The 144179-nt window shown below is 49.3% G+C and overlaps 2 protein-coding genes across 3 annotated transcripts; one reads left to right on the plus strand and one right to left on the minus strand.

Moving 5' to 3' along the window:
- Positions 1-2952: 2952 nt before the first annotated feature.
- ADAMTS14 (ADAM metallopeptidase with thrombospondin type 1 motif 14) lies at positions 2953-99078 on the minus strand. 2 transcript variants are annotated; one of them, XM_068982060.1, is made up of 22 exons: positions 98997-99078; positions 96805-97247; positions 72655-72811; positions 67138-67328; positions 34079-34162; positions 33272-33419; positions 31199-31304; positions 29131-29274; positions 28376-28508; positions 26475-26588; positions 24844-24992; positions 22746-22921; positions 20186-20319; positions 19679-19802; positions 18656-18736; positions 14351-14514; positions 12740-12908; positions 12155-12287; positions 9689-9896; positions 5691-5820; positions 5460-5570; positions 2953-3735 (listed from the first exon to the last, which is right to left on the minus strand). In XM_068982060.1, exons 1-22 carry the CDS (start codon positions 99076-99078, stop codon positions 3266-3268), a joined length of 3651 nt encoding a protein of 1216 aa, XP_068838161.1. In that variant the 3' UTR covers positions 2953-3265. The 2 variants fall into 2 exon arrangements, with proteins under 2 accessions (XP_068838161.1, XP_068838160.1); XM_068982059.1 differs by having other exon boundaries at positions 33263-33419.
- A 42233-nt stretch (positions 99079-141311) lies between these two features.
- PRF1 (perforin 1) lies at positions 141312-143763 on the plus strand. Its single transcript, XM_068983181.1, has 2 exons — positions 141312-141847; positions 142635-143763. Exons 1-2 carry the CDS (start codon positions 141312-141314, stop codon positions 143761-143763), a joined length of 1665 nt encoding a protein of 554 aa, XP_068839282.1.
- The last annotated feature ends 416 nt before the right edge of the window (positions 143764-144179 follow it).

Below are 144179 nucleotides of genomic sequence, written 5' to 3' on the forward strand. Positions count from 1 at the left end.
GAGACTGGGAAAGGGGCAGGATTCCACAGGGGGAGGCTGGGGACTGCGAGGAGCCCAAGCCCTGACTCTGGTCTACTCCTGTGGCACAGCGACAGCTCATCCACCCTCCACGCTGACTGAATCCCTCAAGCCCCATTCCAGGAATAACCCAGAGACCAACGCCACGCCCAGGAGACCCCTCATCCACCATCTCTTGCATTTTCTGGTCACACTGTTTTCACCGGTGAGCAAGGCAAATGCTTTCACTGACATTTCTTCAGATGAGCAGAAGGGCTGAGGGTCCCACAGAACCTTAGAGCCCACAGGCTCCCTAGAGCTGTCTCGTCCACACACAGGACTCTGCGGGGTTCTCGAGGCCAGAGGGTCCTCGGGGCTGGTTTCTTGGTCCCTCTTCCTCCACTTGGGCCATTGCAGTCCTGCTTTGCGATGCGGAGCCTGAACAAAGGTTCCCAGTGGTGTAAAAGTTTAAATTCACTGACCCAGTCTAACATCGCTGTTTCTTGTCCTGGCCATGGCAACTGACCAGAGGTCGGTACCTGGAGCACTATGTGAAGGCCTCCGGGGGGAGTCTGGGCTCAGTGGGGAAGAGTGCGATGATGGATTGGCAATATCCGCCATGGGCACAAGGCAGGGCAGCACTGGCATGTTTCCATGGGCTATCCCTGCCCCACGAAATGTGCCAGTTACTGCTGTTAGAGCTGGGGTGTTGGAGATCTTAGAGCACCCCACTCCACCCATACTACCCACCACGGGAAGGCGGCTTGCACCAAGGTCAGGTACCCTCCCCCGAGGCCCATGAGTCCCCTCCTGCAGGCTACACTCGGAGCACACTGGCCTGCAGTATTCCTTACCCCAACAGTCCTGAGTGCAGTTCTGGGGCCTGTGGCGGCATCTCCCTAGGTACCCCGCTACGTGTGACTGGGTCACCACGTATGCACCCCTAGGTCCAAGCGACAGAGTGTTTAGAAGGGCTAGTTTCCACGGGGAAGCTGCTTGCACAGGGATATAAGTGGAGCTTGGACTTGAAAGCTAGACACACGTGGGCATGTGAGGTCCCTGGAGGGGGCCTCTGTGCCCTTGCCCTGGGCTCCACAACTGTCAGGGAGGGGCCTGTGGTACACTCATTGAAAGGGTGTGGTAATGGATTAGTGATGTCTGTCATGGGCAAGGAGTAAGGTGTGGATCCAGTTTTAAATTATACAGCAACTTCCACATCAGCCCTCCCTGCCCAATAGACCCATCATGTTCCTTCCACCTCCTGTCCGACATCCATGTCCCGCGTGGACTTTTCCAGGGAAAGAGTGCTCACCACCTTGCAAAGAAGCCACCCTCTGTGTGTTTGAACAGCTCTGCTCATGAGCATATCCTCCATATGCAGACCCCCAAAGTCCTGCCAGGTGCTTCCACCCTTTGGACCAAATTCTGAACAGTGACTTGCCTAAGACCACACAGCTACTTGGTGGAACAGCCTAAGTGGGACCCCCAGGCCCCCAGCCCTGCTCTCGCCTCTCCACCAAGGTGATGTCCAGAGGAACCCCAGAATAAGTGCGACCAAGGTGAGGAGGCTGGGGGCCAAGTCTTCCTGTGGCTCTGACCCCTCCCTGTCCACCCGCAACCCCAATCATCTTACCAGCCCAGGACAGTAGAGCTCTGGCTTTGCTGTCCCTTTTTCGCTAAAACGGAGAGAAAAAGAAAAACACACCACAACTTTCTCGGGTCCAAAACAAACACCAAGGACAATGTTAATAAATACATAAAAATTTAAAGATCTCGATCTCAAAGGCACTTGATACAGGTGGGCTGGGTCGCACAGGAATGGTTCAGGGTGTGTCCCAGCTGCCCTGGGAGGGGGTAGGCAGCAGGTGGAGAGGGCACCTGGGGAGCCCCTCTAGGGCCTCCATTCTCCAGGGGATTTCAGGCCGGGGCCCACTGTCCCTATTCCTCTAGTCTGGCTCAGAAGGCCCCTTTGCCCTGGGAACAGAAGAACTGGCCAGCACCTTACGGCCTGCTGAGGGGTCTGGGGGTCCTCAGAGTGCATGCCTCAGAGTGAGGATCCTTGGGAAAGGTCCTGGGAACTGGGTGGCTTCCAGAGAGCCAGAGGGTCCAGGGAAGTTACCTGCCATTGGAGGTAACATGGGGGGCGGGTGCAGCTGAGGCCCTACAGCACAGTGGGCCAGTGTCTCCATGAGGCAGAGGCTCACGTCCTGCCCTGGGGCACCTGGCCCTTGTCAACCCCAGAGTCTGGCTATGGATGGACTCTGGTCCTCAGCCTTGGAGTCTGATCACCCTCCTACCCCTACCCAGCACCACAAATACACCTCTGGCCCAGCTTAAGCCAGGTGAGAGAAGACCCTGATTCTAGCAGGAGTGGTCTTTGATAGAGGGCAACAGCGGATGGGGCTCAGCCTGAGAACTCATGTCTCTGCGTGCCCCACCAAGTCACCTTCCAGGCCGCGCTCCCTTCATGCACCAAAGCAATGACCACAGTTGCCATTCCTGGTCCAGCCAGGGGTCTAGCACCAGTTGGGAATCCCCTGGATGGTGAGGACACATACTCCAGGCTGTCCAGAGCTCACTTCTCGGGGGTGGGGGCTGGGGTGAGGTTAGGAGCCCACCTGTAACCTGGAGGCACCGGAAGTCACAGGACATGCCTCCTGCAAGTCCAGAGGTGGCCCCCAACACTGCCCTCCCGCCAGCACACTCAAGCTGGACTCTGCTCCTTGGCCTTGGCCGGAGGAGCTGTGTGGAGTTCTTGCTACAAAGAGCTGAGTCCGAGATGAACTTGCACGCTAGGCCTGTAGCTGAATTCCCCCAGCCCGCTTCCTCTCAGACCACCTGCGAGTGTTCCCTGCACCTTTGCCTCTCTGGGCAGAGGGGCCCAGTAGACAGGGCCTCCACCAGGGTCCTCGTAAGTCCTGACAAACAGATCCAGTGTGGGGCCCGGTGGCCGGGGGTGAGCAAGGGGTGGTAGCAGACCCTCAGTCCCTGCAGGAGAGACAGACAGGAGCCCCTGAGAGGTTCGGTGCGGTCACCTGGGCTGCTTGCTGAGGTATCTCCGGTTAGGACTTTCCCTGATCTTTTTCTTCCTCATACACCCATTTCACAGGGTGAAAAGTGTCACAGCCCCAAACTAGAATGACAAGAAGGCAAATAATTTAAAAGGCAGTCCGTGCAGGCCCCCGCCCCGCTGTGTGTCCTCTGAGCCGGGGGTCTCGGGGCAGCACAGAGACTGTAAACTTGACTGGCGGGAAGGGTGAGGCGGGGCTCATGTCACTGGGGCCGTGGAGGGAAGGCTGGTGCCTGGGTGCTTCGGGTCTTCCCTGAGCAGCCCTTTGTTTCCAGAGGCTGGGGTAGGGGCCCCGGTCCAGCCCCAGGGGGCACTCGGGGAAGTGCCCTGGAATGCTGTAGGGGTTGGTTTCTGGGGAGCAAAGTAGCTTCGGGTCACGGGGGCGCTTGTGCCCAGAGGTCCTGGGAGCAGTGTGGGTTGGTCTCGCTGACGGTGGTCTGATCCCGTTGGCCCCACAGAGGGCTCCACAGCATCTGGAGGGGCCACGGGTGCTGAGAAGGGGCTCCCAGGAGTGGAGAAGGGTGGTGGTGAGGCCAGGCCAGGGTCTAGGCTCAAGGCCTTCTTGGTGCAGGACTCGCAGCACAGCCGGTGGAAGCCGGGGATGGAGCAGTAGCGATCGAGCTCTTCCGTCCGGCAGAAGATGGACCTGTCCCGCACGCAGAGCTCCGCTGCACACACAGCACAGGACAGATGCTGGAGGTGCCCATCCGCCAGGCCCCACCACCTACGCAGTCCCTCATCTCCCACCCTCACCATCTCCCAGTCAACCCGGAGGAATCTGATCCGCTCCGGCCAGGACCAGGCAGCTGGTAACGCAATGTGACAAGCAGCCTAAACGTCCTGCCAGCAGTCAGCACGCATGTAAAACACGAAGCCCCCTTACCACTAACTGTGGAATCTAGCAAATCTAGGTTCCATTCAAGGCTCTACCACTTAAAAGCTGCGAGGCCTTAAACTCTTCAACCCTCAGTTTCTTCTGTAAAAACGGGGATAATGCTGACATTTACCAAATGATAATAATATTATTATTGAAAATAGCATTTAAAAAGTTTCCAGCATAAAGGGGTGCTCACTATATTAGTTTTGTTTGCTTTGGCTTAAATGTCATCTAAAAACGTTTTTGCATTTCTGTGATAACTTCAGGTAGGTCTTTCCAGACAATGTGAAGTCGGGAGCTTAGCTTTCTACTAATTTTTGCCAGGGAAAGAGGAAAGGAGGAGAAGGAAGGAGAGAGGGAGGGGACAAGGAAGAAGAGGGGAGGGGGAAGGAGAAAAAGCAAGGAGAGAAAAGGTAGGGTGCAGGCTAAGGGGAACGAGAAAGATTCGAGAAAATGGAAAACAAGTGGCCTCTAGATGGCGCCAGAATTCTAGGACCAGAGTAAGAGGTCCCCTTCGTTCCCGAGTGAAAGGAAAGGAAACCAGACTCTTGCACCACTTGAGCCTCAGCACAGGAGCAGAGCAGCAGCAAGACTAGAGCCAGGAGGTAACCTGAAGACATTTAATCAGACCCCTTTGTTTTACAGATCAGGTTGCTGCACTCAGAGAGGTTCACAGATGTGCACGAGGTCACACAGCCAACCAACTGGTCCTCTCATTAGGAGTCAGGGTCTGGGATCTCCCTGCTACTCATCTTGACAGACCCTGGTCCTTGGGACAGTGAGAAAGGGAAATAGAGAAGAAACCTAGGAAGGAGCACAGAACCTAAAGCCTGGTAGGTTCTTGGTCAATGTTTATTAACAGATGGATAGGCAGATAGATGGATGGGCGGGCAGGTAGATGGAAAGATGAGAGGGTGATCTGATGGGCTCAGGATCATGAAGCAGAGAGAAATGACTGCTACTGTTTTTGTTGCTGTTAGCTGACAGCTAGGCAGGAGTGCATACATTATCTCATTTAATTCTCTCAAAAGCCCTATAAAGACAGCTCAGAACTACCACTGCCATCCCCAAACCTTGGAACCAGATATGATTCACAGTTCAGAACTTTGGAAGTTAGAAAAATAATCTTCACCGTATTCATATTATATAACATCCCCGGTGGGCCTGAGAGGTTACCTTGTAACCCAATATGGCAATGTTTCTGTAACAAAAGAATAACTAATCTCTTATTAGTTCAGTTCCGATTTTGCTGCCCAATGAGTCTGCACCAGATTCAGGGAGACATTTGCAGCTTTCAGTTACTTTGGAACAGCAGATAAGGAACCATGGACCATTACAAGCATCACCCCCGCTCACAGCTGAGGAATCCAAGGCTGTGAGGTGGTGACAGTCACCTCAGGAGGCTAAGGTCACACGAACAGACTGGAAGCTGGGTCTGCTCCACTGCACGGCCCATGCTCGGGATGCCAGACACTGGGAGGCTGGGAAAGGGATAGGGTCCAGAGATATACTTACTGGATGATATCTTGTTGATAGGATCCAGAGGCCCAGACTGTGGCACCCACTGCCCCTCTGGGGTCACAAGCTCCCGGACGTCGGCCTTCACTGTGGAGTTCTGGAGATTTCCTGGGAGGGGCGGGGAAGAAGCTCTAGTACTGGGGGGTACCAGTGGGCTGGGAAGCCAGTCAGGCTGGGCCTCAGGTCTAGGCCAGAGAAGCTGGCCAACCCCCATCCTACCTGGCTCACCTCCGCAGGCGGGCAGGCTGCAGGCCTGGATCGTATCCGGCTTGGCCCCCTCACACTGCCCCAGACTGTTGGCGTTGGTCCGGCACACCACCTGCCGCTGCTGGATGCCCTCTCCGCAGGTGACAGAGCACTGTCGTGGGGGGGCGGGCAGGCCAGGGTGGGGTGGAGGTGGGGCAAGGTGGGGTGGGCAGGCCGGGGTGGGCAGAGAGACAGAGGAAAGAGGCGGTGAGCTCCAGCCAACGTGCAGGACAGAAAGGGTACAGAGGAGGGTGCCAAGCCTCTGCTTGACTTGATCCTTGACCAGGATGCACGAGGACGGCACTCAACAGCCTCTCCAGGTCAGTGCAGCAACTTCAAATACCCCGCTGCTGCTGCTTAGCCACTCAGTCGTGTCCGACTCTTTGTGACCCTGTGGACTGTAGTCCGCCAGGCTCCTCTGTCCATGGAATTCTCCAGGCAAGAATACTGGAGTGGGTTGCCATGCCCTCCTCCAGGGGATCTTCCTGACCCAGGGATTGAACCCGGGTCTCCCACATTGCAGGTAGACTCTTTACCATCTGAGCCACCAGGGAAGCCCAAATATTCCTCAACTAGGTGGGAAAGAGCCACAGTCCTGATCTCAGAATCCCCAAACGTCCCCACCTCCTGGAGGGGGCCTATGGGACCCCCTTCCGGCACTACCGCTTATGTCCACTATGTCTAGTTCGTGCCTGGGTCCTCAAATAATTTGTGTATCACCCTGGCACACTCCCTGTTGCCATCCGTCAGTCCAAGGGACCTGGGGCAGGTCTATGCACTTGATGATACCTTGTCAAGGGGATGCAGGAACCCAGACTGTAACACCAGCTAAGCCAAGAGAGTTAGATGTCGGGGTCCCCACGGACCCCTCTATCTCTGACATTCATTGACTTTGCTTTCCAAAACTCAGCATGCAGAGACATGCTCAAAAGTATCCTAGCATGGGTGCTAGGAGCAAAAGGCCATTGGTGAGGACCACCACACACACCATCTCCAGGACCCACCCCCATGCTCTAATAGATGGGTAGGGTCACTTCAGGAAAAGCAAGAGAGGGGGCCCCATGTGACCAGGCCACTGGGCTTGTTTGTTTTGGGCTTTCTTTTGGCCACTGCACACGGCATGCAGAACTCCCCCAACCAGGGATCAAACCCATGGCCCCTGAGGTCACTGGGTTTTGCGAGCACTGACCACAGCCTCTCCTAGTGGGATGGGAAGGACTTGCAAAGGTCCACTTCGCATACGGGGGCAGGTGACAACCCAGGGAGACACAGGGGTCACACACCACACAGAACCACGGGACAAAGACAGCTCATCTTCCCAGGATGAAGAGTTACAACACAATAGCTCTGGAATGTTTCCGCCAGTCTTACAGGGGCAATGATCTTCCACCAGCTGTCACCTCTGTTTTCTGTAAGGGGTCCCTTATGGACCAGCAATCTGTCTGTTTTACATTCAAACAAAGCTATATGTTACGGAGAAGAATATAAAATCTGCATGGGTTGTGCGGGGATTTTTAGTTATTTAAGACACTCTGTTTTGGACTTCTCTGGTGGTGCAGTGGATAAGAATCCACCTGCCAATGCAAGGGACATGGGTTTGATCCCTGGTCCGGGAAGATCCCACATGCCTCGGAGCAGCTGAGCCCGTGGGCCACAGCTACTGACACTGACCTCTAGAGCCTGACAGCTGCAGCTATTGAACCCTCGTGCCCTGGAGCCTGCGCTCTGCAACGAGAGAAGCCATCGCAATGAGAAGCCCGGGCACCACAACCAGAGTAGCCCCCGCTCACAGCTAGAAAAAGCCTGCAAGCAGCGAAAACCCAGAGCAACCCCCCAAAATTAATAACAATAAAACCCAGATACTCTGTATTGTGCCCTACTTCAAGTCTACAGAAAGGTATGAGAAAGCTGGTCATGAACGCCTGTTCAAACAGCCCACTAGCAAAGTTAATAAACCAGCATTCTGGCATATTTTCAAATATTGTGTGTGTCTTTTTAAACTGTACATAAATAGTAGCCCCGTTGGAAGTCTTTTTGTCCTTCATACGTCAGTGCTTTTTCTCACCTATTTTTCTGAGGTTTATCTATGTTGATAAGCACAGTTCAAGCTTATTTATTTTTCTTGCTGTATAGTATTTTATTACGTGAACAGACCATGGGGGGGTTTTTGGTATAATTTCCTATGGATGGATATATATATATATATAATATTTCCTGGTATTTTTCTATTATAATAAGCATTATTGTGCTTATCTCTGTGATCAGTTGAGGTTTCAAAAATTATAGTCAAATATACAGACCTTACAATTTACATTGTGACCATTTTTAAGTGCATGGTTCAGTGGCATTGAGTATATTTACACTATTGTGAAACTCTCACCACCCGGCTCCAGAACTGATTCTTCTTCCCAAGCTGACACTCTGCGCCCATCAAACATTAACTTCCCAGCCCCTCTCCCCCAGCTCCCTGGCAATCACCCTCCTACTCTCTGTCTCTATGGATTTCACTGTTACAGGTACCTCACGTTAAGTAATCCTACAGTATTCATCATTTTGTGTCTGGCTTATTTCACTTTACGTCATGTCTTCAAAGCTCAAACCCGATGAATTTTCAAGAAAACACAAGACCCTGTGGTCCCTGGACCCTTCCCCAGCCTTCCTATTGTCTCCCTTTTCTTTCGCTGACCTGCCAACAATGAACTTGCTACAGAACTGCCAGAGTGACCTTTAAACCTGAAATCAGAGCTCGTGATACATGTCAAAACCTTTCAAGGTTCCCACTGCTCTTAGAATTACTGCTAAGTCGCTTCAGTTGTGTCCGACTCTGTGCAACCCCATAGACGGCAGCCCACCAGGCTCCACCATCCCTGGGATTCTCCAGGCAAGAACACTGGAGTGGGTTGCCATTCCCTTCTCCAATGCATGAAAGTGAAAAGTGAAAGGGAAGTCGCTCAGTCATGTCCGACCCTTAGCATGGACTGCAGCCTACCAGGCTGCTCCATCCATGGGATTTTCCAGGCAAGAGTACTGGAGTGGGGTGCCATTGCCTTCTCCGAAAATAGCCTCTGGGTATATTAAAAAAAATTTTTTAGAATAACTAACTCCTCATAAAGCCCTGCAGCGTCTGACCCCTGCCCACCTCTCCAAAGCCACCCTACAACCCCTGCCCCTCCCATTCAGCCCTAGTCCCTTTCTGTTTCTGGAATGTAACAAGGTTGTTCCTGCCTCGGGGTCTTCCTATGGCTCATGCCTCAGGTCACAGCTCTGATGTCACCACCTCAAAGAGGCCCTCCCTGATATGCTATTCTGTTTATTTCTGTTCAGACCCAACTGCAACTTGTACATGCTTTTGTTTCTGGTACTTGTCTCATGTCTCCCTCACTGGACTAGAAGCACCTCAAGGACAAGAATCAGGTGTGTTGGAAATGGGTTCTAGGCATTCTTAGCACAGTGTGCCTGGAATGTAGCTGGCACTCAGGAAATATTCCCTGAATGCAAGAACGTGCTTCAGGGACTTCCCTAGAGGTCCAGTGGCTAAGATTCTGTTCTCCCAATGCAGGGGGCCCAGCTTCCATCCCTGGTCAGGGAACTAGATCCCACATGCCACAGTGAAGATGGAGGATCCTGGTGAGACCCAGCACAGCCAAATACACATAAATACTAAAAAGAATTTGCTTTAATCCACGTATCTAAAACACAGGGATATTAGCCCAGGCCTCCTAGCTCTCAGTGAAGGTCAAAGCAGATACTGAATAATATAAAGGCCAAGACAAACCCATGTTCCAGCATACATGGGGGCTGTTGGACTTAGTTTCGAGAAAAATCAAATCAGATGTGGGGAGAGAAATTCAACCAGAAACTCTGCCTGCATGGACAACCAGAACTCTCGGCAGCTCCCCCTCCCAGACCCACCTCTTTCTGGACTTTCCAGGGTAAGCGCCTATTAGCCCAGCCCCTTGCACCCTCTGAGAACAGCTCACCTGGGACCAGGCTCCTGTCCGCCACTGGAGTGGACAGGGCACGCGGAGGCAGGGCCGACGGGCCTCAGGCCGCTCCCCGGGGCAGGCCTTGGCCGGCATGGCCTTGTGAGTACCGTTGGTGATGGGCAGCAGGCACTGCACCCCCCGAGTCTGCACCCCGAGCTTCCCACAGCTCCGGCTGCAGGTGCCCCACTCCTCCGTCACCCACCTGGAGACAGACAGGGAGAAACGTAGACGGAAGGCAGGACTGTGGCATACTTTCTCCCAGAGATGCTCCCACCCTCTGAACCACAGGCGGCAGGAGCCAGAGAGAAGGTCTGGGCTTCAGAATGCTTGGGGGCCAAGCCATCCATCTGACTCCGCAGCCACCAGGTGTGCGGCCTTAGGGAGGTCACTTATTCCCTCCTCAGTTTCCTTGTCTAAAAAATGGGTATGCTGCTGCTGCTGCTAAGTCGCTTCAGTCATGTCCAACTCTGTGTGACCCCATAGACGGTAGCCCACGAGGCTCCCCCATCCCTGGGATCCTCTAAACAAGAACACTGGATTGGGTTGCTATTTCCTTCTCCAATGCATGAAAGTGAAAAGTGAAAGTGAAGTTGCCCAGTCGTGTCCAATTCTTTGCAACCCCATGGACTGCAGCCTACCAGGCTCCTCCGTCCATGGGATTTTCTAGGCAAGAGTATTGGAGTGGGTTGCCATTGCCTTCTCCGAAAAAATGGGTATAATGCCTATTTAAATCCTGCCACCCTGCATGTGCTTGCACCCTGCAAGCTCTTGACCGCTCTAAGCCACAGTCAGCCCACCTTTACATCAGGATTCTTTCAACACTCTGGATTTTCCTGGGGCTGAGTGGTTAAGACTTTGCCTTCCAATGCAGGGGACACGGGCTCAATCTTTAGCTGGGGGACTAAGATCCCACATGCTGCAGGGCAACTAAGCCCGTGTGCTGCAGACCACAGAGCTCATGAGCTCTGGAGCCCACACTGCAGCTAGAGAGTCCGTGTGCCACAACAGAAGCCGAAGTACCCCAGCCCCCAGGGGGCTCTCAGGACAGTCAGAGGACACGTGTACATAAAGCATGTGGCAGAGTGCATGGCACACGGCAGGTGTGTCATAGATGCAGGCACTGCCACCGTCACTGCCAGTGCCTGCAGAGCTTTGGCTGATCAGCCAAGCTGGTGGTCTCCAAGCGTCTTTTAGCTTTAGCCACAGAGCAACTTCCCAGTGGCATCTTAAGCAGATGCCCACTGGAAGAGGTAGACCAAAGCAAACCTGCTCTTGTCTAGAAAGAGAAAATGCAAGACCCCTGTGGCAGGATGGAGGGAGGGCAGCCCCCAAATGCCACCTCTGTTTCCTGAGGCATCGTTTCAGCCAACCCTTTCCTTTAGAAAACTACACAAAAAGCCCTCAAACTTCACTTGGCATTTAACACATGAAGAGACAAGCCATGTTTCTGCCGGGCGACCTGCTGAGGGTCACGAAGGCATTAGCCCCACATACTCTGTGACCACCAGGGTCTATGGGGAAAGTGGCCGGAATAAAAAGTGATGCGTCAAAGAAAAGCATGGAGGGCTGGGGGCTGGGGACCATGGCCTGGGGCTGGACACAGGGAGGCCATGGCAGGCTCGAGCACCGGCCACCAGCTCCCACCCTGGCTCCAGGCCCCTCCACCCTACAGGGGCAGAGCTGCCATGGGTCAGCAAGGATGAATTGGAATCCCCTTCCTAACCCTGAGAGGACTCCAGGGAGGCAGCAGGGCGGACTTGGTTCTCTGTGATTTCCTGCTGTCCCACTACCCTCGGCCCTGCCTGAGGGCCCCTAGAGAAGCCTGCTAGGGGCTGAGGGGGTGCTGGGCAACAGGCTCAGAGGCCAGATCTCGATCCTACACCAATCACGGCTCTTTTCTCCCCTAAGTCCCAAGAGAAGAGAAAAAAAGCCTCTCTTTTCTCCAAATACCCCCAAGAACATGACCCTGTGCTCAAAAGAGCCAGGGAATCCCAACCAGGGGCTAGACCAGGGCTAGGAGCTGGCAGGCCAGGCCATGTCCCTGGACCCCAGACGACTGGCCAGAGGAACTGGTGGACATGCCCCAGCCTAGGCCCTGGAAGCACTGAGCTCCTCTTCACCTCCATGGACCCCCTGGATCATGGAGAGAAAGCTGGGTCCACAGATGGGGCCTCAGCCTCCCCACCTATAAAAGGATGCTGGGAGGGGCAGAACAAAGGAGACATCTTCCTCTTTCTGGGAGTGAGAGCTAATCTAGAAACCTCAGAGGGGATGGATAGGCAAGGAGGGCAGTGCTGGCCATGGGCAGAGTCTGGTGTGTGGGTGCTCTCTGCTCAGAGTCCCGGCTGCAGGGTCTGTGCGCCCCTATGCTCCAGCGCTGGAGGAGCACCCCTCATCCTGAGGTCAGAGCTGCGGGACGTTTGTGTTCAGCCTCCTCGTCCCTCCCCCGGAAGCACTCACCCTGGCTGGGCGCACGGGTGCTGGTTGCAGCGTCGGCGGATCGGCTTGGGCCTCTTCCTGTGGTCGCACAGGTGCCGCTGGACCATGTGGTGATCTCGTCGGCGCCGGCAGCCGTATTTGGTGAACTGGATCCCTGGAAGGAGGGCAGCCAGCTGTGGGGGCTCGGTTCTGCCAGGCCCCCCACTCTCCTGGCCCAGAGCCTCAGGGACTGTGAGCTCTGAGTCCCACCTCCCTCTGGGCCTTTGCAACATCCCCTCCCCAAGTCACTTTCTAAGGAAGCCCCCTGACCAGCCCATCTCAGGTGTCCCTGCCACAGTGCAGGTGGGGACGTGGCTCTGCACCACAGCCTCTCCGCACAGAGGCGGAGCCCTTGCCGGGCAGAGACCCTGCCCCAGGTTTGTCTCTAGCACTCCCAGCCCAGCCCCAAGGCCCTGCCCAGGCAGGCTGTCACACCCCAGAGACCTCTATGGAGAAACTGAGGCATGAGCTGGGGACACGGTAAGTGGAGACAATTTCAGGCCCCTGACCCCTCCCGCTCCTCTCCCGAGAGGCCCTGGGCTGCCCCACAGTCAGGCAGGCTGGTACCTCCTCCGCAGGCCTTGGTGCAGGGCGCCCAGCTCTTGAGTGCCCACTCGTAGGTGTCTGTCTCCTCCAGGAGCACGTTGTTGCTCCCGATGAGGGGCAGCAGGTCCTCGTGGATGATGTACTTGTAGGCCAGGCTGCTGCGGGGGCCGCTTTCAGCTGGGGGGAGCACCTGAGGGGAGACGGAGGAGGTGGCCCAGGACTGGAGGCGGGGAAGCAAGGCCAGCATAGAGAGACCAGAGAGGAGGCGTCACCAGGGAGGATGTGGGGTCAGAAGCAGAACCAGTGGAAGCCAGGAGGGGGCAGCACCGAGTATGGCCTGGGGAGGACTTTCAGACCCGTAGCCGCAGGGAAACTCAGGCCAAGCACCTACTGTGTGCCTGGCCTGAACAGGCTGTGTGCCCATCGGTGATTCTCCCTCCCACACACCTAAGTTCCAGCAAGGGCAGAAACCATGTCTGCTGGTCTGTCCTGCTCACGAGAGCTCTCACACTGCCTGTCTCCAGAAGATGGTCTATGACAGAGACGCTTATCAGATATATGACTGCAAACACTTTCCCCCATTCTGTTCAGGTTATCTTCTCATGTTCCTGAAAATGTCTTTCCATGTACGAAAGCTTTCAGTTTCCATGAAGACCAGTTTATCTCTCTCTCTCTTTTTTTTTCTTTCATTGCTCATGCTTTTGGTATCATATCTAGGAATCCAATCATGAATCTAATCATGATCTATCCCTCTATCTTCTCCAAGGGTTCTATGGCCTTAGCTCTTGTTCTTGGGGCTTTGATCTATCTTGAGCTGATTTTGGTATATGGTGTGAGGCCGGGGGTTCAACTTCATGCTTCTGCCTGCGGATATCCCGTTGTGCCAGCATCATTAGTTGCAGAGATTCTTCTTTCCCCATTGAATGTTCTTGGTATTCTTGCTGGAAATCAACTGGCCATAGGTGTATGCGTGGGCAGTAAATATAGGGTGAACAGGAAGCCCGTGTTGGATTGAACTGATATACTGACACTGATTGGCTTCAGACCCTGTCCTCTAGGACCTCCCCGACTAGCGAGTGTCTCACCAGAAACAAAGCATGTCCAGGGTCTTCAGTCAGTGACGACAGAGGCTCTCCTGACCTGCTCTCCTAAGTTAACGATCCCTGATCCACAAGCTCTGGCTTATGGTCTAGGAAGAGGAGGTATGGGCAGAGGTGGGTCCCAGCTGGGACAGTAGCTGGCAGTGTCAGACAGCACCCGTGAGCCACAGGCCACTGGACGCACTTCCTGGCAAAGTCACAACGCAAGTGGACACCAGAAGACGGCAGAATAACAGGGGGAGCCAACCCAGGTCCTCCAGCTCCTCCTGGGCCCTATCTCTGGGCCTGCATTATGGAGGACAGGCACCCGCTTCAGGGAGTGCCGACAGTGAGACAACAGTTTCTTTTTCCCTTCTCACTTCCCATTCTACCAGCCTGGAAATACAGAGGGCACCTTGGCCTTGCCCAGGCTCCCAAAGACACCTGAACAGGGACAGGAGTGTTGGCTCAGCAGCAGAGACGGTGGGTTAGGGCACTGGACTGGGGCAGCAAGGGGAGTGGGCAGGGGCCACTGAACAGGGCGAGGGCTCACCAGGACAGTGACGGCTTCGGGCAGGGGCCCGCTGGTCTTGAGGCTCTCCTTGGCATCCTCCACCGCGTACTCCCACTCCAGGCCCATTGCGGTGAAGGTCCGGCTCGTGGCTTCCTTGCCCTTGGGGTTGAGGATGAAGCTGCCTGTGACCTGGTTCTTCACCGCTGGCCATGGGGAGAGGGTCACACAGATTTCTATTCCCCTCCACAGGAGCACAAGCCACACCTCGGGGCTTCAAGGCCGTCCCCGTGGGCCCCTTGGGGCTCTCTGCCTACCTGTCACTCTGTCCCCACCTGAGCCTTTCCCCAGTCTGATGGGTCGTCCACTGCCCCCCGGCACACCCCTGCCTCTGGACCCTGGTGCACACCATTCCTCTCACCTGGCCTCCCCTTCCTCCTGCTGACAGATCTCCACCCACATTTAAGGTTCAGCACAGTAACAACCTCTATGCTACTGCTGCTGCTGCTGCTGCGACGCTTCAGTCGTGCCCGACTCTGTGCAACCCCATAGACGGCAGCCCACCAGGCTCCTCTGTCCCTGGGATTCTCCAGGCAAGAACACTGGAGTGGGCTGCCATTTCCTTCTCCAAACAATCTCTACAGCAGAGCATAAAGGCTAAGAGTATAGGCTCTGGAGTCAGACTGATCTGGGAAAGTTACTTAGAGTCCTTACGCTGCCTCAGTTTCACCATCTATAAATTGCGAATGCCCTTTGAGGATAATCACAGTATCCCATGCTCACCTACCCTGCCAAGGGGCTCTTGGGACAATTAAAGTTCATATATGTAAAGAACGAGGCAGAGTGCATGGCATGCAGTTGGCACATAATAAATGGTAGCACTGCTACTGTCATCATAGCGGCGTCTGAGTTATAGTTGCCATTACAGGCATCCTGTCTCGCCCACAGCCTGTCAGGATATCTCCTCTACCTGGTGTCCCTGGCCCAGAACAGGGCTGAGCATAGAGTGGGTGGATAAAAAAATATATATCTGTAAATGTCTACCCCTTACAGTCCCAGCCAGTGAGTAACTCACAACCTATAACCGGAACTGGCTGGCAGGCAGGTGTGTAGGCTGCAGACACCCCAGCAAAGGCCCCGGTTCACAGCCTTATTCACCCTGGAAGCACCAGGGGTCAGAGAAAGGCTGCACCCTGGGACCCGACCCCCGAGCCAGGTAGGGAGGACAAAGGCTCTAGAGCCCTGGGGTGTCCCCACCTGGTGTAATTATAACATAAGAGCCAGGGATGCAGGGCACCAATCACAGGCTGGTCACTCTGCTCACTGCCAAAGTGCAATCCTCACATGCATTCTGAGGTTGGTGCTGTTATTAATCCAGATGGGGAATCAGAGGCTCCAAGATGGGCAGGGGTGTGTCCTGGACACGCAGAGGCTGCTGGTCCAGCTCTCAGGAGGGCCAGCCTCTTTGGTGAGCAGGAGAAGAGATGCCCCTACCCCCCACAACCTCATCTCGCCCAGCTCCAGAATGGCCAGACCCTCTGGGCTAGCGCCAAGCATCGCCTTAGGCAGGGCCCTTGTCTGTCCCCATAGCCCATGGCTACTGCTGTCCCCCCCACCTGCCAGGGGGTGGGGGGCTGGACTCTCCACCATCCAGGTCCTACCAGCTCTGAGCCCAGGCCCTACGACTGACCTGCTCCATATTTCCAGCAATTCTCTTAACCTCTCAGGGCCTCAGTTTCCTCAACTGCAAAACGGGGTAACAAGAAGGTTGTCACGAGGCTCCAACAAATGAAGAGTGCCAGCTTCAGGCCCCGCACACAGTGGGTGTGACCAGCCCGGCTTCTCTCCCTTCACTTCCTTTCAGAGACCATGCCCCTAAATTCCAGGAGTGCCAAACGTGTTTGGACAGGGCCTTGGCCTTCACTGCCAAGGCGGCCACCTGTCCCAGGCTTCTCCAGAGAGCACACACCCTGTCAGCACACATGTGCACACACGGGCACATGTGCACACACTCACACATATATATTCTGCACATTTTTGCCAGGGTTGCTGTGGATCTCACACACACAATAGTCACACAATCTGTGCCAATGACAGGTCTCAGTTCTGCTTCCTTCCCACCCAAGCTCCTGGAGAGCTCTAACCCTCAGGGACTCACCCCACAAATACATAGTGAGCCTGCCCTGGATGCCAGGAGCCTCTACCCCAACCTCCACAGAAGCGCATCTGCTACCTACAAGCCCATCGAGCTAGCTCCCTGGGAAGGCTAGACATCCGCACACGGTAGGGATGGATGGGAGGAGCTGGGCAGGCAGCCCAAGGGGCTGCCGACAGTATGGGATCATCCGTAGGGCTGCAGTAAGAGAAGCATTTGTAACCACCTTCTTTCAAGGGTAAACGACCTTCTCTCCCTGCCCCTGTCCCTCCCCAGCCCCTGTGCTGGCACAATTCCCCAGAGCCAGGCAGGCAGGTGTGCAGGGAGATGGCCCAGCCGAAGCCGTCCCATCTCACAGCCAGAGGTGTGGCTGGCAGGGGCACGCAGCTGGGAGATCAGACACCAGGGTCCAGACTGGCTCATCCTGCAGGTGAATGAGGATGCACAAATCGCCCCTAACCCACTTAGGGCCTCAGTTTCCCCTTCTGCCTACTTCAACTCCATTCAGGTGCCCTCCAGAGCAGGTGAGGAATTTCTACAGCTGGGCTAATGTAGACGCACAGGGAGCGCAAGTTCTCCAGGAGACTTTTTAAATGTTTTCTATTACTTTAATCATAACCTAAAAATACGAACGTTGGCATTCTTGTAATATATGAACCTTCCCAGAGATGTTACATTTTGTGTTTGTGTTCATGATGAGCTGGTAACAAGCAGTGCAACTTGGTGGCTGTAGTAAGTAAGAGGGGGCTCTGGGACATGCCGTGGCCCAGGGATCACAACCATGCACCCTCCGTAAGGAGTCTGAACATAGACAAATGTGGGGAATCCAGCACTGCCCAGCGTGTGGGCAGCAGCCTTCTGCCCACCTGCTCACCAGGAGCCTGCTCCAAACCATACTAATGTGCTTTCAATTGAGAAAAAATTTACCTTGGTGTGATTCTGTGACTGTGTAATCATCACCACTATCTAATTCCAGAACATTTCATCACCCCTGAAAGAAATCTGAGACCCATTTATAGTCACTCACCATTCCTCCCTCTCTCCAGCCCCTGACAACCATTAACATACTTCCTGTCTCTATGGATTTGCCTATTCTGTGCATGCTCATTTTTTGATGCCAATTTTAGTTTCAGCAAAAACAGAACGAAGCACAGAAACACACAAAAACCTCCCCTTCTTACATTCATGGGCTTAATTTTAATTCTACTGATTGATTTGGGGGGGCTGTCATTTTTAATGTCTTGGTTTTATAGCTGTATAACTGTTGTATGCATAAAGGGTAGGCATCTAGCTTAGAGATTATGTGTTTAAGCATCATTATAATAAGGATAATTGAAGGGTCCCTCTGGTAGACTGCAAAAACAGCCACAGATGCCTCCTATTCCTGTGGGTTCACCTCTCTGCACTGTGAGGTACCACATCTCCCGTTAGGAGATACTCTGCTTCTGCCTCTTGAGCCTGGGTTTGGCCATGGGGCTTGTTTAGACCACTCGGCCATGAGAAAGCAGGACACAAGCAGAGACCTGAAATGGGCTTGCACACCGGGGTTTGCCTGCTCTTGCCACTTCTGAGGACCATGCAACAGATCCCACGTGCATAATCCCAGGCTAGCCAGCTGGGGACATGACCCTGTCACCCCTGTAACCCCAGCTGACAGCCAGTACCAACCAGGTCCCTACACACCCACCAGCTGACTGCACTTGGGTGAATGAGTTTCCAGGAGGATGAGTTAGAAGAAGCACCCAGCTGAGCCCAGCCCAAACTGGGGATCCACGGAACTGATGCTAATAAACACTTGCTGCATGAAGCTGCTAAGTTTGGGGATGATATATTATACAGCAGACATTAACTAATACATTCTATGAAAATGGGTTACCTTTAAAAGGTACCTATGTCCATAAGAAATGAACAGTGGTTGCCCCTGGGGAAGGAAAGTGCTCCTGAGGTAGAGGGTGGAAGGAATCTCCCCTGGATCCCCTCTCATACCTTCTGAAATCTGAAGCATGGAGCCTTTTTCCAATGCAACACAAACGAAAAATCAATCAATCAACAAAAAAGCATCCTCTCACATTATTCAAATTCAGGAAATGTCTCCCCTACATTAGAATCTTCTCTTCCATTCTCCCAGCTCCCCCACACCCGAGGGCAGGTCCCAGGGGCTGGCTGCCCATCACTTGGCACCCTGTACTCACCAATGTGGTGGGGGACCTTCTCCAGCTCCTCAATCTGGATGTGCCTGGCACCTGCTGGGATCTGCACCAGCTTGAGAGCCCCTGCCATAGAAGTTCCAGAAAAACCATGAGCATCCTGAACTGGCAGTACCACGCCCAGCATCTCCCATCACCCCCGCTCCTCATCAGTACCCAGGAAGCTGTTTCCTTATCTGTAAATAGGAATGGGCCCTTCTTTACAAAGTGCTGAGAGGATCATAGTTTACGTAGCTTAAAATGCTCTATAAAAACCATGGATTCAGTGTGTGTGTCACTTGCTACTATTTCCCACTGTCTTGACCCTCCTCTTCTCTCCTTAGGTTCCCCTCTCCCCTTTCTTCTCATACTTAAAGCCACTGTAGGGATTTAGATGAAACAAGCTGTGAAGACCCAGCATTAGGGGGTCCCCATGATCCTCCCAATCCAATACCTGAAAACTAACCTTTCTCAGAACCATCAACTTTCCCCCAACAAGGAGAGACAAGACAAAGCTGAAACACTCCCAAAGGGGAAATGAATCTAATTCAAACTAAAGTGTAAAGGACTAATATCTGGCCCTTTTCAATAGAGGCATGGAGAGAAGTCAAGGAACTTAAAGGACCAGGAGTTCAAAGCAGGAAGCACTTCAGTTAAAAAACAACAACCACAAATGAAAAAACAAGGAAAAAATGAGGATAAAAAGGAAAATTTCTAGTCCAGCCTGGGCCTCATCTTTAGACCTATCTCACTCTCACTCCCACCAACAGGTCCAGGCCAAGCTGAGTTCCTATGACCCATAGTGCCGAGCAGGAAATGCTTCTGAGCTCCTGAGCCCAGAAGAGGCACAGCCCACCTGGATGGTGAGGGACCACAGTCAGGGCAGAGGCTCCAGGGCCCCCTCTCCTTGCCTTAACTGTGGCCTGGCTCAAGCAAGGAAGGGCTCAACTAGGGATGGCTCATTCTCTAGGGCCCTGGCTGGACCAGAGCCCCACTGCTCCTGGTCATCCGCCACCCCCACCTGCTCACCTGCCTGCTTGGAGGCCTTGCCCAGTGTCCCCTTCACAGTCCTGCAGTGGGAGTTGTCGCCACCACACACCCCACACTTGTCATCTGCCTTCATGGACCCCACTTCCTTGTCACAGCCGATGGGCTGAAATCAGAGATGGGGTCAGCAAAAGGAGGCTTCCACATCCACACTGCTGCATGAGGGTTGGCAGCCCCTGGCCCCCTCTCCAGTCCCCAGACATGTAAGGACCGTAGACTGAGAGGCATTCCTGGATGGGACTCTGCCACAAACATGCTATGTGACACAGTCAAGCTCTGAAACCTAGCCGTGCCTCTCTCCTTGAATGCAGCTGGGCAGTGACCCCTTTCCAGCAGCATCCCAGAGTTACGCTGAGGACGAGACATGTCATGGGTGGAGAAGGTGAGGTGATGCCTGTCTTCCCAGGGAACAGAAGGAGGAGGAGGCACTGCAGCCCTCCAGTCTCCTGGGGCAGGCAGACGGTGGGTGGTCCAGAGGGGGCCACCTACCACACACTCGCCGCGGGCACAGACACTGTACAGGTCCCGGTAGCTGCAGCGAGTCCCATCATGGACCACCTGGTTCATGAAGACCACGTCCCCTGTGTCCTCTGACTGGCAGATCAGTTCACACTTCTGGGCGTCTGTGGGGAAACGGAACACACTGAGCCAGCGGGGATCCCAGAAAGTGGGCTGGCCTAGGCCGACACTAACGCGTGGCCGGAACAGGAAGTCCCAGGGGCCAGCTCTGGGCAACGCAAGGGGAACTAGGTGTGCAGCTGGGCATAAAATCCCTGCTCTGGCACTTAGGAGCCATGTGACTTTGGGTAACTTATCTGACCTCTCTGAATCTCAGTTCCTTATTACCCCCATCAGTAAAATGCCACATCACGCTGTTAAGAAACAGCAAGTGATAAAACAATAACAACAATTAGCCAACACTTAATGAAAGCTTACTATGTGCCAGACTTCAAAAACCTTTATACATTCTTGATGTACAACGTTAAATGCTTTTTGTGAATTAGCTAATTTAAACCTCTCAATACTCCCCAGGAAGTATGTTCTAGCATTACAGAGGAGGAAACCAAGGACCAAAGAGGTTAAGGAATTTGCTCTTGGCCATTCAGCCAGCCAGGAAGTGGCAGAGCCAGGATTCTAACCCAGGCTGTCTGGTTTGGGCCAGACTCTGCTCTGATCTCTACATACACATCACCAGTCACACATATGATAGTGAATGTCAACATGTCTGTGAACAGTGGTCTGGGCTTGGGCTTACAAAATGGAGCAGCAGCGACGGAAGGAAGGAGGTCCTTTCCGGAGGTCCTTTCTAGTTTTAACAATCAAATGTTCTCTGTCTAGGCTATTAATGTCCTATAAAAGTAGGTTCCGGAGAACATATAAACATTTGCTGTGTTTCTTAGAAAAAGGGAGATTGGGGTTTAGCTAACTTCCTGGAATTTGTGTAAAAGTCCTGGGAAAACCCAAAGTCCAACTGTCCCATTGACCTTGCAGCCCTTCTCCACCCCATGTTACAGCAGCCTGTGTGGGTTCTGGATGGATCTGCAAAGCTTCCAAAGCAAAATTTGTCAGGAACCATCTGGCTCCTGGCTCCTCAACCTTAAGGTCCCTGTTGCGCAGTGACATCACATCCCAACACTCAGGACTTGAGTCTAGAGTCCCAACATCCAGTATCATTTTGGATCTCACACACAGGAACAGCCATACTTCCAGTGGGACCTGGGCCAGGGGCTGAGGGGTAGGGAGCTTTCACCCTCCCAAAGGCAAGACCCTGACCAGTACACCTCAAGCAAGGGGGTTTCCAGGCAGCCCCGAAAGCCAGCCAGCAGTGGCATGGAGGTGGGAAGCTCCCCAGACTAGGGGGAGTCTAAGCAGGGAGGAGACACTCCCTGCAAGCATGTCCTGGAGGAGTCTGCGCACTGGCAGGCAACACACAGGCCCTCTGAGGTCCCTTCCAACTTGAAGACTCTCATTCTAAATGAGAGCTGAAGAAGGGAGGGTCTTGCAATGGATACTTGGAAACCAGGGCTACGAGGAGGAGGCCCTGGGCTTAGGAGAGCAAAGGCCATTCTGATCAGTACTGCCTGAGGCCGAGGGCTGGCTGGTAGGGAGTGAGCATCAGGTCGTGGAAGGATCATGGAGAGGCTGGCCAAGCAAGGGAGATTCAGAGGACAGCTGAAGGTCCTTCCAGCCTGAAGGCACTAAGCTGGCGTGAGTCCCAACCCTTCACTCGCTTCTTTCTGCCACCACGAGTTACTTGTTCAAACACTAAGTCATGTCCGATTCTTTGAGATTCCGTGGACTGCAGCATACTAGGCTTCCCTGTCCTTCACTCTCTCAGTTTGCTCAAATTCACGCCCATTGAGTCAGTGATGCTATCTAACCATCTCATCCTCTGCCACTACAAGAGACATCACTAAAAAAGCTCCAAAATAGATAGGCACTGGCTTAGCCCCAAAGTTCTGACCCTCTGCATGAGTTCCACAGCCTGTGTCCAGGGCAGTTTGGAGGGGCTCAGTGGGAGGATCCCACAGGTCCCATTGACCTGACTTTCCAATCATTTTCATTAACACCTGAAACAGTAGTACAATCAGTAAAAACCTAAAAACATGGTCAGTAATAGCACTGAGCTTCTCCGGACACTGGTGATGCAAGGCGAGGAATGCCTGCACCTGTATAGGGCCTTCCGCACACGGCAGGACATGTTTGAAAGCACCCATCCCGCCACCAGCACTGCCTCCAGCCTCAATGGTACTTCTGGGCCAAGTGACCCCTGCTCAAGATATTGCCCTCGCATCAGCCAAGAAACAGCATAAGAATTCAAATCCAGGATGATTTTCATGACAATGGCAGGCCCACAATGTATACAGTGCAAAGGTCTGCACAAAGGCATGGGGCAAACCTGGCAACTGCAATGCCCCTTTGGGTGCCACCACTGTCCCTCCATCTCTATTGGTGGGCCAGGCATAGAAGGCCCTGCCTGGGAAGATAAGGACCCAGCAGATGCCCAAGGCCACGGGGCGGGAGGTGGAGGGAACAGGGCCCCACTCACCATCGTCTGGCTCATAGGGGATCCAGCTGTGCTTGGCATTCTCATGGACGTAGTAGGAGTTGCGCTTGGCACACTGCTGGGCCCGGAAGTCCTCAAAGGGCCCCGGACACTCCTCGCTGTTGCAGATCTGGTACTGGAACATGGGCCCTGAGCACATGCGGCCTCCGTAAGCTGGGCTGGGACAGGCATAAAGAGACTGTGCTGGCTGGAAAGGCTGGACGGGTGGCAGGTTTTCCCATAGCCACCTGGGTGGCTCAGCCCTTTAGAGGAGCATAAAAAGGGGCCCCACTAACTTGGAAATTAGGGGGGAACCACACTGTGAGGGCTGCTGAGCTCAGAGTCTTTTGGTCCCTTCAGGCATATGCCACCTATTTGTGTTTGTGTGATCAGAAGAGAGAATGAAAGAAAGAAATGGGGCAAGAGATGGGGTGGAGAGGAGGAAGGCAAGAGGGAAAGACTGACCGCTCCAGCTGGCCTGGGAGAGAAATCAGTCTTCCTCATCTGCACATATTCTTGCACCCATTACACAGGCCTGACACACAGTAGGCCCCCAACACACGACTCAGCTGCTCTCATTTGCACCCACTTCCAGTTACTATCACCATAAACTAAGGAGTGGTAAAGGAGACTTGGGTTTGGAGTCAAAAGATCTAGCTGAATCCACACCCAAGTCCTGCTATGCCTTAATTTCCCCTTTCAAGGAGGGACCATAACACCTCTTACTTTATCTACCTCCTGGTGTGTCTGTGAAGAATACATTTTAGAAAGGTATCCTTAAGCAATCTGTACTCTCGTCCCCATTTAATTAAAAGGATTCGGTAAGATTACGGGCACAAAGTATTCAAGTGAACGGGCTTACTGGAACTCTGTACAGAGGTGCTGGGAGGGTTATGTGGGTTTATGCACAGGAGTGCTGAGCACCCCACCTGGCGCAGAGAAAGCGGTCCATACCCTGGAATAATTAGAACAGAGGCCATCCTTCATTAGCGCTTAAACTGTGCTGGGGAGAGTACACATAATATTTCATTTAAGCCTCATAAAATAAAAATAGTTATTTCAGAGCAGTTTAATAAACAGGAGCTTCGATCAAGGGAGTAACTATGTGCCATGACCGGGAGGTGGTTTATCCAGAGTGGGCACCGCTGGCCCTTTCTCTAACCTAATTTTCATACCCCCAACAGCCTGAAGTTACAAGGCTGTTCTCTTTGGCTCCTACTTGTAAAGGGTCAGTACAGCCATCTGACATGGGAACAGGCTGCTCCAGGAGGCACTGAGAGTCCCATCCCTGGAGGTATACACACAGCAGAGTAGGAGGGACTACTCCTGAAGATGCTGGAGAGAAAATGACCACCACTGAGCCTCTGTGATCCTAGGGCCCTGCCGTTCTGAGGTCGCCATCACATCACTCATTGCTGTGAGGGCTAGGCTGGCCCTGCCACACACAGGTTCTGTATCCCTGGTTCCTGGGACCAGCAGACCCACAGGGCCAGACTGGGCAGCCCTCAGCTCCCACGAAGCTGTTCTAAGCAGGCTGCATCAGCTTGGGAGATGGAGGCCATAAAGAGCTGGTGCTCAGAGGTACCGAAACCACTGGAGGGGAACCCCATGAAGAGGATAAAAGGGAGAAATAGATTGCTCCCCCAGGATGCTAAAAAATGGAGGGGGAGAGGTAAGGAGAGGATTTGACATTAGAAAGAGATAAGAAAAATTGAAGAAGTTTTGCTTCATGTAGTAGGAAACAGACTCGGGGAATTTATTCTCCTAAAGCATGGTTAGTGAACAGTGTTTTTTCAAAGTTTAGCTAGAGGATCAGGGTCACAGAAGGGCTTGTTAAACTGACCAAGCTTTGGGCCCACCCAGACTCTCTGCACATGAGATATTGAGAATCACCGGCTCAGACCCACTCTCAGATGTCAGACCCAATGAGAGGTGTCTGACCGAGGTGGAAGTGATTTGGTGCCTGCAACAATTTTGGGTCTTCATCTACTGGAATATGTAGCCATCTGCAGGGGACCTCTTCTTGGGCCCTGCCCCCCAGTGCCTCCCCCTCCAAGCCCCTCAGGCCCCTGCCCTGCCCACCTCAGCCAAGTGCACTCACGGGGGATTGTCACAGGTCCGGCTACGGGATCGAACCCCGCCCCCACAGGACCGTGAACACGACCCGAACTTGGTCCAGGAGCTCCAGCCTCCATCCTGGCCATAAGTCTGCTCCGGCGACTTCCAGATGCAGTGACCTTTGAAGCACCACTGGGATGGAGCAGAGGGTGTGAGGTCACCCTGGAGCCACTGCCATAGAAAGTTGCCAACTGGGTATTGTGGGTGAGCCCAGAGAAAGGGATGCTAAGAGCACCAGCCTCGGGGTTACACGGAATCCAGTGCCTACTGTGCGCTGAATGACCCTCAGCAAAGAATATCCCTCTCAGAGCCCACTCCTCAGCTGGACAATGGGGATAACAGCACTGCCGTGAGCACTCACACACGGCCCTCCAGTAACAGCAGGTGATATAACAATGATGACAGGAGCTGCAATTATTTGGTTTACCACCCCCAGAGGCACAAAGAGCTGATAAGAAACAGAAGACATAATCTTCCCACACAATCTAGAGTTGGTCTTGGCTCTGGACCTCGAAATCACCATCTGGGACCCCAAGCAGGTATGTTCATAGGAGGGAAGCCAGCTACCCGGGAGGTCTAGCCACACAGTGGAGGGTGTATGCCTCAAGTTCAAGAAGCCCGGGTTTGAATCCCGGCTTGGCCATTACTAGCTGTGTGTGGCTTTGGCAGAGCTTCACCTTGCTGAACCTCAGCGTACTTGCCTGGTAAATGGGACTGTTCTCAGAAGTGAAGGCAACCACACTCACAAAGGCCTCAGCACAAGGCCAGGTCCAAAGGAGAGCTCAGCACAGGTTAACTCCCATCCCTCTTCTTGTTGGGCCATAAGTAAGAAATACAGTAGAGCCGTCCAGGCCATTTGCAAGAGAGAACTCAGTGTTTCTCAGCCTCAGAGTCACTAGGGGAACTTTTAAAACTCCGGCTGTCTCAGCTTCACCCCCAGACTGAGTCAGACTCTGTAGGGATAGAGATTTTTAAAAGACGCTCCACCCATCTGTGAAGGGACAGACCATTTACAGATGCGAGTCTGCTGAGGGCCGAGGGTGAAGGGCAGAGGACAGGCCGGTGGGGGCAGCACCCTGCTTCTTCCCAGTGCCCTCATTTGCTTTGACAGGACTCCAAACTTCACAAGAAGCCTAGGAGAGGGATGTGCTTGGTTAGAGGATGGCCCAAGGTCACCACACAGAGCTGCAGGGAGAAGCAGGGCCAGCGAAAGAGCAGAGGTGGGGTTTCAGACCTCAGCTCAAGACTCTCAGATCTGGGACCCCCTGAACAACTGCCCCCCCCTGCTAATCACCCTCTGTTTGAGCTCCACAAGTTCCCTAATCAGCCTCAGCCTCACCCTCCTCATCTGTAAAGTGGGAGTAAGCATGCCTGCTGATGCACTATGAGACAAGGCCAAACTTGGTCTCTGTAGAAGCTGAAGACTGTGGTCCCAGGCAGGAGAGGGGGTGTGTGTGAGTTCATGTGAGGGCTCCACACCCATCTGCCTGCATGCAAGGCTCCCACGCCACCCTGGCCACCATGCATTCACATCCACACTGGGTGGAGGGGCAGGTCCCCCTGGGGGCCGGCGCCCGGGAAGGCACTCTGCCTGCAGCCCCAGCCCACAGCTACCTTGCCTGGCGCGCACTCAGTCCCGTCCAGCGGGGGCCCCTTCTTGGTCTTGCAGAAGTACGGGTTGTCGGGGTGGCTGCACCACAGCTGCTTGCAGGCCTCGAAGGTCCTGAACTGCGCGGCAAGGGGGACAGGGTCACCGGGCTGGACTGGCCCTCCAGCTCTGGCAAGTTGTCCAGGGGAACCAACGGTGACAGAGAGGGGGCAGGGTGTGGATGGGCGCTGAGGCCAAACACTGCCAGGGAGGCAGGAGGGGCCCATCCAACCAGAGCCCCACACGTCCGCCAGCTCAACCCCACCCCAAGTGTTAGTGGCCTCCAGCAACCCCACCGAGAAGAAGGCACCAGCCACAGCCCACACGCCTCTGCTCTCCCCTCCAAGGCCTCCCTCCTTGCCTTGCAGAGGCCAGTCTGTCACCGAGCAGGGACCAGGGTTTGAGCCTGTGGGGAGGCTGAGTCTGCTGATGCCCCCTGAGCTCTGTGCCTGTGGGGGGCTTGGAGGGAGCTGCCAGTCTAGCCCAGATCCTGCAGCACCCAGTCAAGGTCAGGACTCCCATCTCCCTCTCATATAAGGTTGGGTGGTGGTTTAGTCGCTCAGTCATGTCCAATTCTTGCGATCCCATGGACTATAGCCTGCCGGACTCCTTTGTCCACGGGATTTCCCAGGCAGGAATACTGGAGGAGGTTGCCACTTCCTCATATAAGGCTGGTAACCTTATATTTCGCATTGTCTAGGGAAGCCTCAATCTCCTTTTCTCTATCATCCCCTGCCAGCCAGACTCATGTCCTACAAACACAGCCTCTGGGCATTGAAACCCCATTTCCCAGATGCTTCTCCACCCTCAAAGTGGAGACCAGGTGTCCCAGTGTGGCCTGGGCCATGCACAAGATTGCCACACACAGGGCCTTCAGGTCCTGCAGAGCTGAGGAGGGGGCTGCGTTCCTGCATGCGGGAGGTATGACGTACTCAACGCACCAGGGCCTGACCCCTTGGGACATCCCCCTTGCCCTGGGATGCCCCCTTCTCTGAGCCTCTGCCTGGGCCCTGCTCAGTGGCTGTTTGATTCTCCCCTGGGGGGCTCAGCTGATTGCCAGGCTCCAGGCTCTCCCTGCCTTGTTCTGCAGGGGAGGACAGGGCTCTGCTCCCTTTAATCTATCATCTCAGGCACAGGGCAGAGGATGGAGGGAGCATGCAACTAACCCCCTGGAGAGAGATTACGTAGGACAGAGGAGAACTTCACCAGGGTGGGAAGTCTGCCCCAAACATCCTGCCAAACATCCAGACAGCTGCTGCTGCTACTGCTAAGTCACTTCAGTCATGTCCGACTCTGTGTGACCCCATAGACGGCAGCCCACCAGGCTCCCCTGTCCCTGGGATTCTGCAGGCAAGAACACTGGAGTGGGTTGCCATTTCCTTCTCCAATGCAGGAAAGTGAAAAGTGAAAGTGAAGTCACTCAGTAGTGTCCGACTCTTCGCGACCCCATGGACTGCAGCCTACCAGGATCCTCTGTCCATGGGATTTTCCAGGCAAGAGTACTGGAGTGCCATCACCTTCTCCGCCAGACAGCAGAGGGTGGCAACTATTTCTCTACCAGCCCAGAGCTAGTACCTGATCTGACACACGGGCCACCTGGCAGATAAACGCCCCCAGTGACCAGCCTGGCCTGCCAGGACCCCATTGGTCCCCCACCCTGTCCCCATCCTTCCAGGCATTTTCTAGCCCCCGCACACACTGTCTCCCCACCCTTCCATGGGACTGGGGGCGGTGGGGACATAGCAGAAGGTGGCAGGGCCTAGACCCTGGTCATCCTGTATCCCCCTACAGTAGCTCCGTGAATGACCAGCCTGGGACCCAGGAGGCTGGTCTGGCATCCTGGCTGGCAGAGGCCATGGGAACTCACTGCTGAGCAGGTGTGGTACCCGGTGCCAAAGTCAAAGCGACACTGCTCATCCATTGAGTAGTCAATGCCAGGCAGCTCCGGGGGCTGGGGCCAGGCAGGCGCAAAGGGATCATCAAGGAGACAGTCGTAGGAGCTGCGGGCAGAGGCAGGGAGTGAGCCGGGTAGGGCAGGAAGGCCCCATCTCTCCCTTCACAGAGGAGGGTGCGGGAACCAAGCTAGGAAGGCCTGCAGGGATGCGCCTGCTGCTCTGTGCTGGTTGCTGCGCTCTCCAGGGAAAATGGACCACCCCACAGGTGCCCCTGCTTCCACTCACAACCATGTCTGGGCTCCGAGGCAAGGCCACCAGGACCAGCCTTAGGCATGCAGCTCGTGGCTTTCTTAGAGGGCCCATTCACCCACATTACAGAGTTCACGCCATGGCCCAGAATAAGGGCTGGCTCCCAGACAGCTTGAGGGCTCACTGCACTGAGAGATGAAGACAAATCAGCCTACTGTGTGGGACATACGCTGGGCCCCAGCCAATCGCTGCAGAGGTTAGTGACAGTATCTCTGCCAGCACCTACCCAACCCAAATCCACTCTGCGCCCATCCATGGCCTTGAGCTCCCAAATCCAACACTCATCCTGGGCCTCCACGTCCCCGGAGGCCCAGGAACTGACCAGCAAAGCCGGACTGGAGCGTGTGTCAGGGGCGGGATGGTGCTCTGAGGGGCGATGATGGGGGAGGCGCAGAGGCAGAGGGCGGAGGTGACCTACGGGAGGTAGCGGCTGAGCTCCAGCTTGCTGCAGCGAGACCAGTGGAAGCGGTGGAAGGCGGCCTGCACCAGGGGCGCCATGACGCTGCCCAGGCTGGTCTCATCCGCACAGCCGTTGGCCTGGCCGTCGTGCTCCATGCCGAGCCTGGAGGTGGGGGAGCAGAGAGGGCAGTCCTGAGTCACACCCGGGAGCCCACCCCTGGGAAGACAAGCAGGTGGGCTGGAGACTGCCTTCACCAGGCTTCAGACTGTGCCTTTTGGCCTCAGTTTCCCCACTGTGCAGTGGGGAGAGCCACTCCACTGGATGGAAGCCAAGGACCCACAATGCCCCTCAATCGGGCTGAGCTCATTCTGCCTTCCAGCCCCCTCCTCAAACCCTCCCTAACATCCTCACGGTGTCTGAAACCAGCTCAAGCCCCACTCTGGCCCCGGGACACCCTTCCTGGCCACCCTGCCTAGGGGCTGTCTGCCCACAGCAGGGCCTCCTGCAACGTGGTTAACAATTTTCACACCATGCACTGTCTTCCCTCCAAACCTGGGGCCTCGTGCACAAGGACCAGTTTCATTCTGTTCAGTATGACTTGGCTTACAGCGCCCTTCCTGTGTACCAGCCTCTTTAGCTTCTTCTAGACCTGGCCTTACAGAGCTATGTGTGTGGTACCCACCTGCCATAAGGATAGTTTAAATGTAAACGTTTGCTCTTTATAGTTAGTGTGCATGCTAAGTCACATCAGTCATGTCTGATTCTTTATGACCCCATGGACTGAAGCCCGCCAGGCTCCTCTGCCCAAAGGATGCTCCAGGCAAGAATACTGGAGTGGGTTGCTGTGCTTTCCTCCAGGGGATCTTCCCAACCCAGGGATCGAACCTGCCTTGCTTACATCTCCTGCACGGGCAGGTGCGTTCTTTACCACTAGCACCATCTGGGAAGCCCTTTAGAGTTAGTACGTAACACCGAAGCCCAAAGGTTCTAGATTCTTACACGTTCCCAGACGTCTGCATCTGGCCTTGACCACTAGACAGACACGTGGGCCTCTAAGCTTGACCTTGTCTCTCTGTAGGCAGCGGCTCTGTGAGTGAGGAGTGCCCCCTGCATACAGGAAGACAAACTCCTGGCTCTAGAATAGGTGGAAGTATTGGCTGCCAGGGCAGGAAGGGCCCTCGGAGATTTCCCCAGTGCCAGCCTCTGTGCTGCAGCTGAGGAAATGAAGGCCCCAGAGAGGAGGTGCCACCCGCTCGGCGAAGGGCAGGGCTGGGGTGAAACCGCAGGGGTAGGCAGATGCGGAGAGGGGCACAGCTGACTGTGGGCAGCAGGCTTGCCCTCGCAGCTGGCCCACTCTTTCCCATGTCCTTCCAGCTGCAAAAAATGGCCCTTCCTCTATGCCTTGGCTGGGAACAGGCAAGCTGGGGGCGCCTCCCTTAGCTCTGCCCTGTGGCCAGACAAGGCCAGGAGGCGTGACTGTGACAGCTGTGCGTCATCGCTGGACACTGGATGGTGGATTATTTGTTTTCTCCCAGCACATAGCGTCTTGCATGCTTTTGCGTCCCGTTCTCCACAGAAGCCCTATTTCTAGAACAGGGCCTGGCACACAACAGGTGTTGAAGAAATACTGGTTGACTGAATGAATGAATACACTCTAAACCAAATCCAGGTCCGAGGATCACGTAAGCCAGCCACCAGCCTGGCCCAAGTCCTGGATCTACACGCACCTGTTTAAGATGGACTCTGGCCAGCCCCCCACACGTGAACATCAGGGAGGGCCTCGAGGGGTGCCTGGACGGAGGGACAGAGGCCACCCAGAGAGCACAGTGCTGTCTCTGAGGGGACACTGCCACTGAGCTGCCAAAGGCAGGGCCCCGTCTGGTCTCCCACAGCCCTGGGATTTGGGGGCTGGGCCCAAGGCAGACCCAGAATTGCTCTCTGGGCCCTGGGGCTCCCTCCCCCTCAGGGCAGCTCCTCTGGCATCTCCCAGGAGCCTGGGATGGGGCTCAGAACTAGGACAAAACCTCCCATACCCACAGACCTCCTTGGAGCTCAAGGCACAGTCCACCCTCTCGGGGCCACTTACACGTGGCCGGTCTCATGGGCCACCACAAAGGCCGAGGAGAAACCGTCTTCGTGGTTGAGGGCACAGCTTCTCAGGGGGTGGCACATGCCGGTGACAGGCGCGTACCCTGCCAGGGATGGGGAGAGAGGGCAGAGAGAGGTCACACGCAGGTGAGGCAGGACGCAATGAGGTCTGTGCTGAGCCAGCCACTGCAGGCACGTCTGGATCGGATCACTGCCAGAGGGTCCCAGGAGGAAGAAGGATTCTTGCAACGTCTTGCCCTGTATGTATGCAGCTGCAGTATGGCACCTGGGCCAAGCTGCCCCCGCATCCTTCCCTCCTTGCCTGTGGCTCCCTGCACCTGTCAGCCCCTCCTCTAAACAAGGCAGCGTGCCCAAGCCTGCACACACCCAACTTCCAAGCTGCAGCCAGCCAGTCGGTCAGCTGACAAGCTCCACACATCTGTGCAGTGTGACAGCTGGCAGTGTGTTAGACACTATGGGGAGAACAGAGGAATCAGGTGCCAGCCCACACCCCCTTCCTACAGCACATCCACACCTATGAGGGGCAGACACTTTCACAGGTAGACCAGGGTCAGGAGGTTACTTAGGGGTGGGCCTGGAGGGCTGGAGTTCCAGGAGCTCAGAGGGATGTGTGGGGATGACTGGGAGTCCTCCAGGGAATGGGTGTAATGGAAGGGGTTGAGGGGACCAGGGAATGGCTTATGAGGGGCCTAGAGCTGGGGCTGGGGGAGAGGTGAGAGACTCTGGGGAGGTGGAGGTGGACACGTGGAGCGGAAGACATGGGCAGAGTGAAGACACGACTGTGCAGGCCTCAGGAGACACGGGCACTGCAGGGGGCCAGCGCACCGTAGCCACGGTGAGGCCAGCACTGGCTGAGCGGCTCTGTGTGAGAGGCTTATGATCCAGGGGGCTTTGCGCCCGCCTCCCCAGCCCATAATCGGCTGGGAGGGCAGCCTGGGCTGGGGAAGACCTCTGAAGAGGGGGCAATGGTAGAGAATGCTCCATACCCTGGGCTTTCAGCCAGCCAGGACCAGACAGCTATCCTCTGTCTTCAGAACTGCCAAAACCCTTTCCTGAGATGGTCCTGGGGGTATAGAGGCTTCTGGGGTCCTGTCTGTCCTGGAGGTCTGGATGTGCTCAACAGCACACATGAGTACACACGTGTGGGTGTCGGTGTGCACATGTGTCTGGGCAGAAGTGCACATTTGTCTGTACATGTGTGTGTCAATCTGTGTGTGTACAAGCTCACCTTGGGGATTCCAGGGATTCAGACAAGCAGCCTTTTGGGTACAGGCTGACCCTCTTCTAGCGCCAGACCAGAAAACACTAAGAAGCCTTCAACTCGGTGCCTGGAGAGCCAGTCTGAGTTTCAGCTCTGTCTCCTCTCTGCAGTGGGGCCTGGGCAAACCTTGTTGCCACTCTGGGCCTCAGTTTCCCCTTACAAAAAGCTAGGGGCTGGGGTGGTGATCCAAGCTTCCTGAGTTTGCAGAGGGCACTCAGCCACCTCCATCACAGATACTGCATGCATCCCTCAGGCCTTTTAGCAGCCTGGGAACAGAGGACAGCAAGTATACTCCTATTTCCTCCACTCCACAGTGGGGAGAGTTCTGGGGATGAGTAAGCTCAGCTCACTGGGCTGCGGACTCATGGATCAGCAAAGAGAGCAGGGCCTTCCTTCCAGAAGTCCAAACTGGCCCTGTTGCAGGTTCCCCATGGCCAGCTTCTGAAGATGGAAGGATACAGTGTGGGCAGGAGCACCTTGAAGGTCACTGAGACCCTCGAGCAGCCAGGTCCCAGGATGGTGAGCACAGGGCCAGAGCCTGATGCCCAGCCAACTGCAGTTTCAACCAAAGCAGCAGGGACCAGAGCAGGACCCCTTCACTCTTCCTGGTCCCTAAGAAACCACTACAAAGCTTGCCCACCTGTCCCACCAGGTCCTGCTCCCAAGTCCCAAGGATCTTTTTGTTGAAACAAATCCCTCCAGTCCTCCTAGGGTGGCCCCAAAGACAGCCTCGGCTCCTGCCCTGCAGCTGCACACACCTGGCCATGGCAAATACAGTACCTTGCATACCTGAGGGTCCGAAGTCCTGCCGAGTGAGGAAGACGACATGATCGTGGTGCTCTGCGTGGCCAGGGTCCTGGCGCTGCTGAGAGTGGGCCCAGCGACACACCTGCTCCAGGCTGCGAGATGGGTTCCCACGCTCGATCAGGCTCAGCGACTGTGGGGCCAGAGAGCAGGGTGGTTGGTCAGATCCCACAGACCACAACGAGGCTCCCATCAGCAGGGGACACCGAGGCCCGACTGATAGCAGTGCCTTCCCCAGGGTCACTGATTCTGGCTGCCGCAGGCACATAGTCCCACCCTGCTTCAGGGAATGTTCCTGTGCCAAGCCCGTGTCAGGACCCCTATCTGCTGAGAACTGATGGTCTCTAATCCCTCGACAGTCAGGTGCTGTTCTGAGCCTTTCCTCCCTACATTCATTGTCACTTAATTTTCACAGCAGCCTCTAGAGGAAAACTCTGTTTTCACTCCCACATGGGGGAGAACAAGCAACAGAGCCTGGGGCCCAACCCTCGCAGGGCTTATCTTGGTCACTGTCGCCTCTCCAAGCCCCACTTTCCCCATCGATTCAAGGAGTGGGACCTCCAGGTATAGGGACCAAGGACTGTCCATTTATCTCACTGGAGGGAAATTGTAAGTCCCACTTATCAACCCCAGATGCCTCTGCCACTGAGACCTCATGGTCTCTGGGCTCTGATTCTGGAAATAAAATGTTTCCTAGACCCTGCTCCCCTTGCCCAACACCCTAGCCTGTCTGATGCTCTTGCCTCACACCCCATCTCCCTCCCAATTCTGCCTGCTGACAAAGAAGTTTACCTGTCGGTAGCCAACCATGATCAAGCGGACAAGGGCGATGTTTATGTGGACCCCCAGGGACTCATCGTGGTAAATCTCATCCACCTGCAAGAAGAGACGAGTGCATGGTGTTGGGAAAAGCCAGTGTTCGTTAAAGGCCCACTGAATGCCAGGTACCTGACATGTTACCCTACTTCATCCGGATCATGGCCTTATCCAGCAGGCATTTCTACCCTCAGAGGAAGAAACTGCAGCAGAGGGAGGCAAGAGAAGCTGCCCAAGGACACACAGCTAATGAGCTGCAGAGCTGGGATTCAAATCCTGGCTGGCTGTATTCTAACACTGAGCTCTCTCCATAAAGCCAAAGTGGGAAGCGACCTGTTCTCAAACCCAGCAACTCAGACTCTCATCTTTTTATGTCTCTGAAGAGGCCTTTCAGAAATGCCACGTAGCTCAGGTCACTCATCCTCACAGCCTCTTTTACATTTCCCGTGACCCCTGGCATCATCTGTTCGCTCTGTAATACCTGGGCACTCCTCTAGAGCAAATCCAGAGGGAAAGTGCTCCAGGGCCTTGGACCAGAAGCTTCAGCATCACTTGGAGCTCATTAAAAATGCAGTCTTGGGCCCACCTTCTGAATCAGAGTCAGAGCTGGAACGAGCTCCCCAGTGATTCTCAGGGGAATCACTGATTTTCAGGCATTGTCAAGTGTGAGAAGAGAAGTAGTGCATTGGATTACTCCCTTATCCCACAGGGTCAGGGGCCTGTGGGGCAGTCCTGGCACAGTTCATCAAAGAACACAGCCCCCATCCACTTGCCTGTTCAGGAAGTCCTGGAACCATGTCCATGACAGATGGACACCACCTCTGCTTGTCCATCTTCAAGGACAGGCAGCTCACCCGCTCCTAAAGTTGTCCATCTCCTGAGCGGTCCCACTAGACTACTCCAGCTTTTTTGTTTTAAATAACTTTTATTCCTGGATATAAAATATTTCACTCTAAAAACTTTGAAAAGCAACTACCCTCCCCCTAAAAAAAAAGGGAAAGCAAAAAGTCAGAGGTGATCAGAGATGGAATAGTAACGTGAAGGTCACCTCCTCCCATGTACATCAAAAATACATCTACATGTGGAACGATTCTCACAGAATATCTACCAAACGTTGGCAGAAGACTCCCAGCCTCTGAAGAGCAAGACAGTCTCATGGAACTGGGCAGGACAAAAAAGAAAGAAAAAAAAAAACTGAGGAAGGAAGCAGAACTGGACCTGTGCCCCCTGGAGGAAGCTATTAAGGAGGGAAGTTTCCTGCACCTGGGAAGTCCCCTCACCAGCAGGGAAGTCAGCTGGGACAGAGGGGAAGCTTTGGAGCCTTCGAAGAGAATGTAGCAACTGGTTTGAAGCAGCTAGAATGGAAAGAAACCTGTACATACGGTCAGTACCATCACTCTGCACTCCCCAGCCTGAGACACGTGGCCACCAGTGTGGACAGGGGCTGGGTGCAGAAGCTTAGGCTTCGGAGATCAGACCTGGGGAGGGGCCCGGGGTGGACTATGAGCAAAGGGGCTAGAGTTTGGTGTGACCCCATCTGAGGGTTTTTGCAAAGAAGGCCTGGGCTGCCTTAGAGACCAGGTGCCACTGTATGGGCAGTGCACAAGAAGAGGGGCAACACTCACCATTAGAGCCTTTTTCCCTACATGCGCTCTCAGATGGCAGGACATTACCTACAGGAGCTCCAGGGGTGTGTGTGAGCTGCCATTATTGCTCCCCTCCACTCCTAGACTTCAGGCACAGTCACATGCCTCTACCATCCTCCCCGACACCTTGCCCCAGGCTTCAGGAGCTGTCTCGAGCTACTGCTTTCATCTCCCAGGCTCCAGAAGTGGTCACAGACTCCCTCTGCTCCCATGGCATGCTCCAGGGGTGCATGTGAGCCGCCACTGCCACAGAGAACCCCATGACCAGGCACCAACTGCTACATCTGCACATCCCCATCAAGGAGATAATGGCCAGCGCACACTGAGGAAAGAGGTGACAGGCATCCCTACTAAAAACAACTCTTGCACCAAAAACAGTAAACCCACACAAGCTACACAGGGATGTTCCCACATATAAATGCCCCTCTAAGACCACAGTAGATAATTGTTTCTCCTAAACTTGCAGAATAAGAGAAATATAAGCAAGATGAAGACACAGAAGAACCATTCCCAGCTAGACCAAGATAATTCCCCTGAAAGAACAAACAATAAAACAGATCTCTTGAGTCTAATAAACATTGATTTCAAAAAGGAGATACTGAATGAATTAAGAAAGGCTACTGACAGAAATTCAGAGTACTGTAAATAGGAACTAGAAACTACAGAGAGGAACCAAGAAAAATAAAGCTCATTTGCTGAGATGAAAGTGAACTAAAGGCAATGAATAGCAGAATAAATAATGCAGAATAACAAATAAATGAGCTAGAAGACAGAATGATGGAAATCACCCAACAAGGACAGTAGACAGAAAGCAAAATGAAAAAAAAATGAAAGCAATATAAAACAACTATGAGATAAAATAAAACATGCCAACTGATACATAATTGGGATTCTAGAAGGGGAAGAAAGAGAAAAGGGGATTAAAAATGTGCTTGAAGAAATTATGGCTGAAAACCTGCAAACCAAAAGACAGAAACAGATATCCAGGTATAGGAAGCACAGAGGGTCCCAAACAAGGTAAACCCAAACATACCTATACAAAGATATAATAAAAATGAAAAAAGTTAAAGAGGATTCTAAATGCAGCAAGAGAAAAGTATAGAATTAATTACAAGGGAATCCCCACAAAGCTATCACTTGATTTTTCTACAGAAATATTGCAGACCAGAAGGGAGAGACAAGATATATGCAAAGTCCTGAAAGGGAAAAAAATCTACAATCTATAATACTCTACCCAACAATATTATTACTTAGAATAGAAGAAGAGAGAAAAATTTTCTCAGATAAGCAAAAACTAAAAGAATATCGCAACACTAAACTTATTCCAAAGGAAATATTAATAAGTCTTCTCTAAATAGAAAAGAAGTAAGAATATACAGGAAAGATGGGACTTCCCTGGTGGTCCAGTGGCTAAGACTCCATGCTCCCAAAGCAGAGAACCTGGGTTCAATCCCTGGTCAGGGAACTAGATCCCATATGCTGCAACTAAGTCCCAGTGCAGCCAAATAAATAAGTAAATAAATATTTCTTTTTTAAAAAAAATATACAGGAAAGAGAAAATCACAATTGGAAAGCAAATCACCTAAATAAGACAGTACACAGATTTAAAAAAGAAAAAAATTCTGTGGAAGCAATGATAACCACAATTAACAGCAAAAGGATAAACATGAAGATGTAAAAAAGGTCATCAAAATCATAAAATGTCAGGGAGGAGAGTTAGAAATGTTGATTTTTTTCATTTCTTAGAATGTGTTTAAGCCTATAAGACTAGCAGTCTAAGGCAAGTAGACATAGGATGGAGTTAATATACTTGAAGAAAAGGGTATCCACAAATCAAAAACATGCAATAGACTCACAAAAACTAAAAGGAAGAGAACATAAGTATAATACAAAAGAAAACCAACAACCCACAAAAGGAAAAACAAACAAACAAAGGGATAGACAGGAAATATAAAATCAACAGGAAAACGAGACTTCAACGGCAATAAATACATCTCTATTAATTCAAATGTCAATGGACTAAATGCTCCAGTCAAAAAATACAGACTGACAGACTGGATGAAAAAACAAGCGCTACAATATGCTGCCCACAAGAGACCTCACTCAGGGCAAAGGACACACATAGATCGAAAGTGAGGGGATAGAAAAACGTATTTTTTGCAAACAGAAATTAAAAGAAAGCGGGGGTCACAACAGTCATATCAGACAAAATAGACTCTGAAGCACAGACTATAAAGAAGGGCAGTATATGATGATAAAAGGATCAATGCAAGGAGAGGGTCTTACACTTGTCAACATATATGCACTTAACACCCAAGCTCCTAAATGTGTAAAGCAAATAGTAACAGACCTAAATGGCCAGATGTGTGAAACAAATACTAATAGGCATAAATGGGAAAAAAAAAGACAAGAATACAAAAACGGTAGGAGACTCTAACACCCCATTCACATCAATGGACAGATCTTCCAGACAAAAAATCAGTAAGACAGCACATATCCTAAATGATACAATAAAACACACTTAATGGATATTTTCAGGATGTTACAGTCCAAAAAAAGCACAGAATACAGATTCTTTTCAAGTGCATATGGAACATTCTCTAGGATTGACCACATAAAAGGACACAAAGCAAGCCTCAACAAATTTAAGGATATAGAAGTTATCTCAGGCATCTCTTCTGACCACAATGGCATGAAACTAGAAATCAATCACAGAAAAAAAAAAAGTGAGGAAAAAGCAATTACATGGAGACTAAACAATATGCTACTAAAAAAAACAATGGGTCAACGATGAAGTCAAGGAGGAAATTTTAAAATAGCTTGAGACAAAGAACAAGGAAAACACAACCACACAAAATCTGTGGTATGCAGCGAAAGCAGTTCTAGATGGAAGCTCATAGTGATATAAGCTTTCCTCAAAAGAACGAGAAAAACCTCAAATAAACAAGCAAATCTACCACTTATAAGAATTAGAAAAAGAAGAACAAAGGAAACCTAAAGTCAGAAGAAAGGCGTAGTAATAAAGATCAGAGAGGAAACAGAGAGAAAGGAAAACAATCAAACCAAGAGGCAGTTCTTTGAAAGGATAAACAAGATTGACAAACCTCTGACCAGGCTCATCAAGAAGAAAAGAGAGAACTCAAATAAACAAAAAAGAAATGAAAAAGGAAACTAACGACCAATATTGCAGAAACACCCAAAAAGCCATATGAGAATACTATAAACAATTATATGTCAACAAATTCAATAACCCAGAAGAAATGGACAAGTATCTAGAAACATACAGCCCACCAAAATTGAATCAAGAAGAAATACATAATTTTAAAAGACCAATCACTAGAGGTGAAATAGAATTTTAAAACTCTCTACAAACAAAAGTCCAGGACCAGATGGCTTCAAGGCAAATTATACCAAACATTCAAAGAAGAATCTATACTGATCCTTCTCAAACTCTTCCCAAAAAGTTGAGGAGGAGAGAAAACTCCCAAAGACATTCTATGAGGCAACCACCACTATGATATCAAAACCACAAAAGACACCACCACAAAATTAAATTATGGGCTGGTATCATTGATGAATATAGATGCAAAAATTCTCAACAAAATATTAATATGCTGAATCCAGCAACATATAAAAAATCATATACTACAAGCAAGCGGGATTCATCATCCCAAGTTCACAAGGATGGTTCCATATATACATATTAATCAATGTGTTACACCACTTAAACAATAGACAAAAACCACATGATCATCTCAATAAATACAGAAAAAGCACTAGACAAACCACTCATGATAAACATCCTTACCAAAGTGGGTACAGAGGGAATCTCTCTCTACATAGAAAAAACTATTTATGATGAACCCCCAGTGAAAAGCTGATACTCTTGCTACTAAAATTTGGAACAAGATAAGGATGCCCACTCTCACCTCTTCCACTCAACATAGTATTAGAAGTCCTATCCACACTTATAAGAAAAGAAAAATAAATAAAAGATATCCAAATTGGAAGGCAAGAGGTAAAACTGTCATTACATGCAGATGACATGATTCTATATACTCTAAAGACTCCACACAAAAGCCACTAAAACGGATAACTGAATTCAGTAAGGTAGCAAGATACAAGATTAACATACAGAAACTGGCTGCATTTCTTTACATTAATAATTAAATATCAGAAAGGGAATGTAAAAAAAACCAATAACTTTCAAAATCACACCCCCCAAAATAAAATACTTAGGAATAAATCTGACCAAGGAGGTGAAATAATTACATGCTGAGAACTCAAAATCATTAACAAAGGAAACTGAAGATGATTCAAGGAAATGGGAAAATACAAAATGCTCTTGGACTGAAATAATTAATATTGTTAAAATGGCCACACTACCCAATGCAAACTACAGATTCCATGCAATCCTTATTAAACTACCTATGACGTTTTTCATAGAACTAGAACAAATAATCCAAATTAAACTTACATGGAACCATAAAAGACCCGGAATTGCCAAAGTAATCCTAAAGATAAAGAGCAAAACAGGAGACAAAACCCTCCCAGACATCAGATAATACTATAGATCTATAGCAATCAAAACAGCATGGTATTGGCACAAAAAAGACACAGATCAGTGAAACAGAATCGAGATCCCAGAAACAAACCCACACACCTACTGTCAATTAATGTTGAACAAAGGAGGGTCCTAATCAAGCTTACAAGCTTCTGCACAGCAAAGTATACTATTAAAAAAAGAAAAGAAAAGACAACCTACAGAATAGGAGAAAATATTTGTAAACAATGAGATTGACAAAGGCTTAATTTGCAAAATATACAAACAACTTATACAACTCAACAACAAAAAAAAACTATTTTAAAAAAATGGGCAGAAGACCTAAACAGACATTTCTCCAAAGAAAAAATACAAATAACACACACAGGAAAAGATGCTCAACACTGCTAATTATTAGAGAAATGCAAATCAAAACTACAACGAGGTACCACCTCACAATAGTCAGTATGCCCATCAATAAAAAGTCTACAAATAACAAATGGTGGAGAGGATGTGGTGAAAAGGGGACCCTCCTACACTGTTGGTTGGAATGTAAGTTGGTACAGCCACTATGAAAACAGTATGGAGGTCTTTCAGAAAACTAAAAATAGAATGACCACATGATATACCAATCATTTAACTCCTGGGCATATATCTGGACAAAACTATAATCCAAAAGATACATGCACCACACTATGTCCACAGCAACACTAATCGCAATAGCCAAGACATGGAAACAATCTAAATGTCCATCAACAGATGAATGGATAAAGAAGATGTGGTACACACACACGCACACGCACACACACAAGTGCACACACACACACACAGTGGAATACTACTCAGCCATTAAAAATGAAATAATGTCATGTGCAGCAACATGGATGGATCTGGAGATTATCATTTTAAATGAAGTCAGACAAAGACAAATACCATATGATATCATTTACATGTGGAGTCTAGAATATAACACAAATGAATTTATCTATGAAACAGAAACAGACTCAGAGACTTAGAGAACTGGTAGGTTGGTGTTGGTGGATATAGTTCAGTTCAGTTCAGTCGCTCAGTCATGTCTGACTCTTTGCAACCCCATGAATCACAGTACGCCAGGCCTCCCTGTCCATCACCAACTCCTGGAGTTCACTCAGACTCACGTCCATCGAGTCCGTGATGCCATCCAGCCATCTCATCCTCTGTCGTCCCCTTCTCCTCCTGCCCCCAATCCCTCCCAGCATCAGAGTCTTTTCCAATGAGTCAACTCTTCTCATGAGGTGGCCAAAGTACTGGAGTTTCAGCTTTAGTATCATTCCTTCCAAGAACACCCAGGACTGATCTCCTTCAGAATGGACTGGTTGGATCTCCTTGCAGTCCAAGGGACTCTCAAGACTCTTCTCCAACACCACAGTTCAAAAGCATCAATTCTTCGGTGCTCAGCCTTCTTCACAGTCCAACTCTCACATCCATACATGACCACAGGAGAACCCATAGCCTTAATTAGACGGACCTTAGTCAGCAAAGTAATGTCTCTGCTTTTGAATATGCTATCTAAGGTTGGTCATAACTTTTCTTCCAAGGAGTAAGCATCTTTTAATTTCATGGCTGCAGTCACCATCTGCAGTGATTTTGGAGCCCCAAAAAATAAAGTCTGACACTGTTTCCACTGTTTCCCCATCTATTTCGCATGAAGTGATGAGACCGGATGCCATGATCTTCGTTTTCTGAATGTTGAGCTTTAAGCCAACTTTGTCACTCTCCTCTTCACTTTCTGCCATAAGGGTGGTGTCATCTGCATATCTGAGGTTATTGATATTTCTCCTGGCAATCTTGATTCCAGCTTGTGTTTCTTCCAGTCCAGCGTTTCTCATGATGTACTCTGCATAGAAGTTAAATATGCAGACTTGACGTACTCCTTTTCCTATTTGGAACCAGTCTGTTGTTTCATGTCCAGTTCTAACTTGCTTCCTGACCTGCATACAGATTTCTCAAGAGGCAGGTCAGGTGGTCTGGTATTCCCATCTCTTGAAGAATTTTCCAGTTTATTGTGATCCACACAGTCAAAGGCTTTGGCATAGTCAATAAAGCAGAAATAGATGTTTTTCTGGAATTCTCTTGTTTTTTCCATGATCCAGCAGATATTGGCAATTTGATCTCTGGTTCCTCTGCCTTTTCGAAAACCAGCTTGAACATCAGGAAGTTCACGGTTCACGTATTGCTGAAGCCTGGCTTGGAGAATTTTGAGCATTACTTTACTAGCATGTGAGATGAGGGCAATTGTGCAGTAGTTTGAGCATTCTTTGGCATTGCCTTTCTTTGGGATTGGAATGAAAGCTGACCTCTTCCAGTCCTGTGGCCACTGCTGAGTTTTCCAAATTTGCTGGCATATTGAATGCAGCACTTTCACAGCATCATCTTTCAGGATTTGAAATAGCTCAACTCGAATTCCATCACCTCCACTAGCTTTGTTCATAGTGATGCTTTCTAAGGCCCACTTGACTTCACATTCCAGGATGTCTGGCTCTAGATGAGTGTTCACACCATCGTGATTATCTGGATCGTGAAGATCTTTTTTGTATAGTTCTTCTGTGTATTCTTGCCACCTCTTCTTAATATCTTGTGCTTCTGTTAGGTCCATACCATTTCTGTCCTTTATGGAGCCCATCTTTGCATGAAATGTTCCCTTGGTATCTCTAATTTTCTTGAAGAGATCTCTAGTCTTTCCCATTCTGTTGTTTTCCTCTATTTCTTTGCATTGATTGCTGAAGAAGGCTTTCTTATCTCTTCTTGGTATTCTTTGGAACTCTGCATTCAGATGCTTATATCTTTCCTTTTCTCCTTTGCTTTTCGCCTCTCTTTTCACAGCTATTTGTAAGGCCTCCCCAGATAGCCATTTTGCTTTTTTGCATTTCCTTTCCATGGGGATGGTCTTGATGCCTGTCTCCTGTACAATGTCACGAACCTCATTCCATAATTCATCAGGCACTCTATCAGATCTAGGCCCTTAAATCTATTTCTCACTTCCACTGTATAATCATAAGGGATTTGATTTAGGTCATACCTGAATGGTCTAGCAGTTTTCCCTACTTTCTTCAATTTAAGTCTGAATTTGGCAATAAGGAGTTCATGATCTGAGCCAGTCAGCTCCTAGTCTTGTTTTTGTTGACTGTATAGAGCTTCTCCATCTTTGGCTGCAAAGAATATAATCAATCTGATTTCGGTGTTGACCATCTGGTGATGTCCATGTGTAGAGTCTTCTCTCGTGTTGTTGGAAGAGAGTGTTTGCTATGAGCAGTGCATTTTCTTGGCAAAACTCTATTAGTCTTTGCCCTGCTTCATTCCGCATTCCAAGGCCAAATTTGCCTGTTACTCCAGGTGTTTCTTGACTTCGTACTTTGGCATTCCAGTCCCCTATAATGAAAAGGACATCTTTTTTGGGTGTTAGTTCTAAAAGGTCTTGTAGGTCTTCATAGAACCGTTCAACTTCAGCTTCTTCAGCATTACTCGTTGGGGCCTAGATTTGGATTACTGTGATATTGAATGATTTACCTTGGAAACGAACAGAGATCATTCTATCGTTTTTGAGATTGCATCCAAGTACTGCATTTTGGACTCTTTTGTTGACCATGATGGCTTGTAGATATAAGCTATTATATATGGAATGATAGACAAGATCCTACTGTATAGCACAGAGAAATATATTTAATATACTATGATAAATCATAATAGAAGAGAATATTTTTAAAAAGAATAGATATATATTTGTGTGTGTGTGTATGTATAACTGAACCACTTTGCCATACAGCAGAAATACAACACTGTAAATCAACTATACTTCAATTAAAAAAAGAAGCTCCCAAGTTATAAAAAATAAGAAAAAATAGTTAAGTCTATTAATATCAACCAGATATATAATAAGTACCATTAACACAGCTTCCTGCCACACATGTGATGCATGGGTGTCATTTTACAAAATTAGAATAATACTGAATACACTTCTTGCAATTTTCTTATTTCACAAAACATCATTCTGTGGATGTAAAAGCATCACCTCTAATGCCTACATATGATGAGCCATCACTTATGTAACTACTCCCTAGAAGAAGTGGCTTATCCAGGGGGAGAAATGATGTGTTCACTGAGTCAGTGTCAGTACCCAGCAGTGCAGCTACCAGGAGTCAGAGTCCTGGGTTTAATCCCCAGCACTGCCCCTTAGCAGCTGGGTGGCCTGGGGCATGTCAGGTGACTCCTTCAGTTCAGCTCAGTTGCTCAGTCGTGTTTGACTCTTTGCAACCCCATGAATTGCAGCACGCCAGGCCTCCCTGTCCATCACAAACTCCCGGAGTTCACTCAAACTCATGTCCATCAAGTTGGTGATGCCATCCAGCCACCTCATCCTCTGTTGTCCCCTTCTCCTCCTGCCTCCAATCCCTCCCAGCATCAGGGTCTTTTCCAATGAGTCAACTCTTCACATGAGGTGGCCAAAGTATTGGAATTTCAGCTTTAACATCAGTCCTTCCAATGAACACCCAGGACCGATCTCCTTTAGGATGTACTGGTTGGATCTCCTTGCAGTCGAAGGGACTCTCAAGAGTCTTCTCCAACACCACAGTTCAAAAGCATCAATTCTTTGGTGCTCAGCTTTCTTCATCAGTCCAACTCTCACATCCATACATGACCACTGGAAAAACCATAGCCTTGACTAGATGGACCTTTGCTAGCAAAGTAAGAATCTCTGTTTCTGTAGAACGGGGACCATAATGGCTGTCATGGGGCTGGCATGTGGATGCTCATGCCAACTCAATATCTGGGGATGATGAGTGAGCACCACAGGCAGAGAGGCCTATGGGTATGGTCAGTGATGGAGCAGAAGTGGAACCCAGCCTCTGACTCTTGCCGGCACAGCTTCCTGGGGGTGAGGACAAAGATTTGTGCCTGACCCTATTCTCACCACTTTACCCCACCATGCCCTTCAGTTCATGAGCAAAGGAACCAGCCTAAAATCCACAAAGGGATTGCTGTCCAGCAGATGGAGGAGTAACGGCATGGCCAACCCTACACATGAGAGTCCCACGGGGATGGGAAGGTCGGGGCGGGGACCAGAGATCTGTTCCTGCACTGACGCACCCCTCCTGGGCCAGCAAGGACAGAGTCTGTGAGCACAGAGCTGCAGCGCAGAAGCCCGGGCACCACGGAGCCCCAGCCCACTCTCCCAACCATAAATGCATGGACTCCAGAGGGGCCAGCATCAGGCTTTCCCCCTTCCTGGCACCCATGTCGGGACCCAATTAGGACCAGAGACAGTGCCTGCTGCAGGACAGCAAGCCCCCCAACCCCCAGCACACATAACAGTGGACAGTGTGATGGGCAGGGGGACCTCCCTCCACCCTCCTCCCCTCTCTGGCAGGAGCAGAGACATCATGGGAGCCAAGTGCTCAAATGCATAAACAAACAGATGACATCCTTTTCCACTGCCTGCCCATGACTCATCCTAGGAGACCATGAACATGTATTCTACCTCACAGGATTCCAACCTGAGGACTCTGATGACTCACTGAAACGATATTCAAGCAGCAGTAGGATGATACAAAGAACCCCAACATCTCAGCCCCTCCAACACTGCTACAGGGCCTCCCCACCACACAAGGGCATGGCTGGTGTCTCAGACCCCACTGATGTGCGCTGTAAGAGTGCAGCCAAGGACGGGGTGATAAGCAATGCACGCTCCACACAGCCACATCTGCGCACCTCATATACACATGTAAATCCACCAGTGACCCCAGGACAGGGAAAGAGCAACTAAGATCCCGCATGCTTCATGCATCATGGCCAAAGGAAAAGAAAACTAGAGTACCCAGGCCACTACCTTCCTGCCCTCCTGTCTCTCCAAAGTGGACCAGGCAGAGTGCTGCCAGAATCCTGCCACGTGACTCATTTGTGTCCCTCACTCAGCAGGCCAAGCTCGCCGATCAAAGGCTGCAGTGAGCCCTGCTCTAACACTGCATCTCCAGGCTGGCACGCTGAGAGAGAGGGGGCTGCTGTTCTCTGTGCAGGAGGGAGAATGAGAGCCAAGTGTTTGATACAGGTGGGAGGTTGAATGGCACTTCCTGACAAACTCCCAGTCCCAGGTTACTGTCCTAAATGCAAATACAGAGCAAGCAGGAAGGGACATGCCATCTGGAGAGACCCCCTCAGTGCTCTGGAATAATCTGGACACTAAGGAACAGACAGGTGTACCAAGCCCTTGGCGCAGACCCCTCATGCTCCTACCCAGGGGTCAGGAGAGAGGAAGACAGTGAGTGTGGGAAGGAGAGGTCAGACAGGTCTTACCGTAGGAGCCAGAATGATCCTTGACTGAGAAGGTCATCAACTCTTCACAGGAGATGGGCAGAGGCTTGATGTAGGGGTGGGGAAGTCAGGAACCACATGAAGCCACCATGAGAGTCCCGAAGTTATTGGCAATCAAGGTAACTGAGGCCACCTCCACATGACGGGGTTTCTTCCTAGCCCATCAAGGCACTCTTGGCCCTTAGAAAGTTCCCCGTGCCATGAGACCCACTCAGTCTTCCTGTGCACCTCCCCCACTGGCCTCAAGTCTCCCTCTTGAGTGCATCGGCTCCACTCCTGGGGACAGACAGTGACCACAGTCTCTCAGGAATTTCCCTCCAAGCTCACATCAGTCAAAGAGAATGTCTTACAGGCAGCAAGAAAGCAGACAAGTCACTCACCAAGGAAGGACCACTGTGTTGGGAGTAGGTTTTCAACAGTAACAAGGGAGACCCTGAAGTAACACCATCAAAGCACCAAGAAACCATCAACCTAGGATCCTGGACCCAGCAAACCATCTTCTAAGAACCATGATGAAATGAAGACATTAGCAAGTAAAAGAAAACTGAGACAGGCTCATGGACCCCACTAAAGGATCCATAGGAAAGGAAGATGGAAAATGAACCCCGTCTCCGAAGACAGAGTAAGTACAAGACTGGATGAAGAGTTCTGAGGCTGTGATAGGTGCATGGTTCAGCAATGAGAGACAGTCTGATCTTTTCTTAGATTAAGTAAGGATAATGAAAAGAAAGCAGCTAAATTTTCTCTCTTATCCCCCCTTCCAAAAGTAGGGTTGGCCTTGCCATTTCAGGTCCCCCAGTCCGACTGTCTCTGGGGCTCTGGCTCATCTATACACAACCCTCTTGACCCTTGAGTGGGACCTCAATGGCTTTGATTCAGCTGGAGCTACGCTGACACTCTGCACAGGACAAGGAGGTGGCTGGACATGACTGCCACGCTCAGCAGAACTGCAGAGGCTGCCAGGCACATGGGTTCCACCCATAGCCCTGAGCTGGTGCTGGAGCCCCAGAGAGAGGGTGAGGCTGCCTGAGTGGCCCAGGACCCCAGCCTTCTGGCACACACACAGGGTTGCTCCCCAGCAGGCTCTGGCCTGGCTGTGCTTTCAAGGCCTGGCTCTGTCAGCCTCTGCCCCTCACGACTACTTCTCAAATGCCAGAGGTGAGGCCAATGAGCCAGCTCAGGGGAGATCAGGAATTGCTTCCCGTAGTTGTATACACAAGCATGATTGCTCCAAGACACACCCATGGAGCAGAAAACAACACTGTATCTGGTCTCCCTGCTCCCCACACCTGGGCCAAATTCAAGGTCTTCTGCCAAGACTCCCTCAGGTTAGAGTTCCACATAAGATATTGGTCTGGGATGGCTATTGGTTGTGTACCAGAAAAACAAGGAAAGGTCAAGACTCTTTCTGATCAAGGGGAGACAAAACCACAGGAGGGAGACAATGGCTAGAGAGCACTAGGGTTGGAGGGCAACTCTGGTCACTCAGCACATACAATGTATCAGGCATCATGCTGAGGGCACTCTTCCAGGGGCAGGAATTATTCTTGTTTCACATGTGAGAAATCCAAGGCTCCAAGAGGTTAAGTAAGTAACTTGCCCAAGGTCACCCAGCTAGAAAGTGGGAGGGCTGGGATCAAATCTTTGTGGCTCTTAGCCACTATACACAGTGGCTATCCAGAACCAGTTTCAGTGGCAGGCTGGCTGGGGTGGTGGTGAAGATGAAGGGAGGGGGTTTCTATGTCCAGTGAACAGTCAGGGATTGTTATAAAAACCCTTTCTCTGCTCTCCTGTTAACCCTGCATGGCCAGGCCTCCCAAGGGCCTTGTAGTCAAGCCCAGGGAGCAGGAAGAAGGGAAGGAGGGTCTACTGGATGGGAGCTCTGCCTGAAGGCAGGGTCAGACTCAGGGTGCCTGCGGCAGAAATGCCCATGTTTCAGCCCACGGTTGGATGGGGAGAGCTAAGCCCTGGGGAGCCCATGTGAGTAGGCCTTCCCTTCTGGATCAAGCTGGCAGCTGGCAGCCTTCCCTTCTGGACCAAGCTAAGATGGGCTTCTTCTTCTTGCTTCCAGCAGAGACGGTTTCTGGCCAACCTCACTCCTAGGGACCATTGCCTCTGAGGGGCTACAGAGCACAGTGCCCACCTACTGCTGGGCAGCCAGGTCCAGCAGGGCTCCACAGGGAGGGGCAATGTGGAAAAAGCCAGTCCCTAGAGTCTCAGGGCCACCCTGTGCTCAAACAGAAGAGGGCACACACTGCCACCCAAGGGCTGACACAGCCCATACTTCCCAGCATCATCTCCACAAACCCTCCCAGCAACCTGCCTGGAAAGAAGTCATAACCCTTCTTTCCTTTTAAATCAATATACTTCAAACTTTAGAATAGCTTCAGATTTTCAGAAAAGCAGCATGGAGAGTGCAGAGTTCCCTGTGATTAATATCTGCCACGACTAAGACACATTTGTCACCATGCACGAACCAATACTGACACACTCTGTGTGTGTGTGTGATAGTTGTTCAGTCGTGTCCAAATCTTTGTGACCCCATGGACTGTACTCCACCAGGCTCCTCTGTCCATGGGATTTTCCAAGCAAGAATACTGGAGTGGGTTGCCATTCCCTTCTCCAGTGGGTCTTTCTAACCCAGGGATTGAACCCAGGGATTGAACCCAGGTCTCCTACATTGCAGGCAGATTCTTTACCACCTGAGCTACCAGGGAATTACTTATTAACATCCATATTTTTTTCAATGTTCTTAATTTAGGGGTGTTGTCCCTTTTTTGGGCTCCAGGGTCCCATCCAGGTCAGCGCATTGCATTTAGTCATTTTAGCTCCTTCTCAGACAGCAAGGAGATCAAACCAGTCAATCCTAAAGGAAACCAACCCTGAATATTCATTGGAAGGACTGATGCTGAAGTTCCAGTACTTTGGCCACCAGATGGGAAGAGTCAACTCATTGGAAAAGACCCTGATGCTGGGAAAGATTAAAGGCAAGAGGAGAAGGGGATGACAGAGGATGAGATGGCTGGATGGCATCACCAACTCAATAGACATGAGTTTGGGCAAACTCTGGGAGATGGTGACGGACAAGGAAACCTGGCATACTGCGGTCCATGGGGTGGCAGAGCTGGACACGATTTGGCCACTGAATAACGACCATTAACATCTTCTTTGGCTGCTCCAGGCTGTTTCTCCTTTCTGATGTCCCTCAGACTTTCCTGGTTTTTGATGGCCTAAATGGTTTCTAGAAATATTGGTTAACTATTTTATAGCCACTCCTTCAATTTGGGTATGTATGATGTTCTTTTCATGGTTAGACTGAGGATATGGATTCAGGGAAGAGGACCACAGAGGTAAGCGCCCTCGTCACATTATGTCACAAGTACACGAAATGGGACCTGCCTGGTGGTCCAGGGGTTAAGACTCTGTGCTTCCACTGCAGGGGGCACAGGTTCGGTCTTGGTGGGGGAACTAAGATACCACATGCCACGTGGCATGGCAAAAAAAAAAAGAATGTGTACTACAAACATGACATCACTGTGGATGTGGACCTTGACCATCTGCAGAGAAGCTGCTTGACAGCTTTGCAGAGTCACTACCTCCCCTGCCACTCAGTCCGGCTTCCATACTCTGCTCTTCAGAAGGAAGTCACTATGCACCATCCACACTTGAGGAGCAGGGAGTTAAAATCCACCTCCTCGAGGGCAGAGGATCTATGTCAGTTATTTGAAATTCCTCTGCAGAGATTTGTTTCTTCTTCTCCATTTATTTATATATTCAATCATTCATTTATCAGTATGGACTTGTGGATATTTATTTTATACTCTGGGTTGTAATTCAACACCTCATTGCTTATTTTATTGCTGGAATTGTCCCAGCTTTAGCCATCAGGAGCTCTTTCTCTTGGCTCCTGTCCTTTTAACACATGCCCATCATTTTTGGCTTGGGGGTCTTGAGGGGTACTTCCTTACTTTCTGGTATTACAAGATGCTCATCTTGGGTATTCTCTGCCCTAATTCTAGAGTCAGCCATTCCTCCAAGGTGCTCCAAGGAACAAGGTATGTTATCCATGTTCTCATGGCCAGAAAAGCAAGCCCAAAGTGATGGAGGCACTTGTCTATGGGCAGCAACCATAGACAACACACAACTGTAGCAACCACAGTTGAAATTCAAGGCCAGCCCCCCGCTCATGTGCCTACCCAGGCCCCTCAGTGCCTCTGAACCTGAAGAAATGCAAGCAGCATTGCTTAAAGGCAGGGGAATAGTGACAGTAACACTTCTGGCCCTTTCTCAATCCTGGGCCCTGGGGCCAGCCCTACTGTCCCTCAAGCTCTAACCTTTCTAGCAAAAGGGCATGTGGTAACTTGCATGAGGCTAGGATGCTTGTCCGCCCTGTTTATGGCTGTAGAAGGCCAAATGGCAGTTCTGGTGTATTGCTACTGCCTGTTCTAGCAAGAGTCTCTTGTTATTCCTGGTGGCTTCATAGGATACTGCAATCCATCAACATTTCAGATAATGAACTGTTCAGGGACTATCTGAGGAAGGTATGTGAACCATAGTTGTCTGAAAACTTGCTTTGCCACCTTCCGGTAGGATCAAGAAAACACCATGTGGATTCATCTCTGGGCTTTCTATTTTGTTCCATTGATCTATATTTCTGTCTTTGTGCCAGTACCATACTGTCTTGATGACTGTGGCTTTGTAGTAGAGCCTGAAGTCAGGCAGGTTGATTCCTCCAGTTCCATTCTTCTTTCTCAAGATTGCTTTGGCTATTTGAGGTTTTTTGTTTATCCATACAAATTGTGAGACTATTTGTTCTAGTTCTATGAAAAATACCATTGGTAGCTTGATAGGGATTGCATTGAATCTATAGATTGCTTTGGGTAGTATACTCATTTTCACTGTATTGAATCTTCCAATCCATGAGTATGGTATATTTCTCCATCTATTTGTGTCATCTCTGATTTCTTTCATCAGTGTTTTATAGTTTTCTATATATAGGTCTTTTGTTTCTTTAGGTAGATATATTCCTAAGTATTTTATTCTTTTTGTTGCAATGGTGAATGGAATTGTTTCCTTAATTTCTCTGTTTCCTCATTTTTAGTGTATAGGAATGCAAGGGATTTCTGTGTGTTAATTTTATATCCTGCAACTTTACTATATTCATTGATCAGCTCTAGTAATTTTCTGGTGGAGTCTTTAGGGTTTTCTATGTAGAGGATCATCTCATCTGCAAACAGTGAGAGTTTTACTTCTTTTCCAATCTGGATTCCTTTTATTTCTTTTTCTTCTCTAATTGCTGTGGCTAAAACTTCCAAAACTATGCTGAATAGTAGTGGTGAGAGTGGGCACCCTTGTCTTGTTCCTGACTTTAGGGGAAATGCTTTCAATTTTTCACCACTGAGGATAATATTTGCTGTGGGTTTAGCATATATGGCTTTATTATGTTGAGGTATGTTCCTTCTATGCCTGCATTCTGGAGGGTTTTTATCATAAATGGATGTTGAATTTTGTCAAAGGCTTTTTCTGCATCTATTGAGATAATCATATGATTTTTATCTTTCAATTTGTTAATGTGGTGTATCACATTAACAAATCACATTGACTGATTTGCGAATATTGAAGAATCCTGCATCCCTGGGATAAAGCCCACTTGGTCATGATATATGATCTTTGTAGTATGTTGTTGGATTCTGTTTGCTAGAAGTTTGTTGAGGATTTCTGCATCTATGTTCATCAGTGATACTGCCCTATAGTTTTCTCTTTTTGTAGCATCTTTGTCTGGTTTTGGTATTAGGGTGATGGTGGCCTCATAGAATGAGTTTGGCAGTTTACCTTCCTCTGCAATTTTCTGGAAGTTTGAGTAGGATAGGTGTTAGCTCTTCTCTAAGTTTTTGGTAGAATTCACCTGTGAAGCCAGATTTCACATACCTATAGACACCTTATCTTTGACAAAGGAGGCAAGAATATACAATGGAGAAAAGACAATCTCTTTAACAAGTGGTGCTGGGAAAACCGGTCAACCACTTGTCAAAGAATGAAACTAGAACACTTTCTAACACCATACACAAAAATAAACTCAAAATGGATTAAAGATCTAAATGCAAGACAAGAAACTATAAAACTCCTAGAGGAAAAATAGGCAAAACACTCTCTGATATAAATCTCTGCACGATCCTCTATGACCCACCTCACAGAGTAATGGAAATAAAAGCAAAAATAAACAAATGGGACCTAATTAAACTTAAAAGCTTTTGCACGATGAAGGAAACTATAGACAAGGTGAAAAGACAGCCTTTAGAATGGGAGAAAATAATAGCAAATGAAGTAACTGACAAAGAATTAATCTCAAAAATATACAAGCAGCTCATGCAGCTCAATACCAGAAAAATAAACGACCCAATCAAAAAATGGGCCAAAGAACTAAACAGAGATTTCTCCAAAGAAGACATACAGATGGCTAACAAACACATGAAAAGATGCTCAACATCACTCATTATCAGAGAAATTCAAATCAAAACCACAGTGAGGTACCATTTCACACCAGTCAAAATGGCTGCTATCCAAAAGTCTACAAGCAATAAATGCTGGAGAGGGTGTGGAGAAAAGGGAACCCTCTTACACTGTTGGTGGGAATGCAAACTAGTACAACCACTATGGAGAAGAGTGAGGAGATTCCTCAAAAAACTGGAAATAGAACTGCCATATGACCCAGCAATCCCACTGCTGGGCATACACACCAAGGAAACCAGAACTGAAAGAGACACATGTACCTCAATGTTTATCACAGCACTGTTTATAATAGCCAGGACATGGAAGCAACCTAGATGTCCATCAGCAGACGAATGGATAAGAAAGCTGTGGTACATATACACAATGGAATAATGCTCAGCTATTAAAAAGAATGCATTTGAATCAGTTCTAATTAGGTAGATGAAACTGGAACCTTTTATACAGAGTGAAGTAAGTCAGAAAGAAAAACACCAATACAGTATATTAATGCATATATATGGAATTTAGAAAGATGGTAACAATGACCTTATATGCGAGACAGCAAAAGAGATACAGAGATAAAGAACAGACTTTTGGACTCTGTGGGAGAAGGTAAGGGTAGGATAATTTGATAGAATAGCATTGAAACATGTATATTACCATATGTGAAAAGATTGCCAGTCCAGGTTTGATGCATGAAACAGGGCACTCAGGGCTGGTGCACTGAGTCGACCCTGAGGGATGGGATGGGATGGGGAGGGAGGTGGAAGCAGGGTTCAGGATAGGGGGACGCATGTACACCCATGGCTGATTTGTGCCGATGTACGGCAAAAGCCACTACAATATTGTAAAGTAATTAGCTTCCAATTAAAATAAATCATTTAAATTAAGAAAAAAACACCATGTGGAAGCTTGAAGAACGGGTGTTGGTGCCTTGGATGACATTCCAGAGGAAGAGTGGCGTGCTTTTCCCTCATCATTCGTGCTCCTGATGGCCCAGGGGACGATACTGTGCTGAAAAGCACAGATTTTGATGACCGTACACTGAAAGTGACTTGGACAAGTAATACTCTAAATGTGAGGAAGTTATGGGAATACTTGACTTCCCCATATTGTCACATCTATGTACGTACAAGAGTAATGTATGATCAAGGGGACTTCCCTGGTGGTCCAGTGGCTAAGACTCCATGATCCCAATATAGGGGGTCGGGTTCAATCTCTGGTCAGGGAAGTAGATCCCACATGCTGCAACTAAGAGCTCCCATACCATAGGCCACAAGATCCCACGTGCCATATGAAGACAGATGATCTCAGTGCCACAATGAGGACACAGTACAGTCAGGTAAATACTCAAAGTATTAAAAAATGAGTAACATATGATCAAAATCTAAGCCTAAATAAGGCTAAAGAGCTCTTCCAATAAGTACAAATACAAATGCTAAGTGATAAGAAAGCATTTTGTGTGTTGTGTGTTAGTTGCTCAGTCGTATCCGACTTTGCGACCCCATGGACTGTAGCCCTCCAGGCTCCTCTGTCCATGGAAATCTCCAGACAATAATATTGGAGTAGGTTTCCATGCCCTTCTTCAGGGGATCTTCCCAAGCCAGGGATCGAACCCAAGTCTTCCGCATTGCAGGCAGATTCTTCACCATCTGAGCCACCCAGGAAACCCAAGAAAGCATTATATCAGAATTTAATTAGTAGTATTTTCCCTCTTCCTCAAGTTCATAAAATAACAGAGGACCTGACAATTGATGGGGTCTTTGATTTCATCAAATATGGTAATAGTGACGTGTTTACACAGATGTCTAAACTCATCTGTGTGTGCCCATGTGCATGCATCCGTATCACACACATAGACGTGGGCACATGTATATGCACGTGTGTAAACACTTGTACTGTACACGTGCCTGCATGCATACACGTGTATGTATGCCAGTGATACACTGCTGCCCACAGCCTGAGGTCCCTGTTCTCCCCCAGCCCTCAGACGCTGACTCACTCAGGCAGGAGCCAGAGCTGGGCCCTGCTGTGCCCTGGGCTAGCACTGAGACCTCACAGGGGAGTCACGCTGACTCATATGCCATGTTGGCAGGCCCTGCCTTCGAGGTCACCAGTGAGATCTCAGAGGTGGAAGGTGGGAGGAGGGTGCTTAATCTCCTGTTCCTTTCTCAGCTGCTCTATCCCCACCCCACAAGTTCATGATCACGGGCTGGTATGGCCTACAACAAGCCTGCACTTTAAGCTACCGTCTAACCAGCACACCTCTTCAGGTGCAGCTATCCCTGGGGTTCCCATCGCCTCCTGGACCCAGCCATTCAGGCCACTTCATGCCTAAGCTGTTTGTGCAGACTGATTCCAGAGTGCCTACAGCCTGGCCTCCCAGCCCAACAGAGGCCCTGTTATGAGTCCACAATACTCAGCATTTCTCTCCCATGACTTATCTCCAAAATGCTTTATCTCCATTTTGGCCTTGGTTGGCCTGCCTGTGAGTGAAGAGGGGCCGTGAGGGGTCCTGGAAAGAGCCACACTCTGGGTGTGTGGAGGCCTGAGGACAGAAGGTGAGGCAGGAGTCAAGTGTTTGGAACAGCGCCTGGTGCACAGCATGGGCTCAAGCAACAGCATCTGCTACTTAGTTTAAAATGGCTACCTCGCACTTTGGGGACCGAGAAGCAGCCTAGGAGATCAGACCAGAATCAGGATTTCAGGAGTCTGGCCTCCAGAGTGTCCCATACTTGCAAAGGAGAAGCTGGACATGACGAGAGCCCTTGGTGAGCTGTCAGGCTCTCTTCACACAGGAGCAGTCCTCTTCATTACCACGTCTCTCCTGCCAGGAATGCCTGCCGGAAATTACAGCACTGGGCCTCTGGCGGGCGCTGTTTACCCAGTGGACTTCTTGTGTGGGGCAACTAGAGATCATAATACCCTCCCCCCTTTTTTTTGCTTGCACCACGTAGCTTATGGGATCTTAGCTCCCTGACCAGAGATCGAACCCAGGTCCTCGGCAGTGAAAGCGTAAGCCCTAACCACTGGACCACCAGGGAACTCCAGATTTATACTGTAAGGCTGGCGGGGGGGTGGAGGGGAGGGGGTCACACGTGGTCACTAAGGTCACTCTGATGCTGACGATTCTCTCTTGTGGGGCATCCTGTGCACTGGAGGGTGTTTGGCAGCATCCCCGAGCCCCTCCCATCAGATGCCAGGAACACCCCACCTGCTCCAGCTGTGACATTCAAAACATTTCTCCAAACCCTCCCAAGTGTCCCCTGGGGTGCAAAATTGCCTCCAGTCAAGAACCACTGTCTTAAACTGAATGAATTTTTGCTTTGTGGGGAAGTGGTCTCTGAGTGCTGTCCAAGCACTGGGAAGCTCCTCGGGGAGAGACAAAAGAAGAGGAAGGACGTAAAGCGAGGGAGGAGGGGGATTTGCATCCTCCCAGTGAGCAGGGAGGTCGAGCTGCTCACATACCCTTGAAGGGAAGAGGTCTGGTAGAGCAACACTCTGTCAGCAGGAAAGAGGTCTTTGTGCTGTTCTGAACCAGCTGGTATGATGAATATCTAACACAGTTAGGGACAACAGCAAGCCATGCTCCTGGGTGAGGCACCTAGATCTAGGCCTGAGAGCCAAACCTCCAGGATCTGGAAGGGGTGCCAAGCTTCTCCAAGCAGGGCATCTGAGAGGCCTTGGTGCTCTGCATCTTTGTAGTAAGAGCCAAGTGGGGCAGGTAGGGATTGAGGTGGGCAGGGGGCCTATCACCCAGACAGGGGGGATGCCAAGAGGGGTTCAGCCACAGACTGGCTTGGGGAGGACTGATGAAAGGGCCTCTCTGCCTTCTCACCTCCCTCTGCTCTGGCTCCAGGCCTGAGGAGTATCTCTGAAACTCATATCCACATAATTCTTCATCCCAGAGAGGATTTGGTGCATCACCCCAGGCAATGAGAGGGTACCTGACTGCACCAGCCAGTCCGGCCACAGCCAGGAGTCAAGATCAAGAATGTCTCACAGTGAAGCTCATGATCCTGACTCTGCCAGGGAGACCCATCTCAGGAAGCGGTTCCTTCTGCAAAGGGGCAGCGTGCTTCCCACCTCCAGAGCTGGGAGCCCAGCAACCCTCCCACCTCAAGTCCTGCCTCAGCAGCAGTGGGACAAAAGAGCTAACTTTGGAATCAGACAGTGAAGAGTCTGAATACCAGTGTTGCCATTTGTCACTCGGCTTCTGAGACCTGCAGAACATCACTTGTACAAGGCATCAGTGAGGAGGCGAGAAGCCTGCCCATCAAGTCCTCAGCCCTGAGTCTGACATGCGGTAGGAACTGGAATAACACTGTGATATTTGAGATACTCGCCAGTAGCTTGGAGTCCTGGAGTCCTGGTTCTTTCTGCTGCCTTATCACAGCCTCAGCTGGCCTCTGGCATCCATCTGTCCCTGTCATATATCCACCTGTGTGCCGCCATCAGGCACTATTCTTCATGCATTCTCTCCATTTGAGAGTCCATGCTACTGCCTGATGGACCATCCTGCCAGAGCTACCCTCCCGAGAGTTCTCTGCAGGCATTTGCCACCTCCCCTTCACACTGCTGCCACCATTCTTGGCCTGCACACTCTTCATCTTACCAGACCTCTCCCTGCCAAGGCGGGCTCAGCACCAAATGCCTCCAGATAGCCTTCCTGTTTCCAGAAGTCCACAGGGACACCATCTCCTTCTGCACTGCCCTCAAAGGTCCCCTAGGACAGGAGTCCATATGTAATACTATGTACACACCAGACACTCACTAAATGCTGAAAACTGCCCCTTACATTTCAAGTGGTTCCCTTGGTCAAACAAATCCTAAGAAAGAAAAACAGCTGAAAGAAATCAGGCTCCTTGACTTCAGACTATACTACAAAGCTACAGTAATCAAAACAGTATGGTACTGGCACAAAAAGAGAAATATAGATCAATGGAACAGGCTAGAAAACCCACGCATTTGTGGTCAATTAAGGAGGCAAGAATACACAATGAAGAAAAGATAGTCTATCCAATAAGCAGTGTTGGGAAAACCAGACAGATACATGTAAAAGAATAAAATTAGAACATTCTCTAACACCATACATATAAATTCAAAATGGATCAAAGACCTAAATGTATGGCCAGACACTATAAACCTCTTAAGGGGAAAACACTCCTTGACATAAATCACATCAATATCTTTTTTGATCCACCTTCTATAGAAGTGAAAGTAAAAATAAACAAATGGGATCTAATTAAATTTAAAAGCTTCTGCACAACAAAGCAAAACATAAACAAAGTAAAAAGACAACACCCAGAATGGGAGAAAATATTTGCAAACACACCAACTGACAAGAGATTAATCTCCAAAACACACAAACAGCACATGCAGCTCCATGTGGGCAGCTCTAATGGGAAGAAGATCTAAACAGACATCTCTCAGGAGAAGCAGAGACATCACTTTGTTGACAAAGATCCACATGGTCAAAGCTATGGTTTTTCCAGGAGTCATGTACGGATGTGAGAGTTGGACCATAAAGAAGGCTGAGCACCAAAGAATAGATGTTTCTGAATGGTGGTGCTGGAGAAGACTCTTGAGAGTCCCTTGGACTGCAAGGACATCAAGCCAGTCCATCCTAAAGGAAATCAACTCTCAATATTCTTTGGAAGGACTGATGCTGAAGCTGAAGCTCCAATACTTTGGCCACCTGATGCGAAGAGCTGATTGGAAAAGATCCTGATGCTGGGAAAGACTGAAGACAGGAGGAGACAGGGACAACAGAGGACAAGATGGTTGAATGGCATCACTGACTTGATAGACATGAGGCTGAGCAAACTCTGGGAGAGTAGGAGAGGGAACCTGGCATGCTGCAGTCCATGGGGTTGCAAAGAGTCAGACATGACCAAGTGACTAAACAACAAGAAAGGAATTCCCTGGCAGCTCAGTAGTTAGGACTACATGCTTCCACTCAAGGGACATGGGCTCCCTCCCTGGTTAGAGAACCAAGATCCCACAAGCCCTGTGGTGTGGCCAAAATGAAGACATAAAGGTCGCCAAAAAACCACATGAAAAGATGTCACACCATCACTAATTATCAGAGAAATACAAACCAAAACTACAAGGTGTTATCACCTCACACAGGTCAGAATGGCCATCATCAAAAAGTCTATAAACAATAAAGGCTGGAGAGGGTAGGAATGTAATTTTATATAACCACTATGGAGAACAGTGTGGAGGTTCCCTAAACAACTAAACATAGAACTATCGTATGACCCAGCCATCCCACTCTTGGGTGTATATCCAGAGAAAACCATAATTCAAAAAGATACATGCACCTCAATGTTCATTGCAGCACCATCTACAATAGCCAAGACATGGAAGCAACCTAGATGTCCATCAACAGAGAAATGGATGAAGATGTGGTAACTATATACAGTGGAATATTACTCAGTCACAAAAAAGAATGAAATAATGCTATTTGCAGCAACATGGATGGACCTAGGGATTATCATACTAGGTCAGACAGAAAAGGAAAATACAGAGAAAATATCACCTGATATCACTCATACATCAAATCTAATTAAAAATGATATACACGAACTTATTTACAAAATAGGAACAGGCTCACAGATTTTGAAAACAAATTTATGGTTACCAAAGGGGAAACAGCGGGTGCTAGGGTGGGATAAATTAGGAACTTGGAATTAAACAAACATACTTTACTATATAACAAAAGAGATAACCAACAAGGACCTACGGTATAGCACATGGAACTCTACTCAATATTCTGTAGTAATCTATATAGGAAAAGAACCTGAAAAAGAGTGAATATATTGGGAGCTTCCCAAGTGGCTCAGTGGTAAAGAATCCACCTGCCAATGCAGGAGACAAGGGTTTGATCCTTGGGTCAGAAAGAACCCCCGGAGAAGGAAATGGCAACCCTCTCCAGTACTCTTGCCTGAGAAATCCCATGGACAGAGGAGCCTGGAAGACTACAATCCATGGGGTCACAAAAGAGTCGGACAGAACTCAGTGACAGAACAACAACGAATAACTGAGTCACTATGCCGACACCTAAAACTAACACAACATTGTAAATCAACTATATTCTAATAAAACTTTTTAAACATGATCCCTTGCCCTGAGATTTAAGAAGCCTTAAGGAAACATCCTCTACACAGATGGGTAAACCGAGGCACAGAGAAAGCCAAGTCCATCCAGGACACAGCAGAATGTGAGGGAAGGCTGAGGAGTCCTTGCCCAACATCTGAAGCTCTATGAATATTTATGGTACATCCCCAGGTTAACACAAAAGAAAAGTGAGACGCAAGAAGCCCCTGAGAGCCGCAGTGACTGGGACCTGATCAGATCATTCTGAGTTCCGCAAAGGGCTCTGCCCCGCCCATCCACCCTGGGAACCATATCTCTTCTCTCTGATCCCACCAGGCCACCCCTGGCCCTGGAAACCAGGATCAGAAATGGTCACAGGCAGGCAGGTGCCGTGAGGGAAGAGCAAAGGGGCACCCTTTTTCCTGGCTTCATGAGATCCCGAAGGGAAGCGGGCCTTCAAGCATCCCAGCCAAATACAGGTTTCCACACAATGGATAGGATGAGCTGCTGATCTCCGGGGAGGGACAGGTTGTCTAGGCCCCTCCACTCATGGTCACAGGTGGGATTCGGGCTGGCTGGTTGCTGTCCCCCAGAAAAGTCAGAACCCCAAACCTCACTTTCCCCCTGTGGCAGCTGGAGGTCTGCAAGGCAGCAGCTCCTGAAGCGAGGTCCATCTCAGTGCCCTAAGCCTTTCTCCCGAGAGGAAGGAGCCCTTGTGGGAAGCTGCACCCCTCTGTTCCCACACCCACAAGGGCAAGGCAGCAGTGAGCAAGGAACCAGCCTCCAACAGCACTCCAGAACCTCTGAGAAGACACAGAACCGAGACCATGGAAACAGGCTCCACAGCAGGCCCCCCTGCAGGGTCTTCAGTGCCCGTGTGTCTGGTGGGGGCCTTCCCAAGGGCACATAGTGGTGCAAAACCTACAACACGTGAGTTTCCACCCCAAGCAGGGATCTCACGAACTGGCCATGGTCCCTCCAGGACACACACACATCCACTCACTTCCTGGGGTCACTCCCAGGGTCCCACTCCTGGCCTGGGTGGGGACCTACTCAGAACTCAGAGTTGGTATAAATATTATTTTAAGCTGAAGACACTTGAGATTCAACAGATGCAGAAATAAAGCATCTCAGAAATTCCTGGGAGGGAGTTTCAAAAAGGAGGGGATATATGTATACCTATGGCTAATTCATGATGAGGTTTAACAGAAAACAACAAAATTCTGTAAAGCAATTATCCTTCAATTAAAACAATAAATTTTGTATATATATAAAAGAAATTCCCTCCTTTGACAAAGCAGCAACTCCCGAGAAAATGATCTGCTATAAATCCTCTCCCCAGGGGAATTTCATGGCCATTAGAAAAAAAAGAAAGACCACTTGCACCTGAATAAACACGTATCATCACAAACTTTCTTATTTCCTACTTGTTCTCCTAAAGTCCACTTGTCTTTCCTAAAGAAACCTATCTGCCCTTCCCATGGAGCCTCTTCTCCCCTCTCTTTCCTTTATTAAGTTAAACATCAGTTCGGTTCAGTCACTCAGTCGTGTCTGACTCTTTGCAACCCCATGGACTGCAGCACACCAGGCTTCCCTGTCAAACACCAACTCCCGGAGCTTGCTCAAAACTCATGTCCATTGAGTCAGTGATGCCATCCAACCATCTCATCCTCTGTTGTCCCCTTCTCCTTCCGCCTTCAATCTTTCCCAGCATTAGGGTCTTTTCAAATGAGTCAGTTCTCTGCCAAAGTGTTGGTGGCCAAAGTATTGGAGTTTCAGCTTCAGCATCGGTCCTTCCAATGAATATTCAGAACTGATTTCCTTTAGGATTGACTGGTTGGACTCCTTCCAAATTGGGAAAGGAGTACCTCAAGGCTGTATATTGTCACCCTGCTTATTTAACTTATATGTAGAGTGAAAATAAAAGTGAATTTGCTCAGTCGTGTCCAACTCTTTGCGACACCATGGACTGTAGCCTACCAGGCTCCTCTGTCCATGGGATTTTCCAGGCAAGAGTACTGGAGTGGGTTGCCATTTCCTTCTCCAGGGGATCTTTCTGACCCAGGGACTGAACCCAGGTCTTCCACCTTGCAGGCAGACACTTTACCATCTGAGCCACCAGAGTACACCATGCGAAATGCCAGGCTAGATGAAGTACAAGCTGGAATCAAGATTGCCGGGAGAAATATCAACAACCTCAGATATGCAGATGACACCACCTTTATGGCAGAAAGTGAAGAACTAAAGAGCCTCTTGATGAAAGTGAAGGAGAGTGAAAAAGTTAGCTTAAAACTCAACATTCAGAAAATGAAGATCATGGCATCCGGTCCCATCACTTCATGGCAAATAGATGGGGAAATAATGGAAACAGTGACAGACTTTATTTTGGGGGACTCCAAAATCACAGCAGATGGTGACTGCAGCCCTGAAATTAAAAGATGTTTGCTCCTTGGAAGAAAAGCTATGACAAGCCATATTAAAAAGCAGAGACATTACTTTGCCGACAAAAGTCCGTCTAGTCAAAGCTATGGTTTTTCCAGTAGTCATGTATGGATGTGAGAGTTGGACTGCAAAGAAAACTGAGTGCTGAAGAATTGATGCTTTTGAACTGTGGTGTTGGAGAAGACTCTTGAGAGTCCCTTGGACTGCAAGGAGATCCAACCAGTCTATGCTAAAAGAAATTAGTCCTGAATATTCATTGGAAGGACCGATGCTGAAGCTGAAACTCCAATACTTTGGCCACCAACACTTTAGCAAACTGACTCATTTGAAAAGATCCTGATGCTGGGAATGATTGAAGGTGGGAAGAGAAGGGGATGACAGAGGATGAGATGGTTGGATGGGATCACTGACTCAATGGGTATGGGTTTGAGCAAGCTCTGGGAGTTAGTGATGGACAGGGAAGCCTGGTGTGCTGCAGTCCATGGGGTTACAAAGAGTCAGACATGACTGAGTGACTGAACTGAACTAAAAATCTTTCACACGACACCTGTTTTTATTTTTGTATGCTTTTTTTTCTGAAAATTATCTTTTTAGCAAACTCTGGGGCTGTGAATAGAGCTCATTGATACTCCTGGGGTCTTCCCGATCCAGGACCAAGGGTCCTAACACTCAGGGCTTCCTAAGGGCTCCCCTGGCCCCTTCCCCAGTCCCTCCCCCCTGTTCCTGTTCTCCACCTGCTGGCTCCAGGGGCCAACTTGGCTCTCTGACTAATGGGATTAGTATTCAGCTGTGTGGTCTTAGGTCTGACTAGCAATTTACAGTCTGGATGGGTGGTCAAGTGCTCCAGTGAGGTGGGTGTGTTCATACACATAGTTACCCTCCCTCTCTTTCTCAAATAGCAGCAAGTGGTAGCCTTTGCTCTCTGAGTTGCTAACCACAGGCTGTCTGTGTGTGTGTTATTTGCTCAGTCATGTCTGTCTTTTTGAGGCCCTATGAACTGTAGCCGCCAGGCTCCTCAGCCCATGGGATTCTCCAGGTAAGAATACAGGAGGGGGTAGCCATTCCCTTCTCCAGGGAATCCAGGGATCGAATCCCAGTCCCCAAGAATAACAGAATTAGTATTCAAACAAAGAAGTGGCAAGGGACAGGCTTTCTGGCACTCCTCCCCTCCCTGGGGCTCCTGTAATTGGAGCGGATCTCTATCCTTGCCCTTTTCTTCACAGTGGCATTGCAGACAGACGTATACTGTTTCCCCCTTTTCCCATGCTGGCTCCCTGCTTCTCCCATTGACACCATTCACTTCTACATTTACTGATCACCTATCAGGTGTTGCATTAAATACTCATGCTGTGTGCTCTTGGGGGTTCAAAAAAAGTCTAAGTCAAAGTTCTCATCCTCAAGGACTCCACCTTCAGAGACTCAGACAAAGAACCACACAAACACACAAAGACAATACAGCTAGAAGAATGCAGAACACACTGCTTGAGTACACCCTACACACCAGGTGTGTGCTAAAGACCTCGTACACATTCAACCCACGAGCAGACAATATTATGAAAAATGGAGGCTTTCAGGGATTAAATATTATTATAACAGACACAGATTGGGGTGCCTGGTGAGCTCAGAACAATTTCTGCAGGGCCCATGCCTGTGTCCAGTCCCTCTTGTCCTTTGGGAAACTCTGTCCTTCTCCAACATATAGTGATTGGTCCAAAGAGTGGTCGTGTGACTCAAATTTTAGAGTCCTGCTCCAGGAACTTTGGCCTGGGAACTCAAGGGGAAACTTCTTTTGTCTCTGGTCAGGGAGCTATCGCAGTAAGAATCAGCTTCACTGAAAAGATCGTCAACATTGCTAATTATTAGAGAAAAGCAAATCAAAACTACAGTGAGGTACCACCTCACACCAGTCAGAATGGCCATCATTAAAAAGTCAGCAAATGACAAACGCTGGGAAGGGTGTGGAGGAAAGGAAACCCTCCTACACTGCTGGTGGGAATGTAAGTTGGTGCAGCCGCTGTGGAGAACAGTAAGGAGGTTCCTTGGTAAACTAAAAACACAATTACCATATGATCCAGCAATCTCACTCCTGGCATATATCCAGACAATACTATCTATATAATTTTAAAAGATACATATGCCTCTATGTTCATAGCAGCACTATTCACAAGAGCCAAGACGTGGAGACAACCTCAATATTCATCAACAGATGAAGGGATAAAGATGAGGTGGTAAATATAGACAATGGAATATTACTCAGCCATAAAAAAGAAAGAAAGACTACCACTGCTGCTGCTAAGTCGCTTCAGTCGTGTCCGACTCTGTGCGACCCCATAGACGGCAGCCCACCAGGCTCCACCGTCCCTGGGATTCTCCAGGCAAGAACACTGGAGTGGGTTGCCATTTCCTTCTCCAATGCATGAAAGTGAAAAGAGAAAGTGAAGTCGCTCAGTTATGTCCAACTCTCAGTGACCCCATGGACTGCAGCCTACCAGGCTCCTCCGTCCATGGGATTTTCCAGGCAAGAGTACTGGAGTGGGGTGCCATCGCCTTCTCCGGAATGCCTTTGCAGCAACATGCAACTAGAGATTACCGTACTGTCAGAAAGAGAAAGACAAATGTCATGATATCACATATATATGGAATGTAAAATATGATACTGATTCATATGTAGAATGTAAAATATGATACTGATTCATATGTAGAATGTAAAATATGACACAAGCGAAGCTATCTCTGAAACAGAAAGAGAATCACGGACATAGAGGACAGACGAGGGGTTGCCAAAGGGTAGAGAGTTGAGGGCGAGATGGAGTGGGAGGCTGGGGTTAGCAGATGCAAGCGTTCATATACAGAATGGACAAACAACGAGGCCTACAGTACAGCACAGAGAACTATGTTCAATATTCTGATAAACCATAATGGAAAAGAGTATTTAAAAAATAATGTGTGTGTATATATACATGTACAATGGACTCACTTTGCCATACAACAGAAATTAACACAACATTGCAAATTAACCACAATTTTTAAAAATTGGAGCGAAAAAAAGTCAGCTTCATAATGCTCATAGCCAGAATCCATCTTTTTGAGAAGTTGGTCAAGAGAATTAGAATGTGAAGAGGACTTGAAGACTCCATGTCAGCCTCTAGTACCGATTACACTTTAAACAGTTCCATCTTGTTCTCCCACAACCTGGCCCATATTTATAGCCCTGTTTTCCTTAATCTAGTTCGAGTTTGTTTTCCATCATTTGCAAGTTACAGAGTCGGAAGAATACAGGTCCCTTGCCTGAGGTCACACAGCTAACAAGGGGCTGGCCGCGTGCCCTCCCAGCAGCTACCTCACCTCCCGTGCGGCTGGATTATAGACGCCAGACAGCACAGGCAGCATCATGCTATTTTATTTTGCTATAAATGTTGCCGGGGGGTTGGCATGACATGGGGTTGGCACTTTTGCTCATCAGCAGTTCCATTCCCAGAAATGCGCTACCGCTCCCCTCATGAAGGTCACATTATCATCAACGTCCACGGTTGGCCCCACTTGCACCTAGACTGGTCCCCGTCCTCCCAGAGCCGCAGCCACAGGCACTTCCGACAAAGGCCTCTTGTCAGAAGAGAACCAGTGCAGAGCCCACCTCTGATGTTTTCCACCTCCCTTCCTTTCTGGTCTCCCTCATCTCTGCGCCTTTAGGTCAGAGCTGCCCATCTGTAGCCCAGAGGCCAAATGGGACATGTAGATAGGTTTTATTCAGCATTCACAGCGTTTTTATTTTAGCATTTTAAAAATTAGGAGTTTCACTTAGATATCACAATTTAAATTTTCCATACAAAAAGTTAAAAAAAAAAAAACTCTCTGCATTTCTGACTTTTCTTTAAAAAAAAAAAAACAACACTGGCCTATCCATGATAAGAGCCGTGCATCTCTGCATGAGCACCTCTGGCAACAAGTGAGCAGTAACCACTCACAGCTTCACCTGTCTCAAAATGTACCCAGAACCCTCATTTTCCCTGCCTGTCCGATCTCAGTGAACACCCAGGGCCACGCACTGGGGGGCTGGGATCTCTGCTAACATGACAGCCCAGAGGCCAGTCTCTCTAGCCTAGGACTGGGCTTTTTCCCCAGATGATGAATCTCAGGGAAACCCCTTCAACTCTAAAACAAGCGGGACCCCTAGCCTCACCTGACCCAGGCTCTGAATATGTCCAAGCCCAGAAACCACTGACCACAAGCTCCAGTTTGCCTGTAGGTACCTCAGCACAGTCACATGCTGCTGATACAGGCCAAGGCCCAGGATGGACGCCAGGCCAGCTCAGGCTCATCTCAACATGGAACCCGTTCAGCTGGACACGGGAGCAGGCAGTGACTTCCCTGAGCCCACCGGGAAAACCAGCGCCACCAAACCATCAGACGAGCGCCAGGGCCCCCCAGCCCAGCCCCGGCACCCAGCCCCAGGCCCTGGGCACACTCACGATATTCATGAGAGTGAGGACGTAGTTCTGCACGTGCTCCTTGCCGTGGAAGCGCACCACCGAGTCGTCCACTGCCAGCAGCACCTCGATGCTGTAGCTGCCCGGCGTGGCGTGTCGCCGCTTCCGCTCTGCTTCTCCTAGCCGGTCTCCCACCAGGCCCAGCAGATTAGGAAGGTCACCCAGGCCAAAAGCTGGAACCAGGACGAGAAGAGACGGAAGTTCAAATCCACGAAAGGAACTGTCACCATGATGCTGCCCACTGATCGACCGGTCCCCATCACGAGCACCCCTTCCCCTGCCTCTGACAGCAAGAGGGTTTGTGCCAGGCCACGTAATGGGTGGGCATGAGCCCTCTCCCTGACGTGAGGGTGTGTCAAATCTCTGAGGCAGTGAGGAGTGGAGAGGTGAGAACCGGCCCAGGCTCCAGTTCCCGCTCAGTTCTATCTCCCTGTCACGTCCCAGCCCAAGCCCCTCCACCTCTCTGGGCTCCCCTCCTGTCCTGTGACATAGGAAGGAATAATCCTTGATATCCTGCCAGACATGCTTGCTGTAAAAATCAAAGATGGCAGTGGGTAGAAACATCATCATACAGGAAAAAATGTTTTGTGGTATTACTGTGGCCTACGGAGGGCATTTTAGGGAACCCTGGAGGATGCCCCATGCCCCTCAAATCCCTCTCAATCATTGCCAGCAACTCCAAAGTTCCCCATCACAGCTTTGACCTTTTAGCTAAGGTTATTTATTTAACCAGCATTTATTAACTTATATGACGTAATCTAGGACCTTTTCTGTAAAGGATCAGATAGTAAACATTTTAGGGTTTGTGGTTCATCTGGTCCATCTCAGCTCTTCAATTTGACTACTGCAATATAAAAGCAGCTACAGACAATATATAAACAAATGAGTGTCTCTGGGTTTCAATAAAACTTTATTTACAAAACAAGTGGTAGGCCTCATTTAGCTCATGGACTTTAGTTGGCTGACTCCTAATCAAATCCAATCCAATCCTTAAAGACAATGCTGTCAGAATATTGACTCTATTATACAAGTAAACAAGCTAAGCTTCAAAGTAGCATGTCCAGGTCTGTCTGAATCAAAAGGTCATGCTTTGAAACATATGGCTATTTAGAAAGGTACCATCTCAAGCAGTTATCAGTCATTTACACCATAGCCCAAATAAGGACCGGAGCAACACTTGCTGGGGCAGCGGAGTGAGGAGTACATGAGGACACCATAGGAAGCAGGATAGGAGGCAAGGGTCTCTCAGGAAAGCTTCAAATGTCTTAATGACTCTCCTGCCATCCCACCCTGAAGCTCTGATTCTTGTGCACTGATTTCTAAGAATATTCATTTATCCATAGTTATTTCAAAACCCCTTCACCTGCAAGATGGGGCTGAGGCTCTAAAGATGCCACCACTACAGTCCCAGCACATCTCCAGAGGTGTGGCTGCAGAAGGGGCCCCACACTACTAGCAGGGCGGACGGTGGTGGGTGAGGAAGGCAGGACCCTGTCCTTGAGCTGCCCTGCCTAATGCAGGTGGCAGATAAGAGACTGGGCAGTAACAATAGAGTACCATCAGGTACCAGCCAGTAGCACCGACTAGGGCCAGCTGCCACACTGAGACCCAAACCGGGACGGGGGAGCTGGAGAGGCTTCTGGAGGAGGGCACACCTGAGCCGGCCGGAGGGGGAGCAGGAGACTTGCTGGAGCATGGGGACCGCACGGCCCACTGTGACTGACGGTAAGGAGCTACCGTCCACAGTATGGTGACCCTCAGGGAAGACGCGATGCGCACCCAAGTTCTGCCTCTAAGCCTCCATGCACATGGGTACTCCAGGGACTGAAGGCTGAGTGCGGAGCAAGGAAATCACAGTGCTCCAGGCTGTTTCTATTTCCCCTTTGGTTAGTGGCACTGCCATGCAAAGGAATCTACCATGCCCTAGATTTAAGAGTTGGGGAATGCATGGTCACTGTGCCTAGAGGAGAGCCCAGAAATGGGCAGCTGGCCCTCTGAGCAATGCACAGGCTGGCGAGCAGGGCTTGGGCCGGGGTCCGTCCTCACTGCCCCTGAGGCCATGCCTCTCGCTTGGCAGGTGACACTGCACAGAGCTCCTGGCGGCCCTGCTATCTGAGCCCAACAGTGAGCACAGCAGCCCAGAGACAAACTCCTGGGGGAGAGTGGAAGAGACCCCCAGCAGGGGAGGAGGAAGGTCAAAGGCTCTCTCCATGGAGTGAGTTGAATGATAATAGCCACTCCCAACACAGGAGCAGTGCCTGGAGGTTTCAGCACAGCAAGGGAAAAGGGGAATTGACTCTTCACAGCTCTCCTTGCCAGGTCTATCAAAGGGAGGCTCAGAGAGGTCACCTGACTCATCGCAGGTCACACAGCAAGTTCATGGTAAACATCCAGAATGTAAACCCAGGCCTGCCACTCCCCATTATCACACCCTAACAGGGCCCACCCAGATTTCTCTCTCAAAAAACAGTGAGAGGCATTGCGGAGGGCCTGCTGACATCAGCCACAGACCTTGGAGAAGATCCATTCACACCCTCTTCTGTGTGTTTCTCATCCTTCAGGCCACATATAGGGAATTCTCAAAGCATATAGGGAAGGGTGGGGGCAGCAGGTCACCAGAAACTTTCAGTGAGCCCACCCAAGAAGCCCCGAGAAAATGTAAAATGGTGCAGCTGCTTTGGAAAACAGTTTGGCAGTTCCCCCAAAAGTTAAACACAGTATTACCACAGGACCTACATCTTTATAGCATCTTACGTATATACTGAAAACAATGGAAAACATATGTTTACATGAAAACTTGTGCATGAATGTTCACGGCAGCATTATCATAATAGCCACCAAATGGAAACAACCCAAATCTCCACCAACAGATGAACAGATAGACAAAATGTAGTTTCCCCACGGGGTGGAATATTACTCTGCCATGAAAAGGAGTGGAGTACTGCAACACGCGCCAGCGGAGACTGACTTTGCACACTAAGCGACAGAAAGCCAGTCTCAAAAGGCCATAGACTGTATGATTCCGTCTATAGGGGATGTCCGAAAGAGACAAAGCTCCAGAGAGAGAAGGTCGATTAGTGGCTGCCAGGGAGCTGAGAAGGGGAAAATGGGAGTGACAGCTGATTCATGGGCATGCGGTATTTTTATGGGAGTGATGGAAATGTTCTAGGATTAGATAATGGTGACGGTGATCCATTAATGTGGGATGTAATTGTGATGGTGAGCACAATAATGGTGATCCCACAAAACTGTGAATATAGGTTAAAAAAAAACTGCATTGTATATATTTATATGGATTTTCTCTCAATTGAAAAAAGGCAGCAACAGCAGCCTTAAGCCCCAGGCTGGCTCGCTGCCTTTGAGGGGATGAACTGCCCTGGTGTTTGGTGGCCCCAAACCCCAGCCAAGGAGCCAGAATTCTGGCCACGGGCACACAAGCATCCAGGTTCCAGTGACCTAGATGGCGGGAAGAGGGCTACAGAGGACTGTGGGTTGAGGAGGGACAGGACATTAGGAGCATGGGAACGTGCAGGGCACAGCCTTCAAGGTCAAACCTTTCACCTTAACCAAGAATGTTAAGTGGAGACAGGCACACCCAAAAGAACTTCACATTCCAGGCTCAGACCCGCTGCTCGCCTTAAAATAACAGAGTGAGTCACAGGTTTCCAAGAAAGTTCCCTATCACCCTTGTCTTCCTAAGGAAGAACCCAGATGGGCCCAGGGCACAACACCCCCTGCAGGAGGAACAGCCAGGCAACCCGACGAGGGGGAGACAGGGCAGCGTTCAAGGCGTGAACCCCACCCGGAGCTCAGTGGTCTCAGCCTCCCCGTCGTTGATCACGGTGGCCGACTAGGGCTGGTTCCAGGCTCACAGCCCTGGAGGAGAACTTCCCCAAGGTCTCTCTCAAAAGGGAGGATTTGTGGTCTTTTGATTCAGAGCTGGCCTCAGATAAAACAGACCCCAAGGGAGACTCGTCATTCCCTCCAGCAGTGGTGGAGGTAACAGTTTGGGTCACCACTGAGCTCCTGAAACCCGGCCCAGCCACCCGAGGCTCCGCCCAACCCCTCCCCCATCATAACATAACTGCAGAGCCCTCCACCGTCATAACATAAGTGTGGCGTCACTTAAGAGCAACACGGGGAGAGCAGCTGAGGCTTCAAAGGACGCATTGTACATGGGGACTACTGGTTTCCAGGCATTCCTTCACACTGGGCCCAACTCTGCCAGGGCCCAGGCAGGAGGGGGTGTCACTCATGGCCAGACTCCACCCAGGAATGAGGGTGGAATCCATGCATGTCCTCATGGCCAAAGGGGCTTTGAGACAAAGCTCAGCTGGACTATGAAGTTGGCACAGGCCTAGGACCAGCACACAACACATTCATCACTTCACTGGCTCAACCATGGGTCCAGCGTACTGCTGGTGGGCAGGCTCTGATGCTGCTCACTGGCTACACAGAGGCCCCTCTCAGAGACTCTCACCCCAACATGGCAGCAGTTACCTTAGTAACAAAGCCTTAACAAGAGCAACCATTCATCAAACATCTACCACGTGCCAAGCTCCATGCTGAGAGTTCTATACACATTACAACATTTATAACATTATAACACATAAAACCTCAGAGTTAGCAATGACCATCTAATGACTTTACAGATTAGAAAAACAGGTTCAGAGATGTTAAGTAACTTGTTTAAGGTCACATAGTAAACAGTATTGGAGGTAGGATATCTTCTTTTTTTTTTTCACATTTAGGCTTTTTTAAAAAAAATTATTTACCCATTTATTTTTGGCTGCACTGGGTCTTTGTTGCTGCTCATGGTCTTTCCTCTAGTTGCAGCAGGTGGGGGCTACTATCTAGTTGTGGCGCACGGGCTTCTCATTGCAGTGCCTTCTCTTGTTGGAGAGCTCAGCCTCTAGGGCATGCAGGCTTTAGCAGTTGGGGCACATGGGCTTAGTTGCCCCCTGGCATGTGGAATCTTCCCGGACCAACGATTGAATCCGTGACCCCTGCACTGGCAGGCAGATTCTCAACCGCTGGACCACAGGGAAGTCCCTGGAGGTAGGATTTTTAAATGGTCTTTTGGACACAGAGCTGACTCTGATGGCCTGACCCCAGGCAGTCTCCCTACGAGTGCCCTAAAAACCTCCTTCCTGTGGTTCCCAGAGGTGGAGATGATTTCCAGGGGGAGAAGCTAACTGCAGTCATTCCACCTTCTGTCCTGGCAGAAGAATAGCCTTGCAAAGCAACGCTGAGCCGCTCCGAGACTCAAGGACCTCTGTTCAGGGGACTCCGGTGGCTCCTCTGGCCCCTCCAGCCTGCTATCACAGCCCCTAAAACAGAGGGCAGTTTCCCTGCGGGTGCAGTAAATCTGTACGGCCCAGAGCCATTACACCAATGGGAAGACTGAGGCCAGCAGTTGCAAAGCGCAGGCCAGAAGTTACCTGGAAACATCCCTGCGATGTGGAGGCAGGTAGGCCTGGCACCCCGACCACAGCCTACCTTCATTGTGAAGGTCCCCGAGCGGCTCTGTCCCTGGCTGCCTGACGACTTCCCGCCGGTACACCACGTGCTTCCTCCCGCCGGCCTCCATCTCCCGCTGCCCGCGCTGGAAGGGCTCGATGAAGTAGTCGGTGCTGTCCGTACGGATGAGGCCGGCCTGAACCAGGGATGCGGCAAGCAGGGGGGGAAGGGGAGAGAGCAGAGATGTGAACACACAGCAGGACAGGTGTGCGTGAGTGTGCAAATGAGTGTGACCACGCGAGAGCAGGCTCTTCCTCTAGGGGCTTGGATGCCAGCAGGGAAGTGGGAAGAGGGTGTTAGGCGGCCAAGCAAGGGCCCGCATGCCCATCACAAGCAAAGCAGAGCCACTTTTCTTTTTCTTTATTTCTAATTGAAGGATAATTGCCTTATAATATTGTGCTGGTTTCTGCCATACATCAACATGAATCAGCCATACGTATACTTATGCCCCCTCCCTCTTGAACCTCCCGCCCACCTCCCTCCCCATCTCACCCCTCTAGGTTGTCACAGAGCCCTGGCTTGAGTCCCCTGAGTCATACAGCAAATTTCCACTGGCTATCTACTTTACATAAGGGAGTGTAGATATTTCCACGCTACTCTCTCCGTTCATCCCACTCTCTCCTTCCCTCTCTCCCTCCCTCCCATCGTGTCCATAACAGATCCACTTTCACTGTGCTGTGCATTCATGGGGTTCCACGTCACATTTCCTCTAAACAAAGGCGCATGCATGCTAAGTCGCTTCAGTCATGTCCAACTCTTTGCAACCCCATAGACTGTAGCCTACCAGGCTCCTCTGTCCATGGGATTCTCCAGGCAAGAATACTGGAGTGGGTTGCCATGCCCTGCTCCAGGGGACCTTCCCGACCCAGGGATTGAACCTGCATCTCTTACGTCTCCTGTATTGGAAGGCGGGTTCTTTACCATCGGTGCCACCTGGGAAGTCCCCCTAAGGTGGGCACTGGACCCCAATTCCAGCAAAGAGTGCTGTTATTTCAGATTTAAAGCATGTATGTGTGCAGCTTGTGTTTGCTGACAATAAACGAGCGAGGACAGTGCCCCAGGAGTGTGTGCTCCATGTTTTCATCTGATTTTTCACCTGCATCAAAAGAGTTCCTTAAAAATATCAAGTGCTGGCTTTGGAAATAAAAAAAAACATAAAAATATAACCTTGGCCGAGCCCAGCCAACATGTTATTAGGTCCCAAGTGAAGGCAATATTCACAGGGGTAAATGAAACATATAATGAAATGTGTGTGAATACATGTGTAGCTATATAGCCTCCCGCCCCCACGCACACGTCAGCTCTATAAAGCAGTGAGGGACACCCGCCACGGTGCCTGGAAAATAGGAGGCAATGCTTAATAAATACTTACTTGTTGAATTCCTTCACTCATTCCACAAACACCTATGGAGTGCCTACTACATCCCAGCCCTGTGCCAGACACTGGGAATGCAGCTGTGAACACAAAACAGGGAATGAAGGAAACTGTTTTTATAAATCGATTGGGCCTTCCTGTTTGAATAGGAGCTGCCTCTTTTTAAAGCAGTCATTACTTTATGCAACTAAATTCCACCAGTTTTCCCACCTCAGCCCGTTTTGAGCTTGCTTTTTAGGGAACTCCCTTCAGGGCTCCCTGCACACACGACATCGAACCTCCTGGAGCAGCCCATCTTCCTCCTGTCCTTCCCAGCTATGTCTCTTCATCAAACTGCCAACACCATCTTGGATCAAAACCAAGATAGCTGCCTTCTGCACCAATCAGGAGGCCAAAAAGTCTTCTAGGGAAATTAGCAGCATTACCGGAGTAAGTCTGGAGCTCCTCAGGGTAACCATTTTATCAGGGGATGCTCAACTGTCTGCAAAAGCTCCAGTCTGCTTATTAAAATGTCAACATCAAACTCTATATTAAGCAGGCATCCTTTCTTTTAAAGTGCTTTCTCTTTTTAAATTCTGCACCTGCCACGTGCCCAGGGCAGTGAAAAACAGATGATGAGGCCCAGACTTCGGCTGTGAGTTGTTCATCATCTGAAGGGAGGACACTACAGAGAAGAAGATGGCCAAACACCTGCTCTGGCAGGTGTACCTGATGGGCAGGGACCCATCAGGCTCATGGTTGCAAGGGGCAGAAATTCAGCTTGCACCCTCTTGGACCAAAGGGGAGCATATAGGTCGCTGGATAAACCATGGCAGGTGCAGGCGCTGGAAATGAGGGGCCCAATGCCTTGGCTCTCTCCGCACCCTCCTCATGGGCCCTCTGCATCAGCTTCACTCTCCCAGACAAGGTATGTTCTCACAGCTACATCTCTGCTCTGACACCAGAGACAAGAAGGCTTTCCTTGCATAGTCCCATCTGATACAGCCCAGGAGACCTGTGGTCAGTCTGGCCTGACTCACACGGTCACCCAGGGATTGGTAGTTCTTGCTCAATCCCCATGGCCAGCAGGAGGGTAATTATTATAGTGAAAGAAGGGAGAAACTGACAGGGTGGCAAAAGAAACCCACAGGAGCTGGAAAGGACACAGCGGGTAAGGGACCTGGATGCAGATGAAGGAGCAGGAGGGCCCATGTGGGGTTGGGGAGGCATTCAGGCTCATGGGCAGAAGCTATGCCAAACCTGCACAGAAAGTGTGCTAGTCAGTCAGTCGTGTCTGACTCTATGCGACCCCATGGACAGTAGCCTGCCCAGCTCCTCTGTCCATGGAATTCTCCAGGCAAGAATACTGGACTGGGTAGCCATTCCTTCTCCAAGGGATCTTCCTGACCCAGGGATCAAATCTGGGTCTCCTGCACTGCAGGTGGACTCTTTACCATCTGAGCCACCAGGGAAGCCCTGCATAAGTGATGGCCAAGTCGAAGAGCCTCTGCCACTGAGGATATGCACAGCCCCTGAAGGAAGCCAGTCTTCCAGGTACACAGGGCAACAGGGCTCAGGGCTTTCCACCCAAAGCTACTGTAGCTCAGCTGCCAAGAGACACTCTCCACCAAGGCCCCTGCCCATCCACCCCATCCCACCTCTGTACGCCTGTCTAATCACCAAGGTCAGTGCTCCCACCCCACTGAAGCCCCCCTGCAACAAGCAAAGCAAGAGACCCTTACAGCAGAAGTCAGATGACCTGTGCTTCATCCAGGCCAAACCCACACAAGCCCAGGCTCACCGAGGGTTGCAGCTGCTCTCTCTCTGTCCATCACACCTCTCCTCTAGCAGAGAAGAGTTCTCTAGACCAAGGGGCAGAAGACTCCATTCAGCGACCCCCCACAAACACACACACACACTGGGTCACTTCACCGTAGCCTCCCCTGTTCTGGAACTTGGTTAACCCACTGCCCCAGAGGATCCTTCAGAATCTGGCATTCCCTGCACCCCACCACCCACTGAGTCACCATGGCCACCAGACCTCATGGCCTCACATGAGGGTTGCAGGGCACAGAAAGATGCGGGCAGAATGGGCTGGGCTACAAGGCACTCCCTTCCAGCTCACGCCCCCCTTCCAAGATCACCATGTCTGCCCCAGTCTCAGGCTTCAATACCCTAGTCAGGGGACCTCTGATATTTGCTTGGATGCCTCTACTGACAGAGAGCTCCCCCTCTCAAGATGTAACCTGGTCTCTGCAGGGACACTCTTACTGTCTTACTGAGCTGAACACACTTCCCTGCATTCTGCCCTTTGTGAAGTCTTATTACCATCGCTAGTAATAAGTTAGATAGCATCACTGAATCAACGGACACGAATCTGAGCAAACTCCGGGAGACAGTGAAGGACGGAGGAGCCTGGCGTGCTACAGTCCATGGGGTCGCAGAGTCGGACATGACTTATCGACTCAATAACAACACTAAGAGTGTCTGCCGCTCACATTTACACATCTTAATTCATCTTTACAACAACCCTATGAGGTAGGCACTGATATTAGACCCATCTCATGGATGAGGAGACAGAGGTACGGAATGGTTAAATAACTTGCCCAGAGTCACTCGTCAAGTCAGGGACAGCACTAGAGCAGAGCTCAGCTCCGGGTGGCTCTTCATCACTATGCTCCATTACCTCGGGCCATCCCGGGGCCGCTCCTGACCTGGGGGCCCATTTGGAGCAAAGAGACATTCCTCTCATAGGCCCATCTGCAGGTCCCTGGGCCTCTGGTTCCGACCTTGCAGAGCAAGCAGGTTGTTCACTTCCCACCTCTGGGCAAAAACACTCGATGAAAACCAGTCCACCTTCTACCACTGCCGTGAGGGTGAGCAAAAGCTTCAGCATTCAGCCCTAAAGGGAGCCAACCCCACCCACTGCCCAGGTGGCCTCTCCCCTGAAAGGGCTCCCAGCTCACACAGCACTCTGCTCCAGCAGACAAGGAAGCCCGTGGATTCCTGGGACTAGCCTAGCCCCCCAACACGTCCTCAGGCCTCTCCCCAGAGAATAGCTAGAAGAATCCTTATTCTCCCACCCCAGTGAACTGTTTAGGGAAAAGACCCAAGGCCCTGACATGCAACCTGAAAAAATGAGCTTCAAACCTCTTTGTAACTGAGGATCTCACCAGCCCTCCCTGGCACTGAAGGCAGGACCTCCCCAGTGATCATCTTCATGTATTTTGGGCATCACGCCCAGGTCTTGACAGGCAGTTCCAATCCAGGTCTGGGCTCTCTCATAGTGTCTAAGACCCTCCTCCTGGAGAAGGGATGGGAAGGCAGGCCCAGCCACCAGATCAGGAGGCAGCCTGGGCTGGTCCCTCCAAAGGCCCTCAGTTTCCCTGTCTGCACCAGGAGAGGTTTGGCCCACACTCCCCTTCAGCACTGCCCTGGCCAGGAAACCAGGCACCACTCAGGGCAGACAGACTGGCAACGGGAACTTTCTGGCTCTCCTCCTCCTCTCCAAATTACTCCTGTCTCTCAATTTATGAGATGTTTATATTTCTGAAAAGTGGTAGCTAATTTTAAGACACTAAAATCAAATCAAATTTCTGTATAAGAAATCAAGAATCGGGGAGAAAATAAATCCTGGTAGAATGGAAAATAAATGTCAGCCATATCTGTTTTCACCCATAACTTATTCTTCTGGAAACAGTAAGCAGGAAATATATACTGGAAAGGCTCTTTATGCAATAAAAACAACAACAACAAATAGCTGATTCTATCCAATTGGGCCACACATTGTACAGGCCCTCAGGCAATTTCTCCAAATAGAAACCCACCAGTGGGCAGGCCTGGCCCCCTCTGCCCTGGTCTGGACCCTTTAACACAGCTGCTTCTGAGGGCCCTTTCCTGGAAGGTGCATGGCTGATGGAGGGGCCAATTTTATAATATGGCTGTGACATTGTTTTTGGTTGCAAAGGTGACACCTGCTGCTTCAATCCTTCATCCAGAGCCCTTCAGGTCATGCTAACTGTGGTTTTCCTGTCCAGTTTCCCCTCAGGAAAAAACCCAAGTCCAAAGCATAATTCCAGGTCATCTGAAGGAGACAGCTAATGACTGGGTAGGTGACTACTGTGGGTCATAAATGAGTTCACTTGGTTACCAGCAGCTATCTGTCATCAGGGTGAGGTCCCAGATATTTTAGCAGATAACTGAAGTCACATTATTTTGAAATTAGTATGTACATGTTAGAATAACATGTTTATTCTAAAACTGCACCTATTAGCATGTAAACTGGGGAGGGGAGGGTACAATGACCCAACAGACAGATCTCCAGGGAGGCCACAGAAAGAGATTCCCAAGGGATGCCTTGGACAAGGGCAAGGGTCCATCTGTGCTGAGTCAGGTGCAGAGACAGTGAGCAAGGGTCAGCTTGGGTCCAGGTAGAGCCAGTGACTTGGCTCTGAGAGGACAGCTGCAGGTCCTCTGGGAAAAGGGAATCCTGAGGTCCCTTGCTGAACCCTCAGATTGGCTAACATGTGTCAAATGCCCAGAAGGAGGGCCCATTTCAAGATGGAGTAGTGGGCCAGTCTTCCCTTCCTTCTCCTTCCAAAGGCAGTCTCTGTGGGGCCTCCCCAGAAGGGAATCAAGCAGTGCAGGCCACCCCCAACCCAAGCATCCTGCCACCTCCCAAGGAGAGTGTGTTCTCAGGCTTGAACTTGTCCTGGAAATTCCATCACGAGGCTTTTACTGCCAGCTGTGCTGTCTTAGGTTCTAGGCTTCCAGCAAATTTAACCTGAAACTATGCCACTGGAGGAGACAAAAGATAACCCAGCAAGTGGAGGCTGGGGCGATGCACACAACTAGGAGTGGCATGAGAATCAGAAGCAGCTTCCACCAGATTCTCCCCCAGTATAGCCACCTGCTTCTATCCCCAGCCACTGCCCGCCAGGCTCCCCACAAGACCACATCACCTGCTACAACCTCAGGAACTTTGACTGTGGGTATCTCCTTCTCTCCCTCAGGAACTTCAACGTGCTGGCTCCAGCTACCATTAAACTTCACTAAGACTTCCAACACATGACCCCACCATTCCACCGCTGTCAATCTCCCCTCCAAGTCCTTACTCCCTTCTCATCACCTTGGACTTCATCATGATACGTAATAGTTCTGCAGACACTCATAACTCTCTCCTGCCCTTCCCTCCATCCTGCTCTCCCAGAGAAGCCTCTGTCCTGGTTCAACCCGTCTCCACCCACTCCATGTCTGCACACTGACAGAGGAAATGCTCATGGTACCCATGGGTCTCCTTGAAATCAGGGGCCAGAGCTCTCAGGTGAACCTGACGCTGACTGGGGAATCCGCAGCACCGCCCAGTTACACTGGCGTCCTCACTTTCCCTTGGGCTTGGACGTCTAGCATCCACCCTCCCCTCCCCTCCTGTTTTCAAGGAGAAAACAGGCACCATCAAGCACGCTTTCCCATCACAGCATGAGCTCCTATACCCGCACCCTCCCTCTCCTCCCACCAAACCCTGAGCTTAGGACCAGTCCCATCTCACCTCCTCAAGACTTAACTCCTGCAATTAGCATCCCCCTTTAGCATCACCAGGCCCTCTCTGTCTCCTGGATCATTTTGCTGACACATGAATGCACTTGATCTCTGTGAAATTCCCTCCCAGCCCTGCCCCGCTATGGCCAGGGTTTCTTTTTCCCACCACAGCACAGCTGTCCACACTTCTCACTGCCTCCACTTCTGTGCCTTGTACCTCTCCTCCATCCACCCCACAGGGGCTTCTAGAACCACTACTTCCTGGAAACTGCCCTCATGAGTCACCTGAGACCTCATGTGTTCAGAGCCAGACATCGTTTCTTTGTCCTGGTCTCTCTCAGCTCCTCCAGCCACACACATGCTCCCTAGGGACTTCCCCTGATCCCATAGCTTTACATATCATGTATTTGCAGATACCTCCCAAATTACATCCTCAGCCCTGACCCCTCCCAGAAGTCCACGGAGGAACGTCCAACAGCCTCCTTGATAGAGACCCTGGGCTTCCACTGGGCACCTCAACCTTTAAAGCAGACCTATTCCTCCCCTTGCCTTCCCCATCTCAGCAAATGACACTCTTTTCCCTAGCTGCTCAAGTCAAAAATCAAGAGGATGGGTGGACCCAGGGGTTAGGTGTTTGTAAGTCTTCCAACCTCCCTCACGGTTTTGTTAAGTCAGTTGGATGAAAGATGCATCCAACATAGCCTGCAGGGACCAGCCCCTCTGAAAGATCATCCTGGGCCATTGTCTCTGATTCATGACAAGTGATGGGGGGCAGCCCTACCCACAAACCCCTACACCCTGAGGCCATCCTTTCCTCCCTCAATAGGTCCTCACGTTTTCATGAAGCATCTACTGCATGCTGGGCTTGATGGTGGGGTACAAAGACATAAGAAACCAGCCTCAGCTCTCCTTATGAGTGACATATCTAACATATATAAAGAACACTTACTGCTCAATAATAAAAAGACAGCCCCATTTAAAAATGGGGATAGAGGGACCTTACTGGTGGTCCAGTGGCTAAGATCCCATGCTCCCAACGGAGGGGGCCCAGGTTCAATCCCACAAGCCATACTGAATTCCTGCTTGCTGCAACTAAGACCCGGCACAGTCAAATAAATAAATTAATAAATAAGTAAATTTAGAAAACAACAAAAAAAAGAAATTAAAATGGGGAAAGAATCTGAGCATTTCTCTAAGGAAGATATACAAATGGCCAGTAAGCACATGAAAAGATGCTCAGCATCATTAGTCATTATGGAAATACACATCATAAACACCGTGAGATACTACACACCCACAAGGATGGCTAGAATCAAAAAGTCAAACGCTAACAAGTATTGACAGGATGTGGAGAAACTGTAACCCCCATACATTGCTGGTGAGAATGTAAAATGATGCAGCCGCTTTGGAAAACAGTCCGGCAGTTCACAAAATATTAAACAGAGCTTCCACATGACCCAGCACTTCTACTCAGTATAAACTCAAGAGAAATGAAAACATAAGTCTACAAAAACCTTTACACAAACGTCCACTGCAGCCAAGATGTGAAACAACCCAAATGCCCATCAGCAGATGAATGGATAAGCAAAATGTGGTGTATCTATACAATGGAATGTTATTCAGCCATAAAAAAGAAAGAAATGTTGAAAAATTTGACAACATGGATGAATCTTGAAAACATTACGCTAAGTGAAAGAAAGTGAAAGTGAAGTCGCTCAGTCGTGTCCAACTCTTTGCGACCCCATGGACAGTAGCCTGCACCAGGCTCCTCCATCCGTGGGATTTTCTAGGCAAGAGTACTGGAGTGGGTTGCCATTTCCTTCTCCAAAGTGAAAGTCGTCAGTCACAAAAAGTCACGTATTATACAATTCCATTCATGTAAAAGCCTAAAACAGGGAAATCTAGAGAGACAGAAAATAGATTAGTGGCTGCTAGAGGCTGAGGTAATGAATTTGGAGTGATGGGTGCTGATAAAAGACACAGAGCTTCTTTTTGAGATAGTGAAAATGTTCTAAAATCGAACATGGTAATAATTACATGGGCTTCCCAGGTGGTGCAATGGTAAAGAATCTGTTTGCCAATGCAGGAGATTCAGGAGATGCAGGTTCGATCCCTGGGTCAGAAAGATCCCCTGGAGGAGGAAATGGCAACCCACCCCAGTACTCTTGCCTGGAAAATCCCATAGAGAGAGGAGCCTGGTAGGCTACAGTCCATGGGGTCGCAGAGTCAGACAAGACTGAGCGCATATACACGATAGTTACATGACTCTGTGCGTTTAATAAAAATCCACTGAACTGTACACATTAAACGGGTGATTTGCATGGTGTGTAGATTGTATCTCAATAAAGCCGTTAATAAGGCTGGTATACACAGATATGAGACAGGCAGAGAAATGACGTATACACATGGAAACAAGGGACACGCAGCACCCAGAGCACAGAAAGCGACAATACACACAGAGACACAACACGCGAGCAGGCGAACAACACACACGCCCTCAGCCGACTCACACGCAGGAGGCATGCAGGCTGCCTGCTACCACGGAAGCGTGACTCAGCACAGCCAGGATGAAAGCCTGCGGACGCTGAGATTCCACATAATTCAAACCTGATGTGAAGCCCCAAGCCACAGGAGCTCTGCAGGACGCTGGGCTGCCAAGGCCTGGGCCCAAGCCAAGGAGAGTCTGAAAGCTGATTCATGCCGAGCTGCAGCCCTGGGGACAGGCCGGAGGAAGGCACCCTCGGAGGATGGAGCAGGGAGCCACCAGGCTTGGCCCCAAAGAGCAACACACACCCAACACGGGTGGCATCAGAGCTCCCAGAACTGCCGGAGGCTCAGAAGAGACACAGGAAACAGAGAGCCTCCACCAGCTGGAGGCAGTTATCTGGGATGAACGCTTGCGGGCTTGGCCCACTCCCAAGGTCATGACCTCTGCAGGCCCCATACCACGGGAACTGCCGGGTGAAAGGCTAGGGAAGCTGGGGTGGGCCCAGGCCATTGGCAGCAAAGATCCTTCTCAAGGAGAAGCAATGTGGTGGGTGTGCTGGGTCAATGCAGGGACCCTACAGCCAGGATCCCTGGGGCCTGTCATGGTTCAAACCATGGAGTCTTGGACAAGTTACCAAACATCCCTGTGCTTCACGACTATAAGGGTACTGACCTTATGAGCTACTTGGAGAAACACACATGGAAAATCTAGAACGGTCCGAGCCAGCAGCACGGCTGTCTAAGTGTTAGAGTTTGCTGCCGTGATTAGCACGACTACGATTCAAAGTGAGCCTGGGAGTACCAGTGGCTCATGAAGGAAGCAACATTCTGGAACTACCGATGGTTCACCCCTAAGTCCTGGCTCCACGGCACCCTGGCTTTCACCTGCTCAGATCCCCTGTCTGCACACGGGAAGAAATCCCTGAGAAAAAATACCAGTGGTTAAGCATCCTTAAGGAAAGAGTCCTTACTAAGAAGAGGCTGGTTCACAGGAATTGTAAACGTGAGAGAGAACAGGGGCAGACAAATAGAGTCACAGATGGAAAGAACAAACTTACGGTTAGCAGGGTGGGGAGTAGAGGGTGGGATGGACTGGGAGACTGGGAACATATAAAATAGATAAATAATGAGGGCCCACTATACAGCACAGGGGACTCAGTGCTCTGCGGTGATCTACATGGGAAGGAAACCTAAAAGAGAGTGGATATATGTATAGTAGGTCAGATTCACTCTGCTGTGCAGCAGAAACTAACACACCATTGCTAGGCAACTATACTCCCAACAAAAAATTTTTAAAAGGAACACAGGCTGACAAAAGGTTAGTGGAAATGCAGCACCTAAGTGTGAAGTTGTAGGCAATTTCCTTCTCTATAAATGTTTAGGTGTCTTCTAACTTTTCTGATTCCCCTGTCTAAACAGGAAAGCTGATTCTGCACAGAATGCTACAGTGAGCAGCTAAAAATTACATGACAATGATTTTAAAAGTGTAAAAGGAAATAAACCCAGTGTCACCCCTGTCATCTATCACCCAACCTCCTTGTAAAGGGGGTAGCAGCTACACCTGGAAGTGAAGCACCCGTGGCTGGGACCCAGCCAGCACCCTTCCCAGCTGGGTGGTTGGTGTTCAGTCGCTAAGTCGGGTCTGACTCTCTGAGACCCCACGGACTGCAGCACACCAGGCTTCCCTGTCCTTAACTATCTCCCAGAGTTTGCTCCAACTCAAGCTGCTGGGTGATGCTTTCCAAGCCTCAGTTTCCACTCCTGAAACTAAAGGGAATGACATAATGAGGGGAAATGTCCCCTCCTGAGGCCCAACCTAACAGCAGGCAAGGCAGCCTTTCCCTTCACTTCCTTCTTCAGCCTGGCTCTCCTGATTCCCCATCTTTTCCATCAAACACAAAGCAGACTTTCCCAGAACGCTATTGCAGTGGGTCTGACCCCTTGATGCCCATTGGTATCACCTGTGGAATCTGCAGAACGCCCGATGCCCAGGCCACACCCCAGACAAATGAATTACATCTGTGGTGGGGTTGGGGAAGCAAGCATCAGTAGTGTCTCAAACCTGCACAGGTGATTCTAATGTGCAGCCAGGGCTTGGACGGAACCCCTGGCCTCAATTCTGGAAGCTTCCAAATGGTGTAATCGTATGAAATGGATATTTAAGTGATCATCCATGTTTCACAAAGAGAGCAGTAGCAGCAGGCAGTGTTTGACCAGAATTAGTTTGCCATTATACAGGAAATGGGCAAAAAAGACAGAGAGGGGACAAAGGACGATGAGTACACGCCCTGACCGAAGGGGATGCGGGGAAGGGAAGTCCAGACAGGCCGGGTGACTGCACGCCTGTTACACCTTCAGCATCTCCCTGGGCTGAGCATGGCCAAGGATGACCTGAACCACATGTGATTTTTGCCTTAGGTGCTGTCTCAGAACCTCACCACCCTCTCCCCTGAAGGTGCCACTCCACTGTGAGTGAAGAGTCCCTGAGCTGAGTGTGTCCGGGAGGCAGGGAGGGAATCTGTGACCTGCTGGTGTGGCCAGTGGCCAGTGATGTCACAACCCCCCAGCTAGGAGCCCACGGTGCAGAGACTGAGGACAATTAGTAACAATATCTTTTCTATGATGCTGCTGCTGCTGAAAGCAGTGAGTGATTCTGTCCTCTGGCCCCATGGAGAACAGAGTTGCTTAGATCTTCTTGCAACTTCTTCCAGCTTGGCAAATGTGCTTAAAGGGAGGGCGCTCGCTTTTTATGATGCCCCTCCTCCCAGCAGCAGGGGTCCTGGCCCAGCGGCAGGGCAGGGCCTCACCTGCAGGTGCTCAGAGAGTCCCCTTGTGCGGCAAACCCCCACCCTGGAGCCCAGCCAGGGTCCAGGGCAGACCTTGCCAGGTTGGCAGCCGCCACCAGTTTCCATTCCACATGCCCAGGAGCCACGTGGCTCTGAGGCTTACCGTTCTATCACCACCATGGATGGCCCACCAAGCTTGGGCTGGGAGCTCTGCCTGGCCCCCTGGTTGGCCCAGAGTCCTGGCAGTGGTGGGGGCTTCAAGACGAGGAGACAGAAACCAGCCCTCAAATGCCAGGAGGCAGTGTGGCTGCCAGGCCCTGAGCTGGGGAATGGTTCCCCGCATCAAGGCCTGAACCCTACAGCTCAGAGGCAAGCCAGAGGCTGGCAGGGTGGCGCCAGGAAAAGGTGTGGCTGCAGCTGAGGGCTGGGGCCCAGCAGGTCACTTGTCCCAGCCAGGGCTCCCCTCTGATCCACCCTGACATCAGCCTACTCCAGAGGGCCCTACAGAAGGCACGAGAGCACAGGATAATGGAAAGATGAGTGGGCCTAGATGCCTGAACTCTTGACAGGCTCCTGACAACATTTAGGCATCAGTGACTTCCTCTACCGGAGAAGGCAATGGCAACCCACTCTGGTACTCTTGCCTGGAAAAATCCCATGGACGGAGGAGCCTGGTAGGCTGCAGTCCACGGGGTCACAAAGAGTCGGATACGACTGAGGGACGTCACTTTCACTTTTCACTTTCATGCATCGGAGAAGGAAATGGCAACCCACTCCAGTGTTCTTGCCTGGAGAATCCCAGGGACAGGGGAGCCTGGTGGGCTGCTGTCTATGGGGTCGCACAGGGTCAGACACGACTGAAGCGGCTTAGCAGCAACAGCCTTCCTCTATAGAGAGGACAAGTGGACAAAACCACATTAGCTAGAAAGCACCATCAAATGAGGCCTATTGTTATCTTTAACCCTGCCCAGGGCCCGGCACCATTAGCATGTTTTCCAAATTTTTTAGAACTCTGACGCTTCCCCAGAGCTTGTTTGTGTTAACCCCTATTACTAGCAGTTCAAATGCCCACGTTCCAGTCACGCAGGCCACTCACCAGGTTCCCCACTCACTCTACATGTTCACTTACTTACGTCTCTGCAGTTTACTTCTCCTAAACCTCTGTCTGTAATACTACTCATTCATTCCTCAGATGATTGCTGAGCAGACCCCATTCCAGGTACGCAGCGGACACAGCCAAAAATCCCTCCTCACCTGGGGCCGACCTTCACCAGAGGTGAGACAGGTGATCCATAAGAACATGGGACACCAGTGGAGAAACAGCAAGCAGAGCAGAGAACTGGAGTTCGAAATTTTAAATAAGGGAGTCAGGGAAGATGTCACTAAGAGGGGACCCTGGAGGACAACCAACGGGTGAGATGAGGGGTGGGCGCACGCAGCATCTGGGGAGGGAGGAGAGTGGAGGGGGCCGTGGAGGGATGGCAGGGGTGTCGCAGGCAGCCTGGAAGGAGGGAGGCTGCCCAGGGCCTGCTTGGCTTCTCTGGGAGGAGTATCATGGGGAGGACTTGGCTCCAACAAGACTGCTCTGGCTGCTGATGGTAAAGAGATGGCCAGGGGCATGGATGGAAGCGGGGAGCGCCGTTAGGGAGGGCACTGCCATCACCCTTGGACCACCCCACCACTTGTTATTCTTGTCAAGCCCTGTTTGTTCCCCTTTGGGGATTATTAGCGACAAAAGTCCCCCCTGCTGAAGCCCAACAGGGCCTGTTTTGTCCATGCCTGTCCACCCTGGTCTCATGCCTGTGCCCTGCAGACAGCTCTGTGGATCCCTTCCGGCCCAGCTCAAATGTACCCATCACTGCCCCCTCCAGTGGTTCCGGGCAGATGCTCTATCCCTCCCAGATAAGTCTGTCTATCCCTCTTCTGGATGTGAGCTTCTCCACAGGGGGACAAATAATGATCCACCACACAGGACCAACTTCGGAACAAAATCACCTTCAGCAGACATCCTCGAATCCAAGTTTCCAAAATGAACCCTCTTGGGCCCTTAATGAGAGAGACCTCTCTCACAAAATGTGGTTGTGGCTCAGGGGACAGCCTCGGAACTGTGAATTATGAGGTGACGAAACATCAAGGGCTCAACGAGGTTTCTCTGGGCTGGAGGAGCTAATTCAGTGTGGGTTCCTGCCAACCTCAAGGGACGGAAATGAACTGCTACTGCGGGGCGGGGCAGCCTGGGGGTACAAGTGTCCTCTGGACAGATCAAAGGTAAAATATTTGGCTGGCTTAAAAGCAAAAACTGACAAAGGGCTTTAAGTAACCTGTTGGGAATAAGGTTTGCATTCAGAATGACCGTGCCCTAGCGAACACGAGATGCTTCTCTAAAAGGGCCTGTTGTACTGACCTCTCCACCATGTTATGGAAAGCAGAAGAAAACGAGACCGAAAGGGTTTTCATGTTCCACGACAAGCAGTGTGTGCAGAACAGCAGCCCACTGCCCTCCGAAATTATGAAAACGGACACAGCAGTGGCAAAGGCCACTTGGAGCTGACAAGCACCAGGAGGTTTCATCATTCTTCAAATCCTGCTCACAGGGAGGCTGGCTTTTTTTTTCCCTTAAGGGGCTTCCCAGTCTTCAGGACAACGACTTGAAGAAGTTGAGCCACTCACATTTACAGTGGGAGCCTTACAAACACCCCCACTCAGAACCCAGGAACAAGGACTCCCAGGACGCCCCCCCATGGGGCAACTGATGGACCAGTCCCTTAAGCATCTGTGTTCTGAAGTCGTCATGGCCACCGAGTCCTGGCCTTACAGGGTTTGACCTTGAGGAGCAATTCCTATTCACTAACTCAGGAGAGGCCCCCCGGGATCGTGGCGGGGTGGGTGGAGGGCACTGGACTGGGACTCAAGGGCCTGAACCCCACTGGCCCTGATGGTAACCCACTGCGTGACCCTGGAGGAGTCTCCCTTCCCTGAGCCTCAGTTTCCTTGTCTGGAAAGTGAGGAGGGGACCGAGAGGCCCCCAAAGTCTCTTCCAGTTACAGCTGCCCACACTCAGGCCAAAGTTAGGGTAAACTCTGGCAATGAAGCTGAGCTGGAGGTGTTCATAACATGAGGGTTGTTTGTGCTGATAGGGAGCTCCTTGGAGCTGCCCGAGGTGAGACAGTCCACAAATATTACCATTGTTCTTCCTCTTGCTGTTGTTCTTGTTGTTTCTAAGGCTTTAAAGGCAGGGGAAGGCCTGCATGCTGAAGACAGAAGGCCAGGCCTGGCAGATGGCTTGGGAACTTTCCACTGCAGGGTCCAGGGAATGCGGAAATTCCCCAAGTCCTCACCAAAAGCCCACCCCTGGGCCTGGACCACACTGAGGCTGGAAGGCAGATGGAAAGCAAGCGCAGCCCCCACTACACCCACCAGCCCACAGAGCAGCCCAGAAGCCACCCTCCCTCCAGCCAACCTGAAGATGCCAGGGAAGAAAAATAAAACCACCCCCCAGACCAACCCTCCCTAAGAATGGGAGGCCGGCTCTGCTTGGAAGGAGTGGCAGTGAGCTGATGTCTGGCTTCTACTCCATATCCTACATACATTATTAACCCAGGGCAGACAGCAAGGCACAGCCATGGGGAGACTAGAAAGGTGAGACTATAAGATCAGATACCTTGAGGAGTGGAAAACCACCCAAGACCCAGGCCCTGGGCCACTCAGACAGAGACCCCACTGGCCTTCTGGGAAGCAAGAGCACTAGAATGAGCATCCAGGGGTCTGGAAAAAAACCCACTGTGGAACCTGCCACAGTTTCTGTATTTATCCCAAGAGACCCACAATAATAGTAGCAAATGCTACCACTTACTGTTCTGGGCACTGTGGCACCACTTTTAAGTGCCTGATTTCTAATCAACAAAACTACAAGGTAGGGATAGCCACTTTACAGATACAGAAACTGAGGCTCAGAGAGATCAACCCACTTGCCTAGGGTCTGTATGGGAAAACGACTGCAAAGATGGGTACACTATTACTCCTGTCCTTGAGCCTAGGCACGCTGTTCCTCCCTCTCCGGCAGGGGTGAGAAGATGCCAACATGAGCTCCATGCTGCTTCTGAAAGCAAGACGTCTGTGTTCCCTCTACCCATCCGTCGGCTCACACAGCATCCACTGAAGGTCTACCCTGTGGGCAGGTGCTGGGGTCATACAGACACACCCATCACTAGGCTCAGACCCTGGCCTTCAGGAGACTAATGGGAATGTTCCAGGGGAAGAATGCAAACTGGGGCAAGGAGCAAGCTGCAGCCTGAGGAAAAATGAACAGGCCTGGGCAAGGCTGGGAGCAATGGGCTCTACCCTCCCAGATGAAGGCCCAGAGACCCCTCTAGGGGTGTACACAGAAAACTCGGGTGCTCTTGACTTCCTCTCCTCTTCTTTCCCACACCCAATCCCTCAGACTGGTAGACTCAACAATACATCTACATCATTCAATAGCAAGGGCTGAAACCTATCAGGTACTAAAAGAGCTGAAAGAGCCCTTTGCACACATGACAACTCTTACAGAGTGACTAATATCATCCTCACTTTACAGATGAGGAAACGGAGGCATAGAGAGGCTCAGCAACTGCCCAAGGCCACACAGCAGGAGAAAGGTAAGGCTGGGATTTCAACCAAGGCAGTCTGGTTGCAGGGGTCATGCTCTCATCCCCTGAAATGTACAGCTCACTGGCCAAAAAAAAACCCCCAAAATCCTGCCATATTGTTATACTGGGCCCACACCCTGTCTTAAAATATAGAATACTTTGCTTAAAGATCTCTATTTCTGATTTCCCCTTAAAATACTCAAATGTGATACCAGACTGCCACTCCCTTCACACAGGAGTTTGCCGCAGCCCCACCTCTCCCCTAGCACTTGGCCCTCTTCTCTTTCTAGTGTTACGCCCTGCTCCTGAAGTCATGATCTCCCTTGTATCATGAGCCCAGCCCCGTGCTCAGCATGCAGAGAAATCAGACAGTTGCTGACTTCTGGGAAGAGGGTGGCTAAGATGGCAGATGCCTCAGCAGAGGGAAGGGGAAGGCCCTGGCGGAGGTGTGAGCAGAATGAGCAGAGGCAGGGTCTGCAAAGAGAGGTGACAGCACACCAGCCTGGCTAGGAAAGGCCGGGGGTCTGCAGAGCAGGTGCCACCACCAAGGCTGGAGGGGCACATGGAGCAAGAAGACAATCTCCACATCAGTGTGGGGCCAGATTTCCTCTGCCCCTCCCAAGGCTGTTGGCACAGACGTGTAGAGATAGGCAGCCCGCAGGTCAAGATGTATGGGGACAGGCATGCTGGACGGTTGGATGAGGGCATCTCTGAAACTCCAAGCCTCATACTCCACATCCCAGGACAGGCACAGACAGCAAGCCAGGGCCAGGGGCTTCCCAAGGAGCTGTCAGGAAAGCCCACTTACTCCCTAACCAGCAAGGAGCAAACCCAGGGCAAGGATGGATATTGACACAAAGACACCGATGAGTCACAGGCAAACCTGCTACAATGGCATTGTGCTGGGATGCAGCTGGAAAGATTAGCATCGTCCCCAAATACAAATGTGACTTCTGCTTACAAACCTCCCATGACTCCCTATGGCCACAGGGGCAAGGCTAGGCTCCACACTGAGGCACAGCTTCTCTAAACTACATTTTCATCACTCCCTTCTTCCATGGAGAGCTGTGAAGACTTACCATTTCCTGAATCCTATGAAGACACAGGATTTCCCTCCCTATGAATGCCTACAGTTCCTACCTCTTAGCTTTAAAAGCTCTTATTGATGCTTTTATGCCTTTATACTTGGCCCAAAAGTACTCTCCACTGTGAAGCCTTCCCTGAGTTGAGTTAGTCTCTCAGTTGTGCCCGACTCTTTGCGTCCCTAGGGACAGCAGCTCACAAGACTCCTCTGTCCATGGGATTTCCCTGGCAAGAATACTGGAGTGGTTTGCCATTTCCTTCTCCAGGGGATCTTCCCGACCCAGGGGTCGAACCCAGGTCTCAGCTCAGTTGGTAAAGAAGCCTTCCCTGAGCACCATTCTTTAGTACTCACCTGCAGGACACCTACCAAGTACCTCATGCAGAACTTGTTTTATGCTGTCTGCTGTGCATATCTGTCTTCTCTTGAAACTGTGGGTCCGGAGCATAGGGAGAAAGGGGTGAGTTTCAACCCTGCATCACCAGAGCCTGGTCAAGGACCTGGCTGGGGGAAGGGGCCCGCAGATCGTTAACAGAATGCTTCGCTTGGCACCTCCCAGTATCCGCCTGCCCTGGAAAGTATTTGTCCAGGGGCTATTACAGACCAGTCGTTATATACTCCCATGCACTGAACAAGCACCATTTGACTCATTCTGCAGAAAAAGTAGCTGTAGCAGAGGGGAGGCAGGGCTTGGTCAACCTGGGAACCAGAGGTACCTTAGGGCTCACATCAGAGAGCACTGATAATCTACATACTGTTGCTGTACAAGGGACTTTAACAATATTTACAGTTATTTCTCATCATTAATGATAACTGTAATTATTGTAGCAATTACTATAAAAACAACAAATGTTACTATTAACAATCCCCATATTTTAAGGCTGCACCATATATCAGACACTTCGCTTTTTTACTTATCTTATTTAATCCTCTGAACAACCCTATAGATGACTGTTCTCCTTGCCTCTTTAAAGATGAGGAATACCAAGCACAGAGAGATTTAGATATTTATTTAAGGTCACACACCTAATCTGCGCTAGAGTAAAGCGAACCCACAATTTCTGCCACCCTAATGACTAAAAATCATTTTTTCCTCTTAATGACTAAAAAATGCCTGTTATAGGGCTTTCTATAGGCCAAGTACTATTGGTAACAGCTTTATTGAACCATAATTCATGTACCATACAATTCACCCATTTAAAGTACAGAATGTGATCATTTTTAGTATCCGCATAAAGTTGTGCAACCACCACCACAAGTTTAGGACATCTCATCACCTCATTAAGAAACCCTGGACCATTTAAACTGTCAATCCCCAATATACACTCCCTCCACCACGCACTGTGATTCCATTTTAAAGACAAAGGACTGAGGCTCAGAATGCTGCTGGGATTTGCACATTAGGCAGGGGCAGGAAGCAGAGCCGGCATCAGCCTCCCCTGCCCTCTCCCCACACTGCCTGCCAGGGGTCTGTCTCCTCTGTAACCCGTTAAAAATGCACGTTCTACAGAGGGTGGAAAACAGAGCCAGATGGTGACAAACCTCCCACGTGCGGCTGCTTCCGCGCCAGGCCCGTGACTCACGGACCACTGAGGGCAAAGGGAGGACATGAGGCAGTCTGGCCCCCATCACTCCAGTGCAGAGGTGGCGAGGCTCAACCCCAGGAGGCAGAGACAGCAGTGGGGTAAGTGGCCTTCAGGAGGCTGGCAGCCTGGGTTCCAGATGGTTCACAGGGGCCCCACTCTGCTGACCCCATTCCTGCAACCCACAATCCCTCCAGGACTCACAAAGTGGCCCCCACCCCAGGCTTTCATGTGCTTCCCAGGACTTCAGAGCCACAGTTGCTAGCAGAGGGTCTATTTTGCACCTGCCCCCAGCCAGGGGTCCTGAGATGACCCAGGTCCTCCCTGCCCAGAGACCCTGAGGTTTTGGGTCACAGGAGTATTGAGGGGGACTGCCACTTTGATTGCTCAGGCTCCCCCAAGGGAAGCCCTGCAGAGTGGTCCTGCAGGTTGCTGCCACTACCTGGGCCCACTCCCAATCTGGGACCCCAGTGTCTGACAGCTGCCCCCAACCCCAGAGGAAGCCTTCTACAGGTACGACTGGGCCTCGCCACATCCCTTATTCCCCTCACCTACACATCCTCAAGAACGCCCTGGATCAGCAGTTCTCTCTTGCTGACCAAGGGCTTGACATTTTCTTTTGTGTTTATGTCTGAACAGTCTTGAGCCGATGCCACCTCCTCTAGGAGTCTTCCTTGATGACCTAATCAAAACAAAGGGGTCTTCCCCCTGCTGCCTCACAAAAGATTGCAGTCTGTCTGCTTTTATGTCTGAGTCCCATTACCCTCCAGATGCATCCAGGGTAGGGATCCTAGCTTCCTCATTCTTGGGTTCCTCCTCTGAGCCCCTCCTGACTCTGACGCACTAGGTCTTCCAGCAGAGCCAGCGGGAAGTAAGCTAAAGGGCCTGCTCCTCAGTTTCAGGTATGAATTTAACTGCGATGCACAAAAGCCACCTATGTCTGTCCCAGGGCCCATGGTGAGTGACTCTGGGATGACAGGAGAAGTGGAAGAGGTCATGTCACTGCCTCCCACTGCAGATTCCAGCTGGAAATGAGGATCGAGTCACCCATTTAGACACAGCGCTTCTTACCAGAACAGCTCAAGTCCGAACGGCTGCAAGTCTGTCCACACAAAGGAGGGTTTGTTCAGACCATTTACAACTGGAAGGTCTGCCCAGCCATGAGGGCCAAGCTCAGGACTAATGTCCTTCATCTCCGCACCTGCTGCCCTCGTAAGACCTGGTAAGAACAGGTCCCAGGCCCCGCCAGGAAGGGGCAGTCAACTATAGACTGACAGCAGCCTTGCTTCAAGCTTCTCCAGCAAGGCCTGCCCTGTGTCACAAAGTACCAATGCCAGAGGTGGAAGGGCTCTGAGCTTATCCAGTCCAGGCTCCAGGATACACCCGGGAGGCAAGGGAGGCCCAGAGGGTGGTAGCTTGCCTGGGATCACACAGCCATGTCTCCCAACACGTGGCCCAGACTCTTCTCAGATGACAGATGGCCACATCGCTGCCCTGGGCCCCCTCTCCCTTCCTGTGCTTCCTTCAAGGTCAGAGCAGGGCCCACCTGCCCAGGGTGTCTTCCAGGATCCCCTCCCCGGCCCCACCAGCATGCTGGCAAGCTCCTTCCTCTGCCCAGAATCCCCTCCTCACCCACTGGCCCTAACAGACTTCTATTCATCCCTGAAGGCCCAGTTCAAATATCACCTTTGCTAAGACAACAATAATAATCACTCCTACTTGCCAAGTACCCATCCCCACTATGTTATGGGAAACCAAAAAGTTAATGTTGATGCTATTTGTGGGGTACCCCAAGTTCCCTAAGGGCAGGGACCTAACTCTGCAAGGCAGGGCAACAACGCTATATGCACATACAACTCGTACAACTGAAAGTTTTACAAACTGTGAAATCCTGTGCCAACAGAAGCTACCTGTGTTATCTCCGTATCTCCTTCCCATGACTCAGGGTCCCCACCTACGTAACGGATGAGCTTAGCGAAGACACGTGACAGTGTGTGTGCTGCGCCTAGGCTACGGCCGCGGCTCGTGACTGTCGCTGTTCTTATTTGTGTCCCTTGCACTTTCTTCAGTCTCCCTGTGGACCCTGCCTGTGGCCAGCTCTCATTACATATTTTTCCGGAATGAATGACTGTATTTAGTATTTAAGATACAGAGGAAGATGGGGTTAAAATCCAGAGGGCACATAAAGATGGAGAGTTAAATCTGATCATCAGATGGGCTGCACTGTGGACTCTGAACCCCACGGTGGCTCAGCTGGGTGAGAGTGAAGAGCATCTGATCTCATGGGACAGGGCAGTTTTCTGGAGGGGACTGGAAGTGAGGAAATTCTTGCCTGGGCAGGGGGCCTCTGTGCTGGACCATGATCCCTGTCAGGGAACTGGTCAGGGAGATTCCCGAGAGCTGGACTTAGGAACTGGTCTCTGGGGACAGCTGAGGGTACAAGCAGGGGCCCAGCCCATGACATCCACTTCCTCCCACCAAAGGCGAGGGGACCAGGCAAGCCACTCCTGGAGCCTCAGTTCTACTGTGGAACAGGCCTATCTGTGGATAGCCTCCGACACCGGATCCAACTTCTGCAAGTGTCACACAGAATAGATTTCCATCTGCCAGCGAGCAGCGAGGGCAGCCCCTCTTTGGACAAATGAGAGGAATAAGCCCAGAGAGGGGGAGTGGCCTGCCCAGGGCACACAGCCAATGAGAACATTTACTCAGAGGCCACCACGAGTCATCAATGTCAGCTAAGCATCCAGTGCCCACTTGTCAACGCCTGCTGAGCTGGTTCAATGACAAGGTTTCCAGAGTGTAAAGAGGGTGGGTAGCTATCTATTACTGGCAACGATCACCACTCACGCCTTTGTTCAGATCCCCATAGACATTAATGGAGGTGGTCAAGGAGACCATCTCTGTCACCAAACAGCTCACAGCCCATGTGACTGATGACTTCAGGTGACCTTGACATTCAGCCCAAGCCACCAACATGCCCTGGTGCTTTTTGTCTATAAAGACACTGCTTCTCTGGGTGACTTCCCATGTCACTCTGGATTTTCAACCAAAACCAGTGGCCACAGCACAGCGCTAGCCAAGGCCGACTGAGGGCTCCTGCTGAGGAGAATCCCTGGACTGCTGAGCCAGGGTGGGCTGGCAGCCAAGGCTCACCCTGGCGGCAGGACAAGGTCTCAGCCTCCTCCAGCTGGCCTTCCCGTCTGGGTTCCTCCAAGTCTGCTCCACAGAACCCTCACATCCCAGGTGATTCTGGTATACACTCCACTCTAAGAAACAACCGCTGCCTAGACCATGCCTTTCAGTGGGGGCTCTGGTGTCTCCAATGGGCAAAAACTGATTCTTTGGGAAGCAAAAAAATTCACTCATCTCATACATAAAACATAGATATACAAACAGTTTAAAGACATATTCAAAATAGTTATGGTCTTAGGGTTTCATCGGGGAGCAATTAGAGGACAGGTATCTAAAAGGCTCCTCCAGGGGATGATAATGAAAAAAAAAAGATTGAGAAACACTGATCTAGACGAAGGAGCCATGACATTGAGCAGGAAGACACTTCTTAAGAACGGGAAAATGGCAAGAAGTGCTCCCAGCCATGCCAGTGAGGAAAGAACCCCCTTACAATTGCACCATCTGATTCATCCCTCTCGTAAAGCCGAAAGGCAGAGGGGCGAGCAGGTCCTTTCCTGGACACATCAGCCTGTGCTTGGTAAAGCAGAGACCATGAAAACAGCCCCCATCCAGGCCCTGGGGCTGCTATGGAGGCTTACGAGGGCCTGACACACAGCAGATGGAGCAGCGAGGGAAATGGGATCCAGCAGGAGTTGAGTGTGAGGACAGAAGCCACCTGTGGCTTTCTGGTTTGCAACATGGAACCAACTAGCAGGAGGTTCCCTGTGCCTGGGAGGACGGAGTCCTAAGAGAGGGAACTCAGGGCAGAGAGCCACAGAAGAGCAGGCTGGCTTCGGGGCCAGAGACAGTGGGGCATGAGAAAGGACACAGTAGTAAAGATAGTAACAGCAGCTGGTACTGACAGCCTTGACCATGTGCCAAGCAGGTGCCAACCACTGGCCATGCTGCCTGGTGAGGCCGGTCATATTGTCATCACCAGCACATCAGGTCCGGGAGGGCAGGGGCCATGTCTGTCTTAGGCAGTGCCATATCCGCCAGGCTGGACACAGGAGCACGTGCGGTAAATATGTGCAGATTAAACACTGCTCCACATGTAAGGGAAAGGACCACCGGAGGGCAAGTAACATACCCAAAGCACTGTGGCTCATGAGTGGCGCAGCCAGGACCCAACCCCAGCAAAGCCCACCTGCCTCACACCTGCATGCATCTGTACTCAGATCCCTGACAGGTGAGCTGCAGTCCCGGTGGGTCAGTGGATGGTGGGGGATCAACAGGATAAGGTACCATCCTATCTTGGCCACTTTAAAGCCGACAGAGTGTGAACCTTGTGGCCAGTGGGGCATGTGGGGTTCTCTCTGGAAAGCAGCGCAGCCCCCGACTTGGCCCAGACTTCAGGCCGTGCCCACAGGAATCCCAAACACATAGGAGCCAAGGAGAAAACCACATTGGTCTGGCTCATGGGCGGAGGGCAGGGGGGACAGTGGGAAGTGAAGGAGAGGATGGGGGAGTGGAACTTGATGAGAGGCTTGTCCCTTACCAATCCATCACAGTTGCTGATGGCGACAGCTGCCCCTGGCATGCCCGTGACACCCCCGGTGTAGACACACTCTCTCTGCAAGGGCTGCCGGAACAGCTCCTGAAAATCCTCCTGCCACTCCACCGAGGCTCCAGGCACAACCAGCCGCCGGTTGGGCCGCAGGTTTAAGTGCAGTTCCTCCCCGAACACAGTGACATTGAAGTACAGGGAGGAGCGCCCCACCCTGCCAGGCTGCAGGGTCACGCCTTCAGGGCGCAGTGGGCTTCGAGCCACCCGCAGGCGACCGGAGTGTGACAGTGGTGGGGGCGGCCTGTCCCCCTTCATACTCCCTGCGGAGGTTGCCGCTGGTCCGGACACCACATGGGAGAGGAAGCGTCCCTGAGAATCTGTGCTGCAGGGCACTGTCACGCCATAGTCACTGAGTTTTCTTGAGAAGCGCAGCTCTGTTGGAAATAAAGAAAGAGTTACTGGATGGCTTGGCAGGTAAAGAATCAGCCTGCAATGCAGAAGACATGGGAGATGCAGGTTCAGTCCCTTGGTCAGGAAGATCCCCTGGAGAAGGGAATGGCTACCTACTCCAGTATTCTTGCCTGAAAAATCCCATGGACAGAGGAGCCTGGCAGGCACAGTCCATAGGGTTGCAAAGCTGGAAACCCCACAGGGACAGGAAAGGATCTGCAACCTTGACTGTCACTTTGGAGGGACCCCCTTAGTGCAAATTCATCCATTTCTCACCCAGTGCTTCCTCAGCTCTTGGATCTCTGCACTCAGATGATCGGTGTTCAAGTTCATAAACTGCTAGACGCAAATTGCTCGCAATAATCCCCAGGTCTTTGTTACACTTAGCAGAGGAAAATAAATGATGCCAAACAGAATCCTGTCACTCTAGCAACAAACCTTCCAACTTTGGGCACTACAAAGGAAATTCCCCGAAAGCCCCTGAGCAAAGAGAGGGGTGGCAGGATGTGCCCAAACTCCCCAGGGAACTGAAGTCACCAGCCCAGCCTGGGGTAGGGCCCTCCTCACTGAGCTCCTGGAACACAGCTGGCAAAACAAACACACCTAGAAACTCAGGGCATCCTGGGCACGCGTCAGGGAGAAAAGAGGAGCTGGAGAGGGACGGGAAGGAATACAGGTTCTACGTTTTTCCAAGTTTAGAAAGGAAACTTTTTTAAGCAGCACAGTGGCTGCCGAAATTTCTACATGGCCCAGCTCCAAGCTGGGTAAATATAGATCTTCAAAAATAAAAGGAGACGCACGGGTGACCTGCCCACTCGGACTGAATTAAGTGTGAGGTCATGGCCCCATGCTCCAGGCTACATGCCAGCAGCCCGTCCTTACACAGCTCTCGCTAAGCCCAGCCAGGCCGGGCAGGAATGACAGCTCCCTGGCTTCCAGGCCGAATGATTCATGGATAGGAGCTTGGGAGGAATTTTCATTTCCACACGGCTCTATCTCTTGCCTCCCAGCCCCCTTCACGACACTGATAAAAACCTAGAAAATGATGTGTCCTGAAAATCCCTTGTGCCCAAGGCAGTTATGAGGGGTGGGGGACAACGAACTCTCCTCTGGTTCTATCCAGCCCAGCAGAAGACCCCCAAGACTTCAGCCAGAGGGATCCTGCTTCCTACATGAGCAGAGCTTAAACAAGCAGGCACTCTGCCGGGGAAAGACCAGAGCCCCCTCCCCATGCTCAGCGACACCAGAAGGGCACCCCATACTGCACGGGTGACGGTGGAGTGTGTCTGGTGTCTGTGACAGTGTGTCTGCAAGGCACAGGGTGACAATACTGGGGGAGAGAGATATATGTGTGTTTGTGCAGGAGTGTGAGTGCCTGGTGTTCACTTGACACACCTACACGCACTTATCTGTACACACATGCATACAAGCTGGAGACAGAGAAGGCAGTGAAAGAGGAGAGAGAGGAGAGTGACAAACACCGAGACGGAGACAGATACACAGCCCCTCAGAAAAGGCGTCTATCCCCCAATCCTCTCCTGGGGTCTCTTCGGAGTTTCGCACCAGAAAAGGAGAGAAATCCCCGACAGCTTCGGCGGCACTGGGGAGAAGAGAGCACAGCCAGAGTGTGCACACAGCCTCCCACCCCCTTCAACGCTGCCGGGCACCTCGGGGCATTCCGACCCTCGAGCATACCGAACCAGTGCGCCCCCGCGCACCCAACCCGCACGCACCTTCAGTCCCGCTGCCCGCGGCGGCGCAGAGCGCACAGTGCAAGAGCAACAGGCAGGACAGCCGCGCGCAGAGAGGAGCCATGTGGCTGTGGGCCGGGCGGGCGCCGAGCCCCAAGCTCTGGGCTGCAAGCGAGGCTGGGGCGCGATCGGGGCTCCGGCCGGCCTCCGCCTCCTCCGCCGCCGCCGACTCCCGCCTCGCAGCCTCCTGCCGCCCGATCCCGGCCCCCTGCGCGGCGCCGCCGCCTGGACCGCTGGCTCCAGGCGCCCGAGGCTGCCGGCGGGAGAGCGAAGCGACCGACGCGCCAGCGTCCCCAGTGCCAACTGCCGGCGGGTCGGTCCGCCAGCGCCTCGACGCTCCGGGACGCTCCGGGAGCCAGGCGAGGGGACTACGGGGCGGGCCGGGGGTGGGCACACTGGCGGGGCGGGGCCGGGCGCGGGTCGGAGCAGGGGGCGCAGAGCGCCCGTGGGCGGGGCACAGGGCGCGGATCGGAAGTGCCACGCGGAGCCAGAGCTGGGGCTCCGGGCGCCCTGGGAGCCTGTCCCCTCAGCCTCTTTGGCTCCCCCCGAGTGACGGCCCTTACTTTCCTAGGCTCCTCCGCCCCGCTTTACTTGACGGCCCCCCTTACTTTACTTGTTTCCAGAGCCACTGGGCCGATGGGATGTCCCACTGCCTTTGGATGGGAGATAGTGAACACCCCGCCCCCACCCCCCGCCCCGAGAGGGTCTCCTTTCTCTGCGAATGGCCTTGATGGCCCCAGTATTCTTCCACCGTTTGAATCTATCCATCGTGGAGTCTAGTCACCTGCCCCCAAGTGCAGTGACTGATCTGTGTCCTAGTCCAGAGCGGGGCTGAGCAAGGTGGGCAGAGAGCCCGGCCTTTACAGTCAAACAGCCCTGATTGCAATCCCAGCTCTGCACCTCAGCTTCCTCATCTGTGAAATGGGTGTTAATTATAGCACATAGTTAGGTTTCAGTAAATGATAACCATCCTCTGCTTCCAAACGTACCACCCATGTACCCGCCAAACAGCCTTCCGTGGGAAAAAAAAAAAAAGTCTAAGAGATGAGAATGCGTGCTGGTTTTGCAATGTTGCTGAGACCCACTCAGTAGTCAGGCAAAAAGCCCAACTCCTGCTCTTTCCTGCTTTACTCTATAAATGTGCTCCTAACAATTTGTAAATGCACTGTAAATTCAGAGATGGGAATTGGAGAAAGCAGTTTTGTCTTTTTGTTTTGTTTTTAAGAATTGCCAAATAAAAAAATCTTTGTGTAAAGTGTATAAAGACCCCTAATTTTTCTGCTTCTGAGCTCAGACATTTTGTCATAGGGCTTTTTTAAAGGGAGGCCAATGTGTGGATGGAAATTCTCTGAGCTGACTTCTCTTAGGAATTTCTGGGTCCCCTGAAAGAGGACTTGGGTTCCTGCTGTTTTCTCCCCACTTGAGGTTTCCTAGTCTATACCCTCCCTGGGCTCTGGATATGTTCCTGCCTGTGGGCAGAGAGCTAGAAAACTCATCCTCACAGCTCCAAGACCTGACTCAGGGCCTCCTCAGAGGCAGAACTCGTGGAATGAATGAAATGCCATCAGGATTTTGGAGGGCCAGTACATTCAGGAAGCAGGTTCAGAGAGCTGAAATGACATGTCTCAGGTCACACAGCTCATCTGCAGCTGAGCTGGCATAAGAACCCAGAATCTAGTGCTGAGTGGGAGAGAGAGACAAGGGTAGGGGTCAGAAGACTGTTCTGGGCTAGACTCTGCCCAACACAAAGTGACCAAGGGCAAGTCATTTTTCTCTGTATTGTACTATCTCATCTGTCAAAGGTGAGGTCAAAGAGTGAAGATGCTGGGAGCCACAGATGTAAACTCTGAAGTCCTGTGGAAATGCAATGTGTGTTCTAGTCCACGCAACTTCAGAGCATCCAGTTATTTGAAATGGCATTACCAAACTGATCTATATTAAGTTTGGGAAGAATAGAGTTCTCTTTCTCCTCCTTCTGGTTCTTTAAGATCTGTGAAGTCAAGGGCCAGAGTGTGGTTTTGTGTGTGAAAGCTAATGAAGCAAGAGTGTGAAGGGGACCCATATGTTAATGGGAACTTGCCTGGAAAATCCCACTGACAGAGGAGCCTGGTAGGCTGCAGTCCATGGGGTCGCTAAGAGTTAGACATGACTGAGGGACTTCACTTTCACTTTTCCTTTCATGCATTGGAGAAAGAAATAGCAACGCACTCCAGTGCTCTTGCCTGGAGAATCCCAGGGACGGGGGAGCCTGGTGGGCTGCCGTCTATGGGGTCACACAGAGTCGGACACGACTGAAGCGACTTAGCAGCAGCAGCAGCAGCAGCAGCAGGAGAGGCAGTGAATTGTCTCCATTTTGGCCCTCCATGAACTCAGCAGGGGAGCTCAGGAAAAAATGGCTTTCCTCCCTTCTCAGGGGATCAGTTTTCCCAGCTGCAGAGTGGGGGGCCCTGTGGTGACAGAAGGGAAAATTCATAGTATGTGGTTGATAATTTTCTCCCTCTTTGGGGCCATCCCAGAGAAGCTTGCCTAGAAACCTCAGGGGCCCAAGTCTCCTCCCTGGACTCCACCCCCTGCTTCCTGCCTTAGACTTGGTTAAATCAAGAGGGAGAGACTACAGCTGGGACCCCAGCAGCCTGACTCATGAACTGTGGGCTGGGGCCTTCCCTGGAGCCAGTCTTGGCAAGCAGAGAGCAAAACCTCACCCTGGCTCTCTACCCCAACCCCCTTCCCTGGGGCTACAATGGTTGCTTGTGTTGGCAAACAATGTATGTCCAAGCTCCTTTCTAGTGAGGACGCCTTGTTGGAAAGAGGGGACAAGGGAGCACAGTGCAGAGTCTGGGCCAGAAGGTGGGGGAAGTGGCTGGGTGGCCGGCCCTGTTTCTGGAGAAGATCAGAGCCAGAGCAAAGCAATCGACAGGCATCTGCTGGCACCCCCCAAGGAAGGCAAGTTCTGGGTCCCCAGTCTCTCACCTGAGATCCTACACGGGTGGGGAAATGGCTTGGATGTTTCTTGTGCTCAGGGCCCTCCAACACTTGCTCAACACTCCTCCCATCCAAGGCCCTGGTAGCGAAAGAGGAGATGCAAACAGCTTGCACTGCAGTCAGCGACCCCCTGGAAGATGTGACAGGTGTGTGAGAAAGCCTGATGATTAGGGGAGACGGGGATGGCGAGGCAGCCTGTGGATGAAGGAGCAGCATCCCCTGTGAGCACCCCCTGGGGAGGAAGGCAGCCTGTTCTCTGGGCACAGGCAAAACCCCAGAGACTTGAGCCGGAGATGCCCAGAGACAGTCTCCAAGCCAGTGCCCCACCCTCCATTTCACAGGTGCCCTCTAGAGAGGGAGGGGACCTGCCTCTACCCACCCAGCGAGAGCAAGAATGGACCCCGGCTTCAGAACCCAGGCACTTGCTCAGTCACTAGCAGGAGCACAGCCTCTCTCCTCCAGGCACTGGTTCTTTCCCTCCCCTGCTCCACCTTCCAAAGGGAAGAGGAAGTGGTTGGCAGTTGAGACAAAAAAATCTCCCCTCACAGGGGGAGTCACAGATGCCCCCTAAAAGAGTAAGAGTCTCAGCCTGAGACCGGGGGGTGGGGGGTGGGTACAGGGACATGAGCAAGACACAGCGGTGGTACAGTGTTGTCCCAGTTCAGGGGCACAGCAGGTGGCTGTCGGCTGTTGAGTGCCAGCTGCTGTGCTTTAGATGTTATCTTGAAACACACACACAGCATCCCTTTCTTATAACTGCTGGTGTAACCAGTGACCCACTGGGCTCTGACACACTCAGGTGAGGAGAGAGGGAATCCTGCCCTAGTTCAGTGAGAGCCGCCATCATCCACCCAGTTAGGAAGCCCGACTGCCAGGCCACCCTAGTCACCAACTCGACTCCAAGCCCTGTGTAATCTACTCCAAAGGACCCCCAAATACAGCCACTTCCATCTCAAACGTGCCCCCCAACCCCAGTAGGTCACTAGCAGCCCTACAGTGGCCACTGCTGTAAGTTTGCCCTAACAGATCCTTCTCCCCCCAGCTCTGCCCCCTGAAACCTCTACTCCACCTGCATCCGAGAACATATTTAAAACACACCATAGGTCATGTAACTGCCTCTGCTATAAACCTCCAGAGGTTCTCTTACTCTGCGGATGAAGACTAGACACCCTAACACAGCCTCTGAGGCTCTGCACAGGGTGGTCCTGCTGACCCTCCTGCCTCTATGTCCCCCCTAAATTCAGATAGAAATGATGGTTGCACAATTCCGTGAATATAATAAAAACGCTGAACTGTACACTTTGGAAGAATTAATTTTATGGCATGTGGATTATATCTCAATAAATCTGTTTTTAAAAAGAAAAAAAATTTGGAGAGTTTAGTATTTCTCAGAATAATCATTCCAGGGAGAAACCCGAGACATACATTCACAGCCCTCCAGCCTAGCTCCAGGTAGGCACCGTGCTCGTCTTGCCTCAGGGCCTTTGCACAGGCTGTCTCCTCTGTCCTGGATGCTCTATCGTGCCTCTGCCCAGACAATCCCTGTCGTCACTGTCTGAAGCCTGTCCTACCCTCCCAACTAGGTCACATCCCGTTGTGATGTGACCTTCACAGCACTTCTCACTGTTAAGTTTTACCTATTCAGTGTGATTCACAGATAACATCTGCTTCCCCCCTAGATCATGAGTTCCACAGGGAGCAGGGAGCTTGCCTGGATTTTTTTCCATCTTGCATCCTCAGTGCCTGTCCTATGTTTGGCACCTAATGGACCCTCAATAAATATTAAATAATCAAATGAAGGGGAGCTGGAGAAGGAACAGTTCATAGAAAATTTGGGGAGATATAAGGGAATGGCAACCCACACCAGTACTCTTGCCTAGAAAATCCTATGGACAGAGGAGCTTGGTGCAGGCTACTGTCCATGGGGTCGCAAAGAGTCAGGCATGACTGAGCGACTTCACTTCATTTCACTTCATATAAAAACTGGCTAGAACAGATAAATCTGTATAGAGATACTAAGTAGGTTATCTGCTGCCAGGGGTTGAGGAGGAAAAGAATAGGGAGTGACTGCTAATGGCTATTTGGGGCTTCCATCTAAGTCAGATAGAAATGATGGTTGCACAATTCCGTGAATATAATAAAAACACTGAATTGTACACTTTGGAAGAATGAATTTTATGGTGTGTGAATTATATCTCAATAAAGCTGTTTTAAAAAAGAAAGAAAGAAAATTTGGAGGGTTTAGTATTTCCCAGAATAATCATTCCAGGGGGAAACCTGAGACATATACTCGCAAGTTCTGATTCTATCATCCACATGAACGTCACTAGGCTCCAGGAAGAGATGGGAGAGAAGAGTTGCCTTTGTGTCTCCCCCAAGCCTTGAAAACATATTAAAAATAACAAAGTAGTCATCACAGCTGCCACTTACTGACCAGGCACTTTGCATACTTGCCTCCATTCTCACAACTGCCGTGGAGTCTAAATCCTCAACCCCCTTGAAAACTATAACACATACAGAAAAGAGCCATCTTCTCATTTTATAAAGCACTAAACTGAGGCCCAGGGAGCAAACATGATCTTTTCAAGTCACACAGCAAAATGACTCAGAAGTAAAATAACACCCCAAGATTCCTGGTTCCTGGTCAGATGATTTTAGAGCATCACCACTCTAGGCTCCTCCCACCCTGGATGAGCCCTCTCTGGCCATTTATCATTGGTTCCCACCTCAGCCCAAAGTGACGACAAACAAAAGTTTGACTGTCTTCTTCCTGATACCTGAGATCCACTGTCCTGCCAAGAAGTTCTAGGCCAGTGGTTCTCAAATCAGGCTTCCCCAGAGCAACAGAAAAGGCATCACTTCAGAGTCCATCATCAATGCAGATTCTCAGGCCCTGGGCCTGTTCAGTCAGAAGCTCAGAAGGTGGGTGGGCCCAGATAATCTGTGTTTTAACAAGTCCTTCAGGGGATTCTGATGATCCTAGTTAAGAATCACTGTTGAGGGCATTCCCTGATGCTTCAGTAGCTAAGATGCCACACTCCCAATGTAGGGAACCCTGGATCAACCCCAGGTCAGGGAACTAGATCCCACATGCCACAAATAAGACTTCAAATGCTACAGCTAAAAGACCTTGTGTGCTGCAACCAAGACTCGGCACTGCCCAATACATGCATATATATAAATATTATATATATATATATACACACACACACATATGAGAAGACTCTTGAGAGTCCCTTAGACAGCAAGGAGATGCAACCAGTCAATCCAAAAGGAAATCAGTCCTGAATATTCACTGGAAGGACTGATGCTGAAGCTGAAGCTCCAACACTTTAGCCACCCGATGCAAACAGCCATCTCACTGGAAAAGACCCGGATGATGGTGAAGATTAAAGGCAGGAGAAAAGGGAGACAGAGGATGAGATGGTTGGACGGCATCACTGACTCAATGGACATGAACTTAGACAAACTTAGGGAGATGGTGAGGGACAGGGAAGCCTGGCGTGCTGCAGTCCATGGTATCTCAAAGGGTTGCTACAGTCCATGGACTCACAAAGAGGTAGACACAACTGAGTGAATGAACAACAAGATGTGTGTGTGTGTGTGTGTGTGTGTGTGTGTGTGTGTGTGTGCTTAGTCGCTCAGTCATGTCTGACTCTTTGCAACCCCATAGACTGTAGCCCGCCAGGTTCCTCTGTCCATGGGATTCTCCAGGCAAGAATACTGGAGTGAGTAACCTATCCCTTCTCCAGGGGATCTTCCTAACCCAGGGATCAAATCGGTGTCTCCTGCACTGCAGGCAGATTCTTTACCAGCTGAGCTACCTAGGAAGCCTATAGTCACTGTTGTAAGCAAAGCCTTGAAAATCAGGGCCAAATTTGGACTGAAAACAGACTCACTGAGGATTTGGGACCTGTTCCTTATAGAAGGCTGCCCCCTTACCTCCCATCCCATCTCCAAAGCCTGGGCTTGAGTTTATGTGACCTCTGAGTCCTGGGCAGACACCATGGCCTGTGGCCCTTCCCCACGTCACCTTCTCCTTTTATCCCCCAGCATTCCCTCTGCACATTTTTTGGCAAATGTCTAATGACCATATCTAGGAGACCCGGATGGGTTAAGTTAACCACAGTGATTTGTCATACGTTACAGAGCAGCTGATACCCTTGAGACCAGCTGAACCATGAGATCAGTTAGAAACAATGCTGTTTGTGCCCTGTGTGTGGACGTTGTATGGTTGTGGTTACTGTATGTTGAGGGTTCACAGAGAAGAGTGCTCTGTCCTTGTAGGGAAGGATGCCAGAAAGGCCAGCTGTCCTTCGGTAACTCTGCTTCTGCCATTTCCTCTCCAAAAACTGGCAGTCTATGATTGCAATATTAGCATCCCATCCTTCTAGCCAAAGCCCAGTGCAGCCTGACATTGGCCCTTTGGGGTTCAAGAGAGGTAGGTCACAAGCAGGGACTGCTTCCATTTCCTGGAGCCACTTGTATCTGCTAGAAGGACTCAGAGTTTTGGCAAGGACCCACTTCTCACAAACCTTTCTTACAACCCTGGTGTCCCCTTAGATGCCATGGTGGCATCCTGCAGCAGAGAGGAGCCAGGCCTCCATTCTGTTCCCATTTCTAGATCAGTGGAGTTACATGTAAAAACAACAACAAAATTAAATATAGTTTAATGTATTACCCCACATAATATGGAATACTGAAGCAGGCACATTCTGGGCTGGTTAATCTGGAAACCCAAGAGAACCATCCAGCATCCAGTTCCTTCCTTTTTTGACTTTGCCAAGCCTGGCATTAATCTCGTCCTCCGGCTTGTTCCCTCTTAGTCACAAGAGAGCTGCATTAGCGCTGGTAACATATGCTCACCAGATGCGATGATCACCGGAGGCAATGGAAGAGCAAGTTCTTTCTTGTCCCAACTTTTAAAACATTTTACTACTCAAATTTTCAAACACAGGCCGAAGAAGATAAAATAGTAGATCCCCACCCTATTACCTATAACCCAGCTTCAATCATTATCAGCACATAGATGGTCTTGTTTTCTTTACTCCCTCCCTTCCACACCCTAGAAGGTGGTTGGAACTCAGGCATAATCTCCCATTTACTATCAGTAGTTAATGTGATAAACACTCTCTCTTCTTTTCTTCCAAGGAGCAAAGCATCCTTTAATTTCATGGCTGCAGTCACCATCTGCAGTGATTTTGGAGCCCAAGAAAATAAAGTCTGACACTGTTTCCACTTTTTCCCCATCTTGGAAGAAAAGCTATGACAAACCTAGACAGCATATTAAAAAGCAGAGACATCACTTTGCCAACAAAGGTCCATATAGTCAAAGCTATGATCTTCCCAGTAGTCATGTATGGATGTGAGAGTTGGACCATAAAGAAGGCTGAGTGCCGAAGAACCGATGCTTTCAAATAGTGGTTCTGGAGAAGACTCTTGGGAGTCCCTTGGACAGTAAGGAGATCCAACCAGTCAATCCTAAAGGAAATCAGTCCTCAATATTCACTGGAAAGACTGATGCTGAAGCTCCAATTCTTTGGCCACCTTATACAAAGAGCCGCCGGCTCGTTGGAAAAGACCCTGGTGCTGGGAAAGGTTGAGGGCAAGAAGAGAAAGGGGCGACAGAGGATGAGATGGTTGGATGGCATCACTGACTCAATGGACATAAGTTTGAGCAAGCCCCAGGAGACAGTAAAGGACAGGGAAGCCTGGCCTTCTGCAGTTCATGGGGTCCCAAAGAGATGGACTCGACTTAGTGACTGAACAACTCTCTTTTTAAAAACAAAAACAAAACAACGTCAACAACAAAAACCATCATGTCTCTGTCACACCTAACAAAATCAACCACAATTCCTTAAAATCATCCTATATCCAATCATTGTGCAAATTTCCCCAACTGTCACAGAATTCTTGTTTTGTTTAGTTTTACTTTTAAGACTTGGTTTGTTCAAATCAGAGTCCAGACAAAGTCCACACAAGGCATTTGGCGGATGAAACACAGAAGAGTCTTTTCATCTCAACCAGGGGCAGGCAAACTACACCTGTGGCCAAATCCCCACCACCGCCTGTTTTGTAAACACTCCCAGCCACCTCCCCTTGTTTACATGTTCTTGGGATCATTTCAAGCTACAAAAGTGGAGGGGACTGGTTTCTCCAGAGCCGGCATGACCCACAAAGACTAAAATATTTATTACTTGGTCTTTCCAGAGAAGTTTTGCATATCCCTTATCTAAACAATTTCCTTCTCCTTTTTTCCTCTCCATTTTTTCAATTGAAGAAACCAGCACATTTGTCCTGCAGAATTCTGCATTTTCTTGTGTCCCTTTTGAAGAACAAGGTAATGGCTTCCAGAGGCCCCCTTGGCCCTCAGGGTCCAGAATTTCCCTAATCCTCTTCTTCAGCCAGTCCCCAACAAGGGCCAAGGCCCTCCTTGGAAGACACAGCTGCTCTGACGAAGATGGACAAATCAGGTTTCTATGAGAAGGAGGGAGGGGAGTGAATGGTTACTAAGGGGGGAACTCAGGATGATTCCAACCTTCCAAAATGGGCCAGCTGAGCAAAGTACCACAGCTGGTCCCATCTCCCTCTGTGGCTCAGGGCAACCTCCCTCACTCCCAGGACATGGATTCTCGCTGCTGCAGCTTCCAACTCGTGGCCAACATCTAACCTCCCCCTGGCATGCCCACATCCCAGCTCTGTGCTGGGCACTGGGGGTCCAGAAGTGACCGTGGCAAACCAGTCTGGGTGTTTTGTGCTCACCGTTGAGTGAGGGTCAGACAGACGAGGGGTGACCCCAGGGTGACCTGGGCAGTCCAGGTCGGGGGCGGGGTGGGGGGGGTGACCTACTTAGAGGGGCGTGGACACGAATGCTTGAGGGCACACAGCGGGGACTCCAAACCTACAGGTGAGCCTTTAGAAGAAGCTTCCAGGAGGAAGTGCCTGTGGCTGGGGGAGAGAGGTGAGTGGATCTGACCTCGAGGGGCCTGAAAGGTCGTGCTCAGGGATCTGGCCCATCCGGAGGGCTCTCAGTAGCCACTAGAAAGCTTTTATGAGTGGACAGGGGGCAGTGTTAGGATTTAGAAAGCTAGTGAGACTTAAAAACTGCTCTCAAATTCCTTGTTCACACGGTGGCACTGAGTACTTGAGGGTTTAGAGCCCAAAGGGATGAAAACGTTAAGATACAGTGGAAGGGGGTGCTTATCTCTTTCTGAAATATAGCAGATATATATATATATTAAGGTATAGATCTTTATGTTATAGTTTATATTTTAATATATAATTTATATAATATATACTATAAAATGGGAGATGGTGAAGGACTGGGAAGCCTAGTGTGCTGCAGTCCATGGGATCGCAAAGAACTGGACACAACTGAGTGACTGAACAACAACAATAAATATTATATATCTTATATAAATATGGCACTTCCCTGGTGGCTCAGAGGTTAAAGCGTCTGCCTTCAATGTGGGTAGACCCGGGTTCAATCCCTGGGTTGGGAAGATCCCCTGGAGAAGGAAATGGTAACCCACTCCAGTATTCTTGCCTGGAGAATCCCATGGATGGATAAGCCTGGTAGGCTACAGTCCATGGGGTCACAAAGAGTCGGACACGACTGAGCGACTTCACCTTCACCTTCACCTTATATAAATATAAATTTATAATATTATATCATAAGCTATGATATTAAATGCATAGCTTATATTTAATGTATAATTTAAGAACTATGTGTTGTATAATTATATATCAATATAAACTATAACATAAAGATATACACTTTGGTTTGTATATTTGATACATTTCAGAAAGAGAATATGAGTCAGTTTTTATATGTTATCAAAACAGTGGAATAGGACTTCCCTGGTGGCTCAGACGGTAAGCCATCTGTCTACAATGTTGGAGACCCGGGTTCGAGCCCTGAGTTGGGAAGATCCCCTGGAGAAGGAAGTGGCAACCCACTCCAGTACTCTTGCCTGGAAAATCCCATGGACAGAGGAGCCTGGTAGGCTACAGTCTATGGGGTCGCAAAGAGTCAGACACAGTTGAGCGACCTCACTTTCACTTTAAAACAGTGGAATAGCAGTCTGATGGTAAAATTGTCTGAAACACAATTTAGGCAATGGTGATTTCCCTCTCTTTACCCAAGGCCAACTTTGCTTCAATAGCTTACCCTGGGTTGTAGCGCTTCTGAGTTTCAGTTTTCTAAATCTGGACAATGAGACTACAAATGTCTATCTCCCATAAGAATGGACACACACCACACCAGTCATGTCTGAAAGCTCTTTAAGAACAAGGACAGAGAAAGCATAATATTATTGGCACTTCTGCTTCCTTCTTAGGCCCTAAAACTGAAAGCCCTGAGTGACTGAGAAGGCCTCACTCCCTGCACCACTCAAAGGGCAGAGCAGCTGGAGGTGCATCTATATTCTTTCATTTCCAGGATGACTTGCCCCCTTTCAAACTGAGAGCAGCTCAGGTGCTCACGCTTAGCCTGTGAAATTCTTGCCTTCGAGTGCACAGAGCTTTCCCAAGCCCTAGCTTCAAGCCATCATGAGTTGAAAACTGGTATCGTGTGCCCTCCAAAAGAGGGAGAGGCTGTCACCCACCATCTAGCCATGGAGAAGCCCACAGACATTTACTGAGCACCAACTCTGAACCAAAAAATTGAGGGCAAGAGGAGAAGGGGTCAACAGAGGATGAGAAGGTTGGATAGCATCATTGACTCAATGAACGAGAGTTTGAACAAACTCCAGGAGATGGTGGACAAGGAAGCTGGTGTGCTGCAGTTTATGGGGTCACAAAAAGTCAGACGTGACTGAGTGACTGAACAACACCTCTGTACAAGGTACCGTGGAAAGCACTGCCCAGACCCTGGTAAATGTCAGCCCCTCTAGTTCTGCTCTACAAACTTTGAACTAAATTCAGATGACCTGAGCGTATACCCGCTCATGATTCAAGTCAGGAAGACAATGTTTTGTACAAAGCCTAGTGTTTGCTCAGCAAGAGGAAATACTTGGCAAGAAAGTTAGGAGCCCAGATTCAGAACACAGCTTCCGATTGGCTGAGTGGCTCTGAGCAGTCCGTGAAGCTTCTGCACCAGGAGTGGGGGGATGAGGTCGCCTTTGTGGTGCCTCTGAGCCCCGATTGTCCATGATTCAGCCCCTAGGCCTTTGCATGGGCCATTTCCTCAGCCGGGGGCGGGACTTCTGGCCCATGCTTCCATCCAGCAGGCCAAGACTCTTCCTTCAAATCCTGTATCAGCAGTTACCTCCTCCATGAAATGCTCCCAGACACAAAACTACTCCCACGCTCCCAGCTAGCAAAACATCCAATCACTCCCTCTTCTGCTCCACATCTTTATCTTGGAAAGTCCCTATGCTGAAAGCGCTTATCAGTTGAATAACTATGAACTAAAGGTCTCATCCCACCTTTACTTACTACCTAGCACATAGTCTGAAACATGATAAATACTTTGTAAATGTCTGACAAATCAATGAATGAATGCATCAATTAGTCATTAGTGCTTTCTGAAGTCTGGTGTGGTGGTAGGAGATTCCTGTCGTGGTCTGGAAAAAGACGCATATTTCTTATTCAATCATTTCTTATCAAGTTCTTAAGGATGGAGCCATTCTTGGCTCAGGTGTTGTCTCAGCAGGGCTTGGCACCTAGTAGATGCTCAACGGACGTGTGTTTCATGGACCAGCATCAAGGTCCCCTCCCCTCGGCCCTCCACACTGGGTGAGCTCCACTCTCCACGGGGCTCAGTGATTTCTCTAAGCGTATGAACTCATTGCCATGAAGGGCATGTGGATTCGTATTAGACTAGGATAGAAAAGATCCACACTGGCACCAGTGTGGGGAGCTGCAGGCCACGCTCCCGTTGGCAGGGTGGATAACTGCAGAGGAAAACGCACCAGCTTCTACAGCGTGCCCAAAAGGACCATGACCACCACGGGTTATGGACCTGGGCTTTAGTAAAAAGTCCCCAGTGAGAGAGCCTCCCCTATCTCCGGTTACTAAATAACAATGATAACGATACATTGGTGGCCCAAATTGCGGGTACCACAGGCTGCTGTTAAGGGCAGGGCTAGGTCAACTCGGCCTTCAGGCAGGGGGACATTGTAGTTGGGGGTGGGGTGGTGGCTGCATATTCTAAGTGTGACCCAGCCGGGGATAACATCTCCTTCCCATAGGACCCAATGTCAGGTTAAAATTTATTTTATTATCCTGATTCATGTAATCCCCGTTGGGCAGGGACTGTCCCACTTCCAGATGAGACTTAAGTTGAGGTCCAGAGAAGTTAATAACCAGCCGAAGTAAGCAACAGTGTTGGGACCTGGAGTCAGCTCTTCAGACGCCACAGTCCACCCTCTCCAAGCTCCTGGGGGGTCTGCAGGCCCACCATTTCTCGCCAGATCGTGAGGGTCACAGTGGCTCGTCCACGTGCATGCCTTCCTACGGCGCCTAGGGCAGGGCTGGACCCACACCAGCTCTCAGTGGCCGTGGCTCTGCAGGTCACTGATGAAGTTCTACGCCTGGTTGAGTTCTGTGTGTTAATTGAGCTCTCAGTGGCTTAAGCAACCCCATCTAGAAGTTGAGAAAGGCTATCAGCCTCCAGGGACACTGAGGCCTTGGGAACTGAGTGAGGCGGAATACACATCATCTCACAGCTGACAGCCACAGCCCCAGTGGTCACCATTAGTCACCCCAAAGCCACCGGCACTTCTGTTCTTTTTATAACTCCTAGCAGCTGAGGCCAGTGAGCCCCGCAGCCAGCAGTGCACATTTACACTCTGCAAGCCTCCAGGATATGTTTTTTGGCAAGGCCTCCAGATCAATTAGCCAAGTCAGCCTGGGAAAGTGGGAGACTAGTAGGGGTGGGAACCAGGTCAGAAATCCCTCCCAGGGCCCCTGACTCAGTCACTACATGGTTACTTAGGGTCAGTGGAGCTGTGCCTGGGGCGGAGGGGTAGAGACACAGAGACAAGGTAGTGGAGAGAGCAAAGCACAGGAAGAACTGAGGTACGGAGGGAAAACTCAGATCCAGAATAGGCTAAAAGTGGACCCTAGATTGTACAGGCCAAACTGAAAAAGCCGGGCTCCCGAGACGTGTGCTTCCTTGAGTCTGCTCCAGCTGGCCCAGAGGAGGCTTCTCCCACTCGGAAGTGACTGACCTCCACCAAGTGGTCAGAATACATCCACACATCCTTGTAGCCCCATGGTCCAGAGAACAACTGAGAAATGAGCCCTCTCTGGAGGCAGCCACACCCTAACTGCCTCACAGAGGGGAGAGCCCTCCCTCTGTCCCGAGGGAGTGGCTTTTGGAAGGTGCACTGCAGTCATAGGGCAAATGGCCCAGGAAGCAGGTGGACTGAGCCATCACCGGAAGAGATGCCCACAGTTGCGGTCCATCCCACACTCTGGGTTTGCAGCAGCGCTGCAGCAGCCTGAGCTCAGATAGGATCCAGCCAGCACTGTCTGCCAGCCTCCGGGACTTCTGGCCTCATTTCCTCCTGGCTGCAGGAGTGTGAACAACAGCCTAAGTGACAGGCAGAGAGCACACTTCCCTCCTCCCTCGAGCCCTATGGCCTCATCAACAGGGAGGACAGCGAAGGACCTTCACTCCCCAACCAGCTGCCAACACTTGGAGAGCCTCTGCTACCACATCCATGGGGTACATCCCCATCTCTGCCTCCATCAGGTGCTTAGCGTTTCCTCTTTGAGAAAGACATGTCTCCATCTTTACTCATCCTCATCACCAAACCTGTGAAGAGCTATGAAGGGTCTGAGATGTCACCCTTCTTGGAGGCTAGTCCCCAGTTTCGTGGCATGCTAAGTCACTTCAGTCATGTCCAACTCTTTGTGACCCCATGGACCATAGCCTGCCAGGCTCCTCTGTCCATGGATTCTCCAGGCAAGAATACTGGCCTGGGTTCCACGCCCTCCTCCAGGGGATCTTCCAGACCAAGGGATCAAACCCACATCTCTTATGCCTCCTGCATTGGCAGGTGGCTTCTTTACCACTTGCACCACCTGAGAAGCCCCTAAACTCCTGGATTGAAGACCAAGACCCTGGTTGCTCATGGCATTCTTAGCAGCATGGGCTTCATGTCCCCTCGTCCTCAAGCCCCACCAGGCTGGAGGCAGGCCTAGGTGGACACTGGGCCCACAGAGGATTGTTCACAAATGAGGAACCCTGAGTTTAGGAAATTCCAATCTTACAATAAGGGGCTACTAAAAAGTTTGCCTCATCATTGCTCTGGGGGCAGAGCAGCACAGTGGACAAACATGCCCTCTGCCCTGGGAAGAGATAATATCTTCGCCTTGTTATACAAAAATGCTCAAAGATAGTAGCATACAGATACTCAGGGCTTCCCAGGTGGCGCAAGTGGTAAAGAATCCACCTGTCAATGCAGGGAACTTGAGAGACATGGGTTTGATCCCTGGGTCGGGAAGATCCCCTGGAAGAGGACATGGAACCCACTTCAGTATCCTTGCCTGGAGAATCCCATGGACAGAGGAGCCTGTCGGGCTACAGTCCATAGCGTCACAAAGAGTTGGACACAACCGAAGTGACTTTGCACACACACACACACACACATACAGAGACCCACAGGCATCTCCCTAAAGATACTATGGGGGCTATATAAGACTATAAGCTAAGTGAGAGCGCCTACCTGCCTCATAAGTACAAGGGCAAGCCATGAGCCACATCCTCTTCTTCCCTTGGCTGAGCTCTGCCTTGGACGAGAGCATCTGGAAGCAGAATCCAAGACACTCCAGGTGACAGCCGGTGGTAGAGCCAGGTGACTGCAGTCTAGGAGAGGGAAGGAGCCTAGGGACAGAGTGGGCACTTCTTGGACCACTTCAAGCTGCTAACTCCCCCTGGAGTGCAGCCCCTGACTTAGATGTGACTGCCAACAGAGGACTCCTACAATCGGACTTCTTTCCTGCTTGATTCGCATTACTTCCCTGACCCTAACAAGAGAGAAAGCCCCAAAGGAGCCCAGATCTCATCCAACTGGGAGGAACCTGAGGCCTCCACACATTTAGCCCAGAGGTTAAAGCTTTGGGCTCTGGAATCAAACAGGTCCAGGTTTAAGCCCAGGACACCACTAACCAACCACCTAAGTGACCTAGCACAGGTCACTTCACCTCTGAAGTGTCTCCCTTCCCCTATCTGTAAAATGAAAAGTGAAAAGGTACTTACTCGCGAGGGATCATATAAAGATTAATCCGATAACCCACAGGAAATGCTAAGCTGTCACAAAGTAACTGCTGCAAGCGATGACTACTAGTATGCCAACAGCTTCTGTGGTGAGAAACTGAAGGCGGAACATGGAGGTGAACGGACCAAAGTCATGCCTCAGGAGAACATGAGTCTAATACTCCAACCTGGGTTCCCCCCACAGCCTGCCCAGGGCACCCGCACTAACTGGAGGCACCTTATCAACCACCTCCACCTCCTTCTTTCCATCTTCTCTCCAACCTCAGCAGCCTGGTACTCCCAACTCAGGGAGTAGATGCTGCAGCAGGGGGCATTCTATGGACTATTACTGGTTTGTCCCTGTCAGATGCAGGATCCAGAAGGGCTTAAGGACAATAAGCAATGCTGGCTTGCCACTTACCAGCTCTGTGACTTGGGGGATATTTCCTGGACAACCACCCTAGCATGTCTCAGCTTTCTCATCTGTAAAGTGGGAAAATCACAGAGCTGGTTTGTTGGACCGTCACTGTAGGCAAAGTACTTAGCAGAGTGCTTGGCACATCATAAGGACTTGATAAATGTCTGCGGTTATTCTGACTGCATTTAGTGTTCTTGCTCTAAATGAGGATGACAAAATACTCAGATATGTGGGTCTGGGGGCTTTGGTATAGTCTGTGCTCTATAAATGAAAAGTTGAGAAATTACCAAATAAAACTGAGCATGGATGTGAAAGCCCCTTTAAGTTGTACTAAGCTGTACAGGTGAGAGAGGCAATGATTAAATGGCCCACAAACGTGCTTCCATAAGAAAGGCCTGGAAGCAGAGCAAGTGAACAGAGCTGCAGCAGGGTACGGACATGGTGACCGCAGGCTGGGCTGAGTTTTCTAAGCTCTCCCCACTGAAATGAGAACAGGGGTGAAGATAACCAGAATGCCAGCAGCCACTCATCAGAGGTCCCCACGAGGTCCTTCCACATCCACAATGATCCAGTGTGATTTGCTGGGCAAATCACAGAGGCTCTGGCCCACAGTCACAGAGCCAGAACTGGAACCCATTCAGCACAGCATCCAAGGTCTCAAAGATGTAGTGACCACAGTGGGGCCAGAGCCACGTGGGTCTAGAGGGCCTTTGCCTTATTTCTCACAGATCAAGTGTTGGCTCAGTGGGTGACAAGGGTAAGCAACTCCTGGTTTGCCCAGGACTTTCCCAGACACAGAATCAAAGACCCTGTTGGGCAAACTGGGATGGTTGGTCATGAAATTGAGCAAGACCAGTGGTGCCTTCCCAGGACAAACCTCCCCTGTCCCCTGCATCTTGCTTATAGAAAGGCATTCCCCAAGTTCCAGAGAACAAATGTAATGAGTTAATAATTAGAGGCACACAAAGGAAAGCAGTCAAACAAAGCAAGATAATAATAGCTTAGCCATAAAACAAAGTCAAGGACACTTCGTTCCTCCTAAAGGGCTATAGATATCATCCTAACACATATCCTTGAGTTGTTTTGCAGAACCTAAGACTCACCCCCACCCTCTTGCCAGGAGAGGAAGTTAACTGCATGATGACAACCAGAATGCAGACCCAAGACTGGTTGGAACTAGAAAATTGATGACTGAGATTCCCGAAACAACACCATGTCAGCTCTCCAACAATCAATCAGAAGAACGTCCATGAGCTGATCAACATAGCCCGCGAACCTCACCCCTAGTGTGCCTGTGGAAACCCTGGCCTGAAAGCCATCAGGCAGTTTGGCTGTTTTGTGCGTGAGCTGCCCCTTCTCCTTGCTTGGCACCCTGCAACTCAGGCTGTATTTTCCTTCACCGCAACCTAATGTCAGCCGACTGGCTTCACTGCTTGTCGGACGAGCAGACTCAAGTTCAGTTCAGCAACAGTGACCAAGACTCACTGGCTTCAGAATGGGGCCTATTTCCTTCCAGAGGGGCCCCTGAGAACACTCAGCAGAGCCACTCTCAGCTCCTGCTTCACACCTGACACTCGGCTCTGCTGTTGCCAAGGAGACCTGCCCGTGCTGGCGGTGGAGGTGCTAGAAAGAGGGCAGGTGTGACTGAGTCAGCGGTGCGTGGAGAGGCTGAGGAGGGAGGGAGGTGAGAAGGTGCAGAGACCTGCTCTTATATTTCCTTCGCGGGCTCAGCTCCCCGTGAGCCAGTGCCCCGACTCCACAGCTCTTTCAGGCACCCACCTCCCGCTGTGACCCTTGGGCCCAGCTTGTGGCTGGTGGGGGAGCCCATGGATGTGACCAGCCTCTGACACTTGGGCTCCTTCCTGGAGGACATGCAGCACTTCTTGCGGCCCAGTGACACTGGCACCCTCTGGTCTGATGTCCTGCAGCAGGCTACCCTGCAACACCTGTGTTAGGCCCTCACCCACTGGCCCACCTCGGGCTCCAGCTCCCAGCATTACCTGGCCAGGGCCAAAACCAGCTCTCCCACTCTCCCAAGAAAGTGACCCAGGGTTTGTCTGATGCTCCAGGACCAATACAGCGTCTGCACCCCCTCGGTGGAGTGCCGCTTCTTGCAGAGGTGAGGCCTGCTGGGCGGGGGAACGGGCAAGGAGAATGTAATGCTGGGAAGGAAGGAGTAGGGCCATGCTCTGTCTGCAACGAGAAGCATAGAGACAGACAGGGGGATGAGCAGAGGCCACTTGGGAGGTTTCAAAGGAGCCTTCCTGGGATAGGATTGACCCCGCAGTGCTAGCTGACTAAGAGGGCAGTCAGTGATGTGGTTGGAGATAAAGATGGAGAATTCTGCTGAGAGAGCATTTACTATGGTGGTTTGAATAATTTTTCTATGCTTTCTAAACTTTTAACATGAGTAAGTATTGCTTTTATAGTCAGAGGGAAACATTAAACAAAATCAAAGCTATGAGCTCATCCATACCCAGTGCCTCTTACACAAAGTTTTTTCTGGCTCCTGGAGGGACAGTGGAAGAACCCCAGTGACCTCTGCCAGTGTGTGTGCCATGGCTTGGTGGCCACCAACCAGGACTGCTGTCCCCCAACCAGGACTGCTGTCCCCAGCAGAGGGGCTGGACTGGTTGGAGGTCATGAACTTCCTGACGACAGGCCTGCAGGGAGACTGGTTCAGTGGCACGGATGCCCATCTGAAGGTCTTCTTCAGTGCCCATGAGCAGAGAACCATCACAGTGTGAAACGATAACAACCCCAGGTGGACAACACGGCTAGACTTTGAGGACGTGCTCCTGGCCACAGGGTGGAGGGAACCGAGGGTGCAGGACTCTGGCCGGGACAATGCCTGCCTTGGCTCTTGTGACCTCAAACTTACTGCCCAGAAGTCAGAGGTCAAAGACTCCTGTTCCCTCAGTGAAGGGTCTCTGGAGTTCATACATGAGGTTCCTGGTGCCCCACCCCTGAGAGTAGTGGGTGCCTGCACTCCAGCCCTCAGGAAGTCTAGGGGGAGCTTTCAGGAACCGTGGTGGGGTTTACAGGGAGGGTTCATCCCACGCAACCCAAAGGCTGGGCCTGATGCCTTCCCCAGGAGCAACCAGGGATGCCTGGTTCCCAGGAAGCTCCACTGAGGTCCTCTGTCCAGGAAAGAGAAGGCTAGGAGGTGGCTGACGGGGCAGATCAAGAGCTACTGGGAGGGGGTGGGAAGGGGTTACGACCTCCCTTGCTTTTTATTTTACCAGATGCTCTGTGAAGGTGCCCTGGCTGTGCAATGAATTCATGTATCATTATACAACACTTAGCTGGCCCCTCCAATGCTCTACCAGGCGCTGAGATCCATGCTGCTGGGCTCTGAGAATGAGGACAACCTGCTGTTAAGTTCATGGACCCTGTAATGTGGGCTCTGGGTGGCTCTCAGGCCCTACCTGTCCTGCTCAGAGCCCCTTGCTGCACAGGGAGTGAAGGGGCTACAATGAACCTGACTTTGCTCTAGTCCCAAATCTCCTCAGACCACTTAGGGGCCTTGTTTCCATCCTCCTCATCCTGGAATGGGAACCAAACAGGGCTGTCCTAGCCTCCTCCTCACCCTACTCAGTGCTAATCACCTGCCCCAGGTGGTCAATTCATGGGAAAGTTTCAGATACCTCTGAAATCAGTAGAAGTTGCTCTGAGATTCCAAGGAACAACAAACATGCCTGTCATGAGTGTATTTCTTTTGATGGAAATTCTTTTCAAGGAGAAGAAAGAGATGTACCAGTCACTGGGCTGCTGATGCTCAACAAAACCATTTTATAATTCTCCAGAGGGCCGTATGCTGCAGCAAAGACCACTTTCAAACCGACCCTGGGTCTGAAGCCTGTGGATTCTGCTGGCCACCTCTGTGGAGGCTCCTGACTTCCTGTCCCTCAGATGTCCTCTGCTTGCTGCCATGCCGTGTGTTGCCCACCCTGGGTGGGACTGGAGACAATCACACTTCCCACCCCACCCCCAGGGGCCAGGCTCTGAAGCCTCCTGTGGGTCTCAGGCAGAGGGAAGACGACTCCATCCCTCACTGCACACCTCAGACCCGGAGGCCTGATCCCAAGGCCCCTCAGAATGTGATCCATTCTCTTCCTCTTTTCCAAAGGCTCATTTTAAAGTGGATTCTCTTTTTAACCAAAGCTCCATCTTTAAGCCAAAGATAAATTCAGTCTTTTAGATCTTTCCCAAACCAAATGAAGAACAAAAACAGTAAAAGATCTGCCAGTCAGAATGGCCATCGTCAAAAAGTCTAGAAATAAGAAGTACTGGAGAGGGTGTGGAGAAAAGGGAACCCTCCTACGCTGTTGGTGGGAACGTAAATTGGCGCAGTCACTATGGAAACAGCATGGAGGTTCCCTTAAAAGCTAAGACTAGAGTTAGCATGTGATCCTGCAGTCCCACTCCTGGGCATATCGCTCACCGCAGCACTATTTTATAATGGCCAAGATATGGAAGCCACCTAAATGTCCATCAGCAGAGGAGTGAATACAGAAATGTGGTAAATATTAATGTAGACAATGGAATATTACTCACTTGTGAAAAAGAATCTAATAATGCCCTTTACAGCAACATGGATAGACCTATGGATGATCCAACTAAGAGAAAGAAAAACATGATACCACTTATATGTGGACTCTAAAAAAAATGATACAAGCGAACTTATTTACAAAACAGAAAAGAACTCACAGACACAGAAAACAAACTTATGGTTACCAAAGGGGAGAGGGGCAGTGGGGAGATAAATTAGGAGTCTGGGATTAACATGTACACATTGCTATTTATCAAACAGATAAACAACAAGGGCCTCCTCTATTGTACGGGGAACTAAGGTCAATATCTCATAATGTAAAGGAATCTGAAATATATATACATGTAAGTATGTTTTTCCTGTGGTCATGTATGGATGTGAGAGTTGGACTGTGAAGAAGGCTGAGTGCCAAAGAATTGATGCTTTTGAACTGTGGTGTTGGAGAAGATTCTTGAGAGTCCCTTGGACTGCAAGGAGATCCAACCAGTCCATTCTGAGGGAGATCAGCCCCGGGATTTCGTTGGAAGGAATGATGCTGAAGCTGAAACTCCAGTACTTTGGCCACCTCATGAGAAGAGTTGACTCATCGGAAAAGACTCTGATGCTGGGAGGGATTGGGGGCAGGAGGAGAAGGGGACGACCGAGGATGAGATGGCTGGATGGCATCACGGACCCGATGGATGTGAGTCTGAGTGAACTCCGGGAGATGGTGATGGACAGGGAGGCCTGGCGTGCTGCGATTCATGGGGTTGCAAAGAGTCAGACACGACTGAGCGACTGAACTGAACTGAACTGAAGTATGTATAAATAAATCACTTTGCTGTGTACCTGAAACATTGTAAATCAACTATTCCTCAGTTAAAATAATCTGCTGGTAAACCTAAAATAGCATTTTCCTCACTCCTTGACAATAAGCTTTCAAACGTAGCAGGGTCTACCCCTAGAACTCTTTTTGCGTTGAGAAGCACAGCCTCTCAGAAAGCTAGAATCTCAATATGAACTGGTCTTGGAACTGAGATGACTCATGTCTTGTCTCCCCCAGGGCACACTCTCCATCAGCTGCTTGCCTCTCCCCAGGGGTGGGAACTCACTACCTCTGAAGGATGCTCATTTCATAACAGGATGATTCTGACTTGTTAAGACAGTCGTTTCTCACCTTAACCTCAAGACTGCCCTGCTCCCTAATGGTCTCATCTTTTCTCTAGGCACCCAAACGCCCCCTTCCCTCAGCATCACTGGACAGCGATAAAGACCTCTGATGTTTGCTCACCGGCCTGTGTTCACCCATAGTGTGTTTCTGCTCCCTGGAGTACTAGACCAGCTCTAGCTCCTTGGGCCTCACAATAGCCCTGGCAGTAGACAGGGCTGGCATGAGAACAGATGAAGAGGTGACACTTTCCCATCACCTCCAGGTTATGCATACATCAGTGCACCAGCCTGGAAGCTGGGCCTCCCTGTTCCTCAATCAGGGCTACCGTCATCACGTTGGATTCCCTCCCAGGAAGCTCTGAGGCTGGATTTCTGTGTCAGTCCAGCTCTGCTTTCTGGTGGCTGAGGGACCTCTGAGTCTTATTTTCCTCATCTGCAAAACAAAAAGCAGGACAAGAAAACGTGGGGTAAGAGGATGAGTGACTGTTCAGGCAAGGATCACTCTCCTCCCTGGTATTTCACCCCAACTGCTGTGGTGCAAGACTGGCTGCCCACAACCCTGCACAGAAGCCACCTGCTGGTCAAGTGCAGTTCGGGACTGAGCCCACCCAGTCTGGGGTCAGACCCAGCTCTGCTGCTTCCTATGTGACCTTATGTACAGATTAAATGAGACAATGCGCATTAAGGGCTTAACACAGAGTCTGCCCCAATAGATGCTCAAAACAATATTTTTTAACTCGATCTTTAATCCTCCACTATCCACAGTACGCACCTTCCCTCACTGCCAGCTCCTCTGCCTCCATGATTCCATCTGATTTGCCTCCAGATGCCTAGCTCCTATTTGGTGCCCCTCCCAAGTTGGATGTTTATCCCTTAGGCGGTAGGGGACATGGAAGGCGGTTGGATAGGGGAGCAATCTATTCACCAGGAGTGGATCTGAGCACATGAGGGGCTGTGCAATAAGCCACAGGCAAGATTTGGAGGCCTGATCTTATCGTCTTTAGGTCTAGCAAAGGGGACGCAAACCTGAGAAGAAGATGAGTGACTATACATTGTTGTTGATGGATTGGAGGGGCGAAAGGAGGAGCAAATGAAGATGATCCCATTGGTTCTTGCCTTGGGGATTGGAAGCCGGTGGGAGTCATCCCCTGAAATGAGGAAGAGAAGTTCAGAAGCGAAAGGAAAGAGTTGGTTGGGACAAAGGTTTGAGGTTTCTGGAACTCAGTCAGGGGAACCCATCCCAGCTTCCTGGGCTGCGGAGAAATGCGAGGCTCATCAGCCTCTGATGGCAACAGAAGCCACAGGAGAGGGTAAGCTGACTCCACTGCCAGTGCACGCAGTCAGAAGAGAAGCTTGATGATGGAATTAAAACACTCCTAGTAACTGGAGGTCTTGCTGTTTGATGCATGCATTCTTTTTTTTTTTTTTGGCCATACTGTGCAACTTGTGGGATCTTAGTTCCCCAACCAGGGATCAAACCTGCACCCTTGGCAGTGAAAGTGCAGAGTCTTAACCAACAGACCACCGGGAAAATCTCTAAATACATGCTTTTATAGTCAACTGATTTTCAACAAGTGTGCCCAGATCAATCAATGGGGGAAAATTAGTCTTTTCAACAAACGGTCTGGAAGAACTAGCTATGTGTGTGTGTGTTTGTGTTGTCACGTCTGACTCTTTGCGACCCTGTGGACTGTTCCCTACCAGGCTCCACTGTCCATGGGAACTCTCCAGGTGAGAATACTGGAATTAGGTTGCCATTTGTCCTCCAGGGGATCTTCCCCACCCAGGGATCGAATGCACGTCTCCTGCAGCTCCTGCCTTGCAGGTGGATTCTTTACCATTGAGCCAACAAGGAAGCCTCATCTAGCTATACATATGCGGGGAAAATGAAGCTGAACCTTTACCTCACATCATTTATAAAGTTAACTCAAAATGGATCAAAGGATGTTAACTTCATCGTTTGTTTGAAATGTGGTAATCATTTCACAACATAGGCAAGTCAAGTCATTATGCTGTACGTACACCTTAAATTTACACAGGATCTCAACAAAATTAAAAGGGAAAAATAATAGTAAGCAGGAATTCTCTTTATTCCACCATTACATCATTCAGACTGTATACTTTAGGATTAGATTTCTCATATCCATACTGCCTTTTGCATGGTAATGTTTATCATTGATAGTAATCATGTTTTTCTAATAGTGGAGATTTTCTTAGGATATTTAGCAAAATTAATTTATCACCTGAAAAAAAGTGGATCAAAGACCTAAAGGCAAAATCTGATATCACAAAATTTGTAGAATAAAATACAACTGTAAGTCCTCATGGATTAGGCAATCCTGCCTTGTATTGGGCAACTGTTTCTTAAACTTGACACCAAAAACATAAGCAACAAAAGAAAAAAATAAGTTGAACTTTATCAAAGTTAAAAACATTTGTGCTTCAAAGAATACTATCAAGAAAGTGAAAAGGACACCCCACAGAGTGGGAGTGGAGTTTTGCAAATCATACATCTGAAGAGAGTCTAGTATCCAGAATACACCAAAGAAATTTACAACTAAATGGTAAGACAAACAACTCAAAGCCACTTCACATGCACTAGGATGGCTATAATCAAAACAACAGATAACAACAAGTGTTGAGTAGCTGTAGAGAAACTGGAACCCTCATACACTGTTGGTGGGGATGTAAAATGGTGCAGCTGCTTTGGAAAAATAGTTTGGTGACTTCTCGAAAAGTTAAACCTAGAGTTACAATATGACCCAGCAGTTCCACTCCTAGGTATATGTCCCAAAGAAATGAAAAAGTACGTCCACACAAAAATTTATACATGAATGCTCATAGCCCCATTGTTCATAACAGTGAAAAAGTGGAAACAATCTATCATGTGATAATTAGATAATCAAAATGTGGTACCTATAACTATACAATGGAATAATATTCAGACATGAAAAATGTAGAACACTGGTAAATGTTACAACATGGATAAAATTTGAAGGCTCATGCTAAGTGAAAGCATCCAGACACACAAGACCACATATATGCATCATATGATTACATTTATAAGGAATTCCTAGAATAGGCAAATCCACAGAGAGAGAAAGTAGATCAGTTGTTGCCAGGCACTGGCACTGGGAGGGGAGGAGAAATTGGAGAGTGACTGCTAATGGACATGCGTTTCTTTTCAAGGGTAACGAAAGTGTTCTGGAACTGATCACAGTAATGGTTATACCACACTGCACATGTACTTAATGCCACTAAATTTTATACTTTAAATGGGTGATTTTGTGGAACACACATCTTAATCATAAAAAGGAAAAACATTTATTTTCTAGGTATGAGCTTATTCCAGTTCTTTATTTCTCTCCATGTTAGCTTTAGCTAGCTACAGTTTTAAGAAAAGTATTAATTATCTAAATCGTCAAATTTACAGGCATGAAATTGTTCCTAATATCACCTTATGATCTTTTCATGTTCACAGGCCCTGTAATGATATCATCGTTTTCAATCCTGATCTTGTCAATTTGTGCCTTCTCTTTCTCTCTTTTTCTATATATCTTGCTAAAGGTTAATGATTTTTGCCATTAAAAAAAAACAACTATAGTTATTGCTTTTTCTTTATAGTATATTTGCTTTCTAGTTCATTAATTTCCTCTCTTTATTATTTCCTTTCTATACTGGATTTAGTCTTCTACCCTTTTATACATCTTGAAATAGATACCTTAATTACTGATAATAAATCTTTCTCCTTATCTGATATATGCATTTATGACCGCAAATTTCCCTCTAAGCATGATTTTCATCATATCCCACATATTTTAGCATGTTATATTTTTATTATCATTCAGTTTAAAGTATTGTCTAATTTATTCTTTGTCTTAGGGTCTATTTGCTGATTTCCAAACATCTTAGGATTTTCTTTTTTGTTGTTGTTATTATTGATTCCTAGCTAAAACCATTAGATAACAATAATATCTGTAAATTTCAATCCATTGAAATTGATTCCATTTCTGAGACTTATTTTATGGCCCAACAGAGAGATGATTAGAGATGATTTAGAGCAGTGTTCAGTGTACACTTAAAGATGGATTTCTTCGGTACATGAGTGCAGTATTCTATGTATATTAATTGGATCAAGCTTACCAATTGTGCTTTTCAAATCTTTTATATCTTTACTGATTTTATTGTTGTCTATTTGTTTAATTAGTTACAGAGAGAAGTAAATTTCACTGAGATTGTGTATTTACTCTGTTCCTTTTTCTATTTCTTTGCTTGAATTTTCCTCAGGTTCTTTTACACACAGGTTGGATCTTCTCTTCCATATCAATCATTTTCTCTCATATCCTTTTATCCCCCCATTCTCCAGTTTATTTTCATTTCTTTTTAATTTTCCTCCTTTTTACCTTCTGTTTCTCTTATGATATTATTTGTGTTATTTACTCCCTCCTGTATTCACATGCTTTCATTTCTGAGATGGTTTTTCTTTTTAAAGGAGAAAAACACTTTTTCCTACTGAATTCTACTGAACTCTTTTTAAGTCTTTTTTTGTCCCATCATCTCATTTATGAATTTCTATTATCCTGTGTTATGCTTTCATTTCATACCTTTAGTCGTTTAAAAAATTTTTTTAACTTATTTAGAAATATTAAAGTAAAGTTTTCATTTGTTTTATAGGCATGCTTTTCCAGAGAACCTAATTGTCTGCTGGCCTGTTATTATGCTCATCAGTTCCCTTTCTTATAAGAACCCTGAGTTTCTCCCTTCAACTCTTTCCTGTTGCCCACGTTTAAGTGGGGTAGATTTCCCTGTTCTCCTGAATGGGAAGAACGGGCAGATTTCTTGGCCAAGATTCGTGACTCTAGGGCTCCCCCTTCTGTTGTACTGGAAAATGTCTTTAAAACATGACAGGAATTTAAGAATTGCTTCCTGTTGTTCAGTCCTTCAGTCCTGTCTGACTCTTTGCAACCCCATGAACTGCAGCACACCAGGCTTCCCTGTCCATCACCAACTCCCAGAGTTCACTCAGACTCACGTCCATCGAGTCAGTGATGTCATCCAACCATCTCATCCTCTGTCACCCGCTTCTCCTTCTGCCTTCAATCTTTCCCAACATCAGGGTCTTTTCTAGGGCTGGCTCTTCGCATCAGGCGGCCAAAGCACTTGACTCTTCACTGTCCCATTTGGTTCAGATTCCACTCCTAACCATTTCTCTTCAGTGTAAGGCTTTGTCCTAAAAGAGGTATTTGGCTGGCAAGTTTCAGCATTTCATGGGGATATTTCATGTGGTATTGGGAAGATTAATTTACATCATAATTTTAAAGCACTTCTCAAGGTGCCTGGCAGATAGTGAGTATTAAATGTGTGATATTTATAATATTTATAATCACTAATACCTACCTATCTTTCCCCTACATACTAGGCCTACTCATAAACACAAGCTATTTCCTTGATGTGAGTCTCTTTTCTGCCATTGCTCCTGCTATTCCACTCCCTGAAAACCTCTGCACCATTGCCACCTGCCAATCCTTCAAGAGCATCTTAGTCTGGTGACATCAGTGGGATAACTGAATCTAAAGCCACCACTCTGGACTACTCGAGCTCCTCCTTTCTAAGCCATACATCCAAAACCCTCTTTAAGATTTTATGCCAGCAACCTACCTTTTGTTTAGATCTTTCACTCTGTGCCAAGCCCTTTACATACGTTACCTTTTAATCTCCACAGCAATCCTCTGAGTTATAGCCACAGCTGAGTAGGAACAATCACTGGCCTTATTTTACACATGAGGACACTGAGGCTGAAAGAGATTACTTATCCAAGGCTGATTGTCAATTGGGATCGAGGAGTGGTTTTGACCAGGCAGTTCACAAGACTATAAAGTCAACTAGGGTGCTAAAACTTCTCTGGACTATAGTCTCCATTAAAGATAGAGTCTTATCTTATGGTTCTATTACTGCCAGCACCTAATTTATAGTAGGTGTTCAGTAAAGACTTCATCGTTGAGTTACAATAGATGACTGTGCACAGGACAGAGTTTTAAGATGAAATTTTTCTAGCTGAAAGGCACGTGGAAAAGTCTCAGACACTGCTCAATTTCTTCCATAGAGCCATTAGTCAGACTCTTACTCAGAAATTCTTTTTTTTTCTTTTTTCCATTCAGGTTTAAGCTCAGTGAGACGTGTATATTTTCACAAGCCCTTGGCCACTAGTAACCCACTGCAAAACTCCCGATATGGCCAAGCATAGCCCTCAAGACATTCAAGAAACCCACAGTGGTTTTCTAAACTCTATAATCTGAGGCCACCATTCTCACAAAGAAATCTCAGACCTTCTGTTCTTTAATAGAAATCTCAGAAAATTGGGAGCGCACTGATGAGTTAGAAATTCAATTTTTCCAGACATTGGAATTTCATTTGGATGTGGACTTACCAGGCAGCTGTATGTGAGCTGGGCTCCTGAGAAAGACTCGGTCTTGAGCCAGAAAACCTGGGTTTGGTCCCTGCTCTGCCAATTGTTGGCTGTGTAATGGTGGGCCAGTACTACTCGTTGGGTTTCAGATTCTCATTTAATAAAATAATTAGGAAGAACAAGATTCTGCTTATGTCACAACACTGTTAGATATTGATTCAATAATGCATGTGACAGTCTTTGTAAACGTAAAATCCATGCTATACAATCAAAAGGGTGAGCCCTGGGAGCCAACTGGGAAGGCTGGGCTGCCATGTTGGCTGGCTGACCCACCAGGCCTCCCACGGCCGCCATGTTTAAACAGCCGCAATGGAACCACCGAAGCAGCTGAGTGAGCCAAAGAGGCACCTAATGAACATGCAGAGTGGTGCAGAGAAACAAGAGGGCATGAAAGAGGTGCAGAGTCTGAAAGAGAAATACAGAAGGGACAGGAGAGAGGAAGAGCCTGACGTCTTCGTAGTTTCCACATTCTGAGAGACTGCCACAGAAACATATCCTTAGAGCAACCTTCATTATCTCCAATGATTTTTTTTAAGGGACTTCCCTAGCAGTCCAGTGTTTAAGACTGCACTTCCAATGCAGGGGGTGGGGGGCTCAATCTCTGGTTAGGGAACTAAGACCCCACATGCCACATGGTAGAGCCAAAAAATTAAAAAATAAATTAAAAAAGAATTTTTAAAGGAGATTCTACTTTTTACTACTCATTTGTGTGATATACACGTTAGCATTCCAGATTCCTAGAATGTTTTATTAACATTGTTTTGTTAATACAGATTTATCAGTAGAGATTAGCGTGGTGGGATGAACCTCAAACAAGGGTGTTACAAATGCCCTCTTAGTACTATCCAATTGGGTTGCCTTCACATGAAAATCTCAGCATCCACCATGCTTAGATCTCTTTGTTAAAATAGGAAAGAATTTCCCATTAATTTAATAGTGCGTGAATTAGCTGTTGGTTGCTATACCAATGAGCATAATCTTTTTAATCTTTTGGAATAAAATAGAAGAAATAGAATAGCCTAGCACATGGTAGGTGCTATTTTATTTGAATAATATGAACATTTGAATAAATACTTATTTAAATGAGGATTTGTGAGATCAAATACTATAGAATAATTATCCTTAAAATTTCCCTTGCTGCAAAACACCAGAAAGGCCAGAGTAAATATAGTAACATGTATCAGAAAACACAGATGAAATTGAAAATAAGTAAGAGAAATCCCAAGATGCCAAAAACCAAAGAAGTAATAATTAGGGAGAAAACTCCAGTGCTCTTGCCTGGAGAATCCCAGGGACGGTGGAGCCTGGTGGGCTGCCGTCTATGGGGTCGCATAGACTCAGACTTAGCAGCAGCAGCAGGAGCAGCGGCAGGCAGACCAGCAGAGGATGCCCTGAGGGTATGTGTCTATCCAGGAAAACCAGAGCTTAAGTTACAATGACCAGAGCTGAAAAAGGCAACCATGTCTTGGGGAGGGGTGTGGAGGCAGAGAAGCTGAAATCATCTCACAGAAGACCTAAATATATGCTCAAAGGGCTAATAATGTAAATCAAAGGGTAGACTCGAAAAAGAAATTTATTTACTGGAAAGGGAGCCAAGAAAGACATTTGTTTGTTTCACTCTCAAATCTGAGTGGAAAACACAATCTCTCCTAAAACATCATAACCACAGATCTACTCTCCCTTCATTTGAGGTTCACATTTATGCCACATGTATGGACCAGAATATGCCAAGCCAAAAAATAAATACAGATAGTTGGGTTGGTCAAACTGGGAAGAGCCTCACAAAACCAAATGCAAACCTAATTTGGAGGAATTTTTCAACCCAGGTGAAGACAGTCAAGCATCACACAATCTCAATTTACAAACAAAACGCTCAAAGATACAAGCCACTAAGAGGGGAGATTCAGCTGACATAACAACATAGAGAGGTTGATGCACCAAGGGTGACAGGTATTGGCATGACTTGACATAAAATTTTAAGTGAGTATGTGTGAATGTTTTTAAAATTTTTTAAAGGAATGGAAAACATTATCACAAAAGCTGGAACAGAATGAAACAGAGTGTTTATAAGTAAAAAATAAATCACTGAAAGTGAAAAATGAGGGACCTGGCAGGCCAGTTGTTAAGACTCCATACTTCTATTGCAGGGGAAACAGGTTCAATCCCTGGTCATGGAACTAAGATCCCACATGCCATGTGACATGGCCAAAAAAGAAAAAAGAAAGTAAAAATGAACTGAACAAAAATCGGGAAGTTTGACCACATATTCTACAGATAAGACTAAGGAAAACAGGCCTACACATGCATCGCTGTAAGAACAAAAATTGATGTCAAACCTATGGAGGGTATATATAAATATATATACATGTGTATGTGTATATATTGTTGTTATCCAGTCATTCAGTCTTTGAGACTCCAAGGACTGCAACCATGTGTGTGTGTATATATATATATATACGCTTAATATATATATGCATATGTATACACATGTGTGCATGTAAAGACTATAAGCAACTCAAATGTCCATCAACAGGAGGCTGGCCAAATTATGGTTCATCTACATAGTAAAATACTATGCAAATGTTTAAAAACTAAAAGGATGAGGAAACTCTATAAGCTGATAGGTGAATATCTTCAAAGAATATTATTTAATAACAAAATCAAACTGCAAAGCAAGATGTAAAACATGTTTTCTTTTGTGTGAGAAAGAGAGAAAATAAAAAATTTTACAAGAATTTGCTTATATTAGTGTGGGAAAAAAAATCTGAGAAGATATCAAAAAAAACTCAAAAAAGAAAAAAGTGGTACCTGTGAATATAAATTAGAGGGTTAGGCAGGTAGGGAAAGGATCAGGAAGTTTAGTCACTGTATATCTTTTTATAGTTTTGATTTTTGCATCATGATGAATGTATTCAGTTCAGTTCAGTTCAGTTCAGTCGCTCAGTCGTGTCCGACTCTTTGCGACCCCATGAATTGCAGCATGCCAGGCCTCCCTGTCCATCACCAGCTCCCGGAGTTCACTCAGATTCACGTCCATCGAGTCCGTGATGCCATCCAGCCATCTCATCCTCAGTCGTCCCCTTCTCCTCCTACCCCCAATCCCTTCCAGCATCAGAGTCTTTTCCAATGAGTCAACTCTTCGCATGAGGTAGCCAAAGTACTGGAATTTCAGCTTCAGCATTATTCCCTCCAAAGAAATCCCGGGGGTGATCTCCCTCAGAATGGACTGGTTGGATCTCCTTGCAGTCCAAGGGACTCTCAAGAGTCTTCTCCAACACCACACTTCAAAAGCATCAATTCTTTGGCGCTCAGCCTGCTTCACAGTCCAACTCTCACATCCACACATGACCACTGGAAAAACCATAGCCTTGACTAGACGGACTTCAGTCGGCAAAGTAATGTCTCTGCTTTTGAATATGCTATCTAGGTTGGTCATAACTTTTCTCCCAAGGAGTAAGAATCTTTTAATTTCATGGCTGCAGTCACCATCTGCAGTGATTTTGGAGCCCAGAAAAATAAAGTCTGACACTGTTTCTGCTGTTTCCCCATCTATTTCCCATGAAGTGATGGGACCGGATGCCATGATCTTCATTTTTTGAATGTTGAGCTTTAAGCCAACTTTTTCACTCTCCTCTTTCACTTTCATCAAGAGGCTTTTTAGTTCCTCTTCACTTTCTGCCATAAGGGTGGTGTCATCTGCATATCTGAGGCTATTGATATTTCTCCTGGCAATCTTGATTCCAGCTTGTGTTTCTTCCAGCCCAGCGTTTCTCATGATGTACTCTGCATAGAAGTTAAATAAGCAGGGTGACAATATACAGCCTTGACGTACTCCTTTTCCTATTTGGAACCAGTCTGTTGTTCCATGTCCAGTTCTAACTGTTGCTTCCTGACCTGCACACAGATTTCTCAAGAGGCAGGTCAGGTGGTCTGGTATTCCCATCTAGGCTGAAGTCTCAGTTCTAGATTTCCCCACAGGCAGTGGGGACTTTTCAGGGATTTTAGATAGAAGCTGATATTTTGTATGTTATACCTGGTATGATGTTATGTGTTTTTCATGTGTTATTTGGTCCCTAAAATAACTCAGTGAGCTATGTGCTACTGTTACCCCATTTTTAAGATGAGGAAACTAAAATTGACTTTACTGCAATAATATTTTTTTAATTTTTGAAATAAATAAATTTCACTTTTAAAATGTTAATTTAAGCAAATCATAATAACAGGAAAATGCAAAACATTTACTGAAGAAAAATGTATATTCATATCTAACCTTGCTTTTGTAGGTTTTTTCCTTTTCTTTTTTTTTTTTTCAGATCTCCACATCTCTCCAAACTAGAATTCTTCCTCACCTGCCACAGTCTCTAGCAGTTTTGTTGATGTGACTGTAACAGGCTTCTAATCCTTAAATATATCTCATAACCCAGTAGTCCTTTTACTCAAAAGTATAGATTACACCCTAAGATGTTGGTATTTAATGATGAAATATCATTAATACATCAATTTTATCTTTAAAAAAATGAGGAAACTAAAAAGTTTGAAGAAATTAATTCACTTGCTAAAGATGAATCACAGAGCTGGGATCTGAGCGCCAAACCAACTCTAAACCCCATACATTTTATCAGTTCAGTATACCTGTGGTCTTTTAAGAAAATGTGAGACTTGTCCAAATTGCCTTCTGAAAAATGAAAAGAGAAAAACCCAGTAAAAATAAATAAATTTAGCCATACCTCAAAACAAAACCTCGATGGATGAATTAAATAGTAAATTAGACAAAGCTAAAGTAAGAATCAGTGAACTGAAACAAAGAACTGGAGAAAAATAATGAGAACACAGTACAGAGAGACAAAGAGTAGCCAATAAGAAACAATATAATAGATCAGGAAGAGAGAATGAAAAGGCCTGTTCTGTTGCTAATTGGCATTCCAAAAGTCGAAAATGGAGACAATGAGGAAGATGGGATATATGGGATAGCAGCCAAGATGATTCTTAGAGTGATGAAAGATGTGAATCCTCAGGTGCGGGAGGAATAAACCCCAAACAAGATCAATTCAAAGCAATTCATATCTGGACACATATTTTCCTGTACAGTTTTAGAAAATAAAGAATGAAAAGCTCTTAAAAACAGTCCCTTCTCTGCACAAAAACAAGAAAATTCTCTATAAAAGGAATGATACTTAAACTACAGCAACAATGGAAGCCAGAAACAGTGAGAAAAAAAAAAAAAAAAAACTTCAAAGAGCTGAGAGATGCCAACCAGCAATAACTTCAAAGCATCAGTCAGCTGAAATCACGATGCAAAAACAAGGGTGAAACAAAGACGTTTGGGGAAACAGAAAGTGAGAGTGTGCACCACCAGAGACACCCATTGAAAACCCTTCTAACGGGCACACTTTAAGAAAAAGCAGAATTATCCTCAAAGGAAGCCCAGAGAATAATGAGCAAAGAAATTGGTAGATGTATAAGGAAATATAAACAAACTTTGAGTGTACTAATAGTGATTAATTTAGCAGAGAAAAAGTAAGCTAGAACTAAAATACTGGAAAAAAAAAAAAACAGCCCTCAGAATGAGAAAGGGTGATTTTAGGTAATAGTATACTAAGTATCCCTAGAAAGATACTTACAAAGAATGGATGTTATTAGCATTTTTATGGGTAACCACAAAAAATCAGAAAGATTTTAAGAGCTAAACCATTAGAGGAAAAAAAAGAATGTATTTTTTCTTTTAAAATTTAGTCAATCTAAAAGAATCGATTGCCAGGAAAGGAGTGGGGAAAGGGAAACACAGAAAAAGCAGTACAAGAAAAAAAAATGTAACCCATGGTGGTAGAAATCAACTCTTAACAGAACGATAATCACAATAAATGTACATGGACTTAATGCAGTTATGTAGTTACTCAAATTGGATGACAAAACAAAATCTAATTATGTTTAGCAGAGACCCACTTAAAACATAAGAACACAGGGAGTTTGAAAGTTAAGATAGAAGATCTCAGTGTGTGAGTGCGTGGTCGTTTCAGTTGTGTCCCACTCTTTGTGGCCCCATGAACTGTAGCCCGCCAGGTTTCTCTGTCCACAGGATTCACCAGGCGAGAATACTGGAGTGGGTTGACGTTCCCTCCTCCAGGAGATCTTCCCAACCCAGGGAGCGGACCCACGTCTTCCATATCTCCTGCATTGCAGGTGGAGTCTTTATCACTGAGCAACCAGGGAAACCCAATCTCCATAGTGAATACCAATCAAAAGAAAGTTGATACAGTTAAAAATGATTAAGAGGGTAAATTTTATGTTACATGTCATCTAGCACAGTTTAAAAATATAGTTTTTTAAAAGTTAGGATAGTTTGATTAATATGAGACAAAATGGATACTGTGGCAAAAACATTATTTGGGATTAAAAGGGCAATTAAACAAAGAATTAAATTCACTGAGATGAAACGACACTACACTTGTTTCATAAAACAGCCTCAAAACATAAAGCTAAAATTGACAGAACTCTAGATGCAGAGAGAAAGTCACAGATCTTGAACACTGTCTTCACCATGGGAGATTTTTAACATGATTCTCTCAGTAATTAGTGTATCAACAAAACCAAAGATTTGAATATAGAACCCTAGGTCCAAAAATTAGCAAATAGATATTCTTCTCAAGTACACAGGAACATTTACAAAAACTGCACATTTAGTAGACCACAGAGAAGATTTCAACAACCATCCAAGAATGGTTGTCATACAGACATGTTTCCGACTACAATGCAACTATGTAAGAAACCGATAACCAAAAGAAAGCATTTAAAACTCCATTTTCCTGCAAATGCAAAAAGCACACTTAAAAAAAAAAAAAACCATAGGTCAAAGAAAAATCATAAGGAAATTTAGAAAATATGAAAAAACTAGGCAATAATGAAAATATTTCAAAACTTTAGAGATGCAGTTAGAAAGATTCACAGAAGCTTAAGTGCTTACATTAAAAAAGAAGAAAGTCTAATCCAGTAATTCCACTTCTGGGTATTTGTTCAAAGAAAACAAAAATACCAACTTGAGAAGTCATCTGCACGCCCATGCTCACTGCAGCATTCTTTACGATAGCCAAGATACGGAAACGACGTTAGTGTCCACTAATGGATGAGTGGATAAAGAAAATCATATATATATATATAATTTTATGAATTCAGTTCAGTCACTCAGTCATGTCCAACTCTTTGCGACCCCATGAATCACAGCATGCCAGGCCTCCCTGTCCATCACCAACTCCCGGAGCTTACTCAAACTCATGTCCATCGAGTCGGTGATGCCATCCAGCCATCTCATCTTCTGTCGTCGCCTTCTCTTCCTGCCCCGAATCCCTCCCAGCATCTTATAATTTTATATACACATATAATTATTATTTAGCCATAAAGAAGAAGGAAATTTTGCCATTTGCAACAGCATGGATGGATCTTAAGGACATTATGTTAAGTGAAATAAGTCAGAGAAAGACAAATACCGTATGATCGTATTTATATATGGATTCCTTTTTTTTAAAAAAAAGCCAAATTCATATATTCAGAGAATAAATTGGTAGGGGTTGGAGGGTCAATGAGATGAGTGAAGGAGGTCAAAAGACACAAACTTCCAGTTATAAAATAAGTAAGTCATGGGGATATAATCTACAGCATGGTGGCTATAGTTAATTGTACTATACTGTGTTATTTAAAAGTTAAAAGAAATAAATCTTTAAAGTTCTCATCACAAGTGAAAAAAGATTTTGTAACTAAGCAGGGTGACGGATGTTAACTAGACTTAATGTAGTAATGATTTCACAATATATACACATAAAATTGTTATGTTGTACACCTGAAACTAATGTTTACATGTCAAGTATACATCAGTTAAAAAAAAAGACTGAAAATTACTGAACTAAGGATTCAACTCAAGAAGTTAGAAAAAGAACAACAGAAGTCCGAAGAGTACAGGAAGAAGGAAGTAAATAAAAAGATAAGAATAAAATGAACAAAAAGGAAAATAATGATACAATAAAGAAGATGAATAAAGCCAAGAGCAGATTCTTTGAGAAAAGTAATGAAAATCTTTAACAAAACTGATCTAAAAAAAAGAGAAAAGCCATAATAAAAATTAAAATCTTTTAAAGGGGTATTGCTACTGATTCAAAAAAACGTTTTAAGAGAAAGAAACAATTGTAAACAACTTCATGTCTACAAGTGTGAAATTTTACAGACAAGGTTTCCTAAAAAAATGTAACTTGCCAAAACCAATATCAGATTAAAAAAAAAAAAAAAACGGAAACTCAGATAGAGCTATTGAAGACATGGACCCTACAGTTACAAATCTGCAAATCTACCCAGCTACAAAGACTGAGCCTTCCACAGACTCTGCCACAGCATGGAGAAAGTGAAAAAATTCCAATTTATTTAAAGAAACTAAAGGTGGTGACTCGAGCATAACTATGGATAACTCATTTGAGGAAGAATCCCAAAGTTTCACAAATCTGTAAAAAAAAGGGAACAAAGAATGACGACAGGATGAAGGGAACAATGTCTGGGACTACATTTTGGATTTCTCAAATAAGCACAGTAAGTACAGTCTAAACACTGGATTTGTTAAAGGATCTCTGTCTTTGATTATGGCTCATGTCTACTGTAGGTATAGTTTATGCAGGTAGATACCATCAGGATCAATATCTTTCTCATGCATTCTACTAGAGTATCCACGAAGTTTTTCTGTCAAGAGTAAACATTTTGTAACCTTTATATATCTAGATAGATAGATAGATAAATATAAATAAATATAACTCCATTCGAGAGATGAGATGATAGTCACTAAGTCGTGTCCGACTCTTGCAACCCCATGGACTATAGCCCGCCAGGCTCTTCAATCCATGGGATTCTCCAGGCAAGAATACTGGAGTGGGTTGCCATTTCCTTCTCAAGGGGATCTTCCCAGCCCAGGAATCAAACGTGGGTCTCCTCCATTGCAGGCAGATTCTTCACCAACTGAGCCACGAGAGAAGCCCATATAAATCCATATCCACATGCAAAAGAACAAAGTTGGACAACACTCCAAGGAGATCATGGGCCTAAACGTTAGAGTTAACTATAAGACTCTTAGAAGAAAACATGATTAAATCTTCATGACCTTGGTTAAGCACAGATTTTTAGATACAACATTAAAAGTATAAACAACAAAAGAAAAAATAGGTAAGTCGGACTTCATCTAAATTAAAAACATTCATGCTTTGAAAGATACCATCAAGTGAGTGAAAAAACAACTCATAGAATAGGAGAATATATTTGCAAATCACATTCCTGAAAAGGGTCTACACTCTGAAGTAAATAAAGAACTATTATAAATCAATCATAAAAAGACAAATAACCCAATTCAAAAATGGGCAAAGGACTCATAGACATTTCTCCAAAGAAGACACACAAGTGACCAATAAACAAATGAAAAGATGCTCAACACCATTAGCCGTTGGAGAAATGCAAATTGAAACCACGATGAGACAACACTTCATACACACAAGAATGGCTACAGTCAGAAAGTCAGATAATAACGAGAATGTGGAGAAATTGGAAGCTCGTACACTGCTAGTGGGAATGTAAAATGGTGCACATAGGAAAATTGTTCCTAAAGAGTTACTATAGACCCGTCAATTCCACTCCGACATGTAGATCCAAGACACATGAAAACATATGCTCACCCAAAAATGTGTATGCAAATGTTCATAGCCGCATTATTCACAATAGCCAGAAAGTGAAGACAACCAAAACATCCATCAAATGATAAATGGATAAACAAATGCGGTATGTCCATACAACCGAATATTATTCAGTCATAGAAGGCAGACCGTTTTGATACATACTACAGCTTGGATGAACCTTGGAAATATTATGTGGAATAATACTACAGATACAAAAAGTCATACCTTGTATGATTCAGTTAAAAGGAAAATCCACAGAGCCAGGAAGTAGATTGGTATCCAGGGAAATGAGCAGTGACTGCTAATGGGTACATGGTTTTTCTGAGGGAGTGATGAAAATGTTCTAAAATTGATGGTGGTGATGGCTGCACAACTCTGTGAATACACTAAAACCCACTGAATCATATACTTTAAATGTGTGCATTGTATGGTATGTGAATTATATTTCAACAAAGTTGTTAATAATAAACCATACAGATGGTTTCTGAAAATTGCAACTTACATCTCTCAGGAAAAACTGTGAATAAAACACATTTCAAGTGAGAAGTTTCAGTTGGAGAGGACAGCTGTCATCAGAAGTTGCGAACGTCAGTGTCATCATGCTCTTTCATGGACTGCCCCTAACCAGCATGTGTTGGACATTAGCTACTTTATACACCAGATGAAAACTGCTAAATGTACATTTCATCATTAGGAGCCTAAGGATCCCTAGAAATTTCAAAGTCCTCCCTTTGATTTTATAGATAAGGAAACTAACCTAGAAAGGTGTGTAAACTCTACTGCCAAGAGTCACACAGCAAGCCTACACTGAAGTGGGGATTGGAACCGGTCTCCCTATCTCCCCGCTGTCTTCCTAAAGATTTTCTACAGGGTTCCATGCTCTTTAAGCTGGTCTTCTGAACACAGGCAAAACTAAACTCCACAGCCTGGATATCTGACCTTGGCTGCAGGCAGGAGCTAGAAGGGGGTCAGGAGGCTGCAAATTCTAAGAGAGAAAGGGGGACATTGTGGGGAGGAGATAGGGCTGGGTTTCGAGAAGACAGCTTAAGCCCCAGTTCCCGTAAGAGCAGGGGACACAGCCGGGGGCATAAACTCAGAGGACTGAGCCATCCCGTGGTGTCACACGTGGTCTGGGGCCTGTGGCTATTTTTTCCTGTTACTGATGTGGTTGGGGGGTGAACTCATAAGAACGGTGCCCCACTTGCCGAGCTATCTCCACCTCAGACCACTATGACGTTGCCCCCCCACCCCCAGAAGTTGCTCTGTGAGTCACTCAACCCATGGAAACCTCAGGTAAAGACAGAAGTTGGAGAAGACCCCGGGCCCCTGGTCCCACCCACATCTCTCTCCCCAGCAGGGTCACACAGTTGTCCACCCATCCACGCTATGGGTAATATTCCAGACCAGGGCTAGCACAGAGGCTGGAGACCAGCGAGGCCACTGGTTCTCCTCACAGACTGAGGAGCAGGAGACGCTGTCCTGGGACATGTGTTTGGGGTCCAGAACCTGGTCCTGGGGCTGGGCTGCAGGTGTGGGCAGGAAGTGGGCAAAGAGGTCTGAACAAGAATTTATTTTCTCCCCACTGCCGCAGGAGGAAGGAATGGTCACATGCTTTAATACTCACAGAGGGCCAGGCACTGGTCTGAGCACTTCACACATAGTAAGCCTTCAAATCTTCATAACCCATGGGGTCCACACTAAGGGTAGCCCCATTTTGAGATGAGGAAACTGAGGCACAGAGAGGCTAAAGACGCTGACCAGGCCACACAGCAACTGGGCAACCGAGCTGGCCCAAGCGCAGGCGGCCTGGTTCCCAAGCTCCTACTCTGCACTGCCTCTTACAGCTCACACATGCAATGCTGCGGGGAGAAGCAGGGAAACGGTCCCTGCTGGCCTGTCATCAATTCCAGAGTTGAATCTCAAAGCTCTCAGACCCCTGTGTTCTTGCTCCACCCACGAAACCTCACCTGTTGGCCCCAGGTTCCCGTGCGCCAGGCAGCGCTGCTTGGCAGATGAGCCTCTGGCCCCCACCACTGGTTTCCTGAGGGCTGTCAGCAAGCCGGATGGGGAGGTGAGGACAGGGTGGGTGCCGGTGGGCGGTGGCCAGCGGGGAGAGCACAAGGGACCCGTGACTAGAGCTGGTGGGGGCGGGGCAGGAAGCAGGCATGATGTGAGCTGTGGCCTGGGTGATGAGCTTGTGGTGAGCCTGCCTGGGGGGCTGCGCCATTTCAGGAGCTGTCCGTGGGGAGAGAAGGTGTCTGCATAGGAGCATCTCAGCACGGACTCCAGGTAGGGAGGAAGCAGGGGGCCAGGGAGGCTGGGAGCCCCTAGGTGGGGACAGAGGGGCACAAGAGCCTGTCTGGGGAAGAGCCTGATGGAGCAGGAAGTGCTGTGCCCCATAAGACAAGAGGCCAGCGTCTAGACTGCGCTCTACTACTGACTCGCTGGGCAGCCTCATGCCCACCCAGGGCTTCAGTTTTCTGTTATACAAAATGAAGAGGTTAGAGTACATCGTCTTTAAGGCCCCTTCAAATTAAAACTAAAAAAAAGTCCAGAAACAGGCTCTCTGGGAGATAATATGATGAGGGTCAGGGTGGAAATGAGTAATAATTTTTTTGGCCACATCACGCAACATGTGGGATTTTAGCTCCCCGACTAGGGATCGAACTTGCACCCCCTGCAGTGGAAGCACAGAGCTTTATCTGCCAAACCACCGGGAAGGTCCCGAGACTCAGTTTTTTAAAGTTATGAACCACGTTGGCTCCCTAAGTGAGATGATCTGAGGGCATTCCAAAGACTCCTCTTCTCCTGTTTACCTCCCTGGGGCCTGCTGTGTTGCCTGGAATTTTGCCACTCCTTTGGGGAAGGCATGGGAGGCTCCAAGCTAGAATGCAGGGCAGGTTCCTGCCCTCCGTGATCCCCTGGGCCTCCAACAAGCTGCTGTCCCTGGTAGGTGCGAGAGGCGAGTGGTCTCTGAGGAGCTCAGTTTGGACAGGGATAGACTGGAGATTCCAGTTCATAAGCAGCCCCAGTGAGGCTCCTGAGCCACCTCCAATTGAGGAAGAACCTTTTAGCTAAGCATTTAGTGATAGGCTCACAGATATGAGCAGAATTCAGCAGAGCCAGGCAGGGAAGGCAAAAGAGGAGATGAGCATCAGGAGAAGAGCAAACCGAATGGCTCCTCCCCACACTGGGTCTAGGGACACAGGTGCTCAGGCAGCTTTTATCCTAGAATTCAGGCTGGTGTTCTTCCATGAGCTCAGAGAGAGGCCCCCAAGGCGCAATGGGAGGAAGATGGTGATGCGCAACCTCATTTCTTCCCCAGTACTGCTAAGAGCTTAATGGGGGAGGGGGCGGACTGAGAGAGGTGGGGTGGGTAAAGAAAGCATGGCTTGTTCTTGAATCCAAAATGATCCCTCTCCAGAATCCAGGCTACCCTAGAGTTCCCAACTTCCTCCTCAAATCTGCTCCAGCTACTCTCTGCCCCCTCCTCTGCATGCAGAACCCCTCTTCACCAACAGTAGCTGTGGTCCTGGGGGCAAAACCATCCATCTGGATTCCTATTCGAAATCCTAGGAAGGTCTCCACCTGGCTGTGTGACCTTGGGCAAGTCCCTTCCCCTCTCTGGGTCCAGCTGTACAATGCAGGCGGTGGACCAGATTTGTAAAGGCCATACCAGCTCTGACACCCAGTGACTTGAGAGATGTATCTCCATCCCTCTCCACCACATATGTCCTGATAACCTACAGTTGGAGGAAGGGTTGGCCACCCTTCACGCCCCTGCCCACAGCTTCTGGGAGACCAAATGCCCCCTGTCTCCACAGCTCCATGGCTGCCCGAGTGCTCTTCCTCGGCATCCTCCTGCTTCTGCCCATACCTGCCCCTGCCCCCTGCTACACAGCCGCCCGCTCTGAGTGCCAGCGCTCCCTCAAGTTTGTGCCAGGCTCCTGGCTGGCAGGGGAGGGCATGGACGTGACCAGCCTCCAGCGCTCAGGCTCATTCCCAGTGGACACACAGCGTTTCCTGCGGCCCGACGGCACTTGCACCCTCTGCCGCAATGCCTTGCAGAAGGATGTCCTCCAGCGCCTGCCCCTGGCAATCACTGACTGGCGTGCCCACGGAGCGGGCTGCAAGCGCAGGGTGGTCAAGTTAGAGGGCCGCTCCACAGAGGATGTGGCTGGAGAGGCGGCCAACAGGATCCAAAACAACTGGCAGGTGGGGCTGGACGTGTCTCCCCACCCAAGTGCTAATGTGCGCGTGACAGTGGCGGGCTCCCACTCCCAGGATGCCAACTTCGCCGCCCAGAAGACTCACCAGGACAACTACCGCTTCAGCCTGGACTTAGTGGAGTGTCGCTTTTATAGGTGAGCACTGGGGGTGGAGGGGACTTGAGAAAAGGCATGGGAAACTCAGGGTGATCTGGGAGTCCTGGCAGGGAAAGGTGGGGACTGGAGGCTACTTCCACCAGGAGGAGATGCCCAACCCCCTCTTTCTTGGGCATTGCCAGCTTCCAGTGGGCAGGAGACCCAGCTCAGTCCCTCTTCCCTGGGCCTGTTTCATCCACTCAAGCACTCTTCATTTCTGCCTTCTCAGGCTCTGTGCTAGGAATTATGACTACAGGTTGAACCAAAGTCGACACGCCCCAAGTCCTCAGGGACCTCGTCACCCTGAGAAATGCATGTCTCCATGGGACCTAGAGTCGCCGACCCTGATTTTTCTCACGGAAGGCCATGTTTTCCACACAGTGAGACAGGGCACCTCCTGACTGCATGGCCAGAGCTGTCAGGAGCCTGGGCACACAGGACCCAGTCCAAGAGACAAACAGACAAAGTCCACAGGACTAGGTTCCAAAGCCAGAAGGCTACCAACAGTAAGGTAGCATTGGTTTTAAAATTAGAAAATAGAGAGAAAAAAACAAACTTTTTTGAGTAAGAAAAACAGAAATACCTATACAAACTATCTAGGTTACCAAGGTGCAATGGGCAGAGTGGGTCTCCCTGCTGGATTGGTGATTCAGAGCTTGGGCTTTGGAGCCAGGCCACCTGGGTTCAAGTCCTAGCTCTGACACTTAATCTGACCTTGGGCAATCTCAAGGGGGTTACTGAAAGGGGCCCACCACTGGGCTCACCTGCTGTTTTTCTCACCTCTCAGTTTTCACCTGGTGCACACTCCCCCAGTACACCCCGAGTTCAAGAGGGCCCTCAAGATGCTGCCCCCCCACTTCAACACCTCCACCGAGCCCGACTACCACAGGCTCATCTCCAGCTACGGAACCCACTTCATCCGGTCCATGGAGCTGGGCGGCCGCATCTCGGCCCTCACTGCCCTGCGCACCTGCGAGCTGGCCCTGGAGGGGCTCACGACCAACGAGGTCGAGGACTGCCTGGCTGTCGAGGCTGAGGTCAGCATAAGCGACCGCGCCAGTGCCTCACCATCGTTCAAGGCATGTGAGGAGAAGAAGAAGAACCACAAGATGGGGACCTCCTTCCACCAGACCTACCGGGAGCGCCATTCCAATGTCGATGGTGGCCACCACTCAACCATGCATGACCTGCTCTTCGGGAACCAGGCTGGGCCCGAGCAGTTCTCAGCCTGGGTGGCCTCACTGCAGGACAGTCCTGGCCTGGTGGACTACACGCTGGAGCCTCTGCACATGCTTGTGGAGAGCCAGGACCCGCGGCGGGAGGCCCTCAGGCGGGCCGTGAGCAAGTACGTGACTGACAGGGCACGCTGGAGGGACTGCAACCGCCCGTGCCCCCCGGGGCAACACAAGAACCCGAAGAACCCATGCCAATGCATGTGTCCTGGCTCAGCAGCCACCACCCAGGACTGCTGTCCCCGGCAGAGGGGCCTGGCCCACCTGGAGGTCATGAACTTCAAGGCATCGGGTCTGTGGGGAGACTGGATCACAGCCACAGACGCCTATCTGAAGGTCTTCTTCGGCGGCCAGGAGCAGAGGACCGCCACAGTATGGAACAATAACAACCCCAGGTGGATGACGCGGCTGGACTTCGGGAATGTGCTCCTGGCCACCGGGGGCCCCCTGAGGGTGCAGGTCTGGGATGCAGACTCTGGCTGGGACGATGACCTTCTCGGCACATGTGACCGCACCCCAAAGTCTGGCTCACATGAGGTATCGTGCCCCATGAGCCACGGTCTCCTGAAATTCTCCTACCAGGTCAAATGCTTGCCTCACCTGACGGGGGAGAGGTGCCTGGAGTATGCCCCCCAAGGGCTTCTGGGGGACCCTCCAGGAAACCGGAGTGGGCCAGTGTGGTGAGAGAAGTGGGTCCTGAGAGGACCAGTGTGCCAAACTGGAAAGGTCCCATGCAGGAGCCCAGAGGGTCTACATCTCATGTCTCCATTAGACAGATGGAAAACTGAGACTTTTTTTTTTTTTTCAGTGAGGTGGCTGAATTTACAGGCCAGCCCTCAGCCCTGTCCAAACTGCCTTAGCTCTTCAATATTCTCGAGCCCAGGAACAGAGGTGGAGCTGGGTTAGGCCCCACAGCTAGTGCTACACTGCCCTACAGATCAAAACAGGGCGGAAAGCCAGGAGGCTGCTCCCGCCAGGCTGCCTGGTGTCATTTACACCATTCCCTTGCAGCCCCTCTTCTAGCGTGGTGCATTCTTCATCATATTAGACCTAACCTCTTTGGCCCCAGCTGCTCCATTTACTGTTTTCTTGGCCCACCA

This window comes from Capricornis sumatraensis, chromosome 10, assembly GCF_032405125.1.
Source record: "Capricornis sumatraensis isolate serow.1 chromosome 10, serow.2, whole genome shotgun sequence".
NCBI lineage: Eukaryota > Metazoa > Chordata > Mammalia > Artiodactyla > Bovidae > Capricornis > Capricornis sumatraensis.

What these genes read in the sequence shown, in the direction of transcription:
- ADAMTS14 (XM_068982059.1), bottom strand. Translation starts at nt 99,078, where the DNA reads ATGGCTCCTCTCTGCGCGCGGCTGTCCTGCCTGTTGCTCTTGCACTGT. An exon ending in CACCCGTGCGCCCAGCCAGG is followed by an intron (nt 9,897 to 12,154) that starts GTGAGTGCTTCC and finishes GTCTGTCTCCAG; the next exon opens with GTGGGTGACGGAGGAGTGGG. An exon ending in TATCAACAAGATATCATCCA is followed by an intron (nt 3,736 to 5,459) that starts GTAAGTATATCT and finishes CTGTGTGTGCAG; the next exon opens with CGGAGCTCTGCGTGCGGGAC.
- PRF1 (XM_068983181.1), top strand. Translation starts at nt 141,312, where the DNA reads ATGGCTGCCCGAGTGCTCTTCCTCGGCATCCTCCTGCTTCTGCCCATA. An exon ending in GTGGAGTGTCGCTTTTATAG is followed by an intron (nt 141,848 to 142,634) that starts GTGAGCACTGGG and finishes CTCACCTCTCAG; the next exon opens with TTTTCACCTGGTGCACACTC.